Source organism: Microcebus murinus, chromosome 14 (genome assembly GCF_040939455.1).
Source record: "Microcebus murinus isolate Inina chromosome 14, M.murinus_Inina_mat1.0, whole genome shotgun sequence".
Lineage (NCBI taxonomy): Eukaryota > Metazoa > Chordata > Mammalia > Primates > Cheirogaleidae > Microcebus > Microcebus murinus.
In genome coordinates, this window is record NC_134117.1 from 53,483,592 (window position 1) to 53,603,210 (window position 119,619).

The following is a 119,619-nucleotide window of genomic DNA, read 5'->3' on the forward strand; positions in this document are numbered from 1 at the left end:
TCACCTGCCCGGCTCCTTCCCTTTCAATATTTTAATTTTTCAACCCACATTTGAACATCAAGAGATTTTGCATAAAAATCCTCATTCCCAGTTCCCCAGGACAGGTAAGGGAAAGTGGCAACACTAGACCCAGGCACTCAGGGGTATTACTGTCTGCTGGTGGCCAATGGTGGCCACCTGTTGTAGACAGGACACACATCCCAGGACACACAGTCCTGCCACTCCCCACACCTGACACCCAGCCAGCTTCGCCCACTGTCCGTTACCTGCCTGTCCCCTACAGGAAGCCCTTTGAGGGCACGTTCCATGTGCTTCTGTGTCCCCGCCCCCAAAGTGTCTGGCCCAGGGGCTGCCCAAATGGCACTGAGGACATTGGCCCTGTCAGTGTGGGCTTGTAAAGCGCTTCCCCCGCTTTCTAAGGCAACAGCCTCATGCAGGCGTCCTCAAACTACAGCCCGAGGGCCATATGCGGGTGTTTTTGCCCATTTGTTTTTTCACTTCAAAATAAGATATGTGCAGTGTGCATACGAATTTGTTCATAGTTTTTTTTAAACTATGGTCTGGCCCTCCAACGGTCTGAGGGACAGTGAACTGGCCCCTGTTTAAAAAGTTTGAGGCCCCCTGGCCTAATGGCTTCCCGCGCCGGGCGGGGGCAATGGGATTATTAACAGCAGTCTGTCACAGGTGAGGCGACTGCTTAACAAGTGGAGCTGTGGGATTAGGACTCAATAAACTGGTAACTGCTCGTTGGGCGGGCTTTGGGGGTGCTCCCTGCCTACTAGTTTGAATATCAGAACTGAGAGGAAACAGATGGGCCCCATCCGGGGGACCCTGAGGCCTAGACTGACCCCAGGGATTGGAAGAGGCAGCTCCATGAGGTGGGGCAGAGCCCACCCCCAGCCTGGCCCTCTCCCCGCTTGGCCAGCCCAGCTGGGGGTCCTGCTGTGGGGAGGCCCCAGCCCTGCATACATTAGGAGTAACACAATTGTGCAGAGAGCAGAACATTATTGCCTGTGCATTATTGATAGTTAGGGTGCCCTGCAGGCCATAAATTATTGACAAGACCAAGAGAACGGCAAGGCGGGGCTGCAGGCTGGGCCCAGGGTGGGGTTGGCTGGGGCGGTGGGCCTGGGCAGGTGGCCCAAGTGGCAGGGGATGTGCACATGCCTTCGCCCGGGGAAGGAGAGCACAGATGGACGAGTGTTTCTCTCTCCTTCCTGCCGCCCCTCGCTCTTTCCTCGACTTCCCCTTTCCCAGATGCCACCATCTCTCCATCTCTCCCTCCTCCCCTTCTCTCCCTCACCAACTCTTCCCAGCCTTCCTCCTCCTCCTCTTCCTCTCTGACCTGGAAGAAGACTTCTGGTGGGCTGGTTGACAAGTGCCAAATGCCCCCAACACCCACGTGCTGGGGGCACCATTGTCCAAGATAGCGAAAAGCTGGGAGACAAACGTTTTGGGGTGGGCAGCAGGTGAAACCAAGAACTGTATTTGAGCCAGGTGAAGTTTGAGAAACTGCTAGGTTTCCAGGTGTGTGGGGGGGTCCATTATCATAACTGTGGTTAACGCTCATTGGCCCCTTTCTATGCTCCAAGAACTTTAGCTGTTTTCACGTAGTCCTCACTGCGATGCCATGACAGAGACGCCACTATTATTCTCTGCAGCACAGAGGGGTTAATGCACTCGTCCAAGGTCACGCAGCGAGTTAGTGGCAGAAATGGGACAGAAGCCCAGGTAGTCAGGCCCCCAGCCTGTGGTGTTAACCATCACATTGGATGTATGAGTGGCTGTCCCTTAATGGGGAGATTAAGAGGGCATTTTATTTGCTTTGGAAGCTTATCTCTATTTTCCAAATTTTCTACAATGAATATGCATTGCTTTTGTAATCAGAAAAAACACACATACCAAATTATATTTTTAATAGCATCTCCCCTCCCTCCAAGTCCCTAGATGCCTCTAACCTATCCCCTCCCCAACGCCTTGGCAACCCGAGGGCCATCCTCCGAGCAGGAGGGAGGAGAGAGACAGCAGCCGGCCCCATGTTTACTCCCTTGCTGCAGGGGGTAGGTGACACAGGGTGCTGCTTCCTCTGCTGTGACCGAGTCCAGAGTGGTGGGTGTGGGCGTTGGGTGTGGGGCTCCCCTCGGCCTCTCTGCCAGACCTGGCAGCTTCTCCTTTGCCTCTTCAGGGACTGGGGGTCAGCTCCAAGCCCCCAGCCTCAGCTCTATCTGCCCACAGCAGCTAGGCTGGCGGCTGGGCCAAGGCTAGGCCAGGACTATGGAAGTGACCCGTGTAAGCCATCCCAGCCCTCCCTGTGCCTCCCAGGACACTGTCCCCATCTCTTGGAACCGGGTTCCCCTGGATTGATTGGCATCCCCAGGCTGGGACTGCAGGGGTTCTGCTTTAATTTCATCCTCGCAGGTAAGAGATTTTCCTGCACCTCCACACTCCTGGCTCTCTCCTGTGAAGGGGTGAGGAGGGCAGGAGGGACCCAGCACCTGTGACAGGGGGCGGAGTCTCGGGCAGAAGGCTGGGGCCTGCCTCCACCCTGCACACTCTGCCTGCCACCTTCCCAGCAGCGGGCAGAAGGCGCTGCACCTCCTCGCTCCCACCCAGGCCCCCACCTTCCCGGGCTTCACTACACCCGTTCACAAAACTGGTGGCAGAGACACCATGTGCAGCCAAGAGACGGCATTTTCCATCGTGGGAAGCCAACTGGCCTAGGTGGTCCTGAAGCATTGTTTAGGTTCTCACACAGGCACACACACCCCACACCTAAAAACAGCTCAAATGCTCACTGAGGAACAACTGGCCAAGCAAATTATGACACATCCATTCTATGGAATATCATGTAGACACTGAAAAGGATGATGTAGATTTTTGCACGTTGACCGTGGAGTAACATCAATGTTTTAGTAATAAGTGGAAAGCATGTCGCATGCTGATATAAAGCATATGCCCAGTTTTGTTTTCAAAAATAGATATTTTAGCCATGTTGACATAAATTGGCCTGTCCATACAATCTCAGGCCATTATTGAGAACAGTACCCCTGAACTGTCAACAGAAGCTTAGACGTTAGCTATCTGCACTGTCTGGTTAAGGGCTGGACAGGAGGAAATTAACACGTTTTGCATAATCAAAAAAATAGTGATGAGATTATAGGTTATTTTCTTTTTACTCATAATAAGTAAATCTTTAAAGAAGACTAAACATGGTGGGCACATTCATGCCTGCAGACCCTAGCAGCAACCGGACATCAGACATGGAGCTACAGTGTGTGGCCAGTTATGCATGCCCAGGTGTTCCTGCCCCAGAGCAGTGTCCGACACAACCGCTGGCCAGTGGTCCCTGTGGGCAGGTGGCCCAGGGCTGCTTTGCAGAACTTGCCTCAGCTCTGGGAAGATTCAATCATGCCTCCAACAAAGATATGCCATGCACCTCCTAAGTGCCACCACCCTCCCTGGATCCTTCCATCACACTTCCACTCTGTGCCCTAAAGGGTCCGTGCTCCTTATGGGAGACTAAGTGTGAGTCTTCTTTCAACTTTCAAGCCCCTGATATGTGCCAGGCAGTATGCTGGGTGCCTCCGTTTCCCCATCTTCACATGGGTGTGTAAGTATTTTCTGGGAGGAAGGGATGAGACAGATATGGAAATATATCTGGGATGGGCTAGACCTGTCCAGTTCGGAAATGCACATGTAACATTGTTTTTGCAAATGCAAACTGCAAAAAGATAGGTTTGAGGAGATATTGGCTGGCGAGAGCAACAGAAGATAGAGGGAGTGGGTGAGTGTGTTTTCTTGAAAGGGTTGGAGATGCAAATCCATTCAACAATCGAGCTCACAGGACAGAATGGGGCATAAAGTCTCCCAAGGGAAAGAAACCGAAGGACTGAGAGAACTGGGAGACAATGTTTAGCTCTGTTGCAGGGGCTGGAGTGCAATTGCGTCATCATACCTCACTGCAACCTCAACCTCCTCAAGCAATCCTTTTGCCTCAGCCTCCCAAATAGCTGGGACTACAGGCGCACACCAGTGCACCTGGCTAATTTTCTTATTTTTTGTAGAGACAGGTCTCACTCTGTTGCCCAGGCTTCAGGTCCTTCCTTTGATGGGGAGTTGGCAGGGCAGGAGCTGGTAATGATATGGGAGCCCTTATGAGGCTAGAAGACCTCAGACCCCTGTTGGATTGAACACGGCATGTACAGCAATGGGCCGAGGGTGTGGCTGAGCAAGTGCTCCAGATGTGTGCTGAATTTGGCAGGCTCACCCTCTCAAAAGTCACCATCTTCAAAGAATTAGGAGAATTGGGCAGGTGGGAAAACTGAGGCTCAAAGAGCTTGGGAGGCCCTGAGTTAGAGTGGAGGCAGTGGCTGTCCTGGTTATCATTCCTGCTCTGGGCAGGCCTGGGTGCACTTGGGCTGCCCTCCCATGACCCAGGCACTCCCTGTGCCTCCAGAACACTGTCTCCCTGGCAGCTTCTCCCCCTGCCTCTGAGTTCAGCTCTCTGAAGAGGGAACAAGGCTGTGTGGGCCCATCCCCTCCCACTGGCAAGGCCTGGAAAGCCCCAGAGCAGGGGGTCGGTGAGGCCAATGGCGTTAGCTCTCAGAACATCACGACCATGTCTGCCTCCCCGCATACCTCGGCCCAGTGCCAAGAGAACGAGGGACAGGCCAGTGTGGGAAGAGATCTGGGAAAAGGGAAGGGTGAGTCTTGGTCCTGCTCTGCTGCCAATTTCCCATGTGGCAACGAAACAGTCCTCACAGGCTGTAGGGTCAAGGGGTGGCAGAGGCCACAGTGAGAGGCAGGGCCTGTCGGGGTACGGATGCCTGCGGAGTCCAACCCCTCCTGTATGGATGAAAAACCGAGGCTCAGAGATGGGAACGGTCCTGGAAGCCTTCCAAGACACTTTGCTGGGAGGATTCCTGAAAGAGGCGGGGCCTGGGAGGGGCGGGGCCTGCAGGTGCGGCAGGGAGGTGTGGTCTGTGCGCAGGGACGGGAAGGTGGCTGCCAGGGAGCTGGGCGAGGTGGGGGGAAGGGGAAGAGTGAGTACAGGGCTGGCGACAAATTTAAGACCTTTGTCCATGTCTGTGCTGTGGCTGGCAAGCACTGGCCATGTGGCTAGTCACTGAGGAACTGAACTTTTAATTGTATTTAATTTTAATTCATTTAAGCTTAAAAACTGATAGGTGATCCACTTATTAGAAAACTTTTTAATATGTTTCCAACAACGTGAGTACTTTTTTGCTGTAAATTTATGAAATCTAAACATTGTGATCAAGTATTTCTGATGAAAATTAAGCATCCAAATTGAGATGTGCCCTCAGTGTAAAAATACACGTGAGATTCTGAAGACTTAGTGTAAAAAGAATGTAATAACTATGAATAACTTTTATATTGGTTGCACATTGAAATATTAATATTTGGGGCATCCTGAGTCAAATAAAATATATCAAAATTAATCCCACCTTAATTCTTTTTGCTTTTTTAATGTAGCCACTAGAAAATTTAATATTATATATGTGATTCATATTAATATCTGTAAAACCTGCATTGATAACACCTCTTTAATTTCTAACTTTGGCGATATGTGTTCTCTTTTTTGTTAATCAGCGTAGCTGTGTGTTTATTGAGCTGATGTTTTCAAAGGATAATTGATATTTTCGTTTTGACTTTGTGAATTTTGTCTTGTTTGTCTGGTTTGATTTTATTGGATTCTGCTCTTTATTTTCCACCTTTTTTAACTGTAGGTTTACTTTGATCATTTTTTTCTGATTTCACATGCATGTTTATAATTGAAATTAGTCTATAAATTTTCCTTTTTTTTTTTTTAAGAGCTGGGGTCTTGCTATGTTGCCCAGGCTTTGAACTCCTAGGCTCAAGCAATCCTCCTGCCTCATCCTCCCAAGTAGCTGGGACTACAGGCACATGCCATTGTGCCTGGCCTCTACAAATTTTCTCATATTGTCCTTGATAGATTGTGTTATCACTCTCATCCTGGCCCGATAAAAATGTGTTGCAGAGTGCTCATTATTTTTTCTATACTTTAGAAGATTTGTCACATATTGGAACTATTTCTTCATTAAAGTATTTGTTAATACTTTCAAATAAAAAAATACATATATGACTTGCATTATGTTTCTACTGGACAGTGATAAAAATCTTGAATGCTGGCTGAAATTTACATTAGAATCTGCATTATCCATTGAGTGGCTCAGATGTAAGTGGCCCTGGGAAGTGTTCCGGCTCCCCAAGAGTGAGTACAGCCCCTTCTATGTGTTGCCAAGGTACCCCAGGTTCACCTCGACAAAGTGCTATGATTCTAAGGCTTTAAGTGTATTTTATTCAAGATGTCCATAGTCCTTGACTAAGATGATGTGAGTCCTGTTTCCAAGCTGTGTTGCCCCTCACCACCACTTGAGATGCCCAGAGAAGCCCTAAGTCCAGCCAAGAATGAAAAGCAGACATAGCCAACCCTATCCACCTCCCTTCCCATGACCCTAGTCCCAGTTTAGATCAGCCCAGAACAGGCGTCATCCACCCAGGCCTCTGCAAGCTTCCTGTGGCTGGGTGCTGGCAAGGGGCCCCCAGGGGAGCACACAGCTGGGACAGTTCCTCAAATGTGACACACATCACACCTGTCAGCTCTGATACTGCAAATACACAGGCTGGTAAGCTATGACCCTAGCTCCTCCCGGAAATGTCTGGGCTTGGGCCACTGCACACAGGGCCCACCTTGGGCTCCCAGGTCTGCTGGAAACCCCATAGTCCATCATAGATTTGCCCGAGGGAAGCAGAGGCTGGACCCTTTCTCTAAATAGACGCCACTGTGTAAACCAGCTGCTCTGGAGGAGGTGGATGGAGTGTCTGGAATCCTCCTACTCACCCCCCCCACTACCCTAGACCCTCATCTCCACCACCACCCCCCACCCTCGCCTCCAGCCCCCTCTGCAGCAGCAGCACAGTTGGGAAAACAACTGAGGGGCAGCAAGACTGGGAGTCACAAATTTTGGGTGGGGTGGCACAGGCCACTGTCTTGCTACGTGGCCTCAGGCAAGTCACTCCCCTCTCTGGGCTTCCGGTCCATTTTGATCCAATGAGTTAGGATGGGTGAGTGGGAACGTCAGGTGGCTGTCCCACTTTGGAGTGAGTCACTGCACGCCTGGAAGGCTTTGAGATTCTGCTTAGACACCAATTGCCCTGAAATATGTTTCCTATGGTGTTTCACATTGTCCAAACTATCACCGTCAGCACCGCAGCCCTTTGGATCCCCAGAACTTTATATTCTGCTCTGATCTTGTTAAAATACAGCTATGTAGCTGTAAGAGGCAGAAACAGCTCATCGGGTAAGGCCTTGGTAAGGATGAGCCGGCATGTGGCAGAGACGGGCTTGGGATGACGGTCAAGGGAGTCAGGCTAGGTAGAAAGACCAATTTCACTCATAACTTTCTGCAACTGACGCTTGGCAGGACCACCCCGGTGCAGCTGAGCTCCCCCTACAAACTCACCTCCCACCCTGCCCCGTCCCATCCAGGCTGTGCTGATTCAACTCCATCAACAACTTCTTGTGTGCCAGGCACTGTTCTGTGCACTGGGAACGCAGCCGTGAGAACACACACGATAAACAAGTAAACAGCGAGGCCCTTGCAGGTTGTGACAAGTGCTACGATCTGGTTTACACTTCAAAGGGTCGCTGGCAGCGGGATGGAGAAGAGATTTTAAGGAAAACCACAGTGGAACCAAGTATGTGTATTCTGTTCATCATATAGCCATTCACCCAGGGAGCTGGAAAAGGGCCTAAGAGCTAGTCCCATCCTTTCTTTGTTTCACAACTGGGGAAACTGAGGCTGGGGGGAGGAGGGTAGCAGCGTGGGATAGTGAAACCAGCCAGGCCGCCTGCCTGGACATTAGTGAAACCAGCCGGGGCCCCAGCCCTGACATTATTCCCAGGCTGGCCTGGATGGAGTCACTCAGCCTTTCTGAACTCACCCCCTCATCCAGTGGTGGCCCCCAGCCCGCCTCCTAGGGGCCTTTGAGGGTGGATGAGGTGACTTGTGCAAAGAGCCCAGAGCATAGCAGGTATTCAGTAAACAGAGCCACCATTACTGTCATCAACACAGGGGGCGAGCTGCCCAAGTCACACAGGGAGCAAGGCGACAAGCCAGAGCTGGGTCCCAGGCCTCCCAGTGCCCTGTGCACCCCCACCCAGATCCAGCCAGCTTTCAGCAGAGTTTCCAGGTCAGATGATGGAAGAGGGGAAAAAATTAATAGGATGTTACACAATCAACTAACATCAGGATAAGTGATTTAAAAAAAAAAAAAAAAAGTGCCTAAGAGGACACACTGTCTTCACAAGCTGCAACTCTGTTTCCCAATGTGTTTATGCCTGCGGGGAGCTCAGTGGGAGACACAGCGAAATGACTGTTCTGACTTTTCTGCAGGAAAAGACCATCCCAGCTGGGGGAACCCTCCGGGGAACCCTCCCACCCAACCGCAGCCACCAGGAAGGGAACTTGCTGCTCTAGCAAGAGTGCACAAAGGCTGCAGGGGAGTCCTGCAGTTGGACCAGGCAGGCCTGCTGGGACAAGCTCTTGGAGAACAGAGGGAGGCCTGGGCGTTGGCCGCCACGCACTGCACCAGCCTGGGGCAGTGAGGCTCACCGCTTGGATCACAGCTGAACCTGATTGCTGACATTCCCCTCCTGAGCTGTCTGGCTTTGGGCAGGTTACACACCCTCTGTGCCTCAGGGTCTTCAATGTGGCCTCAGGGCTGGAAGCACCCTCCTGGGGGAGGTGGGGCTGCAAGAATTCCATGCGGCCACGGCTGCCCAGGACTGGCACAGCGGAGGGACTCAAGATGTGTTTGCTTCCCTGGGGGTCCAGGTACCCCCTTTTGGGGGGCAAGGGGTAGAGTTGGTTCCTGGAAGGTGAGAGCAGGGTGGGATGGGGGGACTGGGGGCAAAGGAGCAGGCGAGACTGGAAGCTGCTTCTCTGCATGGGCGGGGGCAGGGTGCCCGCGGAGCAGGGCCCAGAGGAAGGAAACTCAGATTGAGGGGCACAGAGAGCAGAGTAGGGCACTTGTACAAGGTTGTATGTTAGGGTTAATGAAAGTGACAGGTCTTGAAGGTGCTTGTATTAGTGTCCTAGAGCTGCCATAACAAAGTAACACAAACTGGGTGCCTTTGTTGTCCAGTAGCTCTCCAGGACTCTCGGTGGAACCTTCCATCCTTCTTCCCAGCTCTGGTGGTGGTGGGCAGTCCTTGGGGTTTCTGGGCTCCTGGCTGTATCCCTGTAAGCTCCCATCACCCACCGCCTGGCCTTCTCCCTGCCTGTCTTCACGTCACCTTCCCTCTGGGTGTGTCTGTGTTCAGACTCCCCTTTTTATAAAAACACCAGTCACGCTGGACAAGGGCCCACCTTAATGACCTTATCTTAACATGGTTAAATCTGCAATGACCCTGATTCCAAATGGGGTCACACTCTGAGGTCCTGGGGGTTAGGACTTCAACATATGGGGGGTAGTGTGGCAGGCCAACAGTTCAACCCATCACAGTGCTTGCTAGTCATACTTCTATATAAGCTTGAGGAAAAAATGCCAATTGCCCGTATCAAGCAATATTTTGTGTGATGACTTAGGTGAAGAGCAGGTAGAAATGATGGGAAACTAAAGCCCCTTCAAGGCCCCATTCTGCTGTGGCCACTGGTAAGAGATGGGGCTAAGGCGGCCCCTCCAAAAGAGAGGAGTACTGTGACGTCAGCAGACGGGCGTAACTCCCAGTAAAGGGAGGTCGCTGTGTGCCAGGCACAGAGCTCATCCCATTTCCTCCCCACAACCACCCCAGGAGGGACCCAGCATCCCCATTTCCCACCTAGGAAACTGAGGCTGAGACAGGCTGAGTCTTGTTCAAAGTCACACGGCTGCTAAGGAGAGGAGCTTAGATCCCAGTCCAAGCAGCCCGGCTCTACAGCCTCTGGGGTTAACCACTGAGCCGCATGGCCTGAGAGGGAGAGAATGAATCACAGGGGGTGTGGGGGGCTGGGTGCTCTTCCAGCGCTTGAATTCAAAGGCCCTGCCAGAACTGAATGCAAAGATAAACCAAAAGGCCATCTGAAACTGGAGCCAAACCCTTTCCCAGCTCAAATAAAAAGATCAAAGAGCCACTCATAGCACTTGAAGTTGCACAGAGAGGCAATCTTGGGTGAACTCAAACTAATTAAAGCTGAAGCCCAGCACCAGTCAACTCAAGCCAGGAAGAATCTGGTTGGTCTCCTCTTCGCTCTAACCATCAGACAGAGAAAAGTTCTTATACTCTCTGAGGCATAAACAGGCAAATAAAAGCAGAATTATATTTCAATCCCTACTTTTTTAGGAGACTATATTCAGAAAAAAAAAAATACTTTAACATTTACATATATGAGGAAGTAGGAAAATACGCAGTGGTGTGCTGGGGCCAGCTCTGTTCACAAGAGCCGTTTGGGAACATCTTTTTCTAACTCTGTTCTGTTAGGGTTAGGTTATGATGGTAGCTTGAAACTCAGTTTGGTGGGTATTTACACAATGGAAATTGGCAAATGCCAAATCAGAGCCACTTCTGCTGCTGCTGCTGCTTCCTCTTCTCCTTTAGAGGGCTAATTTTTAGCCATTTACAACATACCACTGAAAATACGACCCATAATCAAGAGAAAAAATAGTTGTTAGAATCAGATCCATAGATGACCTAGTTATAATATTAGAATAAGCAAAAAAGGACTTTAATTATTATAAATATTTTTAAGAATACACAGGAAAATATGGGCATAAAGGGTGAAGATATGGAGTATTTCAGAAAAGCAATAGTAACTCTAAAATGAACTAAGTGTAAATAATAGAAATTAAAAAGTCGGCCGGGCGCGGTGGCTCACGCCTGTAATCCTAGCACTCTGGGAGGCCGAGGCGGGTGGATTGCTCAAGGTCAGGAGTTCAAAACCAGCCTGAGCGAGACCCCGTCTCTACCATAAAAATAGAAAGAAATTAATTGGCCAACTAATATATATAATATAAAAATCAGCCGGGCATGGTGGCTCGTGCCTGTAGTCCCAGCTACTCGGAAGGCTGAGGCAGCAGGATCGCTTGAGCCCAGGAGTTTGAGGTTGCTGTGAGCTAGGCTGACGTCACGGCACTCACTCTAGCCTAGGCAAGAAAGCGAGACTCTGTCTCAAAAAAAAAAAAAAAGTCATTGGCTGAAATAAAGAATTCATTTATGGTCTTAGAAACTACAAAAGAAAGGATAAGTGGAATTTGAAGCTAGATCAATATCAATTATCCAAACAAAAGCAGAGAAGGAAAAATGATTGAAAAATAATGAATAAAGCAACCATAACCTGTGAACTAATACTAAGCTGTCTAATTTGTACAGTATTTGGAGTCCCAAAAGGAAAGGACAGATAATAGGGCAGAAAAAAAATCTGAAGAAATAATGATTAAATGATGAGAAATATTAACTCATAGACCTAAGATACTCAAAGAACTCTAAGCAGGATAAGTCAAAAACAAAAACAGAAAGTCCTAGGCATAGTGCAGTCAACTGGATGAAAACAAAAATGAATATCAGGGTGATTTTATAGCACGTCTACAAATTCTTTGATATCCATCCCTTCAAGAGGTGATATGTACTCCCCCTCCCCTTGAATGTGGGCTGGACTTAGTGACTCTCTTCTAGTAAAAAAATATGGCAGAAGAGACAGTGTGTGAGTTAAGATGAGGTCATAAAATGTGTCATGACTGCTCTGTGTCCACTCTTTGATCACTCAGGAGGAAATCAGATGCCATGTCATGAGGAGATTCAAGCAGACCCATGGAGAGGTCCATATCTGAAGACTAAGGACTTCTGCCAAGAACCGCCAATGGCCATCTTAGGAGTGGCTCCTCCAATCTCAGCAAACCTTTAGATGATTATAACTCTAGCCAACATCTTGATTGCAAATCTCATGCAAGATCCCAAGCAAGAACCATGAAGCTAAGCTACCCCCAAATCCCTGATCCTGAGAAACTGCGAAACAATTGATGTTTAATGTTGTAAATCAGAAAATTTGGGGGTAAGTTGTTAACATAGTGATAGATAACTGATGCAAAGAGAAAATCTTGAAGCAAGTAGAGAAAAATGACGCACATTCAGAGGAAAAACAATAAGAAATAACATTGACCTCCAAAAGGAAACAATGCAAACTAGAAGATAATAGAACAAGATTTTTACCATGGGTTTAAAATCAAAACTCTCAACCTACAATTCTATATCCAGCAAAAAACAGGATTCAGAAATGATGCCAAAATAAAGCATTTTTCAGATAGATAAAATCTTAACTTATTGGCATCATATGCAACTAAAAGATATATTAGAGGACACTCTTCAGACTAATGGGAAAGTATGCCAGAAGGAAACTCATAACTATAGAAAGGAATGAATAGAGTTGTAAGTATAAAATACTGGTTTTCTTCTTAATTAAAGAAATTAAGAGAAATTTATACATGCTATAAATTTGTCAATTTTCTTTCTTTTTTTTTTTTTTTGAGACAGTCTTGCTCTATTTGCCTTGGCTAGAGTACTGTGGCATCAGCCTAGCTCACAGCAACCTCAAACTCCTGAGCTCAAGCAATTCTCCTGCCTCAGCCTCCTGAGTTGCTGGGACTACAGGTGTGTGCCACCATGCCTGGCTAATTCTTCTATTTTTAGTAAAGACGGGGTCTTATTCTTGCTCAGGCTGGTCTTGAACTCCTGAGCTCAGGTGATCCTCCCAGAGTGCTAGGATTACAGGCTTATCAATTTTCTAACAACAGAAAACTATAAATTCTGCTTTTGGACAAGATGAAATAACAAGGACTGCATATAATAATGTCCAAAAAGTGATTAAAATATATAGTTTTCAAGACACTGGACATCGGAAAATGAAGGACCGTGGGACAGAGATGTGGGACACAAATGAGGTGAGCCCAGTGATTGCCCAGCTTACTGCCACCGTTTCCAGGCCACAGGGCAAAGGGGGGGCTTTCAGGTGGAGCCTGGTAGACCCCCTGAGTTGAGGAGACAGAGACAAGAATCCAGGGATACGGAGGCATCCAGAGCTTGCAAGACAGAACACTAGAGCAAAGAAGACAGTACAGAGAACGAACTCCAGAGATCTGCAGAGAGTTCCCCTGGAGTATCAGCAGAGTCCGGAGCAACAAATTCATTTGAGGGAATCGTATGAGGCTTGGGTTGGAACGATTCAGGGGAACTGTGTCTAAATCTCACCCAGGGCTGAGAACAGTGCCTGCTCCCACCAGCCAGATTGGAAAACCTCATAATTATGGGACATTAAGTAGAGCACTTAGAAGAGTCTTACCCCAGTGACAGGGAACAATTAGCCTTAGATTAAACACTGCTCTGGTCCCATCTAAAAAAATCTTGAAAGCAAGACCTAAGTAACTCTCCAAGTAACTTAATTGTGTCCCAAAATAAAAGCCAAGAATATTTTTAGAAATATAAAAATATCCAGCACCCTAAAAGGACAATTCACACTGTCTTGTATACAATCAAAAATTACCATGCTTGCAAAGAAGTGGGAAAATATGACTCACAGAATAATCAATAAAGCAGAACATTTAACAGTTCTTATAAATGTATTCTGTGGGTTCCAAAGTTAGAGACGTGGAAGATATAGAGAAGACCCAAGTTGAACTTGGAGAGATGAAAACTATACAGTAGTCTCCCCCTTTATTCATGGTTTCGCTTTCCATGGTTTCAGATCCAGTCAACTGAGGTCCAAAAATATTAAATGAAAAATTCCGGAAATAAACAATTCATATGTTTTAAATTATACACCTTTCTGGGTAGCACGATGAAATCTCAATCATCCCTTTGTTCAGCATATCCACTCTGTATATGCTGCCCTCCCTAATACTAAGTTGCTCCCCAACTTAATACTAAGTTATTAATAACTTAGTAGCCAACTCGGTTATCAGATCAACTGTCACTGTACTGCAGCATGGCATGGTATTGGCACATAACCTGTGCATATCCTACTGGATGCTTTAACTCATCTCTAGCTTGCTTATAATACCTTATACAATGTAAGTGCTATGTATAAATCATTATACTGTATTACTTTTATGTATTTGTATTATTATTTTTTCTTGGTTTTTTAAAAATATTTTCCATCTGCAGTTGGGTGACGCTGCAGATGCAGAGCCTGCAGAGACAGAACCGAATATGTAGGATTCAGTACTACCTGAGGTTCAGGTATCCACTGGGGGTCTTGGAACACATCCCTGGTGGATACAGAGGAACTACTGTACATATTACCCGATTCCATTTATGTGACATTCAGGCATAAGCAAAACTATAGTGTTAGAAAGCAGAACGATGGTTGCCTCTGCAGGGTGAGGATTACCAGGAAAGGAGCTCAAGGGAATTTTTGGAGATGATGGAAATGTTCGTATCTTGATCAGAACTGTGGTTACTGGATGACTTCTCTTGTCAAATTTCAAAGAACTTTACACTTAAGATCTGTGCATTTCAGTGTATGTAAATTGCACCTCAATCAAAGTTTTAAAAAGAGAGAGAAGAGGAAGCACTGGGCAGAAACTTGAGTGCTGGTTATTTACCCTTCCCTTGCTTGACCTTGACCTTCTGCACTAGTGGGCTCCCCTTGGTCCAGCGGGCAACACCAGCCCGCCAGCATCTATTCAGGTCCTGTTTCCTACGTGTCCTTGGGTGATGTTCTGGCCAGCAGTCATTGGAATTTTTTATAGCTCTCTTAATTTGGAGCAGAAGCTTTCACTTGTTTAAAAATAACTCACCATACAATTTACAAAACCAATTGAAAGAAAAGGTAAAATTCTTGAAAAGCTTAGCCATGTTAAGAGAGAACAATATCTCTGCATACACATACAGTAGTCCCACCTAATAATAAAATAGAACAAATGTATAAGAATGTGCCAGCAAAGCTCAATATACTCTTCTGCTTTGGGGCCTTTACTAAGTAACATAAGAGTTACCTAAACACAAACACTAAGATGCCTCTACAGTTGATCTGATAACCGAGACAGCTATTAAGTGACTAATAGGTACATGGCATATACAGTGTAGACATGCTGAACAAGGGGATGATTTACATCCCAGGCAGAACAGTAGATTCCATCATGCTACTCAGAAAGTCTCACAACTTAAAACTTGTGAATTATTTGTTTCTGGAATTTTCCATTTAATATTTTTGGGCTATGGTTGACCATGGGTAACCGAAACCACAGAATATGAAACCGAAGATAAGGTGGGACTACTGTACCTACTGACAGCAGGTACAGTAGTACAGTAGGTACAGTAGTACCTAGTGAGTCCCCCTTAAAAGATGTCAGCAGGTTCAGCACAGTGGCTCGCACCCTTAATCCCAGCACTCTGGGAGGCCGAGGCAGGATGATTGATTGAGGCCAGGAGTTTGAGAACAGCTTGGGCGACACGGCAAGAACCTGTGCCTACAAAAAAAGAAAAATTAGCTGGGCGTGGTGGCGCCCGTAGTCCTGGCCACTCAGGAGGCTGAGGTAAGAGGTTCTTTTGAGCCCAGGAATTAGAGGCTGCGGCGAACTATGCCCAGCCTGGGCAACAGAGTGAGACTGTGTCTCTAAATAAATAAATAAATATTTTTTTTAAAAAAAGATGCCAGCAATGATTGAGAGTCATCAGGAAGAACAGATCTAGAAGAAGATCAAGAAAAGACTAAAGAGTCCAACTTTTAGTTCAGGGCAAAACAGACTTTATAGCAAAAGAATGGAGAGAAGAGAAATCTATTCAGGGACGTTTTTCACTTAACTCTCTCCCTAAACACACACACACACACACACACACACACACACACGCATGCACATACTCATGCATACGCACACACCCATGCATGCACACGCACACAGACACACTGCACTTTGCTACAGAGTTTCTTTCCTTTGCCTCATTCTCCAATTAAGCCCTTTGTAGCAGACGTATCCAAGAGGGCGATTCACAGCGCCAGGAACTTGTCTTCCTCCTGGGCTTTGAGAACGCACATATGAATCACTTCAAGAATACTTCCCACTGGAGGATTTCTTTGGCTCTTCTCCTGCAAATAATAGTGAGTTATCTTCAGTGCTGACTCAGCCTTCAAAAGAACCTACTACAAATCCAGAACCACAACAAGAAACATGGGAATTTTGTCTCTCTTCAAAATCCATTTTGAATTATCTCTCATTTTTAGTTAAAGGAACTCCTATAACTTAAGTAATTATATGTTTGCCTAAATGAAAGCTTTACAGTATTATAATTCTCAAGATAGTGTTTTATAAATATTAATCCCATTGAGTGAATTATTTACATTATCTTGTACTCTCTGGGTAGTATAAATATTGTGTCTAATTTTGTTAACAGTCCATTATCACATGGCAATTTTGGAAGTATCACATGAGCAATGCTGAAGTCGGGCATATTTGAAATGGCAAAAGGTATTTTTACATGCCAAAAGCTGTATTATTATAGTTTTAAGACAAATGTGAAGTGCCTTGGTGGTTTTAACAAAGTAACTTAATGTTTACCTGAATACATTTAAATTGGAATGTGTAAAACAATACAGTATCAGAAAGATTGAAAGGTCTATCTTTTCATTTCGAGCCATCAGACCTCTTCTTCTTCCCCCACACAGGTAACTCCCTACCTATAACCCCAAGCAGGACCTGGAAAAGGCTGGCATTGTGGACCAGTGGTAAGAATGTGGCTTTAAAGTTCAGGGTTAGCACTTACCTACCAGCTGACTCTTTTGAAGCCTTGGTTTCCATTGTAACTGGCCCGGGATTTAGACCTACCTCCAGGAACAACTGAGATGATCAACAGGAAATCACATCATTAGGATACAGGAACTACACAAAGGGGATTTAGGAGACAACATTTTGCATTTGTTGGGATGCAGGCTCTGAAACCAACTGCCTAGGTTTGAACCTCTGTCTCTGGCTAAATAGGGAAACCCAAGTCTCAGTTTCCCCATTTTTAAAATGGGGACAATCGTAACATCTCCTCCTGAGTAGTCATGGAGATTGAAGGAGCTAACTCAGGCAAGGCTCTCGGCACTGGAATCGTTCAGGATACATGAGCTAGAACCGTTATTTTTTAAAACAGTGACCACTCCCGTAGGTGTCAGTCAGCCTGTGTTCACAGCTGTGTGCTGGGAAGTCCACCGGCACCGCTAACTCAGCAGGTCCCAGCCCACATCCAGCTCACCCTCCTCTTCATTTCACCATTGACCCCACTGCAACCCTGGCCCTCCCCCAGCCAGCTCCCAGCTCCCCTTCCCCTCCCACCTCAAGTCCCACACTCCAGGAGGCACACATCCAGAGACCTCCTTCTCCCTGTGCAGTCCCCAGGCTCCACCCCTGGAAGCCCCAGGTCAGGGTCTCAGAGTCCCAGGACTGCACAGTGGCCACCTCGCTGACCGTCCTGCCCTGACACCAGCTGCCATCACACAGGCCTCTTTGCAGCTCAGTCAGCACCCCGACTTCTGTTTCCTACAGAATCAGATCTAGCACAGCAGGCCCAGCCCTGGCTGGGACATGCTCCCTCCTGTCCTCTTGGCCACTCCTTCCCTGCATCTGGATATGCTGTTTGAGTGGAAGGACAAGGACGAGGCAGCCTCCTGACCATACCATCGAATTCCGATGCTGGGCCTTTGCTCACCCTCTTCCCTTGCCTGGAATCCCTCCCAAGTCCCCTTCCATGTTTATGGTTTCCTTCTCACCCCGGTCTAGTTCTCAGTGCTCCCTCTTCAGAGCAGCGAGGCCCCCCAGGCAGTACCAAGGCGTGCTGACCACAGCCTGCTGCGAGAGCCAGCCCCGGCTCAGCTTGCCTCTTCTCTGCCCGGTAAAGCAGACGCAGGACCGGCTACAGAATCTGCAGGCTCGATGCAAAATGAAAATGCAGGGTCTCTTGCTCAAAATTATTAAGAATGCCGATTGAGGGATATTCTGCAAAATACCCAACCAAGAGTCCTTGAAACTGTCAAGGTCATCAAAAACAAAGAAAGGCTGAGAAACTGTCACAACCAAGAAGAGCCTAAGAAGTCATAATTACTGCATGAAACTAGGAATCCCAGATTGGGATCCCAGAATAGAAGGACATTAGGTAAAAACTTAAGAAATCTGAATTAACTTTACTGCATAATAATGTATCAATATTGATTCACTAATTGGAGGAAGTGTACCATACTAATGTAAGATAAAGCAATAAAGGAAACTGAGTGAGGGGTATATGGGCACCTCATGTACTATATTTGCCATTTTTTGTAAAACTAGAACTGTTCTAAAATTAAAAGTTTGATTTAAAATTTTTTACTTTTTAAAAATTAACAACAAAGGAATTTTATGAAAGCTACGGCAGAGAGGATAAGTAAATTGTCCAAGATAGAGTTAGGATTTGAATCCGGATCTGCCTGACCCCAAGGCTTCTGAGACTAATTGCATATACCACCTGAATGCCAGGGAGAAGACCACCCCCCTTTGGGGAAGAGGGGATGGGGAAGGAGGATGGAAGGAGGAAGATTGTCACAATATTTAGTAGAGTCAGAGTTTAATGGCCAAGGCCACTATATATATAGTATGATTCCATTTATATGAAATGTCCAGGATAGGCAAACCCATAGAGACAGAAAGTAGATGAGTGGTTGCCAGGGCCTGGGGGAGGGGAAAATGGGGAGTGGCTGCTTAATGGGTATGGGGTTGCTTTTTGGGGTGATGGAAATATTCTCGAATTAGATAGTGGTGATGGTTGCACAACATTGCATATACTAAAAACCACTGAATTATGCACTTTAAAATGTTTAAAATGGTAAGTTTTACGTTATTTAAATTTTACCTCAATTTAGAAAAAAAAAAAAAAAAGAGTACAAGTTTGAGAGCCCTTCCGCCTGGCTGAGAGTTCTCACCGCACCGTTTACCAGCTGCGTGTGACCTTGCGCAAGCTGCCTCTCTGCGCCTCAGCTGCCTCACCCGCTAGATGGGGGCAGTAACGGTGCCCGCACATGTTGCCGGCATGTGCAGGGTCTCGGGTGGAACCTGGCACTCAGCGGGCGCTCTGCATTAGCTACGATCACGTTATTCCAAAGAGATGGCAAAGCAAGGGCTTCAGCCTTAGACTCCTCCCCCTCGTCTGGGTCCGGAGTTGGGGATCCGCTCTATTCCAAGCGGGACGGCTCGGAGGAGGAATCGGGAACTCATCCCCAAGCCTCTCTCCCTCAAAATCCTGCAAACCGAGCCCCTTCCCCTATAGCCGGGCAGAGACCCTCGCCCCGGGCCGCCCGCGGAGGAGACGGAGCTGCAGAGCGCCGCCTAGTGGCCCCGCGAGCGCGCGGCCGGCGGACAGGGAGGCGCCAACCCCAAGCCGCGGCCACTTCTGCGGGGAGTCCCTACGGCTGCTTTTAAATCTTAATTGCTGTGAAATAGGCCGTTTCTCTTCGGCCAGATTAGGGGCTTTATGCATATTCTTTTCAATCCTGTGAGGTAGTTATTATTCCCATTTTACAATTGTGGAAACTGATGCTTAGAAATGTTTCGCAATTGGCCCCAGAACTCCCGGCTGGCAGCTAAGAGCTAAGAGGCCCCCAGGTCTAGGGCCACACCGTCAGCTTAACTCTACAGATCCCAGAGCTCTTCCTTCCGCACACTCCTCTGGCTAGAGTGGAAACAGGGTAGCCGGTGGAAGCATCTGCAACCCCCACTAGGGGTCAGAGCCTGCTCCGGGGCTGAGTGCAGAGCAGCGCTAGGGCACCTCCAGCCTCAGAACCCTGGGGGCTCCCCGGAAATGGAAGGGAGGGGAGCTAGGGGGCGTCTTCCAGCGCTCACTTGTCCAGGCTGGAAGCCCTTTGACCATTAACCCCTCTTCCTCCAGCCTCATTGCTGTGCCCGCTCAATCGCTGTTGCTTGCATTCCTACTGTGTGCTGGGAATCCGTCTTAGGCGCTGGATCCACCATGGGGAACACACCTAAGGCAGGGGCCTTGCCCATTCTTCACCCACCCCAGGGAACGCTGTGGCTCAGCGCCGTCTGACCCCTCTGAAGCCCTTTCCCTGACCCCAGCAGGGGGCCAGCACTCGGAGGTGCCCGGGCTGGGAGGAGCCGCATCTGCAGGGCCTGGCTCAGCAGCAGGTGGCTGTAGAAGGCGCGTTCTCCCAGAGACTCCGTGCCGGAGGAGGGCACAGGGGGGTTATGGAGAGATTCCCAATGTGCTAAGCCCCCCACGCTGTGCTGGAGTCCAGGTGGGAAAGCAAGGCCCAGGACACCCCCCACCACCACCACCATGGCATATTTCAGTAATTGAGAGTATTTAGGCTGAGGTGGGAAGTGGGCAGGGACTGGCAGGAGGGGAAATGACTGCCCTCCTTTTGTTTCCCTCCAACCCCACCCCAGCCCCTCTTCTCTCTAGCCAGGAATTAAACAAAGCCACAAAACCTGATACTTGAAAGAGCTGCCAGATACACTTTACCACCTAAGCACCAAAGTTCCAAGGACTAGGACTTTTGAGAAAATTCTCCAATATCCCACTGGCTTTCTGACATGGAGTGAGAGAGAGACACACACACACAGGTGCATGCTGTGGTCTCTGCTTGCCGCCCTGTCTCTGCTGAGGTTCCTGCTGAGCTCTCCAGCATAATGTCCTTGACCATGAGCCTGTGTCCAGGGGGTAGCAGTCAGATGTGGGTCTTGGTACACAAGTGCCTATATGTGCTTCCTAGTAGCAGTTACGTGACTAAACATCTGTCTTTAGAGTCACCTGCCTGTTTGTCCTTTTAGTTGTGTGTGCCTACGTATGTGTTTGCTTTTTTTTAGTCATGTATCTTTGGTATGTGGGTGTCTCTGTAGTTGGGTGCCTATTTGTTTGCGTGATCTTTCTGGGAGGGTCATTTTGCACCTGTGTGTCTTTGGTGTATGTTTTCTTGTGTGTACCTTTGTAGGTGTGCATGGGGTGGGTGTGTGCATGTGTGTTTGCAGTTCGTGGAAGGGTGGAGCTGTCTGGGTGTAATGAGCCACTGACTCTCCCATCTACTGCCCTCGCCTGGGCTGTCCCCAGCCAAGCTAAAAATAACCCACTTACCTTTGCCCACATGGACCTTTCTCAATTGGCCAAAGTCCTTCCCCAGGGAGTCCTGGTCCACCCATATCCACCTGAGTCCCTCACCAGAGAGGGCTGGGGAGGTAAACTGACTGCATATACTACCACCCCAGAAGCTCTAGACCCAAGTTCATGGGGAGAGTGTGTGTGGAGGGGGTATTGGGCAGTCCTGCCTTCATCTCTCCCCTGGAGAAACAGCTGGGACAGGCCCTTGTTGCTTCTTTGCCCTCACCCTACCAACCAGGTCCCCTTCCAGACAGCAGATCTGGCCCCCAAGTCCTTTCTCTTCCAATTTAGGAAGCACCTCTGGGGACACCTGGCCTTATTCCAGCCCACCCTCACTGACCTCTCCCTGACTTCCCTCAGCCCTTCTTGAAGCGGCCTACTGCACCTGTATTTGAGGAATGATTCCAGATCCCAGCTCTGGAAAGAGGAAGAATCCCAGGTAGTGAACAGATCCGGGCTAGGTGGAATAGACATTCCTGTAGGCTGCCTGCCCCTTTTCCCAGCCCAGTCCAGCCTGGGGAAGGTATCGAGGAGGAAGCTCCACAGCTCAGAGGGTTTCTTTCCAATCCCACTTCCCCTGTCCTCTTTACCCAGTCACTCATTGACTCAAAGCTGTGTGATCTCAGGCATGACTCAGTTCCTTCATCTGTAAAATGGGGCTATAAATGGTACTTCAGAGAGTTGTTGAGAGAATTGACAGAGATGATGTGTAGACAGAGCTTGGCCCTGTGCCTTGGCACATAGAGATCTCTGCTGATGTCAGCTGATCCACGCATTCTAAGGGCTCTGGTTTCAATCCCAAGACACTGCCCATCCTCCAAACCTCACCTGGCCCCACATGCTCCCTGGCCAATCCTTGGATGGTCAGGACTTTCCCCCAGGAATCAGACTGGCTGGCTGGGAGAGGAGAATCTTGGAAAGAGATAATATTGACACTTGTGGAGCCACTGCCATACACATCCCCCCCCCACTCAATTCTACACTCCCTTTTGAAATAGCCATCATTATTCTCCATTTTACAAATGAGGATAAAGGGAGCATCAGAATGGTTAAGTAACTTGCTCAAGGTCACACAGTAGCTAAGGGGCAGAGCCCAAGTCTACACTGAGCCCCAAAATGGCTGTTCCTCCCTTTTGCCCGCTGTCACTTTTGGGGCTGGTTTCCCACCGCACAGGATCAGCTGGAGGCGGCCCAAGGGGTCTGGTCAACAGTTCTGCCGGAGGGCGTGCAGACACATAGAGCTAACCAGGACGGTCCCAATCTATGCCCCTATTCACACAGCTGTAAGCCCCAGCTTCACTGGGGTTTGAGTGTTCTCATTCAGGGGGCTTTTTTGGAAAGACCCTCACATGTGGAAAGCATAGGGTGCAATAAAGACCAAGGAGCCGAAAGCGAGAGTCCTAAGTGTAATCACAGGGGAAGGCCGACATAGCCGAGCCAATTTTTGCAAACGAAAATTGGGCAGACTCCGCTTCCAGCCGTTCTCCAGCAGCCGAGTTTTTCAACGCTCTGGGCCCCCCCTAAGGGTCCCCCAGCTGTGCCGCCGCCGCTCTCCGACGGCCGTCGGGAGCCCCCTCGAGGCCCCCCGCCGGCCCCGCCCCCGCCCGCCCAGGCCCCGCCCCGCCGCGCGGTCCCCGCGGCCGGCGAGCTCACTGGGGCCGCGGGCGGCGGCGCTCGGCATTGTGGCGGGCGGCGGGGACCGGCGAGGGCGCCCGAGCCGCGGGCTGCGGCGGGGCTCGGAGGGCGCTCACGGGGCTCGGACGGCGGCGCCGGCCGCTGCGCGCGCACTGAGCGCTCTCGCCTTGGGTCGCGCAACTTGAGAGCCAGGGCGCAGTAGCGCGGGGAGCCTGGCTGGAGAGCGGGCGCCGGACACCCCTCGCGCTCCGAGCGCCGGCGGCCCTCCGCGCGGCGTGCCTGCCGCTGCCCCCACGGAAGGCACGGGCTGGCGCGGCCGGGCGCCGGGGAGGACGGCGAGGAGGCGGCGGCGGCGGCGGGGACGGCGGCGGCGAGACTGGGGCCGGGGAGAGAGCCCCGGGGGAGAGGCGCCGGAGCCGGGCCGCGGGAGCATGCGGGCCCGGAGCGGAGCGCGGGGTGCGCTGCTGCTGGCGCTGCTGCTCTGCTGGGACCTGAGGCTGAGCCACGCAGGTAGGGAGCGATCGGGCCTGGGGACAGGGCGAGGGGACCCTTGCGCCTCACTCTCCGCTGAACTTGAGGTGGTCCTTCTCCGCGTCGATGCGCGCAGGGGAGCGGCAGGAGCACCCAAGTTAGAAGGCAGATTTCTCTGCCCACCGAAGTGGGCGATGGCGCAGCCACTTCGCTGGGGCCGCAGGTCAGGGGGTTCACAGTAATGGGGAAGCTTCCTACTCCCGCCTGGAAGGGATAGCTGCTTTTCCCTGGAACGGGTGTCGGAGTCGGGGTCTGAGTCTCCGGGAGGACCCGCCTCCAGGGGACACCTGGCTCCCAGCGCTCCTGGCTTCGGCGCCGGAAAAAAAAAAAAAATCCTGTGGCTGCACAGGCAAGGTGCGCGCCCGCTGCCTCCCGCTGGTAACTTCCTAGTCCCGGTCCGGGTCCCGGCTCGCTCAGGCTCTGGCGCGCTGCACGGACGGGACCCGCAGACCAGAGGGAGGGTGGACAGACTTGCGGAGTACGGGAAGCGCGCGATGCGCTCTGCCCGCTGGGGGAGGCCGGGTGGAAGGGCTTTGGCTACTGAAATGGGGAGAGCTAAATTCCGCACACATAGCTTTCCCCGAGACCGCGGGGCCCGCGGGTCTGGAAGGATTTTTTTTTTCTGGGTGTTGGTGTGTTTGTTGGAAGGGGGCGGAGGTACGTGGCGATCCTGCCGAGTTTCCCTTTAAAGGGGTCACTGACATTCTCACTGTCCGGGGAACTGAGTAGGTGCGCTCTCCTCTCTACGGCGCCCGCTCTGGACCCAGCACGGTGCCTTCAGAGGGTTGGTGGGCTCTTAAAATCCCCAGCCCTCCTCTCCCGCCGTGGATGTGTACGTGTCTCGCTCGTCCTGTAGCTGGACCAGGCGTTACTGACGGCTGCGTCTTCCCGGGCAGCCAGTGGACTCACTGGAGCCAGCCTCTCTCTGGTACCGGAACCCAAGCCGGTGGGCTGGCTGCAGCCGCCTGGAGCCTCGGCTGCTCCGGAGCAGGGTGCGGGCGGGGCAGGCCATCCTGCACGGAGTCCTCTCTGAGTTGAGGCTGAGGATGGGGCAGGAAAACTGGAGCAGAAAGGACGCGATGACGCTGTCCCTCCTCACCACCTTCCGCTGCGATGTTGACATCCGCCCTTCCCCCACCCCCACAGCCAAAGATTGCTCGTTTTTTGGAATTAATAATTCCCACGGCCAGGAGTGAGGGCTTGGTTTTAGCACCTCACTTTTTTTTTTTTTTTTTTTTTTTGCAAGCCCTGTACTGTAAAGTTACGCCACTCAATCATTTGATCCAAGTTAATTATGATTTGGGCAGACTCTGGTATTTACAGCAGTGTTTTGAAGTTGGAAGGTAATGATGGGGAGGGGGCAGGCCGGCTGCTGAATTGACCGACCTTGTTTTAAAGGGCGTTAGTTAGACGTGGGAGGGAGGGCCTGGGACGGGGTGTTGGTTTCTGGTTTGAGGGTGTTTAAGGAGGTAATTGAAGAACTTAAGTCTCTGTAAATGGCATATGGGCAGGGTTGAGTCTTGGGAAACTGTTTCTGAACCAGCAGGGCAGTGGGATCAGGAATAAATCCTGAGGTTACTGGGAGTTGGGGGCGGGGGAGGCTCTGGTAGGCAGGAGAAAGACAAGACTGGTTGCCCCGTCGTTCTCTGGCTGGGTGGGCTTGGCCAGGAAGGCTGGAGGCGGCCTGCCTTTCCCGCTTAACAAAGCAGCCAGCCCCCACCTTCCCCAGAAGAAACCCCAGGCCCAGGGCTTTGATGGATTTGGGCACCAACGGTGCCCAATGAGAAATGGCCTCTAATACCCGGCTTTGATTTCTCACTAGCGAGCAGAAGCGGTGGTGTTGGAATTGTGCTCATTACTTAGCGCGGCAGGAGCGGCCTGCCCACCAGCCTGGAGAGGGGCCAGCTGGTGGGGTTGGCCTGCAGCCTTCTCATTGCCCAGAATGTATGGCCCTTAGAAACCTGCCTTCTGAGAGGGGACATGCCACTCCCTCCCACACAGTCTCTTTTCTCCAATGCCACAGGCACAGAGCATCTTTCTTTCAGATGTTCTTTGGACTTTTCCAGTGGATCCCTCATGAATCCCATTTTACTGACGGGGAAAACCAAGGCCAGCGTGCTGGCTTTCCCCAACTCTCGCCTTCACTCGACCACAGATCGAAGACTTGCATGCAGGGCTCCTGTCCAGTAGCCAGGCTGATGCAGACCCCGTTGGATCCTTCCTCCCGTCCTCATCCACCCCTCTGCCGTCAGCCTCAGATTGAGCTAAGGCTGGGAAGGCCGTTTCTACAGAGAGGGCTCTTTCCTGGGCGTGTCCCAGCTCCCCTCAAGTGATGGGCACCTCTCTCTTTTCCCCCATGAATATGGGAATGAGCTCCCCTTAATAGCACCAAGAATTTTTTTAAGCCATAAAATAAGTCTGTTGGTGGACAAATCAAAACTGGAACCATAAAACCCCAACCCTACAAGGAGATGTCAGCAAGTGACTGGCCAGGAGAGGCCACTTCAAAAGCTTTAGTTGGCCCTGGAAATCTCCTCCCACCTGAACCCTCAGCCCTTCCTGGAGCTTTTAATGAGCCTTTCCTTGGCCTCTGGCTGGGATGGTTGAGAAGGAGCAGAGGTGTCATGATAATTCTTCTCTTTAAAGTGCAATTAAAACCAGAGTTTTTCTAGCATCTCTGCTTGGTGTGCGTGTGTATATGTGTGTGTGAGTGTGTGTGATGGGCTGTCCTCCTTGTCGCCCTCTACACTCACTCTAGCAAACACCCATCTCACTTAAACAAATGGAAAGTCAAGTGTCTTAATGGGTTTTCTCATTAAAATGAAAGTACCCCTGCAGGGGAGGTATTTCTCCTACTATCCTCTCCTCTGCCTCTTTCCCCTCCCCACCACCAAACAGGAAGTTCTGTAGGATAAAATTTAAAATAAAAATTCCTCTCGTTTCCAATCCACTTATTTCACTGTTGAAGCTTTGGGACAGGCCCAACTTGGGCGGCATCACATTGGGACTTGGGGGTCATATTGGGACTTGGGGATCATATTGAGACTTGAGGAGTCATATTGGGACTTGGGGGTAGAGCCAGGATTTGAGCTCGGGCCTCACAAACGTCAGTCTAGTGCTTTGGGCTCCTTCATTCCACCTGGGCTGGAGATCCACAGTCATGGTTCCGAAGTTGAAGCGCCACCTAAGGCAGGCAGCTACAGTTAAGATAGCTTTGCTAGACTGGACTTGTAGCTGGGTGGGGGAAAGCATGGACACAGGAGAGGTGGAAGGGGCAGGGCCAAAGGACAGCAGTGAAGCTCTGAGACCAGGCAAGTGCCCAGAGGTGTTCCCGGTCCCCCTGCCCCCCAAGCATTGATCTTCTGAGCCACTACCTTGTCCTGGGGAAGTTCAGACAAATCACAAGCCAAACTCCCCTGGGCTGCAAATGTTAGCATTTTAGAGCTCTGCACCCATTTGTATATTGGGGACAGAATATGTTTTTAGTTTTTATTTTGAAGCTTTGGGAGCCAATGCCCTTTCCATCCCTCTTTGTTATTGAGTTTCTCCTGGACTGAATGAAGGTCCTGCCACCCCAGTCGCAGGATGTCAGGCCTAAGATGGGGTCTGCCTCCCACCTGCCCTTCCCTGAGCCACTGGAGGTTTTCTCAGGAGGGTTGGGGGCTGCCTAGGATTTCAGGGGTGATGGGGGGAGATGGATCCCTCTACTCCCAGTGCTTAGAGAGCAAGGTCAGGGTTTCTGAAGGGACAGTCCTGAGAGCCTTCCCCAGGGCCTGCCAGCTACACAGAAGGTATTTTGAACCTCAGGGCTAGGGTTGGTTCAAAAAGAGACAACTTGGAGCCCACTGAGGCCTGCAAAAAAAGGGTGGAGGGGCCGGGTGTTAGAGTGGGACTTGGGGTTGGTGGCCCTAGGCCCAGGACAGCAGCTGCCCCAGAGGGCAGGGAGGAGAGAGCAGCCCCAGGCCAGAGCGCTTCTCTTGGCATCCTCCTCCTTCTCACCAGCTTTCTAAACAGCTTCCACAAATAGAGTCATTAAAGCTGTGAAGGCAAAATGAAACCAAACAAGTGTGTTCTGTGCTTTTCTGTTTCTTTTCTTTTCTTTTTAAGGAAATTTAAAGTACCGTAATTAGAATAATACCGGGAGAGGGCAGTTTGCGCAGGCCAGGGCAGGGCGCGCCCCTCCGCTGGAGCGGGGCTCCCAAGTTGGGGCTGGGGCGCCACCTCCTGCCCCCTTCGGGCCTGCGCTCCACCGAGGCGCCGCGTTTTGGTGAGCCCGGGGCCAGGTGAGCCCCTCCTGGGGCTTTTTGGGAGAAGGCTGGCACCGGAGCTGGGTGGCGCTGGCTTGGAGCTCCGGCCGGCCAGGCGCGGCGCCCCCGCGGGCAGACAAGCCCGGGCGCAGCGCGCTCAGCCACAGGTCCCCACGGCGCCCTTTCTCCTGGCTCCTGCCTTCCGCGATGCTAATAGCAGCGAAAATATTTGCTGAAGTGCAGGCATAAATCAGCCGGCTCCCCGCCCCCCCCCCTTTGTTTCCTCTTTATTCCCTCCAAAAGCACTGGGGGGTCCATTTCCCCTTCTGGGCAAAGCTGCCTGGGTAGCCCCTCCGCAGCTGGGGGGCTGGATTCCCTGCTGCTAGCAGCCCCCCCCCATCTCCTGCACCCCCTCGTCCCCCTCGCCACCTCCCTCCCCAGCCGAGCTAAATCGGTCTGCAGGAGCCCTGGGAGCTCTAACGCCGTCACCGCCTCGCTGAGCCCCCTCCTTCTCACCTCGCAGAACAGGCTGCCCCCAGCGCCTCGCAACTTCCCGGCGCTGCACGGCTGTGTTTTCAGGGAAGGCAGGCCTGTGGGTGTGAGAGTATGTATTAAAGAGTGTGTAGGGGCGAGCATGTGCGTTGAGGTGGGTGGGGGTGGGAGTGTGCGGTGGCAGGGGAGGTGGGCGTGGTGTTGTATTGGGTGTTAGTCTTGTGTGGAGGTGCGGTGTGCGTGGGGTGTGTGCGGGAGATGGATGTGTGTGTTGGAGCCGGTTGTGCCTTTTGTATATGGGGTGTGTGGTGTATACGGCTGCGTGTGTGTTTGGGTGTGTGTGCTTGTGTATAAATAGGTATGTGTATGTGGCGACAGTGAGTCACCACCAGGCATGGGAAGCTCCATCCGTTGTATTGTGTCGGGGATTCCTCTTCAGGATGGGACCCAGGCCATCTGCCCTTCAGCGTAAGGAGACCTCATTCTGCCCTGCACCTGGGACAGACAGCGGGTGTGGCCTGAGTGCCGGGTTCTGCTGTTGGAAAGGCACAGGAGGGCTTCCCCTGCCCTGCGCAGATGGAGCGGGCCTGCCTGCAGGTGGGTCGTGGTGCTCCAGAGGGAGGAAGGTTGGGCATACATGGGCCCTAAGCCAGCCCTTGAGCTTGGGCTCCTACCCCCAAAAGGACCTGGGTCCCAGACCCCCAGTCTCCTGCAGTCAGCTCCCAGCGTACCCAGGGCAGTGGGACGGGCTCTGTGGTTTGGAGATCTGCTCTCTGACCTGAGTCAGCTCCTGCTTCAGCTCATCTCCCTCCAGGAGGAGTGAGGGCTCCTCTGGAATTTGCCAGAGAAGGAAGGGGCCAGCAGAGCGTGAGTGAGTGGATCCCTAAAGGAGAGCCGGCAGGCGTGGCTGGGGCCTGGACTCTCAGTGGAAGCAACGGAAAGTGGACACACGCATGCAAACACACGGGCTGGACTCACCGTCCCTACCACTTCCTTGGTCCTCCAAGAGCTCCTCTGCTCGCCTAGGTGTGCCCATACAAGGGACTAGGATCACTGTAAGTCTAGGGTAAGGTGTGCCATTCTGGAGCAGGCAGGCCTGCGGGAAAGTCAATGACCTTAGCAATGTACGTGTTGCTTTACGGTTTACAGAACCTTTCATTTGTGGAACCTCACTTTGTCCCTGTGAGCACCCCACCAGGGAGGTGGATGCCCACTCAGGAGGCTGGAGAGGCAGGACCAGGACATAGGGCAGAACCCCTAAGTGGCCCTGGCCTTAACACCTTGAGAGGTAGGTCACTACTGGGGGTAGGGTGCTAATTCCACTCCAGAAATGGCATTCAGAGAGTCCTAGATGCCACATGAGGACAACAGCAGTATGCAGTGAGGAGCACAGCAAAGAGTAGAGATGCTAAGCCTTGGGGCTTCCTGGGAGGGGGTGACAAGGGCCAGGCCCTGACTCTCCTCCCAGGTCCTTCTGAGCGAGGATGGGGTGGAGGCTTAGCTAGCTGGGCACCTGGCAAGGGTGCCAGCCTGACCTTGCCCCCCTCAGGAAGTTTGGCCTCTCAGCATCTGCTCTGGCTAGAGTCCTCTTGGGGTGGGCCCTGACCCCTGGGGAACCAAGCCCCTGGCCCGTTTCCCCTCCCAGCACCCCGGTTCAACTGTGTGCGTTGGGGCCAGCCCTCTCAGCTACTTCTGACTCCCTGAGCCAGGACCTGGGGAAGGGGCTTGAGACCAAAAGATTTCTTATCCTTTGGTCCCTCTCTGTGGCTCTTGAAAATGGAGTGAGCCCAGAAATTGCTTTTTAATCACTGGTAGGGACGGTGTAGGGGTGGGGCCCGGGGAGGTGTTCCTCTGCCTTCTGCCGTGCCTCCGCCAGGGAAGGGCGGCATCCTCGGCCCAGCCACTTCCGGAGGGGAAGGCTCACTTGTCATCACCACCTCTGGGAAGTCCCCAGCTGCTCTGTCCCCACAGACCCCTCTTCACAGAGGCCCCTCCCCAGGGCCTTTGCTGCAGGTGCAAAAGGGTGCATGGCATGGCCAGCTGGAATTTTGAGGTTAACATAGCCTCCCAGCATTGTCACTCATAAACCGGGTGGCCTCGGGCAGCTCACCGAACTGCGCTGTGCCTCTGTTTGCTCATCTGCAAAGTGGGGATGATACCAATATCATCCTGATGGAGTTGCTTTGAGGATCTCACGAGCTGGTGTGTGATGAAGCCCTTAGCATGGTGCCCCACACGCAGTGAGCACTCTGGGACTGTTGACTGCACAGCCTGCTCCGGGGAGAACCTGCGAGCAGAGTCGTCCTCCTCCAAGAGAGTGAGGGCAGGGACGCTCAGCACTCCTGGCCTAGGAGTTAGGAAACTCTGGCTCTTGCCCTTCATCTACTGTGTGACCTTGGGCAAGTGCCTTTCCCTCTCTGGGTCCTGGTTGCTTGGCCTCCCTCCCTGTCTGTGAGCTTGGAGTGGGGGAGAGGTGGAAGGATGATCCTTAATGGATGTGGGTTTTTTGTCTGGTTCTATCTGAAGAGGCCCCAGCAGCTAGCAAGAAACAGAGGTAGCCGAGGCCCAGAACCACTTGTGTTTACAGAGGCCCTTCCGGAAAGTCAATATATTGACTGGAATGCCCTTGTGCGCATTACGCAGCCCTAGATGTCTCTCTCTCTCTCCATCCATCTCTCCGAAGCCATAAATCACCCTCCAGGACCTTGGTCCCCTTTTCCTGCTCCATAGGCATCTCCTGTATCAGAGCCCCAGACGCCAGGCAGGGCCCAGGAGGCCGAGGAGGACCTCACTGAGGAGCCATCCTGGGAATGTGGGGGGGAGAAGCACTTGGCCCCCATCCCCCCACCCCTCCAAGGCTCAAGGGGACCCTGTGGAATGTGTGATAGGAACAGACTCCCGGACCTGGCCCCTTGCCGTTGGCTGCTTCATCTCAGGGGAAAGGGGAGGCTGATCTTGGGGGTGGGGTATGAGGATCCTGTCCCCACATTGGGTATTGGAACACTGGTCCAGCCCTAAAGCAGGTGCACGTGCACATTTATTCAGTCTGAGCAAGTGCTGGGCTCTGGGCTCAGAGGTGGAAAAACACGGGCTTGACCATCGAAGAATGGTGGGCCTGGTGTTACTTCTTGAAGCATGAGCCATGTGCCAGGCCTCTGATGCTGGGGGCGTATATGGTGATGCAAAGAGAGGAACCCCCTCAAGCACGAGCCAACATGTGTCTGTACCAGGAGGCGGGTGGTGTTTAGAGGGCAGGCTCTGCCGTCAGACTGCTTGCGTTCAAATCCCGGCTGTGCCACCAGATGGCTGTGTGTCCTAGAGCAAGTTGCCTAGCCTCTCTGAGCTTTGGTTTCTTTATTTGTAAAATGGGAGTAGTAATAGCACCAATCTCATCAGATTGTTTGGGGATAAATAATACACAAAGGCTCTTTGTACATCCTAAAGTGCCCAGTGTCATTCGCCGTTGTCATTGTCGTTGTGGCACCACATATTGGGGGTGCAGTAGAAATGCCTGTGATGTTGAGAGGGGGCTGCTGTGGGCCTGGGTGTTCAGGGAAAACTTCCTGGTGAAAGATGGGCTTGACCAGCCCTTGGGGAAGGAGCGGGTGGCTCCCCCTCTCTGCACCTCAGCTTCCCTGTTCACGGGATGGGCAGGGTAACAATGCCTGCACCGTGGGTGGTGTGACCTGAACTAGCGCACAGTGCAGTCCTGCGCAGAGTGGGTGCGCCATTGGTGTCCATTGTCTCCCTCCTCTTCCTGCCCCTCCCCCAACCCCCAGTCTGGCCGACCCCTGCTAGGCTGGGCCCAGAGTCTCTCCCTGTACATCTCTGGGCCGGAGAGCCAGGGGGACACAGAGTCCCCACGTAGCAGCCTCCGGGTTGGCCAGAGTGCCAGGGAGAAGGGCAGGGAGAGAAGAGAGGCTGCCTTTTCTGGTTCCCGGTACCCATCTGGACCTGCTCTGGCCCAGGAGGCGTCCCCGAGGTCTGGGATGAACGTTTCTGCCGAGATCACCCGGGAGCCTGCACTCCCCAGAGGCCCGGAGCGGCGTCTGGAGGCACTGCTGGCATCAGGAGACAGGCTGAAGGAAAGCAGCTCCGTAATGCAATCAGAGGCGCCCGCCTGCCCGGCCAGGGGCCTGGGCACCTAGGCGGGATGCGGAGCTTACAAGAAGTTGAGTTAGAAATTCCAGGAACGTTGTTGCTGACCCCCTCCCCCATCCCACTTTTGGTCATTCTGGGACACAGCGAGGCAGAGTGAGACTCTGGGAGCAGTGCCCTGGCATGGGGTGGGGTGGGTCTGTCGTTTGAGGCAGCCTGGCACCCTTCCCCTCTCCATGTCACCAAGCCAGGGCCCTGGCGATGGGGGAACAGCAGTGACACTGGGGACTGGGGAGGCTGGGTCCATTTTGCTCACTCGTGAGTGTCCCTGGCACCCGGCACAGTGCCTGGCACGCAGAAGGTGCTCAGTAAATCTCTGTAGAATGAATGAATGAGGAACTCGAGGTCAGGGCTCACTCACCTGGGAGGTAGCTGTGACTTTGTCCCTACCGTGTGTGGGCTTGCTGCTGTGGGCGGGTAACCAAAGGATTAGTAGAGCCCTGTCCCTCTGCTTATAGCCTCCCTCTCCCACCTGCCTGCTCCCCTCCCTTCATTTTCTCCTGCTTGCTTTCTTTGAGCACTTACTGTATACCAGGCATTCTGGAAACCAAAGACACATCTTCAGTGGTCAGAGCCCCTGGGGTTAGAAAGAATTTATTCACCAAATCCAATGGAGCCACAAAGAATTAACTGAGTTTTGCAGTGAGGTGCCCTCAGCCCCTTTGTGTGGAGACAGTGGCAGACACTTGCTGGGCTGGTAACTTTGTACCCATCTGCAAGGTGGCCCTCACAAGGCACACAGCTGGTCCAGGCCCCTTTCAAATGTTTGTTTCCTACTTAAGGCCCATTGATCACCCCTCTCTACCTTGCCTTCTAGTGGCTCGAGAGAATGCCCATTGCATGGGCACAGGCTCTGAGGCCTGGGAGCAGGTGTGGCTGAGCAGGTCTATCTGAAGGCCATGGTCAGGGTCTGACTCCAGGCCTCAGCCCTCCATAGCAGAAGAACCCTCCCAGCTTCTTAGCAGGAGCCGGGCTTGGTGCAGGGGAGGGGTTCCAGCCACGGGCTAACCCAGGCTCTCCATGGCACCATGTCCAGCTCTAACATTCAGGGAGCATCTCTGGGAGATGAAACATCCCCAGGCCCTCGGCCAAGGCAGCAGCAAGCCTGGCTCTGCTACTACCCTCACAGCTGGGGGCCCGCTAGTTCTTGCCAGGAGCCCCTGCCGCAAGCTGAGCTGGAATTCCTGCCTGCAAGCCCAGGACAGCCGGGGCTGCTGGACCAATGACCCCTTCTGCAAATTTGATCTGGCTCCACATTTTCCTGGGGGTCCATCCCACTTCTGTACACACACACACACACACACACACACACACACAGAGGCACACACTCACAGGAAACAACAGCAAAAAAAGCCCTGAGTTGAGAATCTGAAGGAAGGTCAGATTCTAGTCCTAGCCACATAGCTAATCTGTGTGGCATTGTGCTAGTCCCTTTCCCTCTCTCGTCTTCATCTGTCCAAATGAAGAGGGTCCACCCTGGAATCAGAAAAGCTGGGTTCAAGTCCTAGCTCCATCACTAACTGCAACTCCCTGAGCTTGCATCTCCTCATTGTAAAGTGGGGGACTGGATAGGTTTTCAGGAGATTAAACAACATGAGCACGATCAGCGAATGTCAGTTTCCTTTTCTTTGTGCCTGCAGGGAAATCAAACCACAAATCACTGGTTACCCCCTTCTTTCTTTCCAACACTCCTCTCTTGACTTGGGGCCTGTTAGACAGGGGCAGGGTCATGCCAGGGAGTTATGAGATTCCTCTGGCCGTCAGAGTCCGTGGCTGTAAAGTCCTGCAGGTGTGCTTCAGGGTGGCTGCGGGTGACTCGGTGATTGCCTGGGGTTTTCAGCAAGGGGAGAGCCTGTGCTGGCAGACACATTTGGAAAGAGCACTGGAGTAGGAGTCTGGGAGCTTCGGCTCTAAGGCCAAGTCTGTCTCTGTGTGGTAGGGTAATCCCTCACTCTCTTTGAGCCTGCGTGTACCCATTAGCAAAAGAAACGAAGAAAAGCTAAATGGCAGTTAGGACCAAGAGAGAAAACACCCAGAGAGGTGCTTTGGAAACTTCTCCAAAGCCCCAGAGGATGCTGGTCTGAGGCGGAAGGAGCTCTGCAGAGCCGGGAACCCCAGGGCTGTGACATCCTGAGAACTGTTGGAGCAGGCGGGGAAACTATCCCATTTCCCTGTTTTCTCTCTGTGGCCTGGCTGGCCACGGCTGTTGAGCTGAGTGACAAGAGTTTGGGCCACTTCTCACCCTGCTCCGCGCCCCCGTCCTCTGACCCTGCACCCCAGAGCAGAGGGGGCCCTGGTGCCACGTCAGGGAAGGTTAGTGTCAGTGCCGGGCTTGCTGCTGTCTGAGCCAGCACACCATCTGCCGTGCCCACCAGAAGTTACATAATCCCTCGGCCGGCTGCCCGTTCTTCGAAAACAGGGCAGGCAGGACCAGCAGGGAGCGGAGACTTAGAGTTTTCTTCTCTGCAATTTTGTTCCCTCCCAGCCCACCACGTCCCTGGACCAGTCTTCACTCCCCGAGTTGCTCCCACACTATTCAGAGAGCCTGAGACGCGAACGCCAAGGCAGAGCCAGGCTGGGGTTGGAAGGGGACGTGGCGGGCCTTTGAGGATTGCTTGCCACCGTGCTGTGCAAAGACGCCCTGCAGGCCCTGCGTGCTGACAGCACACCTGGCTGGCTGCAGCTCACCAGCCCCCGTGACGCCATTCATCTGCTGAGCTGGGGGTTGAGGAGGACCACTCGAGCTTCTAGAAGAAGGGGCAGAGTCTCCTCCCCACCCCCTAGCTCCTACGGAGACATTCCGCCTGCCAACACCTTATCAGATAATTAGCATTTTAATAACTCTAAAGAACAGCCAGATAATGCCACCCACCTATCATTGGGGTCTGTGGAATCTCTGGGCCCGAACATCTATTTTGCAAGCTGTGTGATATTGGCCAGGCAACTTCACCACTGTGACTCCCAGTTTCCTCTGCTGTGAAATGGGAATAACGAAGCCAGTGCCACACAGCTTTGTTGAGGACTGATCAGGTCATGGGTGTAGAAGACAGAGAAAGTGTTCAGTGATGGTGGCTGTGACCATTGCTATCCAGTTCCATTCCCTCTCTCTTTTTAATCATGACCAAATCTGATTGATTCCAGGAATGCAAGGTTGGTTCAGAATTACTCCATTAATATTGATAACATGGGCCAAATTGATGTCATATACCATATTAATGAATCGAAGGAAACAAAATCATATGATTATCTCCAGAAATGCTGAAAAAGGGACAAAATTTTACATGTATTAATGATATAAACACTCAAGAAAATAGGAATTAAGGGATAGTTTTTAACATGATAAAACATATATATCCTAGTCCTAAAACTGGTATCTCGTTTAATGGGAAACACTGAAGATCAGTGTTAAGATCAATAGTACTGATGCCTGTCACCTCTGCTAATCAGCACTGCTAGAAATCTTCCCTTAAAATACACCTTCTTGGGCCGGGCGCGGTGGCTCACGCCTGTAATCCTAGCTCTCTGGGAGGCCGAGGCGGGCGGATTGCTCGAGGTCGGGAGTTCGAAACCAGCCTGAGCAAGAGCGAGACCCCGTCTCTACTATAAATAGAAAGAAACTAATTGGCCAACTAATATATATAGAAAAAATGAGCCGGGCATGGTGGCTCATGCCTGTAGTCCCAGCTACTTGAGAGGCTGAGACAGAAGGATCGCTTGAGCCCAGGAGTTTGAGGTTGCTGTGAGCCAGGCTGACGCCATGGCACTCACTCTAGCCTAGGCAACAAAGCGAGACTCTGTCTCAAAAAAAAAAAAAAATACACCTTCTTTAATACAAAATAAACGTGCACGATGTTATTCGTTGCAGCACTGGAAATAGCCTAAATGCCCTAGGAGAGTAGTTGCATAAACCGGATATACCCACACATTGGAGTACTATGCAGCTATAACAAAAGAGCAGTGAAACTCTCCATAGACTGATACAGAGAGATTTCTAGGACATACTGACAAGTGAGAGAACCAAAGCACAAAATACTATCTATAGTGCGCTACCTGTCATGTGAGAACGAAGTGGGTCTCGGTCTAGGCCAGACCTGCACCTATCTTCTGATTCACTTTTATTTATTTATTTATTTTTTATTCACTTTTAATGGCCTTTGAATATATTCTGTCTCCCCCTTGGATGCCCCTCCCACCCTGGTTACAGATCCGGGCAGTGAGCTTGGGGGGGGGGGGGAACGACACATTCCCTGTGCTGCCTTACAAGTGCCATCCCCGCCCCAGCTTGGATTGTGGTTCTGGCTTCATGTGGTCCTGGGCACATCCCATCAGCCCTCTGGAACTCGATCTCATCTTTATAAAATGGCAATGAGTCCTATAGACAGGAAGTGGGACCAATGTCACAATGAGTTCATGTGTGTGCAAAGGGCTTTGCACAATTTGGGATATAATTTTGTTATTTACCTACAAGGTCTGCAGGTTGCTCCTTGGGTCTCTTAATTCTAGATCCTCCTTTTCTAGTCCCTTGGGACACACACACACACACACACACACACACACACACACACACACCATTCTATACAGAGCTGCAGAAGATGCTGAGGTGGCTGCTTAATTTGACCATGAGGGTCCCATCCCATACACTCCGCCTGCATGCCCGGTGTGTTACAGGCCCTCAGAGTTCCTGGCCTCCCTCCCACTGCACCTTGGGCACACAAGGGACACCCACTGGGCCTGCTCTGTGCCCATTTTGCATACATTGTCTCATTTAGCCCTTGTAATGACTCTGGGAGGAAGGTCTTAGCAGAAGAGCTAAGTGGAGCTCTCGGAAGTGAAGTGACCCACCCTAATCTCCTACCTTTTAGTGTCAAAGCCTACTCTAGGTTTAGCCCTAGACTTTGGACTCCAGATTCAGTGCTCCTTCCATGAGCCCGCTCTGCACCCACTCTTGTCCCTGTGCGCCTCTCTGAATGCCGTTTGCTCTGGGATTAGTTGTGAGGTGATTAGTTGGTGAGTGACTAGAAGCACTTGGACCTGCTTTGTAGAATGCAGCCTCCCCCGCCAATGTGATTGTGGTCTCAGTAACGAGCTGTTGATTGATGGACAGAACTGGGCCTTTCCCACAGGCCAGTCTTGGCCAGCTTCAGTCCACCCCTTCGCCATTTGAAGGATTGGCCAGAGAGAAGGCGCGTTCTTGTGGGCATATGGGGGCAATGCTGGCAGCCCCAGGGGCGGATCAGCTGGTCTGCAGGGGAGGGGCTGTGCCGACCTCAGGCCCTCCACGAGTGGGGGGGGGGCTTGGGCAGGCCGATGGGGACATGACTGCCTGCAGATCATGCTCCAAGCCTGAGAACTCCGCTTACCAGGCAATAAGTCGTTTATTACACTCACGACAGTGTCCTCCACCCCCGCCCCTGGGTCATATGGAGGCAGCTGAGGACCTGGCCTCTCCAGGCAAAAGGGACTGCCGGAAGCCTGCAGTATGTCGCCCTCCCTCGTCCCTGTGGACCAGAGCGCTCACCCGAGCCCCAGAGCCCCCATCTCTGCTGGAAAGGGCAGCTGGAAGGGAAGTTCCCTGGGTGCTTGGGGCATCTCCTTCTCACTTCCCTGGGCTTCCTTTCCAAGGGTCCTTCTAGGGAATTGTCGTGCTTATGGGGTGGACAGTGCAGTCTCCAGAGTTTCTTAGGACCCGCGGCCTGGCAGACCCTATGAAGGGGAGCCTGAAGGCCTGGCGTCCCTTGGTTTGGGTAAGAGCTGGTGGCGAGTCATCCCTGGGCCCTGGCTTTGCTGCCATCACAGGCCAGGTAATGCCCCGGCTCACCTTCACGTGGACTCTGAGCTTCTTCGTAACACCACAGTCTGCAGCAAGGTGAGTGCTTTCACTCTCCTTTACAGATGAGGAAACTGAGGCAGAGAGGGAGAGATAAGTTACCTTCTGACTGGTGCTACTGCTGCCTGACCTTTCACCCTCACCTCCTCCTCTCCACCCCTGCCTCGGGTTGGTGGTTGAGCAAGGTTAAGAGAAGAAGCATTTTAGACCATTCTAGATTGTCCTTCAAGGACACTCTGTCCTACCCCCACCCTTTACCTGCAGGGAACTCAGCGGGGGGCTAGGAGGAGCCTGAGGGCTGTAGCGCTGATTGGTCAGAGAGAGTGGGGGCGCAGACCTGTTCAGGAGGCAGCATACCCCCCCCCTTATCGAGGAAAGCTGGGCTCAGCAGGGAAAGCTGCCCACCCCAGCACGCTGCAAAGCCAAGGCCAAGCAGGCTGAAGAAGGGCAGCCCCTGGCCTGCAGCCCTCCTGGCTGCACCGCAAAAGGTGGAAATCACGGCTGAGCAAGAGCAGGCCAGTGGCCAAGTTCAAAGTCGCTTTCAATGAATGGTCTGTCCACCAATTGGCCCAGTGACCCAGCCTGCCTCTCCCGGAAGGGACATTCCAAAGACAGCCAGCCACTTCTCTCTGCCCACTGTGCCCTCCCACCCTGGGCACATGGGCCACCTGCCCCCTCCCTGCAGAATGACATCCCCTCCCTTTGGGCGCTCACCGAGGGAGGACAGCTGGGGCCAACCTTCCCCATCAGGGAAATTCCAGATCCTACCAAATTCCAAATTCCACGGCCTTATCTGGCACCATTCTGTCTGGCCTTTGATGGGCTTCCCCGTGTGGGAGGAAGGACCTCCCACCCTCAGCGGAGGTCCCCCACCTTCCCTCCACTCAAACTGCCTGGATGTGCCACAGGCTTGTGCGGAGCTGGGACATGGGTTGTCTGTATGGAGAGCAACAGCACCAGGGATCTGGGGTGGGGTGGGAGTGACAGGGGCTCCACAACAGCAGCAGGCAAGCTCCATGGTGAAGTCTGTCCCATTTAACCCTTGCAGAGCTGACATGCCGCATCAAAGCAATCAAAGGGCTTCCTCTCTCTCTGAGCCTCAGTTTCTCCATCTGTTAAATGAGGGGGTTGGACTAGTGAACCCTGGGGTTCCTTACAACTTTCAGCTGTACCTTTTCTAAAGTCCCCTTAGCCCAGCTGCTTGTAGTGTGTCCTGAGGGGCAGAGGGTATAATTGTGACCAGGCATTTCCTGTCTAGCCAGGCACCCCGTAAACAGGGGACCGGGTGGGGGTTGGTGAGAGTGGGCTCTGCAGCTGGTAGGAGACGTCCCTCCCCACATCAGCAAACATGCCTCTGCGTGGGTGCACTCCTACTGCACCTGGCGTGGCTCACCCCTAGGGCTCAAATGCCTCCTCCCCAGAGAGCCCTTCCCTGACCCCCTGCCTCTCTTTTCTTCCAACACCTATGGCCATCCGGAGTTAATGTTTGCAGAGGAGTTACTGTTTGCAGACGTGCTTATGTGTCTGCAACCTGCTCCCGGAGTACAGGGCTGTGTCACTCAGTAGTGTGCCCTGATGCCCACAGCACAGAGCGGGCCCTCAGTGAATGAATAACCACAGTTGTATGTAAACCTCCTAGAGTTTTTTCAAAAGGTTCTGGTTTAGGAAGTCTGGGCCAGGCTTGGGCATACGATTTCTGACAGCACCCCAGGTGATTCCGGTGCACACTTCATGTTATAATGAGACTGCCTTGATGGCTCTCAACCTTAGCTGGACAATGGGGTCACCTGACACCTAGGTCCCACCCAGAGATTCTGACTTTATTGGCCTTAGGGTCTTACCTGGGCATTGGGATCTTTAAAAGCTCCCCAGGTAGCCCTATTGTGCAGCTGAAGTCGAGCAACCCAGACTCAGATGATCTCCCAAGACCTCTCCAATCCAAAATTCTGCCATTCTTGCAAAGCCCTCCAAAATGAAGCCATTCTTTGTGGCAAACCCAATTCTCAAATGGGGATCCTTGCAGAACCCTCCTGCAAAGATAAAGAAAGTGATACCCCGTTTGACCCTCGGATCTGGGTTGAGAGCATTGCTGGGGTCCTGTGGCCTGTCTCCGATGACTTCCCAGGAACGGCCTGTGGCTCTGCGCACGGCCCCCAGCACCTCCTTTTCTTGGCAAGCCGGTGTTGGATCCTGTCTCAACTCCTCCTCTGATAGCACACGGTTTTAAATAAGATCTTCATTTACCAGAAGTTCACACCACAGCTTATGTGTTATATGAGAAGCGGCAGTCTTGTGTTCATGGGGGAAAAGCAATCAGGGGGCTGGAGGAGAAACGATTGCAGAGTGCGTGCACGAGGAGGGGAGGAACTCGCGGAATCGGAGCTGGCAGCCTGGCCCCGGCCCCGGCCCTGGCAGTGCCATGCTCCTCTTGGCTCCGTGTAGGACTCGTTGGGGGGGGACGCTCTGCGAGCTGACCTCAGCTGCTGGAAGGCTTGGAGCCGGGTAGGCCTGTGATGTCACCGTGAGCTCTGCCAGTTGGCACCCCCAGGGTTGCTCTGGGTCATTTACATGTCTTCAGTTGGTTAAGAAGGAGCTCTGCTGCTGATTTATTAGCTGCCTCCTGCCTGGCCTCTGAGGCTGCGATAAGGAAGGCATTTGGTGGCCACAGACGGGTATCAGTCCCCCAGGCCATCCTGCCTCACTTGTTTCCAGCCCAGCCTGCCGTGCAGCTTGTAAGCAAATAAGCAAGTGCCAGTGGCACAGGACTTTACGGTTTGCATGCAGCCCCCCCAAATCTCTGTGAGGTGGGTGTTACCTTGCTGCGCAGAGGGAAAAACTGAGGCTCAGAGAGTTTGAGTGCCTTGTACGCAAAGCTGTGACCTGACGCCAGGATTTCTGGCAGCTCTGTCCCTACGTGGTAGGGACTGGCGGGCAGGTCGCTGTCACGGCTCCGAGTGGTTGGGGTATTTTCCCTCTGAGGGCATTTGTCTGTGCTAATGGCCTGAAAGCCAAGAGAGCAGGGGGTCAAGGACCAGTGTGCCCTGTGACCTTGAACAAGGCTTGGGCCTCAGTTTCCCAGAGGTAAACCAAGAGTTGCATTTGGTGATCTTTCAGAGAGGTAGAACCCTCCAGCCCTTCCTTGCAGGTTTTCAAGTGTGTCCTGGCACCGAGGAGATGGGGGAAGGGGTCCCACGGCGGCAGGGTCCGAGGTACGAGGCCAACACGCCTGTAATAAATATTGAGCCAACAGATGCTGAGCCGCATCCCCAACCTCTGAATAAATAAAAAGCCCAGAATAACAGGCCGGAAGATGCTGGAGGCTCCAGGCAGCTCTCACTTTTGCCCCTCCCACTGGCCAAGCCTGTCACCTCCTCCCCCACACCAGCCTGGCTTTAGTTCCACCCCAGCCCCAAAGGTGACCACTGTCCCAGCCTGGCTTCGGTTCTGGCTCTGTAGCCTGCATACACCCCACCCCCGCAGCTGCCACTGCAGCTAATGAGAACCAGCCCTTGCAGATGACAGCTGGGGGACAGGCCAGCCAGGCCGGCCCTCGTGGGGCACAGGGGAGCATGCCTTTAATCCCCAGCGCCAGTCAGAAGTCTTTCCCTCTTTGTCAGGACCCTTGGGGGCCTTTTCTCCCCCCCGGCCCCTCCCCTGGCAGATGAACTAGCCAGCTCCTGCCAGCCAGCCCACTCCAACTGCTCCAGGCCGAGGCCACCAGGAAATGAGAACCAGGGTCCACACAGGTGACCCCAGGATGCTGCAGGACACGTGGGCACATGTAGTTTGCTGTTTCTGTGACTGATGTGCGTGTGAGTACAGTTATAGGTGGTTCCTGGTTCAAGTTCCTCAGGGGCAGGGCCCCCGCTGTCAGGTTAAGTGTAAAGTCGTAGAATGTTAGTGCTGAGAAGACATCTCCCTCACTTTATAGATTGAGGAAACTGAGGCATGGGGGTCAGGGGAGGGATGAGGACACTTGTCCAGGGCCACACAGCCAGGAGGTAACAGAGCCTGGATTTGAACCCAGATCTAGGGTCTGGACCCCCCAATTGACACTGTCATTCTCCAGGGGCGTCATCCTTGGGATTCAGCCCTGGCCCAGAGAAGTCCAGGCCAGGGAATGAACGCTCCTCGGTCCTAAGGTTTATGGTCCACGCTGGGGAAACCTGCTTTCTGCTCTATGATAGGGACCTCTGCCATGTTGTGGGTTTCACTGAGAGTGTCGTGGGGGGCTAGCGCCAAGAAGCCCCTCTCACGGCCGCCCTCTGGGTTCCCAAGCTGTGTGAGAACCAGCCGGGAGGCCCCTGGGGTGGGAGGCTCAACCAGGCAGAACACACCCTCCCTTTGCCTGGTTCTTTCTAGATGGTATCTCTGGGGAGCATCCTCATAGCTCAGCGCAAGAGGCCACGTGGGGCTTGGACCCCACTCTACAGGTGACAGCGGCTGGGTGCAGCCAGTCGGAAGGAGACCTTGGCCCGAGTCTTGTGGCTGAGGCCGTAGCCCAGCCAGTTCAGGGCTGCTGGGTCTGGGTGCTCTGCTGGCTTGTTGGGAGCTGGGGGACTTGGGGACCTCCGCCCCTCCTCCCCGTTCCGTGAGTGGAGGTCTCAGTGCCTGTCCAGCACTTGGGGAGACCCATCATGAGAGCTGGGTGGGGCTGGGCAGGCTTTGGCATCCAGATCCCCTCCCCAGCAGGCCGATTCCCATGGCCTCCTGGCCCAGAGCGGGCCACCCCTCTCCCCCTCCCAGAGCCCTGGGTGAGCCCCCTCCCCCACTCCGGGGCTCCTGGCAGGACTGCCTGCCCCGCTGCCTGCTGCTGACATTCCGCCCCAGAAGATAAGGATCCTGTCTGGCGCCGGAGTGCTTTTCTTCCTCCTTCTTTCCGAATCTGTTCCCTGATTATCTGCAGACAGACCCTTGCTGAGGGGGCCTAGCACACAGAGAAAAACAGGAGGGGTGGGACCGAGAGGCCCGGGCCTCCAGACGGCTCTTTGGTCCCCTGCCCCCGCCCTGTCCCCGCCTGGGGCTCCCTGGCCATTGCTAAGGCCCCCCCCCAGTAGCCAGAGCCCCCCCGGAGCTACCAGTGCTGAGAGCTGCACTGGTTTCCCTGGGTGGGACTGACCCACTTCAGCAGGAAGACGGGTGGCGTATGTGGGCTGGAGGCCATGCCAGAGTGGGCCGACATGGGACAGAGGGTGGGGTCACTTCCGTGGTCGGCGTTCCTCAGCACTGGGCCTGGACAGTGCCCAGAGGGGATGTGGTGGAGGCTGCAGCTAGCCAGACGGCCACATCCTGTGGGACACCCTGGTCCCTGCCAGGCCAGACGGGGAGGGGGGACTGAGGATACTTAGGGACGGGGAGGGGGGACTGAGGATACTTAGGGACGGGGAGGGGCTCCTGGGGGCTCCCAGAGTCCAGCCTCTAGCTCTGGGGACTGGTCTCAGAGGATGGCCGGGGCGGAATGGCCTTCTGGCATCCGCCTGAAGAGGGGCGGCGGGCGCCCCACCAACTGGGCCTAGGATCAGGCACCGCTGTGGAATTCCAGCCTCGGAGTACCCGAGCCGCTCAGAGCATCTGGTGGCATTTAGGCAGTGTGTAGACAGGGAGAGCAGTTCAGAACACAAGGAGATCATCCCCATCTGGACCCCCACCCCCATGTCAGGAGCCCTGCATCCCCCAGGAGTCTGCATCAGAGGGGCCTGCTGCGCTGGGAGTCGGGAGCCCTAGGTCAGGTCCACACTCCACCGATAACATGCTGTGTGACTTTGGGCAAGTTTCTTTCCCTCTCTGGGCCTGTCAACTGTAAACTGAAGAGGCTTTCTGGTAGGGGCAGGAGGAAACAGTGGGACCTAATCCCACAGACACCACCTTTCCAAACCTTTCCAAATTTCCCAGGATTGCTGGGAAGATTAAATGAGATGTTAAAGGCGATACCCTGGCTTGGAGTAGGTGCCCCCTAAAGCCCCCTAAACGTGAGCTTGTGCAGCCATTAGCAGCTCAGGCTGGGGACCCCAGGGCCGGACAGTAGGTTCCTTCTGTTAGTGTCTGCTTGTGCAGGCTTTGAAAAAGACCCTACACCTTCCCTGCCCCCAACCTCCACTGCTGTCCCTTCCCCCCCCAAAAAAAAAACCATTTGGGGGAAGGGAAGCAATGCAAGATCATTTTTTATGGCTTCCTGGCCCCGGAGCCAGAGGGCTGAGGGTCGGGTGGTGTGGGCTGGATTCCTGAGCCTCCCCCTCGGAGCCGGCTCGTAAATATGCAGCCTGGCGCTGGGAGGAGCCGGCTGTTAAGCTGTCAGCAGAGGCCCACTTAGAAAGTCATAAAGCATTTCTCGGAGCTCCCCCAACCCCCCCACCCCACCTTGACCTGCAGTTGCCTCTGTGGGTGCTGGGCTTCCCTGCCCCTGCCCCCATAGGAACCGCCAGTCACTCTTGCGTCCTCCCTGCCTCCCGCCATTAGCTGTGCCTTGGTTTCCCCTCTGTGCAAAGGAGGTCTGCTCTGCTTCTCCTCTCGCGGGATGGGTGGGGAAGCCCAGGCTGGGGGGGCCCTGAAAAAGGTCACAGGGACCCTGGTCCTGAGAACAGCAAACTCTGTTATTTACACTTATTTTCTCTGTGCCTAGCCCCAAGAGGACCTAGAGCCTACCCCCAAGGGACTCACGGAATTCCGCTTAGGAAGGAGAGAAGGTGCATTTCCCGAAGGGAGAGCTCACATTTTCTTAGCCCAGAGCAGGGATCTCTGGCTGGGATGCAGAGGGCAGCCTGGAGGAAGCGGATGCATGCAGGCTCCAGGGCACCCAGGATGCAGGATGCCGAGGGGAGGTGGGGAGTGGACGTGGGTTGGCACTAGGGCTGCCTAGGTCAGCAGGGCTGGGACCCAGGCTGGGTGTGGGGCAGCACAGACCGTGACAGCCAAGAGCCTTATGAGCAGAGGGACCAGTGGGGACCAGTGGACATTCCCCAGGACCCCTCCTTTTCTTGGCCACCAAGACTCGTGCAGTGAGGACAAGCTCTGGCTGCAGACTGGGTTCAAACATTACCCTCCCCACTTCTGAGCAGTGCGTCCTTGGACAAGTTACTTAGCCCACCTGAGCCTCATCTTCAACCACAAATGGAATTAAGGACATTATCTGCCTGATAATGTCACCCGAGGCTGGAATGAGCTTATGTAGAGAGGGCAATCAAGCTCAGTGCTTCGGGATCTCTGGAGTTGGGTAGCCTGGCTCTGAAACTCACTTCTGCCTCTTACTGACCATGCGCCCTTGAGTGATTATTTCCCCTCTAGAGACCTCGGTCTTTTCATCTGTAAAATGGGGGTGAGAGTAGTGAGACTTCAGTGAGTAAATACGGGGAAGGGAAGCCCTTAGGCAAAGCCGGCATTTCCTGTGTGCCAGTTATTGTGAGCGATAGCTATTGTTATGCAAAGTGTCTAGGTGTTAGGAGAAGCCTCCTCCCCCACCAGCCTCTGCCTGCAGCCTCCGTTGTGTTGAAAGGGGCGGCTTTATTGGGAGTAGGAATGGTCTTTACTAGGACTTCTTAAGTCATTTTTTCTGTCTTAAGAAACATTTAATGCTTACCTTAAGGCAAGTAAAAGCAATAAAACGCCCGGCCAGTCCATTTCCCTCATTTGCGGCCAGCGGGGTGAGTCCGGGGGAGGAGGCACGGGTAACCGGAGCTAGGGAAGAGAGGAAGGAGGGAAGAGGCCCTGTCGGGCAGGTAATTGGGACCAGGGGCCTCCTCTGTCTTCCCACAGGGGGGCAGGAGAAAAGTCAGGTTCCACTGAGTCGCCTCATTAACTTCCCCACAAATAGCCTGACGGCCTGCCACCCCCTCAGGCAGAAATATGGAGCCTTTCAGAAACTAAATAAATAAGAGTGTGATCATTAAAAACAACAGGGCACTGGGGGCCCCCACCCCAGGTGGAAAGCCCGCTTCCTGTTGGAAGCCCCAGTACCCCGCCCCCACGTGGAGCCCCAGGAAGGGGCTGCTGGAGGACTGGGGTAGGCTGTTCTGGAGGGAGCCAGCTGGTATGGAAGGGGCGTGAAAGTGGAGCAGAGTCTACCAGGCTCTGCGCAGGCCTGGGCACACAGACCCCTTCCCTAGAGTTGCTCTTTTCTTCCCGAAGCTTCCGATGACCCCAAGCTTTGCTGCCCGCACTCACTCCTGTCCTTGACCCCCCCACCGGGAATGTCCCATAATCTCTGCTGGGGGTGTGAGGCCCCTACTCTGTGCTGTTTGTTCCCCACCTTTCCTTTTCAGTCTTGCATCTATCAGCAGAGTTTGGTCCTGCCCAGACTTACAGAACCGGGGCCTGGCAACAGCTCGCTCCTGTCCTGCCTTCAGCTACTCAGGTGCTCTGTGTGGGTGCTTGGAGACAGGAAGGGCTGGGCTCAGTCGGGGTCAGGCAGGTGTGAGAGGTGGCTGTTGGAAGCTGCCCTGTTCCACCTTCCTTCCCCTCCCTCCCTGCCTGCACCTCCCCTGCTCTCTCTCCCCTTCCCCCACCCCACGCTCAGCCCCAGGAAGGAGCCCCAGAGATGCCAGCTGCCCTTCTCACCTGCTGGCCCGCGCTCCCACTCCACGGAGCACTTTGGCTCTCCTGCCACGAGGCCTGCCCCATCTCTGGGCAACTGGACAGCTGTTGGTGTCCAGCCCAAACCTGCATCCTCTGGCTTCTACTCGCTGGCCCCAGGCCAGCCACTTTCCACCAAGGACATATCCATTCCTCTTTTGATGGAACCTCCTGAGCCTAATTTCCCCCTCCCCCAGTAAAGGGGACCCCAATTCCCAGGAAGGAAGGCCCTCAGGGGGTGGGCAGTGTCCCAAGAACCAGGGGTCCCAGTGCTACTAGAGGTGATGCTCGCGGTGGGCTCAGGCCAGGCCCAGGGCCAGCAGGGTGGGCGCCGGCGGTGAGGCTGGAAGGCCCAAACTCCGTCCCTTCCGCGGGCTCCAGCCTCCCAGGAGACCCACACAATCGCTTCCTGCTAGGGTCACAGCTAAGCACAGGCCAGCAGCAATGATTTCCTCCCTGCTCGGCAGACGCCTGCCTCCTGCCCACCCCCAGCCCCCACTGTCCCTCCACTGCTTGGTTTCATTTCTAAGACACCGAGGGGGGGGATGTGGGCAGGGGAAGAGCAGAGGCGTGTTTGATATTTCTGGCCGTCCATCTGTCTAGCCTGCGAATGCCTGTGGCTGAAGAGCCAGAGAAGGTCCCTTGATGACCCTTAGAAGATGAGACAGGCTCCTTGGTACCAGTCCCTAAGGGCCAAGAAGAATTTGGTGAGAATTTGGTGAGAATTCCTGCCTAAAGGGCAGGTTTGGGATGGCCTGCTAAGCTTCTTTTAATTTAACAGCCTGGGAGTCTAAGATTCTGTGATTTCTGTTTTGTTTTGTTTTTGGACTTAATGTGCCTGAGACTCCATCATCTTGGTAGCCTGCATGCATGCCAGGAACTTTCCGAGCGCCGTATTTGTATTGACTCCATTAATCTCCAGATCTGCCTTAGGCAGGAAGAAGATGAGTAAACCATCATTTTACAGATGAGTAAACCGAGACTTAGAGAAGTTAAGTAACCAGCTGGGCCTGGGTTCCACGTCCTGCCTCTAGGCCTCCTGTATCTCGAGACTGGGTTAGCTGTGATTCATTCTAGCTGGAGGAGAGGTTGCCTAAGCAGCCCTGAGAAGCTTGGTGGGTCACTGATGCCAAAGGGTCCCCCTGGAGACACTATAACTGAGTGGCTGCAGCAAGAGCGCCTAGAGACATCCTCTGCAAGCCTGGCTTGTTGCAAAGGCATTTGGAGGCCTCAAACGCCCCATGTCCCCACTTCAGCTCAGCCCTCGAGTCAGAGAACCAGGTTGCATCTCGGAACCTGGTGGCCGACCATGTCCCTGGTCAGTGCTGTCTCCAGTGGCTCTGGTCTGCTCGGAGCATAAGCCAGAGGCCATGGTGAGCTCGTGCATTGTCTGAGTAGGGGTAGGGTGTGGAGGGAGGGGACATGTGCTTACTGGGCACAGCTAGCTTTGTCCCCGGGAGGATGGGTCGGCTTGAACAACAACAGTAGTAACTGGCACCAAGACAGAAGGCCTGTCTTCTTCTTCTTCGCCTGGCACCTCCCCAGGAGATCCCTATCTTTAAATCACAGGCTGTCGGGGCTGGAGAGAGAGAGCCTCCCATTACCACTGCCGAGTGGAGGCCCAGAGCCTCTAAGTGCCGCCCAAGGACACAAGACCATAATGGTGCTGGGCCATTAGAGTGGGTTGAGGCCGGGCTAATAGGAATAATAAACTTCTGACCGTGGGATAATCACGGTCCAGGCCGCGGCCCTGTTGTCTTGCATGTCACCTCTGATGCGCTTGCAGCCAGTAAGAGTGTGGGACTGGCCGAGAGTCACCGAGTGAGGAGGTGGGAATGTCCGGGGGCTCCAGCTGTGGGTGGACACTCACAGGGGCTGGTGCTCCGAGAGGCTACAGAGCGGCCCACCTTGCTGATCTGCTTTGCTGAGGCCTCAGGCCCTTCTCCCTGGGCTACACCCAGCACCCTGGGTGGAGTGGGGAGGGGGCCCGGGAGAGGGAGGGGCTCAGCCGCAGTTTGACTCCCTGCATGGCACCCGCTGGCCATGGCCAGGCCCTGTGCTTCTTGCTTCACACAGTATTGTCCAGTACTGGGCCAGGCATCTTTGGGGACACACGGTTGTACAATACAGTTGTCCCTGCCCTCCAAGTCCCCTTGGAGGAGCTCCCTGCATACCACTCCCCCAAACACAAATGGTGATTGTGCCCCAGTGCACAATCAGCATGAGTCTCTGAGCCCTGGCCTTCATAGGGCGACAGCAGGTTTGTCCCTGCAGCCTGGGCCAGGTGACCCCCTAAACCTAGGTGCTAAGGTTTGATCATAATCTCCTCAAATGACAGCCAGCACCTAGCACATCGCCTGGCACTGCAGAAGGCTTGCGTTAACGTCAGTAGCACGAGTGTTCCCCGGTGTTCTAGGGAGTGCTCTGGTTTCCTTGTGAGCCAGGCAGGAGACAGCATCCCATTTCACAGAGGAGCAAACTGAGGCCTGAAGGAGCCTGGAGACTTCCCTAGGTCTGCCCCCGTTCAGGGCACAGCAGGATGGCCCCAGCTCTCATGAGCCCTGGGCTGTCTCCACTTCCCTCTGCTGCTTCTCGGGTTGACCAGAGAGCAGGTGGAAGGAAAACACTCAGCTTGCGTACTCAGAGAGCAAGTCGTAAATATAATAACATCCAAGAGGAGAAGAGGGCGGAGGGAAGGCGGATGCTGAGAGCAAGGATGTCCGCTTCCGAGAACCTGTGCTCTCCAGCCGCTAGGAGCGAGGGTCCTGCAGTCCTGGGGACTGCCGTGTGTGTGTGTGTGTGTGTGTGTGTGTGTGTGTGCGCGCGTGCTCTGAGCTGGGCGGTGGCGTGGGCGTGCTGGCGTGCCGTGTGTGACTGTGGGCAACCGCGGCACGCAGACTGCCGGCAGCTCCCTCTGGCCCTCCCCAACCCGCTTCTCAGTTCTCCGGCAGCCAGATGTCTCCCAGATGTTTCTCGCTTCCTGCCTGGCTCCGTGCAGTGCATGCGTGTGTTTATTTTGGACAGCCCACTAAATAATAACCATTTTAAGAAAAGCTTTTCATAACCTCGTTCCCACGAGGAGTCAGAGTTCAGGAAATAATCCCAACTCTATTCACTATTGTCCCTGGGCTCCCTTCTCTCTGACCTCCGCTCCCCCCACCCTCGGGACCACTTTTGGAAAGATTTCTTTTCATCCTACATGACGTGTGCGCTCTCTGTGAGGCTGGCTGTCTGGGAAGCTGGGCGCAGAGCTGGAAGCCCCTTAGAGCTTTGCCACCAGCATCACCCAGAAGCTTGTTAGAAATGTTACATCTCAGGATTGCCCCAGACCGGGGGCAGAGTCTGCAATTTGACAAGATCCCAGGCGGCTGGTGCCCATTCAAGTTTAAGATGTGTTGGCCTGAGCCCAGCTCTGCCTCGCTGATGGAGTAACGGGACTCAGTCTAGGGGTGACAAGAAGGACCCTCCCGTTCAGGTCTTCCTAAGCAGAATCCTGAGGATGCAGACCAAGAGGCCCTGAGCCCTAGGAGGTGGGAGTTTGGACTGCGCTTCTGGGCTGGGGGCCAGGCAGCCCAGCTAGCCTCTGATGGGGGCAGGCGAGGGGGTGGATCCATCCAGGCAATATGCCCTCTCATCCTCAGCAGCCAGTAGGGCAGCAGGCTGGTGCCATGCCAGCCTGGCCATGCCCCGTGGTAAAGGGGTTGAGGCCAGCCCTAGATCTGCCCCGGGGGCTCCCGAAAGCCCCTGCCCTGCGCAGCTGCTCTCTGGAGACTGGCTGGGCCCTCTCTGGCTGCAGGCGCTCTGAGCACTCAGTTGGCGTTCTCCTGTCCCCGTGTGACCTGGCTGTGGTCCTGCCTCCTGTTAAAATGGAGCAAAGTGTCAGCTCTGCTCACCTCATGGGGGACCTGCGGCACCCTGCGCCGTGACTGCTCCATAAACTGTCAAACGCCCTACACGTGCCTGGGGTTTATGTCTCCCTTCTCCCTGGCGCGCCAGGCTCCAGGTGGAGCAGTAGATGCCCAGAGAGGGCTGAGACCCAGGCCTGACCTCGGGCAGCTGGTGGTTTAGCTGGGAAACGGGACCCCCAGCTGTGAAGGCTAAGTACCAGCCAGACTGCGGGTCAGGAGACCGCCAGTTGGCGAAGGCTGCCCCGCAGCAAGCGTAGACAGGGCAGGAGCCTATTCAGGGACAAGCTTGGCACGGGGCTGGGGGCGGGGCTGCGTACTGGAGGCTAGGAGAGGTGTGACCTTGAGGGCTTGTGGGAGGTCCCAGCGAGGAGGAGGAGCTGAGAGGTTCCTTCTAGGAGGACGGCTTTGTGGCTCTTCAAGCCCAGGACAGGTGAGACCACAGTGGGAAGGGTTCGAGATGGTAGGGAAGCCATCCTGGAGGGAGGGGGCTGAGGCAGGGAAATGCCCGTGGGCACTCTGAGTGCCCTCTGCAGAGGCGCCCATGTCGAGGTGTGTCCCAGTGGGTCCATGTTCAGTATCCATTCATCAGCTGACCAGCCCGTGGCCTCCCTCTGGGACATTGCTTGGCCAGCCCTCCAGGTCATGGTGCTCCCTGCAGTGGGGCGGGCTTGGCCCTGAGTCATCCGCACTCCCTTGCCCATTCCCCGTGTTGCTAGCGCCCCACCCTGCAGGTGTCCAGGGCCCGTCTGATCACGCCCCAGCTGCGCGGAGAGCACTGGCGCCAACAGTGGCTCAGCCTCCAGCCTCTGCCCGGACGTCAGCGCAACCCAAATGAGAAAGTCGATGGCCCCGATTGTCCACCAGGGGCACGTCCAGGCCCAGCAGCGTTGTCCGGAAAGCTCGCCACTGAACAGTAATTGAGCACCAGCTGTTTCGCAGAGGTGCCTCGACACAGTGAGGATAGTAGAGGTCTGTCCCTGCCCCGGAGGTGCCTGTAGGGTCTGAGAACAGATGTTGCACAGAGGTAGCAGCCACTGAGGCTACAGAATGAATGTCCCCAGAACATCAGGCAAGGCTTCCTGCAGCAGGTGCCATTGGCTCTGAGTGTACAGAGGGGGTTGGCCTGGGGAAGGCACTGTCCCATGTGGCCACCCCCACCCGGCTACACACTGGAGAGGAAAGGTGAATCAACAGGCCCTGCTCGTTTCCTTCTTGCCCACTGAGGACTCGCTGTTGGATAAGCTCCCAGATGTTGCAAACAGTCAGCTAGAGGCCTTGCCTTCTAAGCTCCTCAGATCTGACTCTCTGCATCGTAACCTGCACCCACTCCCCAGCCGAGCTGGCTGTTTCGGGGACCTGAGTCTGGGCCCTTCTCACCTTTATACCCCAGTCCCCAGTGTGGACATGAGCAAGCCACGCCTGACACTGAACCTTTGCGTGGTTGGGAGTTCCGTGCCATAGAACAACGAGCAGCCAGGCAGCAGGTTGGAAATCAGACAGAGGGCCTAAGGAGAGACACGCTTCCTTATGAGGTTTGCCCCGGGAGGTAGGACCCAGGTGAAGTAAGCTCCCTAGTGATTTAGGGGTTCTACTTGTGTCCTGGTGACCCCTGAGACCTGGGAGACCCATCCTGAGGCTTCAGGGAAGGGAGAAAGGCTGGGGAACATCCCACTTGCCTTTGGCTAGCTGCCGATACCTCCTCCCATGTGGCCTTTACTTTCCCACTCTGTGTAATGGGGGTGTACTCAACGACCACGCCCAGCCCCTCTTCTCCAGCACCGTCTTGGCAGGCTTGTGCTATCTCAGAGAAGGAGCTGCTGGTTTCACCCTGGGACCCACCCAGGCCCCCAGCACCAGCTCTCAGCTCCTGGGAGCAGAGTCTTGGGGCCTCTCCAGACCCCTTCTCTGGGGAGCAGAAGAGGAACTGGGCCCCCCAACACCCACCGCTTGCCCCTGGCCCCAGCAGTGCTCGCCCAAGCAAGAATGCCTAGGAGGCTGCATGGCCAGGAGGGAGGCAGCACAGACAGAGCCCAGAGGGAAAAGTCGCAGAGGAGGAAGGGAAGGGGGGCCCTCCCCATCCCGGAGGGAACGAGCTGGCGGGAAGCAGGGGAGAAGAGGGGGCACCTTCCCCTTCTTCCCCTGAGCTGGCACTTTTTTCCCTGGGTGTTAAACTCAGCTCTTCCTTTTTCTCCTATTCCTGACTGCCTGTTAAATAATTTAAATATTTGGGCCTAAAGGGCTTCAATTATCCTTTAATTTACATTAGTAATTTATGTATTAGGCAGAATGGACACGCGGTTAGTGTAACAACCCCCAGTAGACCCGCTGATATCTGCTGCACTCCACGTTCTTAAGAATCGTTTTTCTTTGCAGCCCAAGGTCTTTGTTTTAAAAGTAGTTCCTACTCATGCACATTTACGCAGACCTGTGTACACGCTCGAGGGTGCACACAGAGGATGTCTGTACTCACAGTGAACATGGACACACGCCCACTTAGGTACAGGCACGCTGAGGCCGTGGGCACAGGCTTCTCCCTGACACACAAGTACACGGAAAGATATAAAACACACAGACTCCATCAGACCTGCTGTCTCCACTCCTACCCGTTCCTTCCCTGGTTCCTACTGGCAGTAGTGTACACATTTGCTTGCATTTGCATCCGTTGACCAGGTGACTCCAAACATAGCTCTGGCAAAGAGGCTGGTGGGCCCCAGCATGGCATTCAAATGGTCTTGAGTTTTCAGCCCCTTTTGTGCAGTTTCACCTGGGCACGTGACCCCGGAGTTGAACACACACATGAGAACATGCCTGTGGCCACATCTCCAGCCTGCTCACATGCCACGGGCTAGTACCAGCCACAGACTCCCCATGGGCTTCTCAGGCATGCCGCCCACCAGCACCCGCTGCCTGGGCACCAGCAGCCGGGCACAGCCCGAGCTCTTGCCCTGACATAGCCAGGCTGCCAGGGGGAGCCCATTTGGGATTGCCAGCTCCTGGCTGCCCCTCAAATCTTGGCCCAGCTGCCCCCACACCAGCTTGCAAGGGCTGAGGGCTTCCCAGGAGGTGGGGAGAGTGTTGTCCCCATGCGTGAGTGTCTGTATCCAAGCTTGTTCAGCTGAGATGGCCCAGCCCTGTGGGGACTCACCCTGCAGCTCTGTGCTGAGAGCATGTATCGAGGCAAGGGCCTTCGGATCCAGAGCCATCCCTGACAATGTGGCTCTCCCCAGCTGCCATTTCTGACTGCAGGAGAGCCCCCTAGCCTGGTATCTGGTCCTTCCTACCGCGCCTCACCTCTCCTTCACAGCGCCCAAAGCCCAAGGCAGCTGGGAGGCAGGTGGGTGGGCAGCGCACATACGGAATAGAAAACCAACACTGCAGGTTAGGCCGTGGGACAGAATACTTAAAGAAGCTTCAGGAAAGATCCCTTGTAGGGTACTGGCCATGTGTCTCGGTGCCTGTGAGGCCTTTCAGAGCCCAGACTTCCCTCTTCCCTCTCTGGTGCTCAGGCTGTGGTCCTGCTGGCTGGGATGGGGGTGGGACTTGGCTCCTGCCCCCAAGCACGTGTCTAGGAGAGCAGCCTAGGGGAGCAGGTAGAAAGTGTGTGGCCACAGGTGCCGCTCCAGGGGCCCGCCCTGGCACAGGCATCCACCACTCCCGAGCAGGGCTTGGGTGCCGGGAGCCCATGGTAAACCCCGCTGGGCCTGAGCCTCCACCTGCTGCTGAAGACCTCTTGCCACGAGGGGCCCAGGCCCTGCTGCCCAGGGGCGGTGCCAGTGGGGCAGACATCAGAACCCCTTTCACTTGGCCCCCAGGGGTGACCCTGAGCCCCAGCTGTTCTGCTGGGTCCAAACAGGATGCTCTCTGCTTGGCTGCGTGCGCTCAGCTCCCCTGGGAATCGCCACCATTGCCCATCTGCCAGCCTTGGCCTCTCCTCTTCCTCACCTGTCTGCTCTGGCTTGGGTGTTTGGGTGCTTCCTCAACTCCCTGCTCAATTCCTAACTTTCCCAGGAAGCCTTTCCCAATAACCCCAACCTCTCCAGACCTGTATAGCCTGTACCTCAAAATCTAGGGCAGCAGCGGCAAATGGTTTATCTCAGGTGGCTGTTTTGAAAGCCAGAGAGGCTGGCGTGTCATGTGGAGAATCACAGGGCCACATCTGGACTCATTTGCAAAGGTCAACATCAATTAGTAATGTCTGCTGTGGCGTGGGATGCAGAGGCGGAGGCTCTCATGCCAGGCCTGTGCCGTCACAGATCCAGGGCTAAATGACAAAGTCCCCGTGATTGCTCTCCAGTGTCCCAAGGAAGGTTATCCTCCTCCTGTCCCCCTCCAACACCCCAAAATAGATTATGACTTTCCTTAGAAGCAGGAACATGCTTCTCTATCTCCCATAGAGTCTAACATAGGTCTGGGGGCAGCATAGAAGCTGGAGAGGGGAGTACGTACAGCATGCTAGAGGTGGAAGAAACTCTTAATGACCACTGAGCTCAGGGACGGCAAATAGGTTTCCTCTTGTCTACCAACTCTGAACAGTCCTGACTTCTAGGAACTGGGCTGATGGTTCTGAGACTCAGATTAGGGCTCAGTCAGAGAGAGTGCTGCAGTCAATTAGTGATGTCTGTCACAGGCTCAGCCATGGCAGCAGTTGCACCTTGGTATTGCTGTCTGTGTTTTATTTCAATCTTCCAAACATATGGAATATATATTGATAGGGAAACTAGGACCCAGAGTGGGTAATCTGTCCAAGGTCACCCACTGCTTGCTTGGATGATTAGAGAATCCCAGCTGCTGCCAAAGGAGTTCCCTGGTGAGGGGTCAGGGTAAGGAAGGCAGGAGCTTCTCCAGCACGGGCTCGGAAATTCTCACTCATGCTCATACTCACTCTCTCTGACACACACACATGCACACGCACACGCACACACACACACACACGCACACAGACTTTTCCTTCTCCCCTGGCAAACTCCGTCCTTTCTCAGCTGGTCTGTGGGACCCAGGAACAGCTCCAGGAAGCCTGGACAGACAAACTGATGATGCCTCTGTCCGAGACTGGTCCCTGCCGCTGTCATCTTCATCTGTCTTCATGCAGTTTTTAAACTTTTACGCTTATACCTTTTAATATGATAGGTGGCAGGGGCAGCAGAAACCCTCTGTAGATGGCATTCAAAGGCAAATAGGATTTTTCTCCTGGCAGCTGCCCTGAACTTGAGACTCTAAGGTCCAAGAGCACAGGGGCTGCTCATCCGAGACAGCGATTTTCCCTTTGGCCCACGATGGGAAAGGAGAATCCGTCATGTGCCATTGTGTCGGGAAGGTGGCCTCTACTTTGATGGATTTGCTTTGCAGCGCTGGCCGTCTCTCGAGCGTGCTTCACTCGCGCCTGCAGACAAAGCGGTTAGCGTTGCAGGGTGTGCACGGTCCCCATGGAGACCCCGAGCTCCGTCTCTCTCTGAAACCCCTACCACACAGTCAGGCCGGGGCCAGTGAAGGAATGAATGAACCAAGAGATCCCTCTTGTCCCCTGAGAGTCTCGGAGCCACACGCTGAAGCACAGGCAGGGAAGAATTGAGGTTGACAGTTATGTTTCTTTAAGTTGATGCTCCCCCCGTGAATTAAGTCCACAGGCTAAGGATGTATATTTCAAGCCATTCGTTTTATTTCCTCTCAAGTTGACCTTACTTTTCTAGGACTCTGCATCTTTAAGTGTAGCAGATGGGGCAGCTTTGTGAGTAAGTGAAGTGCTATGCAGTGCTTCCTCTACCCCCTGCAGCACAAAAGTGACTTGAAATCTGGGTTAAAATTAGTATCATACATGTATATACATTGCAATATTTTTCCAAATGTCTGTGCTTTAAAAAGGAGATGGGGGAAGTTAACACTCTTCTTCAGTGGTGTCTGAGTCTTGAGTTTTGTCTTTCCAGTTCTAGTCCCTTCAGTTGCTCACTCACTGTGGGACTCTAGGCTGATCTGTTGCCCTCTGGGCCTCAGTTTTTTCATCTGTCAAATGGGCCAACTTCGGGCCTGGGGCAGCAGAAACTGTGATCAAGCACCAGGCTATGGAAGGTGGCTCTCTTTTGTGGCTCTGGACTGGGTGGGTAGGACAGGGTTTGCCCTGCTGACTGCCAAAGCGTACCAGGGTGTCGCACTGGGCAAAGGAGGAAACCTAGGCTTGCGGAGGTTGCTGTTAATGACAGCCACAAACAGTTTTTCAGTTTTTATTATGTGCCAGGCACTGAGCTGCACTTGTCACATCCATTGCTTCATTTAATGCTCAGAACAGCCCTGGGAGGGAGGCGTCATTTCTCCCATTTTGGAGTGAAGGAAACAGGCTCAGAGAGGTGAGGTGCTTTTGCCCAAGGCCAGACCCCTTCGGGAGGACTTGCTGGGCAGACAGCCCATGAGTAGAGAGAAGGCATTGGGAGCTGTAAGGCGCATTCCAGAGAGCGGAGATGAAGTGACCGACAGAGCTCCAGAGACAACCAGGACCCTCCCCAGGGGAGTAGGGGGCTGGCAGAAGGATTGGAGGCTGGGCTTTAGAGCAGAGGAGAGGGGGGTTTTCCTGGAGAACTCAAGGGACAGGAGGAGAAAAAGAAGGCAGAGCACAAGTCTCAGGACCCCAGGGCCTAAGGGCATTTCCTACCCTGCCCCCTTAGCTCTTTGCTTCTTTGCAGCTCAGACCTCTGACTCTCCCTCCTCCCACCCATGCCTACCCCACCTCCTCATCGGTGGGTACACCCTCTGCTCCTTGCACTTGCTTACTGTGCATGCATTCCAGCCTCAGGACCCCTAAAGGCCCAGCCCTCCCCAGCACTGAGAATCAGAAGTGTCACACCCCTGCCATTAAAGGGGCCCTGCTGCCTCCTTTGCCTGTAACTTGGTCTTTGCCAGGCTGGCCACCCCACTGCAAGGCCCAGGCACCTGAGTAGACAGTAGCTGGAGTTTTGGTCCCCTGCCCTTCCCCCGACACCATGCCCCAGAGATCCTGATGCAAGGAGCAGCAACAGCAGAGCTTCCCAGGAATGAGGTTTTCTTTACACCTGCTCCTCCTCTTCCATTGCTCCGGAAATACCTGTAGCAGGTGGGCAGGCTTGCAGGGAAGCCCAGGGTGGCAATCTCACGTCACTACTCCCCACCACTGTTTTGGTGCCAGCTGCAGAGGCGGTGGTGGTGGCAGTGGTGGTGGCATATGTATGCCTGTGTATATGTGTGCTGAGTCCACTCAGCCCAGGAGAGCCCAGGGCTTTGCCTCCCTCTCTCCCTGGGGCCCTGCCAAGCTCTCTGGCACCTGACTGAAAGCATTTCCAGGTGTCAAAAGCTGCTGGCTTCCCCAGGGTTGTTGCCAAGGGAAGGAGGGGCAGGAGAGCAGGGCAGGGCCTGAGCACCTCCCTCCCAGGGGAGCCCCACAGTCTAGGTTGAGAGGTGAGTACCACATCCGTGGTCAGTGGAGGGGCATGCCCAGGAGGTCAGAAAAGCTGGCAAATGGATGTGTCCCAGGAGGTGTGCAGGGACCATCTGCCCAAGGTGGAGATCACTTGGGGAGTGGTCCCAGGGACCCCCTCCCAGCTCCAGATGTGTCCTTCCTGTTTACCACATCATGTCAGCTCCATCAGTCCTGTCTAATCAGGTGTAGACTTACAGACCAGCAATCCAGTTCCCCAGTTCAGCAGGTGGGGAAACTGATATCTATAAAGGACAAAAATGTGCTCAAGGTCATATCAAGTTAGTAGTATTATTGGTGCTGGACTCCAAGGTCTGCCTCTTGGTTCAATGCTCTTTCCACTACAGCAGGTGGTCATGCAAATTGATGTAAATTACATGCAAATGTCCATGCTTCCTACACCTAGCCAGAGGGGTGTTGTGTATCCTAGTGATGCTGACAAGGGTCTCCTGCCTTCATAGACAATCGGATCCAAACTCCCATGGAGATCATTTTACCCGCCACCCATCCCAAAGCATAGGCCATGATGTAACGTTCCCTGGTGATCAGGAGGGGTGTGAGATGGCTCTGGGACCATGAGCGCCTGGCGTCCTGCTGCCGTGGGGAGCGTGGGGCTGACAATGCCAGGAAACAGCCAGAGGAAGCCTCTGGATGGGCCCCTAGAGTCTACCAGACAGCGTGGGCCTGGCGCGGGGAAGTTTTCTCACGAGTCCTGGGAAGGCGGCTTTCTGTCCCTAGGCCCCCTGGGTCCCCATCAATAAGCTGGCCTGAATGGAGAGGCTGGGGGAAGATTTATTTCCTGCTTTGGAACCAGCCATTTTCCCTGCCCCCCTCCCTTCCTCCTGGCCAGAGAACAATGGGGCATCCCCAGAGGGGCCTTCCTGTGGCAACAGGTGCACAGAGCAGGGTAGGTGGCCACCCTGTCCCCACAAGCCCCAGCCCCGAGGCTGTTATGCACCCCGTGAGCCTAGACTCTTTGCTCTCCTTCCAGAACAGCAGCCTGGGGCCCGTAGGAGTCAACTCCGGCTCTGGCCTTCTCCCCGATATCTCTGGGTCCAAGAAGTGGTTGGTTGGTTTGTTCATTTGTTTGTTTGTTTATATAGTCCACATAATGTTGCCAGATTTCCCCAAATAATGGGAAACGGAGGTCTGAAAAATAATCGCCCATAATCACACCCGGACCCGATCACTACTTGCATATATTAGTATGTTCCCTTTCAGGCTCAGGCCCAGGTTTGTTTTATGGAGAAATCATGTGCTTAGATGTTTTATTTCATGCCCGGACCTCCTCACTTGGCAGTATTCCATGAGCCTTTCTTGCATAATTACATAGATTTCGTAATTAGCACCATTAATACCTGAGAATAATCCACATTGGGGATATACTTTAAATTACTCAACCAGTTCACCCCTTGTTGGATGTCTGACTCTGGTAAATAACACTGCGGTGAACATCTCCATGCTCAGGGCTGGGTTGAGTTCCGTGGGAGAGCTTCCCAGGACTGGAATTCTAGGCAAAAAGACAAGTCCTTCTTCATTCATGTTGCCAGATTGCTTTGTGGATTTGAAGCCAGAGTCACCTGCAAAGTTGTCATTCTCAGAAGTCCCAGCAGACATTCATGGGCCCACCGAGTGGTAAAAAGTATGTCCTGGCCAATCCAGACTTCCAAATGTCACAAGGTCCCACTGATGGTGGTGGAAGGGGACGTGAGTTGGACACAGCAGGAGCTCAGTGTTCCCACTTCCGGAGTCCCTCACTTAGAAACACTTGGGCCCTTAGGGACCCGCTTTACTGAGCGGGCCACTCCTCGTTTGTAATTAGCGCCATCCATCTGCAGTCAGATCTGGAATGAGCGGAAGCCCTTTAAAGTAATTTGCTCTTTTAATATCACCCCTGTGATCTCATTTAATTTTCTCAACCAAACTTTGTTCACCGAGGAAGCCAAAAGCTCCCGTGCTGCTCCAGCCTGGGCTGAATTCTCACCCTTCCCAAACAGTGGGTCTGACTCCTGGAAGCTCTGCAGAGATTTGTTTCTCCTCTGGCAGCTTGCACCCCAGCGAAAGAGCTGTCCCTGGCCAACTACAAAAGGGAAAAGTATGTATGGCGTAAAAGCTGTAGCTTTAAACACAGGCGAGCAGGCTGCACTCCGCGCTCCGAGCCCCGCAGTGGGAGGCAAGCGATTACGTGCTCTTTGGCAGGCTCTGCACTCGCATTTTTTATGGTTGAAGGATCCTCCCGTGAACCCTATGAGATTGGTATGATCGCCCATTTTGCAGATAAGGACACTAGGATAGGTCTGAGTCCCAATGACTTGCCAAGGTGCCTACCATGACCCCTTCCTTGAGGGATCTCCAGGTGACACTGCGCAGGGAGCTCGGGTGCTGCTCACAATGTCATACCCCAGAGGTGACCAGATGAGTGGCCGAGTGCCTGCCGCACCCCCAGCCACTGCCGCTCACAAAGCCACTCCCAGCCGTGGCCCTGGCTCCTCCAGGAAGGGAGCCACAGAGGAGCGGGGCTGGGAGAGAGAGCCACGGTGATCTACGGTACCCGCCTGGGCCTGGTGCATTCACTGACTAATGGAAGCTCACATGGAGGGAAATAACTCTGCCAGGCCCTGGCTCCAGTGACAGGGGCAACCACCATTGCCTCAAGGAAGGGATGGGGTAGGGAACAGAGGGGACTTGGGCAGAGGCCAGAGACAGGCACAGAAGGCTCTGAGAGAACAGATGGAGCCCAGGTGGGCACTCAGGGGTGCAGAGAGTGGCACCGCCTGGCAGTCCAGTCCCCAACCGGCTTCTCCAGGGTCCCAGCAGGGAACTGAGAGATGAGCCAGGAGCCCAGGGTCCCAGATGCCCGGCAAGCACACCAGCCTGCACATTTGCTGTGTGGGTTTTGACATTCATAGAACATCCAAGCTTCTCACCTGCCCCACACCCATGACAGATGGGAAAGCAGGGCCCAGAGAAGGTCCAGGACTTGTCCAGGGTCACACAGCATGTGGGTTACTGAGCTGAGACAAGAGCCCAAGCCCCCTGCCTTCCTGGGTTGTCACCAGAAGCCCCCAGCCAGTGTGGAGTGGAGGGCAGAGAGGAGAGGGAGTGGCAGAGCGGGGCATGTGGAGTTGGGGGCGGGTGGCAGTCCGGGCCCAGGGATTAAAGAAGCTTGCTAAGATGGACTATTGAGATGGCCCCAACAGTGGGACCTGGGAAAGGGGTACAGCGGCTGGTACAGACCAGGCAAGGGCAGGTTAAGGGGACCCTGGAAACCCTCAGCCCCCATGGGTTCCCTCTGTTAACCAGCAGGTGCTTCCCGAGGCTGCCAGGCACTGAGGGGTGAGCTGCACCCCAGCCTCACCTTCTCCTTCCCACTGACATCCTCAGCCAGCACCGCCCCCCACTCACCTCTCCTGAGCCTCAGTGTCCTCATCTGTTAAATGGGACTGTAATGCCCTCCTCAAAGTGCAGGTGAGAGGTACCACAGAGAGTGAACTGGGAAGTTTGGGTTTGAGAGGAAGCCTAAATGAAGAGGAGACGCCAGCCTCAGTTCAGTTGTCTAAGCACCTCTCTTGGTCCCCTTCCCCCTCCAGGCCCTCCCAGACCAGTCACGTGGATCGCTAGTGCCACCACGATGTACCCCAGCTGTGAAATGGGACCTCCCCCGGCTCCTGGCTCCCCTCCCAGGCCCTGGCAGGAAGGATCCTGGTGGGCGGAGAGCTCCCTCCCCCTCACTCCTCCTCAGCCAGGTGCCATCGGGGGCGTGGTGTGGGTTTGGAAGGTGTTGCCCATGGCTGGGGGCCCGGCGGCCATCTGGGGCCCGACAACAAGGAGTGAGGAAACAACCCACGCCTGTTGCACAGCAGAGAGGAGGCTCTGTCCCCTCCCTGGAATCAGGGCAGGCTGTGGCCAGGTGTGCGGAGAACTGTGCCAGGTTACCTGGCCTCAGTGGCTTCCACAAACACCGTGAAAGCCTGCTGTGCATAGACACCGGGCCTATGCTGGAGCCCTGTCATGTATGTCAGCTCCTGGGGACAGGCAGTGTTCTGGCACCCACTTTACAGATGAGAAAACAGAGGCCAGAGACTCATAGCACCTTGCCCAAGGAAAATACGTTAGCTGGGAACTGTTTGCCCATTTTACAAGGGGGGAAACCAAGGCCAGGGAGGCAAAATCGCCTGCCTGAAGCCCCACAGTTGTGGATGCTGAGATTCTATCCTGAGTGCGTTGTACCCTTTGTCATAAAAGCAAGGCCCTGTCACTCCCTGGTGTCTGTCTGCTGGGTGCCCTCAGCCCGGGCCAGGGCAGGCTGGAGACAGGGCCCCACCTTTCCTCCTAGGCTGGAGGAATCTGTGCATTGCTTCCTGCTTGTCTCTGCCCACCTGCTGGCCGAGCCCAGGACAACAGGAGAGAGCTCGCAGCTCAGGGGACCTGGGGTGAAGACCCCAGTGCTCTCAACTATTCTTGTTTCTTGAGGGTCCAGAGACCACCCCGTGCCCCTCCAAACCCAGCCCTGCTGCTCCTCCAGGAAGCCTAGTGTCTTCCTGAACTGCGTGGAGGGTCCAGGTCCCTTGCGCCCGTCCTAGAACCTGCACTCCAGAGCACCTGAGAGCAGCAGGGGAAGCCATGGACTTGGATAGTATCCTTTCAGAGGAAGGAGGTCCAGAGAGGGGAGGGGATTTGCCCGAGGTTGCACAGTTTGGCACGTCCCAAGTAATCCTTCTGAGGTTCTTCAGAGCAGGGGCAGAAGGAACCAAGGGTGAGCTTTGCTAAGCAGGCTCCCACCCATGCCCACCTGTCACCAAAGTCCCCAGCCCACCTCAACATGGCCTTTCCCCTTGCGGTTGATTCCCAGTCCAGCAGAGGAGCCACCTGATGGGTGAAGACCCTCTTCCCAAAGAAGCGTCCCAAGCCCCTCTTGGTCCTCCCTGCCCAAGGACCGTCCAGTCACTCCCTGTCCAGGAGGCACCTGGCAGATAACAAGGGACGAGCTGAGCCTCAGGGTGGCAGCCTCTGTGGGGCTGTGTGTCACCAGGGTCCCACAGGGTGCCTCCCGGGCAGGGTGGAGGGAGGTGAAGAGTAGCAGTTCATTAGAAGAGTAGTAAGGAAGCCGGGTGCGATGGCTCATGCCTGTAATTCTTGCACTCTGGGAGGCTGAAGCGGGAGGATCACTTGAGGCCAGGAGTTCGAGACCAGCCTGAGCAAGAACAAGATTGTCTCTATTAAAAAGTAGAAAAATTAGCCAGGTGTGGTGATGCACACCTGTAGTCCCAGCTACTGGGGAGGCTGAGGTGGGAGAATTGCTTGAGCCCAAGAATTTGAGGTTGCAGTGAGCTATGATGACACCACTGCACTCTAGAGCAGGTGACAGTGAGACCCTGTCTCAAAAAAAAAAAAAGTAATAATGACAGTCTTATTAGACTTGGACAACCCTGTGCTGGTTACTTGCACATACATGACTTTGTTCACCTTAACAACAGCCCTGGGAGGTTCATGTGGATCGCCCCATTTTGTAGCAGAGGAAATTAGGGCGCAGAGACCTGTGACCTGCCCGGGGCCACACAGAGAGGGCGGGTGGAGCATGGTGCCTCAGCCACAGGCAGGCCCAGCCAGGTCGGTGGCCTGGGCCCCGCCCAGCCTTTTGAAGGCCTCAGGGGCCCTTCTGCCCTCTCCTGACCTTTGGGGGCAGACAGCCTGGGACAGCCCATCTTGGGTGTAGGAGAACACTGTTTGTTGGGGACAGTGCCTGGGACAACACAGCCCGACTGCCAGCAGGACCTTTGTCACTGTCCCCTCTGGTGGAGAGAGGTGGGGGGCATAAAGGGTCAGGGACAGAGGCCCATGCACCCACTCCCTTCTGTGCCCAGATGGCGGCTTCCGCACTTTAGCCAGCTATCTCCTGCACCCGTTTCCAAGCCCGGATCCAAACCTCAGCTTATACGCCACACCTGAGAAATCCCACCTTCCTGGCCGGGGGCTCAGGCTGGGGGACGCAGGCAGGGGTGCTCAGGAAGGAGGTGGCAGTGGGTGGAGGCGAGAGGGGCAGGTTGGCCTGGGAGCGTGCAGGCCTCTGACGGCACCGGGTGTGGCCCATGGTCCCGGTGGCTGGCTGCCCTGCTTCCTAATTAACGTGTCCTTCTGCAAATGCCCTCCGGCCTGGGCCCAGCACTGCCAGGCGAGGCAGGCACCGCCCCCAAATCTCAGCGGTTCCCCCCTCTGCCCTGCAGGGCCTCTGGGCTCAGGCCCGCTGGTCATCAGGTGAGGCTGGGGGGCGTCAGGGCTGTGGGCACCCTCCTGCGGGCACTGTTCGCCCAGAGCCGGCTCCCTCCCACCCTTTGCCGAAGGCTGCGGGCTGTCATTAAAGAGCCTGCAGAGCCAGGATCAAAGGCACCATTGAAGAGGCTCCTGAGAGCTGGGGGACGCCAGGGGAGGAGAAGACGGGAGGAGGAGGTACCAAGGAGACTGAGTCACCATGGGCCCATTGCAGTGAGTGGGCAGTGGGTGGCAGGAGCCAGCTATTCGGGCTGGGGGAAGATCCCAGTCGAGAGGCCCAGGAAGGTGCAGGCCAGCAGCTGCGAGCCGCACAGAGAGTTTGCCTGCTGCTTTTGCACCCAGACACCTCTGCTGGGGAGCAAGCCTGTGCCCCCGGGGTCTCTTACGAAAGCGCCTTCCAGTCAGGGCAGCGGAGCCCCTGGTCATTTCCCACGGGAGCCTGGGTGGCGGTGGGCGAGTCCAAGTCCTCCCCACCCGGGAAGCCCAGAGCTGACAGGGCTGGGCTGGGGTGGCAGTGCTGACAGCCCGATTGCGAAGGAGTACGTGCCACTCGCTTACTCGGGCAAGTTGCCCTGTGCTCCCCAGGGGTTAGGAGCGGGTGAGCAGGTCAAATCAGATCTGGAGGGTGGGTCTCTTCTTGGTCACTCGATTGGTTGTGGCCTAGCGCAGTCCTGTGCTGAGAGTCCGAGGCCCTCTGCAGGTGTGGCAGGGCTGGCGAGCGTGCGCGCCCGCCGCAGCCTAGGGATGGACCCGGCCGCCTGCACCTGCCCCCGGAGTAGGTTCTCTCCATCGCACTCGCGCACGCTGACTTCCTGAGATTTCTGAGGCCGACAAGGCCCGGGCTGGGGTGGAAAAGGGCTCCCGTCGTATGCGGCTCTGCCTCGGTGGGCCCTGAGACGTCAGTGGAAATCGGAACCTCAATTTCTTCTTTTCTAAAAGGGGGAGAAGGACTCCGCCGCCCCTCTCAGGCATCAACTTGCAAACCACGTCATTCTCAAGGTCAACCGAGCCCTTCCTTGTGCCACTCCCTGCGCCCAGTGCAGCGAGGGGTGCAAGATGGAGGAATCTTCCCCCGTGCGGGCCTGGCTGGAGCCCTGCCCCTGCCTCTTGCTGGCTGTGTGACTGGGGGGCCGAGTTATTTTAAACACTGACCTTGGTTGGTAAAATAGGGGTGACGGTGCCTGTCCACAGGGTCGCTATGCCCGTGTGACCCCAGGCCTTGCCAGATGGCCCAGCCCTCAGGTGGGGCCCTGATGGAAAGGCTTAGAAGAAAAGCCTCAGTTGGCGTCTTTGCCTGTTCTGACCTTGGCTTTGGATGGGAATTCTGACGGGGGTGGGATGGGGTGGGGTGGGGGGTGGGAGGATAGTTTCAAAGCAGCACAGGCCCAGACTGTTAGCTCTCCAGACCGCAGCCCCAGCCTGAGCCGGCTGCTCCATAAACTCCGGGTGCCTCCCTTTAACCAGCCCATAAAAAGGGAGTGGGGCAGGAGGGAGTCCGGCTGCAGACTTTGTAATTTGGCTTGGAGGTGGCTCCTGTTCGTTTTAACCAGGCTGTAATTATAGCTGGCACCCGACACCCCCTCATTACCGGAGCCTGGAAGGAGGACTCTAATTATAGCGTGCTGGGTCCCGGCTGGAGGGGCGGGGAGGGGGCAGACCACAGCGGAGGCCTGTGGAGGCAGGGAGGGACCCTGAGCTGGCAGGGGAACAGGGGCAGAGCTGGGGGTGGCGAGGCCAACCAGCTGCCCTCCAGGTGCTGCCCTGGGCCTTAGGTGCCCTTCCCTAAGCTCCCCAGTGCTCTGTCTGAGCCACCCGTCAGAAGGGCGGGGCACGGATTGAATGGAGGCCACTTCCCCAGGGAGAAGCGGACCCAGAGGAGCCCACCCAGGAGGTTCATTCATGATCCAAGGAGCATTTGTTAGGCATCTAGTGTGTGCCAGGCGGCACTGGGGGTAGAGCAGTGGGCAGACAGGTGCCGTCCACCCAGGGATGGTGTCTAGACAGAAAGCACAGAAAGGTCACCCTGTTGGTGGGAATATCTGGGGATGTCCCCATTGTGGGAAATGGCCACTGTTCCGAGCCTTGGGTGCCCCTTAGTGGCCCCGATCACTCCCCTGGACCCCTGTAAGCCTCACTTGGCACAGCAGGGCTCCAGGCCCCTGCCCCTGAGCACTGTTAGATTGGTTGGTGGCCACATAGGTGGTTACATGTGTGACTATCACTGTCTGCTGCTGGGACCCCAGCTTCCAGTGGGGGCTCAGCCATTAAACACAGCAATACACAAATGAATATATAATGTGAGAAGGTGACGAGGGCAATAAGGGAAATAAATGCTACAGGCAGAAACAGGGCCTGGCTCAGGAGGGAGGGGTGCAGTCAGGGCGGGGCTGTCTGGGCAAGTGACCTTTAAGGTGAGACCTGAAGGAGGAGCAGGGTCCAGCCAGGTAAGGGCAGGTGGAGTGAGCAGATAGCAGTCTAGGTGTAGCCACATGAGGTTTGCAGCCTGAATTGTAGGCAATCTGAGGTGTCCCCAGGCTGGAGGGGAAGCAGAGGGATTTCTCCTCGCCGTCATACAAAGAGCACTGGACTCTGAGTCTGCCAGAGCGCTGTTCGGTCTCAGGCTGGTCACACCCTTTCTGGGCCTCAGTTTCCCCATCTGTCCAAAGGGGGAGGCCCCCTCAGACCACAAGCCCTCCCCCTCTGCCCCAAGCCTGGGGACTTGGGGTGACCAGCAAGTCCTGTCCAAATGCCACTTTTCAGGATGCCCCTGACTGTGTAAGGCAAGGAGGCCCGGCCGTTGGCATGGGGGGTGGCGGGCCAGAGAGCTCCGGACCGTTCTGTCTCCTTCTCTGAGTTATTACGAGCCACCCGGAAGCAGACACAAAGAGAATTGTCCTGAGCTGGAGTCAGCCCCCAGCCCCCAGCCGAGAACAATCGGAGAGGAAAACCAAGGCCATTTGTCCAGCACGGAGTGCGGCAGTGACGGCGGCTGGGAAAATGCCGAGTATTTCTCAGCTAAAATTAGCCACCTACTAAACCTTTACATCAAGGGCAACCTGAAGCCTCTATTGTTTTGAACTTGGGATCCCAGGGGACTTGGGGGCAGGGGCTCTCAGGAGAAGCAAGTGACCAGCCCCTCTCCTGGGGACGGGGCCAGCCAGTGCTGAGCTGGCCCTTGAGCCACAGGAGTACCCAAAAATGCCAGAGGACAGACGGACAGACAGCGAGGTAGTCTGGCTGCCCAAGGTCACCAAGTGTTGGTGGCTGACACAGTCTCTGGTTCCCTCGGTTGAGACATTCTGCCTTCACCAGTGACATTGGTTATACTGTGGGCCAAGCAGGGTGGGGGCAGGTGTTGAACTGGCAGGAATCGCAGGAAATGTAAGTGGGAAAATGACTCTTTATCCTTTCCAGAAGCAGCAGCCAGAGCGGGCATCACGCTTTGCTCCCCCTGGCTCCTGCCGCTGGGCCGCAAACCTGGCTTAGCAGCTTCCCTTCGTCACTTGGTGGCCTCTGACCCTGGGCAACTTTAGGTAAACCATAGCGGTGGCCTTTGTATACCAACCTTGTAAGATTGTTGCAGCGATGAAATGAGATAATGTGGATGATGTAGATATTAACAATGGCAATAATTTTAAGATGTGGTTTATATTCATTAAGCCCCTTTGATGTGCCAGGCACTGCTCTAAGCTCTTTATTCGTATTAACGTGTTTAACCCTTGCTAGAAATACTACTACCCCCTTTTGCAGGTAAGGAAATGGAGGCCCAGAGAGGATAACCAATTTGCAGGAACACACAGGTGGGGTGCGGTGGCAGCTGACGCCTGTAATCCCAGTTCTCCTGGAGGCTGAGGCCGGAGGATCACTTGAGCCCAGGGGGATGGCACCACTGCACTCTAGCTGGGGCGACAGAGGGAGACTCTGTCTCCAAAAATAAATAAATAATTTTTTTAAAAAAAAATTTAAAAAGAAACACAGGTGGTGGCCGTCACTACCATGATCACCACACCCAGGCCCTGGTTCAGACTCCAGGAACCTAAGGCCCCGCACCGAGCCGCCATGCGGTTCCTTCAGGTCCTTGGAAAGGCGCTGAATCACAGCCGTGCTAAGGCAGAGGGAGCCGACGTACGTTAAGCACCCTCATCCTCGTCCTCGCCAAGTGTTTGATGTTTTCATCGGCAGGCAAGAGAGCCGAGAGCCTGGCGGCGGCACCTGGACACTTGTCAGAAAGGCACGGTCTCGGGGCCCGCCCCTCACCTGCTGAATCAGAACCTGGGGCTGGGGAGCCGGCGGCACCTTGGGTCATCACAAGTGCTTCGGGTGACCCTGGTGGGTGCCACAGCTTGAGTGGCATGGGCACAGAGGCTAAGGAGTGTGGGTTAGACCCAGAGAGACCCAGATTCCAATGCTGACAACCCTGCTCTGTGACGTTGGGCAAGTAGCTCCACCTCCCTGTGCCTGAGTTTCCTCACCGGCAAAATGGGGATGATGGTAAGAGGACCTACCTGGAAGGGCTGTTGGGAGGATTCCGACAGATAAGGGGTGCCAAGTGCTTGGCCGCTGTGTCTGGCAGCGGGTTAGCGCTGTAGATGGTGGCTGTTACTGGTCACCTGTATTGCCTGCTGGCTCGAAGAGGTACTAAAGGGAAAGGCGGATCTTAGTGGCCGGGGAAGCCCATTCGTCCCAGCTGGAGGGAAGTCTTGCCTCCCGGCAGCCTGACAGAACGGGGGGCTCAGTTAACAAAGGCCACCCTCCCAGGCTGAGGAGATCGGGATACCTCCTCCCCACCTGGCCTGTCCCCTCCTGCAGAGGCCGCCTGTCTTCCAGGAGCCCACGACCAACTTTGAGAATTATAGTCTGGCGATGTGATTTCAGCCCCTGGACTGGTGGGGTCGGGGGTCCTGGGCTGCGTGCAGGTGGCCTGGCAGCTTCCAAGAACGTGTCTCTGCTATTCTCCCTGCCACCTGCATGTTTTTGATGGCTCCTTGGTGGCCCAGGGGAGCCATGTGCTACTTTTCCCTGCCTTCCTCCCTATAGAGAGGCTCCCGGGGCCAGCCCCTACCTTCCCTGCACAGCCGCTGCTCAGGAAGGGCCTGCCCAGCTTCTCGGGGCCCTAGACTCTTGGTGGGGGACCCCACCACTGACTCCCAGCTGTCCCCGGGTCCCCCCAGCTGTCCACATACTTCAGTGTCATGTCACACGTTCACGCCTCTGGCCTCCAGCTGTCTCTGTGAAGTGGGTATAGTGATGATGTGCCCATTCCACAGATAAACAAACCGAGGCCTCAGAAGGCAAGGCAGCTGGCCCAGAGTCACCCATGGAACTGGTAGCCAGCCAAGATTGTTCTGGTGTTTCCCTCCACTGAGCCACACTTCCATCTTTTCTTTTTTCATCCTCTCAGACCTCCTCATCCACCTTCAAGGGATCCCTGGAAGGGAACTGACAAGCAGAGTTGCCTGTTAACAGAGCAGGTTCATTTCATGAGATCCCTGCTGTCGTGAGGGGAGCTGGGCTCAGAGACGGGGGACAGCTCCCTGAGTAAATGGTGGCAGAGCTGGGGGTGAAGCAGCCCCCCTTAACTTCAGGGCGCCTGCTCCTCAGATCACCTTGTGCAGGTTTCCAGGCTCTGCCACCCTCTGCCCGCCCCGGCCCAGGCGCCTCTCTCTGGACAAGAGCCGTCACGTGGTGCCCATGGCTGGACGCCTGCCGCCCCCCCGGACCCGTCCTCTGGCTGCCACTGCGAGGAAGGACGAGGCGAGCAGGCCGCAGCCTGAGCCAAGGCGGCCCGGCGATTACATCAGCAGACGCAAACAGGCAGGCAGGGGCAGGGCCGGGCGTCCCCCGGGGCTGGAGCCGGGCCCGTCCGCCCCACGCGAGTCTGTTTCATTCCCTCCTTCTGGCTTGCATCAGCCCTTTGCAGCTCTGTGTCATCACAGAGTGGGCCGGGCAGCAGTGGGAAGGCCGGGCGGGTGGGGAGGGGCGAGGGGGCCCTGCTGGCACCTCGAGCCCGGAGGACGCCCCTGGGGCCGTCGGCCAAGCTGCCCGCCAGAGTCCCTGGCAGCTCTGGAAGCCATGCCCCCCCATTTCTCACGCAGAAAGGCAGCACCGTCAGTCCCTCTTACCCGAGGTTTCGATTTCCATGGTTTCGGTTACCCATGGTCAACCTCGGTCCAAAGATATCGATGGAAAATTCCAGAAGTCAACAATGCACACGTTTTTAAATCGTGCACCCTTCTGAATAGCGTGATGAAATCTCGCGCCGTCCCGCTCCATCCTGCCCAGGACGTGAATCATCCCTTTGTCCAGCGTGTCCACACTGTACGAAGTGACCCGCCCAGTAGTCACTTAGGAGCCGTGTTGGTCATCAGATTGCAAAAACAATATATACAGGCTTTGGTGCTATTCGAGTTTTCAGGCACCCACTGTGGGGGTCTTGGAATGTATCCCCTTTGCAGATAAAAGGGATTACTGTAATAAAAAATTAGCTGGTGCACGGGGCTGCCCAGCTGGCAAAATATTTGTGTATTTCTGACCTTGGTATTAACAACAGCCCTGGAAACAAAGCAAGTAAAAGTGGTCCCATTTCTCAGAAGGGAAAACTGAGGCCCAGAGGGAACTGGCTTCCCCAGGGTCAGCTGGGGACCCTGTTAGTCAGTGACATGCCACCAGTGCTTTTCAGCCAAAGTGATGCTCGGGGTTATAGGAGCCCGGAGAATAAATCCCTACAGTGGTAAAAGTAGTCAAAGCCCTGCTTGCTTCCTGGAGGAGGTGGGCTGGCTCCCTGACTGAGGCGGAAGAGCTGCAGACAAAGCTATAGATGCGTCCTGCGCTGGTAGTGGGTCGGCAGGCAGAGGGACGTTACATGACTGCAGAGCTAGGCTGAGCACTGGTCTGAGAGTCAAGATGTCTGGGTTCTAACCTTGAACCTTGGCTGTGAGCTTCCCATTGGTGGAATTAAAGCTGGATCACTGCTCCCAGGGCCCTGCCGCGGGCAAGGTCAAGAGGAGGCACTCAGGAAGTGTTCGGTGAGCGAGTGAATGGGCACGAGTCCCTGCCCACCATCTGCCTGCCTCGCAGCACACCTGAGCAGCCACACTCGCCTTCCCCTCGGCCACCTGTCTTCCCGCTTCTCCACCAGCTGACAGCTCAGCTGCTTACCCAAGCCCCAGGGCCAGGGTCTTCCCCACCGCTGGCCCAGAGAGGCCGGGGCAGGCGCTTCGGGCTGGGTGCCAGGAGGCCCACACTCCAGTCCTAGCTTTGCCTCCAAGCTGCTCCGTGACCCAAGGCAAGTTGCTCCCTGCCTCAGGTCCCCAGGGTGTTGCTGGGAGCCTGTGTCTACAAGGCCTGCTCTCCCAGGGGCCCATGAAGCCTTAGCCCCAGCCCTGGCCTTGGGGAAGGAGGCCAGAGGTGGCTGCCTTCCTCCCTCGCCCCCAGGGACTGAGCAAGAACCCAAGTGGCTTCCAGGTTCGGAAAAGTCCAAGGTCCCTTTCCCTCACCCGCCACTGCCAGGCACTCCAAGGGGCTCTCTCTCTCTCCCCGCGATGCCATCTCTTCCTCTATTCATCTCTCCCCCTCACCCTCTTCTCTTGCCGTGCCCCATTTCTCAGATTGGCAAAGGCCAGAGTCTGGGCACCCCTTTTTTTCTCTCCCTGCTGTGACTGTCCTTATGCCAACGCAATGCAACATAGGAGGGGTGCTGCAGCCTCGGACTGGCTATTCGCTCTTGGACAGGTCATTGCCTGACCTCGGGGTACCCATCTGGAAGTGAAGTGAAGTAGCCTAGGGTCCGAGCCACCTCCTGGCGACTGGCTACACGGCAACAGATCAACAGGTTGTGGCAGTTTTTCCACTTGGCGATGTGTCTGGCAGTCACCTCCCCTTTGCAGGGCAGGGTGTTGGGTCCCAGAGCTGGCGCTGAGGAAGGCAGAGGAAATCCATGTGCCTTGGGCGCTCCAAGCATAGGCCTGACCCTGGACTCCTCAGGGGTGGCATGGGGACATAACCACTGTTCTGTCTGGCCTAGCCCAGGCAGACCTATGGGCGTTTTGACATTTCCAAGGGAAAGTGGCAGGACACTAGGCGTTTTTCTGTCTGGCACCCAGACATGCAGAGCCAGCTTGATGGCATTGCAAGGCCGGTCCCCCATGCCAGCTCTGTCTCCTGTGGCTTTTGCAGTGACCTGGAACACATGACCGGAGCCAGCAGCCCAGCTGGCCTGCCCGTCTGACACATGTGACCTGGGCAGGGGGTGGCGAGGGCGGGATGGAGAGAGAGCCCAGTGCATTCTGCTGGTGGCTTAAAAGTTAACAGTTTGGAAAGGAGAACATAGGATACACAACTGCATATGGTGGGACCCATTTAAGTAACTAAATATTTGTGCATCTAAGAAAGTCAGAGAGGATCAGCATCCAGTGTTCATTCACCTGGGAGTAGGAATGGCGTTTTTATTTTTATCTTTTTTGATTGTTTACAATGAAAGGGTTTAATCAGAAAAGGCAAAAAAAAAAAAAAGTGCTTTCATTAGAAGAAAAAGAAGTATTTTTTAAAATGAAGTCCCCCCTCCTCCATGGGAGTCTAGTGCCCAGTTTCTCTTTCTGGCTCAATTGCTCAGGTGCTGTGTGATCTGAAGCCAGGCCACACCCTCTCTGGTCTCTATCCTGGAGGGCAGTGATTAGATGGTTTCTGAAGTTCCATCAGTCAGTGGCATCCTGCAGGATGGGGTTTCCCAAGGGATGAGCTCGGGCAGCCCAGGTCAGCCCAACCCGTGCCCACTCCCTGTGGCTGCTCCCTCCCACCTGCCCCGGCCAGCCCGGTGTTTGTGGAGAGGCTGGCTGTGTGCTGGAGGGAGCCTTGCGTCTGCAGCGGACCTGGCTACAGAAGCAAACAAGGTCTCCAGCCCGCATGGAGCTCGCCTTCTAGAGAGCAGACCTCTCCAGAGAAAGGACAGCAAACAAACACATACGTGAAGAGGGTGATTCCAGAGGGAGGTGTCCACGGGCCAGGAAAGTAGAGGGTGATGCGTTTACATTGGGTGGTCAGGGAAGGGCTCACTGGGGAGGTGGCATTTGCACTAAGGTCTCAATGGCAAAGAGTCAGCCCAGAGCACGTGGGGGGTGGAAGGGGTAACAGGGTGGGGGTAACATCCCAGAAGGAGAGACCAGCACAGCCCCTGGGATGGGAATAAGCAGGGCACGGCCCAGGGACAGGAAACACGCCCGGGTGGCTTGGAGGCCAGGGCAAGGTGGTGAGCGTCTGAAGTTTGAGGGTTCTGTGGGGCTTAGGACTTCATTCTGGATGCAAAGAGAATCCACTGGAGGGGTGGTTTATATTCTGCAGGCTCACCCAGCTGCAAGGTGAGAAGCAGGGAGCACGCTGAGCAAGGGTCCAGCAGGAAGACTGGGGCTCGGGGACTGCAGGGAGGTGGTGGGGCCGGCCGTGCAGGCTGAGGCGTGTCTTGAAGGCCTATCTGGCAGCATCCACGTCCCTCCAGCATCGTGGGCGGGGAGAAAGGGGGGCACCAGGGGACCACCCCAGATGGGACCTGAGCAACTGCTGTTTGGTGGAATCTGAGATTACACCTGAAATTCACCCCACCCCAACTCTGGATGGGGAAGAGGTGACCAAATTGAACAGCAGGTCCCCACAGGCCAGAGTCACAGGCGGGAGACTGCCACTGCCTTAGAGGGGACAACAGCGCTGACATAGGTGGCCCTAAGAAAGGAGTCACTGTCCCAGCCTGGTTGAGGCTCTCAGGGTGTCCAGGGGAGTCAGCTGTGGACGTGACCTTGGTGCCGTGCTGAGTGTGTGGTCTTGTGTGGAGTGGGAGGGATGAGGGGCTTTCCGCTCCTTGTCTGGGAGAGGAAGTGAGGGTAGAATGCCCCCCCCCCCAGGGCCCTGGCTTCCAGGCATAGTGACACCATCAGGCCTGGGACTTGGAAAGGGAACCAAAAATTAGCCCGGAGGGACCCAGGTCCAGGCCAAAGGAGCCCAGCGGGCCAAGGAAGGGCCTGGAGGAGCCTGGGCCTGCAGGTGCCACTGCGAGTCGGGAGAGACCAGTGACCCAGTGACTGTAGTGTCCTTCCCCACTTCATCAGTGGTGTGTCCCCTGTAAGACGGGGCCAGGGTCTGTTCCAGCGCTCTGTGCCTGCCCTGGCCTCGTCCCCAGCCCCCCTCAGCTCCTTCACACACCCCTTCGTCCTTCGTGGGGGGGGGAGCATGTCACAGCGGCAGCAGACACCCTTCGGGCTGCAAGCCCCCGCCCCATGGCCGGCCCGGCGAAGCCACTTCCTGCGGCCAGGGCAGGAAGTGACGTCACGGGCACAGATGGGTGCAGAGGGTGTGGGAAAAGGGCTGTACGAGGGGCCGCCTTTGTTAGGAGTGACTCGGCGTCCCCCAAGCCCTCCGGCCCCATTTGTCATCAGTAACGGCCATTGTGACCGCCTCCGAGGGGGGCCCCAGCCTGAACCCCACAGCCACGAGGAGCCAGGGCCAGATGGAGTTAGGGCTTTGTGTCCAGGGAGGGGTCCGTCCAAGTGGGGCCGTGTGTTTTTAAAACATAATAATAAATGGGCTCCTCTCCCCCAGCGCCCCGCATCCCCACTGAGCACATCAGCCGGGCCGTGAATGGAAGACATTTTCCATGCAGTGGGAGAATTAGCCGGCGTCCAGGGGCTAGAGAAAGACTGTGATTGCTGATGATAAATGTGCCCAGTGTGGGGCGTTTCTCTGTCCTCGCCTCCCGCCTGCACCCCCACCCCCTCCCAGTCCCGCGCCAGCCAGCTCAGCTCCAGGTGCCCGCCCCAATGCTCAGCCTGGGGGGCCCAGGCCCGGGGACAGAAGCCAGAGGCAGCGGTGTCAAGGCCCCCCCTACCAGACCCCTGCAGCCTCCGGCTGAGGTCTCCGCCCTGGGCGGCAGGGCTGACCACAGGTGGACCGGCTGAGACAGACGGCAGTGAGTTTCCATCCCAGGCCTTTGCCCACAGCCCTGCCGTGGCTGTGCTGTCTCTCTGGGCTCTGTCTCCCCTTCACAGTCCCGAATCTGAAACTGGGCTCTGATCTGGCTGGACTGTTAATTTGCTGTGTGATGTTGCACTGGTCACTTCCCTTCTCTGAGCTGTAGAATGCAGGGCTCTAGGGGCCCCAGGCCATCTGAGCGTCAGCTTTCCCTGCGTCTGGTCTACTAGGGCTCCGGCCACGCTAGGCCGAGGGAGCGGCCAGCGTGGGGTCTCAGAGCTCCCACACACGGCTCGGCTAGAGAACAACTGCCGCCTGCTGCCGCCTCCTGGCACACGTGCTGCCCAGTTAGTGCAGCGCGTTTGCGTGTGTTTCTCAGTCGACCTTCACAGCAACACCTCAGAGTTGACAGAGCAGAAACTGCCATCTCTGTTTTTATAGATGGGGAAACTGAGGTCTCTCCAGTTAAAAATGACGTTCCCAAGGTCTCCTGGTGCAGAGTGAGGATCTGAACCAGGGCTGCTGGCTGCGGGGCCAGCCTGTTCTGCTGCACACCCGCCCAGCTTGGGCCCCAGGCTCAGGGCCCGGGAGAGGGAGGCCGAGCCCCTCTTGGCTCCCCCAGGACTGGTGGCGGTCTCCCACTCAGGGAGACTGCTGCTTCCCCTTCCCTTCTGGAGGGGACACACGGGAAATATAGTTGTCCTGAGGCTGCTCCTTCACCCCCCAGGGCCTGACTCCTGCTCATCGTGGTGGCTTAGATTTTGCATCTCCCATCCAGGTACTAACCAGGCCCGACCCTGCTTAGCTTCCGAGGTCAGACGAGATCGGGCGCATTCAGGGCGGTGTAGCCATGGACAGATTTTGCATCTCTGAAACACGTCTGTCTCCACTGTGGGCACGGACTGGCACAGGGCCACTGTCCTGTAAGCTCCACTTCCCTCCCAAGCAGGTACCCTGTCCTGGACGCCGCGGGGGACACCAGGAAGGGCGTGGTGTGTTCCCTGCCCTCCAGGAGCAGCCTTCAAGCTGCCTGGCTCAAAGTGTTCTCTCCAGAAGCAGGAAGGCCCCCGCTAGACCCTCCTGAGGTCACCTCACCTCCCCGCATTTTAAGTGGGTCGTGACAGGATGGAATTCGTCCAGAAGGATGGAGGTGAGGGATGCGAAATTGCGTCTTAGAGAATATTTGAAAGAAAGATGAGAAGGCCAGGAAGGGCAAGCTGCAGCCTCCAGAGACCGGGAAGCTGTCGCTGGGAAGAGGAAGCACGCTGTTTGGTGTGACCTCGGGTTAGGGTTTTAGCAACGGCTGGAACTTCAATAGCAAATTGCAGCTGAGAGTAAGGAAGCCTTTACTAACCATTAGATCTGTCCAAAGGAGAGCCTGGCTCAGAAAAGCAGTGGTGAGTTCCCCGTGCCTGGAGGTATGGGAGTCAAGGTTGGATGAGGAATTGATGGGAGATGTCCGATGAGATGGTATGGCCCTCTAAGTAACCTCTATGGAGACCTCATACAGGCAGGTAAAGGCAAATTAGACGTGAGACTTTGAATGGTGCTCAGCAGGAAGTCCCACCCCACAGCGATGTGGTCATTTTGGTCTGAGGCCTGGGATGCGTGGGCTGGGGCACGGGTGGGACAATCCAGCAGCACGTGGTTCCTCCTCTTCTTCCCTGGGCTCCACCCACGCTCTGCCTTAGGACCACTGTCGGCCGGGGAGCAGGCGGGGGTTTGAGAGAGAATCTCCCTTTGTCACCCTGGCTAGAGTGCCGTGGCATCACCATAGCTCACTGCAGCCTCAAACTCCTGGGCTCAAGTGCTCCTCCCACACCTCAGCCTCCTGAGTAGCTGGGACTACAGGTGTGCGCCACCACGCCCAGCTAATTTTTCTATTTTTAGTAGAGACGGGGGGGGGGGGTGTCTCGCTCTTGCTCAGGCTGGTCTCAACTCCTGAGCTCAAGCGATCCTCCCGCCTCGGCCTCCCGGAGTGCTAGGGTTACAGGCGTGAGCCACCGCGCCCGGCCTGTGATGAGTATTTGAGCCAGGAATAGCAATGGCAAGAAAAGAAACCCTACCATAAGCAAATTTGCTTTATGGAGAAAAACTTGACTCAAAAGGACACTTTCACACAGGATCAACTTCTTCGTAAGGGATCTTAAAATCGCAAAGTGTTAGAACCAGAGGAGGGCCCGTGTGACTGACCTGGTGCCAGCCCCCTCATTTTACTACGGAACGCCAAGGCCTGAGGGAGAACGGCCACGCAGCTATGTCAGCCCCCGGCTGGGATGCAAACCCCACGACACGCAGTAAGGGTGACGGCGTCCACTCCAATCCCAAAGTTTGAGAAGCTGCACAGTGCCCAGCAGGTGCACAAATCCCCATTAGTAAATCATGGAGGCTATTTAGGAATGGAATAAAAGTATTCCTTTTTCTTTCCGTGTATCCTAACATTTTAGGATATAAAGACTTAGGAAGCTGTTTGAATGTAATTACTTGATACATTCCTACTAGGAATTTCTTTTTGGCCTTGGGATACCATGAAAAAGTCGCTGAGACACTGAAGGCTAGAACAGGTTGGGCATCTCTACCTGGGGTCATCATGGGGCTCAGCGAGTTAACACGAAGCACCCCCGGAGCAGTGGCTGGCAGAGGACGCATCCGGGAACCCCGAGAGCCTGGTACTCTCCCTCCCAGCTGGCACCCAGGGAGCCCGGCTTAGGCCGCCCTCACCTGGCCCACCTGTCAGGCCTCCCGGCTCCCACCCAGGTGGAGGAGGAGAGAGGGCAGGGCCCGGCTCAGTGTCACACAGGCCCTGGCACCCACACGCAGCCCCTCACTTAATTGGCCTTCCCTGTGCCCCACTGCATGTCGGCACACACAGTCCACTGTGGGCCCTCTGGGCAGGGCTCTCGGGCAGCCTCTGATTCTCCGTCCTTGTCTCCTGGCAGCCTCTGCCTCCAGGACGCCTGGGTGTGGGGACGCGGCAAGGGGCCAAGAGGCACTGAGGGGATACTTGGCCCATGTCCCCTCCCAGGCCCGAGAGGGGCAGGGAGGGCGGGGCGGGGGGCTGCGGACACAGCCCCGCTGCACTAATGGATGTCTAATGTTTGCTTTCCTCGGTCACGTCTGCGCCTGCTTTATAAATGAGCTGCATTAGGGTTATAAAACAAGTCATAAATGCAGCCCGTAGCGCCTCGGAGCACGGGGCAGCCGTCACCTGGGGACCGGGGGCGGCGTGGTTAGAAGTCGGGGCGGACTTGCCGTGCGCACCCACAGGCTCCCACGCCCCTCCTCTTGTGGCCGTCGCCCACCCCCAAGGGAGGCCTGTTACACCCACTTCATAAATGAGCTGCCCGAGGCCCCAAGGGGCTGGTTCAGACCCAGGGGTGTCTGAGTCTAAAGCCTGAGAGACAGGTGGGTGGGGGGAGGTAGGCGTGGAGCCCGGAAGGTTCTCTGCGGCCCAGATGCCCTCCCACCTCCATCCTGCTCCCCCAGAGCTCCCAGCCTGGCGGGGAGGCCACAGGGCCTATCTCAGGCTGGGCACAGTGACCAGCTCTCAGGCCACTAGAAACCAGTGTCCAGCTCCCCGGGCTGTGATCATGTCACTGTGTCATTGTCACATCAACTCCCCCAGCTCCCAGACCCTAGGAGACTGTCAGTTTGCCTACAAAGAATGTCTCCATACCTGGCAGAGGGAAGTGGGTGTGAGGTGAGCCCTGGCCTGGCCTCGGGCATTCTGTTGCTGTTCCCAGGGTAGCTGCCCACTGACAGGTGGCCTTGGGCAAGTCACTGGCCCCATTTGGATTGTCTTCAGGTCCCTCACTTTGAAATGAGAGGGACAGTCCCAGCCTTGCCAGCCCTTGCATGAGAGAGCCCCATGGACTATAGGGTCCTTGCCAGTGCCCAGGTGCTATTAGGATCCTCAGGTGTGGAAACGCCCACAATGTTAGAGCTACATCTTGAGAGCAGTGTGGCATCTGGGGCAACATCCCAAAAGCTGAAGCCTGTTTCTCGGGTTTAAATCTTGGCTCTGCCTCTTACTAGCTGTGTGGCCTTGGGTAAGTTGCTTAACCTCTCTGAGCCTCCACTTACCCATCTATAAAATGGGGACTAACGGTATTTGCCTTACAGGGTTGTTGCAAGAATTAGATAAGTTAACTATTGAAAACAGTGAAAACATAGCCCCTGTCGCTAGGGAAGCAGTGATTATTGCAACGCAGCAACAGGTACCTACTGTGCGCCAGGGCCCTCCCGGGCATTCACACGTTTATCCCATGGGATCCTCAAAGCAGCCCAGAGAGAGGGGAAGGGTGCTCACTTCCCTTAACAAGGTGGGAGTTAGGTTCTCCCTGGGCACACGGAACATGCCGGAGGGAGCTGGAGCCACACCCCGTCCTGCTGGCTTCCCTTCTCTCCCCCAGGTCCCTCTGTCTGCCTTGCTCTCTCACACACTGCCCAGGCCTGGAGCCCGGAGCCAGGGACAGTTCATGCATTTTCTCCCTAACTGCCGCAGTCTTGGCAGGGGCTCCTGGTCCACAAAGAGAAAACATGGTCAGGCATGTCGTGTTCATTCTGCTCTTGGAAGACAGGGCGTCCCTTGGCCCCTCTGCCTTAGGGGCCTCCTGAGGGCCAAGCGTGGCCTCCTGGACTGGAGAACAAGTGGGTGATCCCAGCGGCCATTCAGGCCTCCCGGGACACTGCCCCCCATCCCCCACTCCAGGCGGGCACTCTGGCCCGAGGGGTGGGCAGACATGCACCCCACAGCTGAATTCGCTGTTTCCTCTGGAGCAGCAAGCAGAGGAGGACAAGCCCCCCACGGCTGTCCCCAGCCACCTGATCGCTTGGCATTTGGCGTCGGAAAATCAGTTTTCCTAAGTGGACTGTAAACCGACGGCCTGGCCTGGTTTCCCTCCCTCCCAGCGCTGGCGGCGGCCAGCCCCTCCCTTCCTGTTTGTCTCCCCCCCTGAGGTGCTGTTCTTTCCAGGGACGTGGGAGGCCAGGGTTTCCATCTGGCCCCTTTGGGGAGGAGACTGCTGGGGCTGCGTTCTCTGAAGTCCCCTCGCCCCTGGTGCTGAGGGCGTGGGTTTGGCCGAGGAGGAGGAGGCTAAGGGACAGTTCGGAGCCTTGGACCAGAGGAGGCTCTGGCTGAGGGCTGCAGGGCAGGAGGCCTGCAGGGGACCGTGCACCCAGGCCCTGGCTCCTCTTGCAGCCTCTGTGGGCCTGGCTGCAGCTCCAGCCTCACCCGGCTGGCAGCAGGCTGGGCGGGGCCCGTGCAGGGGACACTGGGGGCTGGAGGGGTCGCCTCACCTCTCTGGGCCTCCCCGAGGTCCCCATCTGTAAAGGGGAATCACACCACATCACAGAGCCAGGGCTGGCCCTAAAGCCCCGCCTCATATAAATGCAGAGCCGGATGGGAAACTGAGGCCCCAGGAGCGCCAGACTCTGCCCAGGTGGCAGGGCGCATCCCAGAAGGTCTCCCCTTGTGGTGGCCCCCCCGGGCTGGGTGTGGGGGCTCCGGGCCGGGGCCTCAGCCGTGTCCTCCCCGCAGGCGCTGAATCCGAGGTGCTCCCCGACTCCTTCCCATCGGCGCCGGCCGAGCCCCTGCCGCACTTCCTGCAGGAGCCGCAGGACGCCTACATCGTGAAGAACAAGCCCGTGGAGCTGCGCTGCCGCGCCTTCCCCGCCACGCAGATCTACTTCAAGTGCAACGGCGAGTGGGTCAGCCAGAATGACCACGTCACGCAGGAGGGCCTGGACGAGGCCACCGGTGAGCCCGCCACGCGCCCGGGGCACCGAGACCCAGAGGTGCAGGGGGACACGGGACCTGGGACTGGGCTCTACGTGAGACTCCACAGAGCCATGGTGCCCCCTGGGCCTCGGTTTCCCCTCTGGACTTCACCTTGGATGGGTATTTCCCCAAGCATTGGCCGCCTGTCCCAGCCTGGCTTTGGGTGACCATTCAACGGCACCAAACCCCGCCGCTGGGCGCCCACTCCCTTCCCCGTGGCCCCTTAGGGAGCAGGTCCCAGCGGGGGGCCAGGGTTCTCCAGCCCTCCCAGACACCTGCTGGTCTCCCCGTGTGACAGAGAGGGCCCGGCCACCGTCCCACAGCCCTGGCGCCCCTGGCACAGACCCAGAATTCGGTGCCATTGTGATTTTGACAGGTCCTTTCTGTCTGTGGAACGTGAGGCTGTTTTCCGTTCGCAATGATGATACTGCGTTTCCTCTCTAAAAATACACTGTTTTAGGTTAAAAAACCAAAGGGTAATAATGTTAAGTAAATAATTGTACAGGTGGTGCTGGGACATGCCCGACATCCGAGGGGAGAGAGGAGAGTGGCTGAAAGCCGAGAAACAGGGAGGAAAAAGGACCCTTCTGCCGAGGTGCGAGGAGGAGGCAGAGCCACAGGGCCTGTTTACGCAGGCACCTCGGGTGGAGCCTTCCCAGGGCCCAGGACACGGGGATGGGCCCCTCCACCCCTGGTCACCTGGCAGACGGCTGGCTGGGGGGCTGTACCCTGCCTGGGTTTCTGTTTTGTTTTCACCGTCTCTTTCTCAATCTTTTTCTTGTTTTCTTCTTTTTCAGCCCCTCTCTCTTCTTTTCTTCTTTCACTGTCTCTCCTTTCTCATCCCTCCCTCCTTCCCTCCCTTCCTCTCTCTCTCTCTCTCTCTCTCTCTGTGTTCTTTTTCCTGACATGGTTCTCCTCTCCCCTTGCCTTGTTTTTCTGTCTCCATCTCTGTCTCTCCCCTGTTCCTTCTTTCTTCCTCCTTCGGTTTCTGCTCTGCCATGAAAAGCTCACGGGTTTCAGAACCACCCAGACTTAGAACCACACCCCAGAACGGACGCACAAGGCCACTGACTACATGCTTAAAAATGGCTAAAAACGTGGCAAGTGTTATGTGTCTTTTACTACAATTTTAAAGTAACTTTTAAGAATAGATTCAGAATCCTATTCTCACCTGAAATATAAACATGAAAAAAGGAATATTTTTAAAGGCAAAAAAAAAAAAAAAAAAAGCCCAAAACACCGTATTTGCCAGCTGCCCCCACTCTCTGGCTATGTGACCCTGAGGAGGTGACTTAACCTCTCTGAGCCCCGGTCCCGCTCTTCGTAAACTCGGCTGTTAACAGAACGTCCTGGCGAGGGTGGAGCGCGGTGGCTCCACTCAGCACCGAGCAGCGTGCCAGGACCCGGCAGGTGCTCGGTGGATGCTGTCTCCTCTGTCCTCTTTCTGGGTTTTCTCGGCCCCTTTCTGTCTGTCTCTCACAACAGTCCTTGACTTCCCTGTCCCCTGAGCCCCCCTGGCCGGTGCCAGAAGTCAGCCGTGGGGGTCCGGGCAAAGCAAGGAAGCTGTGTGCCTGCTGGGCCCTCAGATGATTAGAAATAGTAATAATAACCCTGCGATTATCGGTAATAGCTTGGCTCTCACTCCCCGCTCCCAGGCACGCAGGCCCTGCCAGCCCTAGAAATTGGGGCACCGTTGTCCCCATTAGCTGCGAATAATGGACAGGGCTCTCCCCTGGCAGCCGTGGGCCCGGTTCCGCGCACCCACCAGCACTGCCCACCCACCAGCACTGCCATGCCCGGGAGGCCCAGCCGGTGCTGGGTCCGCGCCTGGGAGACCAGAGACCTCATCCTTGTCCTCTCTGCATCCCTGCTTGCTGGTGACCAAGGTGTCAGGCCTCTCTAGGTGATGGTTGCCCTCTGGCCAACTATTGGGTACCGCTGAAACCTTCTTGGATGGGTGACCCCCCTGGAAGGGACCGCTTGTCCAGACTCACAACCTGGTAAACAGGGGCAGGGACCGTGCCGCGCCCATGGGGGGGCTGACCCTCCTGGCACAGCCGCCCACTGCTGAAATAGCCTCTCCCCTCCATGGCACCCCCAGCCGCCTCCACCTAGTTCCCTGGCCCTCTCAGGATGGGGCTGTCCTCACTGTCTTCGCCCCAGTGCAGGCCCCACCCTCCCCGACGAGCAGTGACAAGGCTGGGAGAGAGGTCCAGAGGCATCACAGTTAGGGGACAGAGCTCCAACCTGGGCAAGACACCAGACAGCCGACCTCTACTCTGTGGCCACTTGCTGGGCACCTTTGGGCCTGCCACCTTCCCTCTCTGGGCCTCGGTTTCTCCAAATGTTAGAGGAAGAAGCTGGATGAGATCCAGTGGCTTGCCAGAGTAAATGTGTATCCAGCCCGGGCTGGGTGGTGTGGCAGAGCAATGGCCGAGACTCACTTAAGAGTCACCCTGAACGTTCGCTATGGTGAGGGAGCAGAGGCTCAGAGAGGCTAATAACTTAGCAAAGGCCACACAGCAGGGGAGTGAGCCAGGATTCAAACCTGTCTGGCCACCCAAACTCTACCCTTAGCCACCAGTCCACGGGACCACACTGTGCTCAGTCCTGCCCTCGAGGGGCTTCACCACCCATGTGCCAGGAGAGGGTGAGGCCGAACACGTCATGGCCAGGAGGAAGCTTTGGGAAGTCTGAGGCAGGAGGCAGTCAGGGAGGCCTCCTAGAGGAGGAGGCCTCACAGCCTCCCCTAAGCTGTGGGGCGGAGCTTTGGGTGGGCGCCCTGATCCAGGCAGGTTCGCCCCTTTCCTGAGCATTCCATCTGTTGAGGGAGGGGTGCAGAGGACACCCCCACTCCCTGTAGGCTGGGAGGTCAGGGGCTCCCGGGAAGAGGGACCGCCCCCAGCTGCAGGCCCCCAGGCTCGTGAGTGGGGACGGGGAGAGGCTGGCATCGTACCTCTGCCACAGGCCGAGCCCCTTCCCTGCGCTGGGTCCTGGGCCACAGAGGCCAGCAGGACAACCCCCCCTCCCCCCGCAGGAGCAGACAGTTAACACGGCAGTAAATAATCTGGGTGCGTGCGGATAGTGGTTGGGCACAGAGGGGACAGAAGAGAGATCCAAGCAGGGGACCAGTGTGCACCGGCCCCGAGGCTGCAGAGCCGGGGAAGGTGAGGGACTGGAAGATGCCCAGTGAGGCTGCAGCGGGCTGGGGAAGGTAGGCACACAGCTGAGGCAGAGTCCTGGGTGGGGCTCCTGCAGGGCCTGGGGGCCGCACGGAGGCTCTGGGTCCTTATGCTGGGACCCAGCGTAAAGGGTCCCGTGCCGGGGGGTGGGGTGGGGGAAGGACACACCATTTGTGCATTTGGAAGAGGACACCCTAGCTGCCAGGTGGAAGGGGCATTGGAGGGGACAGAGGGCTTGGGCTAGCCATTATGGCGTCCAGGTGAGTGGCCCTGGCAGGGCGGAGGCAGAGGACTAGCGACAAGAGGAACAGATGAAACAAGGGGCATCTGGCAGAACAGCCAGCGGGCCTTGCTTGGGGTGGAAGGGAGAGCGCCTCGCACCCCCGCCGGCCCTGACGGCTCTCTCTCCCCCCAGGCCTGCGGGTGCGCGAGGTGCAGATCCAGGTGTCCCGGCAGCAGGTGGAGGAGCTCTTCGGGCTGGAGGATTACTGGTGCCAGTGTGTGGCCTGGAGCTCCGCAGGCACCACCAAGAGTCGCCGGGCCTACGTCCGCATCGCCTGTACGCACCCCCCAACACACCCCACCCCTCCCCGTGGGGCCCTTCCCCTCCCCGTGGGTGCTAGAGGGGGAATTCCGGTCTGTGGCGCCTCCTCCAGCATCCCTGGCTGAGGACGCCGGACACAGGACACCCAGGCACAAGGACGCCAGCTCAGAAGGGGGCTGCTAGACCCAGAGCCGGGGCCACCTCTGGCCCCAGGTGTCCTCACGGCCCCTTTTCACTTATTTCTATATAAAAGAAGCTGTGTTACTCACCACATCCACTAATGTTAGGATCCCAGAGTCAGGGAGGGAACTCTGCTCCCCCAAGTGCCCCTAGCGAGGCACCACCACCTCCTTTGGAGGAGAGAAAGTTCCACCAGGTAGAGGCCAGGTGGCCCCCATCGACAGCTCCCTTGGTGTGCACCGCCACCTAGTGGTCGCAGTGGGGAACTGCAGGTTCTGGTCCCCCTCGCGCCCGCTTGACTGTGCCTTGGGTCCCTCTCGCTTCTCCCAGACCTGCGCAAGAACTTCGATCAGGAGCCTCTGGGCAAGGAGGTGCCCCTGGACCATGAGGTTCTCCTGCAGTGCCGCCCGCCGGAGGGGGTGCCTGTGGCCGAGGTGAGCGGGGACGTAGGTGGTACTGGTCAGGCGTGATATTTACTGCTAGTCTCCCAGAACCTTCCCCATTTCACAGACGAGGAGCTTGAGGCTTGGCACGGAGAAGGGAACTGCCACCTCTGCAGAACTGGGCACATGCCAGCTTCCAGCTGGGCCCTCCCCAGGCATAGCGCCACGGGATGGGGCGGAGCTAAGACAGGAACCCCCGGGCTCAGCCTGTCTCCCCTGCCCCACCCAGAACCCATGGCCCCAGCTTCGTGGATGCCAAAGGGTGTCATAATGCGCATGTCCTAGTGTGTTCCCGCCCCACAAGCTGAAGACCCTTCCCCTCCCCGCTCGGCCTCTGGAGTGTCCCATCCCCTCTCACCCTTCCAGACACGCTCCCTGCACTGGCGGGCCAGGAATTAGAGCCGGGTGTGGGGGGTGTCTCAGCCTTGCCCCAGTGGAACAGGGGCTTGGGGAAGACAGGACCCTGGACTTCCAGCTTGGAATCAGCCCTGTCTGACCCCAAAACCTTACACTCATCCCTTAGCCGTCCCTCATTGTGCAAAGGGCTCAGACAACACGCCACGTGACAGCTGCCGCTCACGGGGTCCCGTGAGTGCTGGACGCTGAGTGCGCCAGTCTCCGCAGCAGCCCTGCGGGGTGGGTGTCGTAACCCCGTCCTACAGCCGGACTGCAGCCGGGCAGGGGAGCGGCCACCAGGGTGAGGAAGCCATGTGGCAGAGCTGGGATTTGAGCCCAGGTCTGCCCAACCCAGGCACCGTGCTCCCAGTCACCCGCCAGGCCGCTCGCCCTGGCCGGCGGGGCCGGTGGGAGGAGGTGGCGAATCAGACAGGACAGCTCTCGGACGCCTGCTTGGTTAGCCGGACTCACTCACGCCAAGCCGGGCGCTGTCTTGGCACCTGACGTGCACTCACAGCAGCCCGGGGAGGCAGATGCCATTCGACCCCCACCTCAGTTGTTGAGACTGAAGTCCTGAATGGGGAGTCCCCTCCCAAGGCCACGCAGCTGGCAAATGTTGCTCTGAGCCGTGGTGCCGCGTAGCACCGGGCACAGTGCCCCGTCCTGTGGGGCCTGCCTCACCGTCCCCTCCAGGGCATGGACCCAGTTAGAACTGCTGGCCTTCTGTTCATGTGCCCCCGGGCCCTCACTGTCCCCCAACCCCGCTCCTGCAGGTGGAATGGCTCAAGAACGAGGACGTCATCGACCCCGCCCAGGACACCAACTTCCTGATCACCATCGACCACAACCTCATCATCCGCCAGGCCCGCCTGCTGGACACGGCCAACTACACCTGCGTGGCCAAGAACATCGTGGCCAAGCGCCGGAGCACCACCGCCACGGTCACCGTCTACGGTGCGGGCCTCTTGCGGTGGGGGGCAGGCACGGCCGGGGGAGGGGGCGTCGGGGGCTGTACACCCACCCCCGACATTGCCTACCAGGAGGCCGGCAGGGCCCCTGGACAGGTGGGAAAGATGAGCCAGCGGGGTAGGGGAGTTGGCCAAGGTCATAGCACAGCCAGTCAGGCGTACCTGGGTCCCCAGGCAGGAGCACGTCCTGCTTCCTGAGACCTACCTGTCTCTGAAGGAGAAGACCCAATGCTCTCCAAGTCAGGGGCCGAGGCAGGGCCCGGTCAGCACCCCATACCCAAGCCTGTTGTCCCTGCAGGGGTAGGGACGGGTGCCCAGGCCTGTAAGCTCTGCTGCCCCCCTGGGCCCGAGGTGGGAGGGCAAAGCCACAGCTGAGGTGGCTTGATAGTTACAGACCATCCTGTGCTAGGTCCTGGCTCCAGGCCCAGGCCCAGGCCCCATCACTGACGGGGTGACCCTGGGCAAGTCAGGCCTCACTGGACCTTCGCTGGCCATCGTACAGTGCGCTGGGGAATAGACAGTGACCCCGGGTCCCCTGCGGTGCTGGTGGCTGCAGCAGCCCAGGTCTGCCTGCTGGTGTCGGAGTCCCGAGCCCTGAGGCAGGAGGGGTCCAGGCGGGGAGGGCCAGGCTTCAGCAGAGAGCCCGCATCAGGGGTGGGGGGTGCGTTGGGGGGCCAGAGGGTCCCAGAGCCAGGCCAGCCACGTGACAGCTGCCCCCCCCTGCAGTGAATGGCGGCTGGTCCAGCTGGGCCGAGTGGTCACCCTGCTCCAACCGCTGTGGCCGAGGCTGGCAGAAGCGCACCCGGACCTGCACCAACCCCGCCCCGCTCAACGGAGGTGCCTTCTGCGAGGGCCAGGCCTTCCAGAAGACTGCCTGCACCACCGTGTGCCCAGGTAAGGGCCGCTGGCCGGGTGGCACACTGCCACACCCAGCCCCACCCTAAACCCATCTTCACCTATGTTGTGCCCAGAGCCCAGACAGCCACTCTCTGCCGAGCGTGCTTGTCCCAGGCCTGCATCTGGCCTCCCAGTCTGGGTTAGATGCTCAGATCTCTGAACTCTGACCTCTGACCTCTCACTTTGCCCTGCACTGCTAGTGAGATGGAGGCAGAGGCTTTGAGCTGCAGTCTGAGGGGTGGCCTCTTCTTCCCAACCTCTAGCCAAGGGTTCTCGGTGTCAGCCCCAGGCTGGGGTCCCAGAGCTGCCCAATGTCAGGGAGCCTCCTGCACCTAAGTGTTAAGACACACCCTGGCCACGGCCCTGAACCCCTGAGCGTCCTCTCCCCTCTCTGTCTTCGTCCCACTCTCCGGGTGCCCCTCTGTTCGTCTGCCCTCGCACATCTCTGTGTTCCCTCCCTTTGGTCACGTGTCCGTGTGAACACTGTGTGGGTGTTTCCCCTGGGTTTGTGTCTGTGTGGACCGTCGTGCGTGGGCTGTATCTGCGCCAACGGCCTCATGCGTCTATCTGTGCTCTCTCTGTCCGCTGGTGCACCCGGCTGTTCACTGGCACGGGGCTGGGTGGGTACGGCAGGACCTCCCTGCATGGCACGCGTGTGTCCTGGGTTCCTCTTTCCCTGCCACGGGGTGTATGCATGTGTGTACGTGTGCATGCTGGTGTATTGCCATGTTGTATGTTCTGCACACGTAATTGCGTGTGCACGTGTCTGTGTGCCCTGCTCCTACAGTCGACGGAGCGTGGACGGAGTGGAGCAAGTGGTCAGCCTGCAGCACCGAGTGTGCCCACTGGCGCAGCCGTGAGTGCATGGCGCCCCCGCCCCAGAACGGAGGCCGGGACTGCAGCGGGACGCTGCTCGACTCCAAGAACTGCACTGACGGGCTGTGCATGCAGAGTGAGTCCTCGGGAAGGCGGGGCCCTGGGGGGACTCTGAGCCAGGTAAAGGCCCCAGCCCCAGGGCCCCTGCCCGCCTAACGCATCATCATCTCATCACACCATTTCCCCACCACCGTGTCTGTCACCCTTTCCCTGTCACCTGTGTCACTGTCTTTCCCTTTATTTCACTCGACAGATAAGAAAACTCTAAGTGATCCCAAAAGCCACCGTAAGTCTCATTTCATTGCTGTCCTTTTTCCTCTGGGGGATCCCTGGTTCTCCTTGGCTGGCTTTCCTGGGTGTGGGGGACATGGCAGGGACAGTCGAAGGTGGCCCCCTATACCAACGCCCACGGGCTGCCCTGCGCCCAATGCTGCCTGTGTCTGTGTTCTCCATCACAGACCGACCGCAGAGCCCTGCTGACCCTCCTGCCACAGGGAGGAGACTGAGTCTAAGAGAAGAAGGGACATGCCAAAGACTCAGCCAGGAAGTAGCAGAGTCAGGATTTGAACCCAGTATTTTTGAGGTCAAAGCTAGTGCACTTAACCCCATGCCCTCAGCCTCCCTCTCTGGGACCGGGCTGGGGAAAGCACCACACGAGGCCACCCAGGGCCTCTCACCTGTACCCGAAGTAGCTGGGCCCGGCTCCCAAGTTGCCTGGGACACCCACGGCCCTGCGTCAGCTCCCAGGGGGCTGCACCACCACTGCAGTAACATCCAGCAATGAAACTGCTTCGGCAGACTGCCCTGCGGTCGGTCATTAAACCAAAGTTTCCAAATAATCGTGGAAACATAAGACCAGCAGTGAGGCCCTCGGCCCAGCTCACTGGGGACCAGGCTGGTGACTGATTAGAGAGTGTAAGTCACCAGGCAAATGGCCCAGGGTCAGCAAGGGACATTAGGAGGCAGAGCCCAGCCCAGGGACCTCCGGGGAGCCTGAGAATGGGGGCTGCTGAGGAGAGATGGCAGGCACAGGGAGAAATGGACAGTCGTCCGGGGCGGGAGCCGTGCTTGGCCTTGCCAAAAGCTTAAGACTTGGAGGGGGCCAGGCAGGGCAAGCAGGCCTGCTTCCCCAGGGCCCCAGGGAGGGACAGTGGGCAAGCGCTTTCTGGAGCTCCCAAAGGAAGCTGGGGGAGCAGCTCTGCCTGGGCTGTCCAGTGTGGCAGCCACCAGCCACACTGGCTGTTGAAACTTACAGTTAATTAAAATTAAGCTCTGAAAATGCATTAGTCTGGGCAACGTAGTAAGGCCTCATCTCTACAAAAAATTAAAATATTAGCCAGGCATGGTGGCACGTACCTGTAGTCCCGGCTACTTGGGAGACTCAGGCAGAAGGATCGCTTGAGCCCAGGAGTTGGAGGTTGCTATGAGCTATGATGATGCCACTTCATTCTAGCCTGGGCAACAGAGCAAAACTGTGTCTCTAAAAAATAACAAAAAAAATGTCCAGTGCCTCAGTTGTACCAGCCACATTTCAGTTGTTCTGTTAGCCACATGTGGCTAGTGGCTGCATATGGGACAGTGCAGACATAGAATATTCTGTCATCCTAGAAAGTTCTACTGGACAGCCCTCCTGCAGACCCCGCCTCTCCAACCTCGACAATTCCTGCCTGGCCGTGTCTTCCTGGGGAGGGGAAAGTGTAGCCATGGGCTGCCTCCCTGGGCCCATCCACCCCACCTGCTCACCCACTCCATCCCATCGCTGTGCATGTCATTCCACTCCCCCCCTCCCGCCCTCGGAGCACGGGGTGCAGGAAGAGCTCAGAGCGGCCGTTCACAGAGATGTCCGGGAGCCAGGACCTTTGGGCCCGTGGCAATTGCTGCAGGCTCGGAGCAAGGTTCTGTAGGGTTAAGTCCCAGCTCCGACGGGACAGTCGTGTCGCCCCAGTGTCTGAGCCGCAAAGCCCTGTCCCCCCCTCACAGTGGTGAGCAGTGAGTTGGCGTGTGGGAGTGCACAGGCTGTTCTCTTGCCTCTTGTCGCCACCCTGGGCGGGCGCCAGGGCAGGGTCTGCGAGAGCATTTTACCCTTAGAGACACAGACACTCAGGGAGGTTCAAGGCTTGGCCTGTCGGGGCAGGGCTCCGACCAGGGTCTCTGCAATGGCCCTCCTGTCCCCACAGTGCTGGAGCCCTCAGGGGACGTGGCGCTGTACGCGGGCCTGGTGGTGGCCGTGTTCGTGGTCGTCGCGGTGCTCATGGTGGTGGGGGTGGTGGTGTACCGCCGCAGCTGCCGCGACTTCGACACCGACATCACCGACTCGTCAGCCGCTCTGACTGGAGGTTTCCACCCCGTCAACTTCAAGACCATGCGGCCCAGTAAGGACCCGAGGACGTCCGGGGTGGCTGGTGGAGGCGGGACCCCCGAAGGGCCGTCGGGCGGTGGGTGGGTGGGGTTTTGCAACAGGAAGGCCCTGCAGGAGCAGGGGTGGGGGCCGGCCCCGTGCGGCTCGGCTGGGTCTGACCGCGGCCTGCACCCCTGCAGACAACCCGCAGCTCCTGCACCCGTCTGCGCCCCCCGACCTGACCGCCAGCGCCGGTGTCTACCGCGGGCCGGTGTACGCCCTGCAGGACTCGGCCGACAAGATCCCCATGACCAACTCGCCCCTGCTGGACCCCCTGCCCAGCCTCAAGGTCAAGGTCTACAGCTCCAGCACCACCAGCTCCGGCCCAGGCCTGCCAGATGGGACTGACCTGCTGGGCGTCCTGCCGCCGGGCACCTACCCTGGCGATTTCCCCCGGGACGCCCACTTCCTGCACCTGCGCAGCGCCAGCCTCGGCTCCCAGCAGCTCCTGGGCCTGCCCCGAGACCCGGGGAGCAGCGTCAGCGGCACCTTCGGCTGCCTGGGCGGGAGGCTCAGCATCCCCGGCACAGGTGGGGCCCTGCCCTGCTCGCCTACGGGCCTGGCCTCGGCACATCCCCCCTGCACTGCCCCAGCGCCCACCCAGCAGAAGAGGGGCTCCCCTGACCCCCTGCACAGATGCAAAGGAAGGCCTGGGGGCAAGAAGTGACAATACAATGGAGAGGTCTGAGGGGAAGGCCTGAGGGTCAGGTCTGGGGCACAGGAACCTTGGGCCAGCCACCCTTTAAGCCTCAGTTTCTCTGTCTGTTAAGTGAGGGGAAGAGCCCCGTGTAGTTCAACAGTGCTGTCCTGGGCTCCAGCGGCAGAGGGGCAGGGGTGCCCGTCTTCACTTGCAAAGCCAGCAATTGACGGCGTCCCAGCATCATGCACTGAGCTGGGGATGGAGCTGGCACTGGGACCTCTGGACCCCATGGCAATGTCAGAAGCCCCTGTCTTAGTGGACGAGCAGGCTGTGGTCAGCGGCCTGGCCTGGCCTCACACCCAGTCCCTGGACTCTCCCCCCACCCCAGCTGGTGTCCACCTGAGCTCAGGAGATGTTTTGCTCTCCCCCTAGGGGTCAGCCTGCTGGTGCCCAATGGAGCCATTCCCCAGGGCAAGTTCTACGAGATGTACCTGCTTATCAACAAGGCAGAAAACACCCTGTGAGTAGAGACCCAGCCCCGGCCCGGGCTGTCCTCCCTCCGCTTCCTCTCTCCTCCTGCTGCCTGTCCACACCACATCCCAGTCTGGGCCTGATGCTGAGGCTGGAGATAGTCCTCAAAGGAGAACACTGGTCTTACCGTGTCCACATTTAGAACTTGCAAAACCAACACCGTAAATCATAACACTGAAAGGCTGCTGCCAAGCTGGCTGCAGGTGCAACAAGGGCTGAATAGCCTTGCTATGTAAAGAAATGTTATAGACCAATAAGAAAAATTAACCATAAGCCGGGCTTATGGCTGACTCCTGTAATCCTAGCACTCTGGGAGGCCAAGGTGGGCGGATCACTCAAGGTCAGGAGTTCGAGACCAACCTGAGCAAGAGCAAGACCCCCGTCTCTACTAAATAGAAAGAAATTAATTGGTCAACTAAAAATATATACAAAAAATTAGTCGGGCATGGTGGTGCATGCCTGTAGTCCCAGCTACTTGGGAGGCTGAGGCAGGAGGATTGCTTGAGCACAGGAGTTTGAGGTTGCTGTGAGCTAGGCTGACACCATGGCACTCTAGCCTGGGCAACGGAGTGAGACTCTGTCTTAACAAAAAAAAAAAAAAGAAAAGAAAAGTAAAATTAAGCATCTCAGTGTGGAAATGGGCAAAGGAGATGAACAGGTGATTCACACATGTTCTCTCTTTCACACATACACTCACACATGCATACTCTCACACATGTATTTACACACACACACACAGGATGGCCAGTACACTGTGAGAAAATCTTCAATCTAATTTGTAGTCAATGAAAACTACCATGACATATATCGGTCATGTATTTGCTTAAGGAATTTGCAAGGATTTTTTTTCAAACGTTAACACCTGGTGCTGGCAAGGGGTGGGGAACGCGGCCCTCCCGTGGCTTGCCGGCCGGAGCGTAGATTGGGAACGGTTTTCCAGAGCGATACACCCTAGCAACGCTTTAGCGGCACCTATCAGAGACGTTCCAAGCGCGCAGAACCTTTAACAAATGGAGCAAAGAATTTCGAGCTGTGAGAGTGCTGTGGGGTGATTGGCAGAAACATGGCGGCATCCTCGGGGTTCATGCCGTCGTCTCTGCTCCCTGGGCGCCCTGACCTCTGGGGTCGCAGAGCTCTGAGCTGCAGAAACCGGCCCTCCCCCACACGGGCTGGGGCGCGCCCAGCAGCCTGTGTCCTTGCTGAGCTCCTCGGGCCTCCCCTCACAGCCTCCCTCCTGTCCTCCGCCCTGCCCCCAGCCCGCTTTCGGAAGGAACCCAGACAGTATTGAGCCCCTCGGTGACCTGCGGGCCCACAGGCCTCCTGCTGTGCCGCCCGGTCATCCTCACTGCGCCTCACTGTGCCGAAGTCAGCGCCGGAGACTGGATCTTCCAGCTCAAGACCCAGGCCCACCAGGGTCACTGGGAGGTGAGGGCCCCGGCGGGGACCGGCCCAGCTCTCTGAGCCCGCCCGGGAGGCCTGGGGAGGCGAGAGGAGGCCCAGCCTGGGTGGCTGTGACCCGTCTCCCCCACCTTCACCCTTTCCCTGCAGGAGGTGGTGACTCTGGACGAGGAGACCCTGAACACGCCCTGCTACTGCCAGCTGGAGGCCAGGTCCTGCCACATCCTGCTGGACCAGCTGGGCACCTACGTGCTCACGGGCGAGTCCTATTCCCGCTCGGCCGTCAAGCGGCTGCAGCTGGCCGTGTTCGCCCCCGCCCTCTGCACCTCCCTGGAGTACAGCCTGCGTGTCTACTGCCTGGAGGACACGCCCGTGGCACTGAAGGTAGGCCAGGCCTCCGGCCCACTCGGCCGGCCAGCCACAGGGTCCCTGCCGGCACCCCTTCCCCGGCTCGTGGGGCCTCCCAGGCAACCCCCCAACACTCTCCAGCCTCATTCAGTCGCTCTGCATCCCGTGCACACTGAGGGGTTTGGACCCTCGAGACGCAGAGATAAGCCAGGCTGAGGGCTCTCGGGGGGTCTGACGGGGGCTAAGGGAGCCCCAGGCCTGGAGGGGCTTGGGTTGTTGGGGAGGGGCCCTGAGCAGGCCGGCAAGTAGGAGTTCAGGAGGAGGGGTGGAGGGCGCTGCGGGCAGGCAGGAGAGCCCGGGCAGGGGCTGGCGCGTAGCTCGGCGAGACCGCGGCATGTGGGGATGTGTGGATGCGATGGACAGGCTCAGCTTCCCCGGAGCCTCGGGGGCCATGCCAAGGAGTCTGGCATCTGTCAGCTGGGAAGCAGGATAGACCCGGAAGACACCTGTTCACGGGTGCTCTTTGGAAAGCTCTGATGGCTATGCTGCAGGGGTGGGTGGGTGAGAGGTGGAGAGGCTGGTTAGGAGGCCGGGCCGGACCCTGGGCCGCAGGCAGTGGCAGTGGCCAGGAGAGGCGGGGCTGGACTCTGTTCCATCAGTAGAATGGACAGAACCAGGACTGACGGGACGGGCCCTGGCATGTGCAGGGGGACGCATGCAATGGTGCCCTAAGTGAGGGGCCATGGTAGCCGGCTAGCAGTGGTTGGGGCAGGGGCAGGAAGGGGAGGCAATCGGACTTGCAGCACCTACAGCCTGGTGACGGCAGGTGTGGAGCCCTGTGTTAGCACCCCCCCCACCCCCCGTGCCAGCCGCAGAGCCGCTGTCCGCTCCCTCCTCACCCCTCCTCTGGTTCCTGGGACCTCAGTGGCATCTCTCCCTAGCACTGGAGAGTACAAACACTCTCCTCCCTTCCCCCTCAGAGCCTCACGGCCCCTTCCCATGGCTCCGTGCCTCCTCCCACCCCTGCTCAGTGGTCCCTTCCAGCTCCTTTGTCTCCTAGTCTCCTGGGGCTTGTCCCAGCTCTCCGCTGTGGACAACACAGGGGAAAGGCCCGGTGGGAGCGAGTGTCTCCTGCTGGGGTGGTTCAGGCCCCTAATGGGTGGGAGGCTCCTGGGAAATGCCCCTGCAGCCTGGACCTCCTGCTGCTGGGCCGTGGCTAATGAGCAGCGTTGGCCAGAGAGTGGTACGGAGGTCAAGAGGGAAGTTGCCAGACTTGGGCCTGCTGGCATTCTTTGTTTATTGACCCCCCATCCATTTCTTCACCCACCCATCCATCTTTCTGTTCACCTGTGCACACACTCTGGCATCAGCCCACCTGTCCACCCAGTCATCACCCATTCACCACTCTTGTATCTGTCCTGGCACCTATTCTATTCACACAGCCATCCGTTTGTACATACATCTGTCCACCTTTCTGTCCATCTGTCCACCTGTTTATCTATCTGTCCATCCATCTATTCATCCAGTCATCTGTCCCGCTATCTGTCCATCCATCTACTTTTCTGCCCATCATTCGTCTGTTGATCACACCACCAGCCCTGGCCACCTGCCACCTGCACAGCCTTGTGCTCAGAGTGTCCCTGCCTCCCAGCTTGCAGCAAGAAAGGGGCCATTGGCCAAGCATGACAGGCCCCCCGTCCCCTCGCCCCGGCCCGCAGGAGGTGCTGGAGCTGGAGCGCACTCTGGGCGGCTACCTGGTGGAGGAGCCCAAACCCCTGCTCTTTAAGGACAGTTACCACAACCTGCGCCTCTCCCTCCACGACATCCCGCATGCCCACTGGAGGAGCAAGCTGCTGGCCAAGTACCAGGTGGGGGCCGGGCTGGGGGGGAGGGGCACCACTTAGGGGGCTGCCTAGGGAAGACCAGTTCCTTGCTCCTGGGCCCTGTCTCCTCCCTCTGTCCTGTAGCCTTGCCTGCCCCCGGTGTCCCTCATTGCCATCTGTCTCCCACCCCTGCTCCATGCCCCCAGCCGTCCTCAGGCACATCCCCAGATTCAGTGCCACTGACAGCCACGCTCACACTTCTGCCCTGTCACTCCCTCCCGTGCACAAGTACCTGTCATTCTCACCAAGGGTCACCGTCTCTAAGAGTGCCCATGCTAATCTCCGATGGCCACTGCCCTCCGCCCAGCCTGAGCATGGGACACCCCTGAGCCCACGAGTCTTCCCAGCCCGACACATGCACACTCACACGCACCCGTGCCTCTCCCTCCCCTCGTGCCGCTTCTCAGCTTCCATCGGGAACCGGGTGCCTAACATAGACTCTGCCAGCGTGAGAGCCCGTGACCAGCCCTTCTTCCTCTGCCCCCACCCCCGAAGGTCGAAGGCCTCCCTGAGGCTCCCAGCCCTAGTGGAATCTGGCCCGTTGCCCATTTCTGCCTCGGTTCCCCGCCAGGGCAGGCAGGCTGGCCTCACCGGCTTGGCCCTGCCCCCCTCTACCCACAGGAGATCCCCTTCTATCACATTTGGAGTGGCAGCCAGAAGGCCCTGCACTGCACTTTCACCCTGGAGAGGCACAGCCTGGCCTCCACGGAGCTCACCTGCAAGATCTGCGTGCGGCAGGTGGAAGGGGAGGGCCAGATCTTCCAGCTGCACACGGCGCTGGCGGAGGTGAGGGCCAGGGGGAGGCTGGGGGCTGCAACACACAGAGCCCGCACTTCCCCCGTGGGTGGAAATGCCTCTCCCGTGAAGCATCTCTCATCCCTCCCAAGTCTGAGCTGGGCGAGATGTGGTCGTTTGTGCAAACAACTCTCATTCACTGAGTGCTGTTCACGCGCTCAGCATGTAATCACGTTAACTCACTAAATCTTCACAGCCTCCTGGAGACAGACGTGCCACGTGATCCCACCTGGGAGGCAGGAAAGTGGGCTTTAGGGGGGCAGGTATTTGCACACGGTACACCCATAGCAAGACTGGATTTGAACCCAGGCTGACACAAGGACCAAACTCGTAGCTCTCCACCACCATAATCCAACTGAGGGTTAAGAACCCAGGCCACCCAGGGTGACCATGCTAGATCCTCCTCTCTGGGCAGGGTAAAGAGCTCTGGATATAGGTTGGGACCCCGCTCTGCACAAGTCACTTCCCCTTCCTAGACTTCGTTTTCCACGTGGGTAAAAATGGGTCCCCTGTGTGGACTAGACTGTGACGGAAGCTCCTCGGGGGGCTTCCCAATGGTGACACTGCATCAGCGCTCGCCCAGGGCAGTGCATTGGCACGGGACAGCCCCCGAGGGCTCACAGTCTGGGACAGGTCCCCAGCGCTGTGCCCCCTCACTCTCGCCCCTGCCCTTCCAGACGCCTGCGGGCTCCCTGGATGCCCTCTGCTCCGCCCCTGGCAGCACGGCCACCACTCAGCTGGGACCCTATGCCTTCAAGATCCCGCTGTCCATCCGCCAGAAGATATGCAACAGCCTCGACGCCCCCAACTCACGGGGCAACGACTGGCGGATGCTGGCGCAGAAGCTCTCCGTGGACAGGTGAGCGTCCCCAACCACAGCCCACGCCCACCTGCCTTAGCCCTCAAGGCCCAGCAGGGGCAGGTGGCGCAGGCCCTGACCGTCCAGGCTCCGCTCCCAGCTCGGCCGCCCGTTGCCTCCATTTGCGGCAGATCAGGGGCTCAGGGTGGGACGGGCCACGTCTGAGAGTCCTGCTCCCTGGAGGAGGGTCACGCCCCGAGTGCTGGTCCGAGAGCCAGGCAGACTCTGAGTGGCTGCCACACTCCTCTCCCATTGCGTGGGGACGATGCTTGGCCTGCCCGTCTCACGGGCATGATGTCACCTTGCTGGATAAAGCCAGGACACCAGCCAGGCGTCATCACCATCGGGACCCAGGTTCTGGGACAGAGCAGGTGCTCTGAAATACACCTGGGTGTCAGAACTCTGGGAGACGTCCAAGCACTGGCTAAATACAATGGCAATAATAAGTATTATACTTACTTAAAAAAAATGTCTAATAAACCTGCATGGAGCAGATGCTATAGGTAAGACGTCTTACTAGGAACGGGTAGGATTCACAAAGATGGCTAAGGCTTTGTTCCCACTATCCGGGAGTTCAAGAAGGCCGTGGAACAAATGTGGGAGGAGGAGGAGGAGAAAATGTGTGGACTGTCTCTCTCGGGGCCGGTGTCTTTCAATGATAGTGACAGTGATGGCATATAATGAGGATGAACGAAATGTGTACATGCTAGAAGCAATGCTAGACCCTCGCCGTCTATGAACTTGGATCTTGTTTGTAACACTGGGAGGTGACTGGCATCGCTCCCATTTTAGAGACGGGGAAACTGGAGCTCAGAGAGGTGCACTGACTTGCCCAGGACCGTGCAACCTGCAAGCAGAGGAGCTGGGATCCAGACCCGGGACTGTGGGGCCCCAGAGCCACAGTTGTCCCACTTCCTGTGTGCCCTCCACCCCCAAGCTCCTGGGAGGTGCTGAGCGCTCAGGAAGCTCAACGCCATTCTCCTTCCCTCTCTGCCAGGTACCTGAATTACTTTGCCACCAAAGCGAGCCCCACGGGCGTGATCCTGGACCTCTGGGAAGCGCTGCAGCAGGACGACGGGGACCTCAACAGCCTGGCCAGTGCCTTGGAGGAGATGGGCAAGAGCGAAATGCTGGTGGCAGTGGCCACCGATGGGGACTGCTGAGCCGCCTGGCACTGCAGGCTGGCAGGGACTGGCAGGAGGGAGGTGGGGGCAGGGAGGCCTGGGGCAGCCTCCTGGTGGGGACGTTCAGCCTCTGCTGCCCCTCAGCTCAAAGCTAGAGGGTGCCCTCCTCCTCCTCCCCTCCTCCCTCCCTACCCCAAACCCCAGACCACGACCAGCCTTAGAAAATCCACATGCTCTGTTGTTAGAGGGCTCAGTGTTCCTTCTCCCTCCCCTGCTGTGTCTCTCAGCCCCAGACCTCCGTGTGGGAGCTCGGATAGGGCTGGGGCCTCTGGAGGCAGTTGGGGGACAAGAAGGTGGCCCTCCCCCTACCCTCACCCGCCCCGAGCCCCGCGACTTCTGGGTTCCGTTGGTTTTAGCTGCGTTCTTCATCTTCCTCCTCCCTGGCTGACCCCCCCTCCTCCTAAGCCCCGGCTGCTCTCACACCCTTTTCCTCTCTGAAGAGTCGAGTACAGTTCAGACAGACAGACTGCTTTCTCCCACCCAAAAGCAAAAAGGAAAAGGAAAGCAAGCAAGCTTCAGACGGCTAGTAAGGCTCACAGAAGAAGAAAAACTCCAAAACCACAAGGGAAAAGAAAAACCCAGTTTCTTAGGAAACGCAAATGATTTATTATCCAGATATTTGGATGAGTCCTTTTTAAGAAAAAAAAAAAAAAGAAAATGAAAAACAACACACAAAAAAATAGAAAACTCTTTTCTTGAGTGTGGATGAGAGTGGGCGTGGTCACGGTTCTGGCCAGGAGTGTGTGTGTGTGTGTGTGTGTGTGTGTGTGTGCATGTGTGTGTGTGTCAGGTAGAGAGAGACTGAACAGGGACGACTTTGCTGCTAATGAATCCATCTGGGACTAAATTCTAACAAGGCCTCAGTTTCCCCAGTTGTGCAAGGGGCAGGTCAGACAGGGTCTTAGCCATGGTACCAAGTTTCCCTGTAAAATCTTAGGCAGAGGCTGCATCTATAAAGTCGGGGAACCCCGAGGGCTGGAGTGGGTGGGGTCCTCCCTCCCACAGCCCAGGCTCACACCCCTCAGGCTCCTCGGGGCCCCTGGGTGTGGACAGTGAGGGAAGGTCAGTCCTGCTGGGAGCCGGGAGAGTGTTCTGGCCTGGTCTCGGTCTGCTGGCTCCTGGAAAGGAGACGTGGCCCAGAAGTAGAACTCAAGCAGAGAGATGGAGTGGTGGAGGGGAGTCCTCCGTGGATACCTCTCTCCTGGGGAGGGGGTGTCCAGCCAGGGCATCCCCCTCCCCACCCAGCCCAGCGGCCTCTAGATCAGGCGGCCTGGAGCAGGTTGGCACTCTCTTGATGCCCAGGAATCCAGAATCTGCCCTTCCCCCTTCTGGGAAGCAGAGGGATGGGTAAGAGGGCCTCCTTGCTGCAGAAGCCTGAGCCTCCCAGCCTCGGGGTGGCTTCAGGAGGGTGTTAGCACCAGGCTGGGAGGCCCGCCTGGAAGAGGTGGTGGAAAGTGATCTTCCCGTCTCTCATCTCCGCCGGCGCCACCTTCAGCCCGCTTCTCCCCACCCTCTGGGGCTGGGAGGTCTGAAAGTAACCTTTATGAACGGGCAGGGTTGCCAGGGTGGAGGGGCTGTACACGCCACCCCACCCAGCCTGTTCCAGGGGCCCTGAGTGGGGAGGGAGGAGTCCCTGGCCCTGTCCTGCTGGCTGGGACCAGGACCTTGCAGCTGGCACTGAGGTCTTGTCCAAAGACACTCTTTCTTAGCACTCGAGGCAAGGCAGGTGCCAGCTACCCCCAGCAGTTCTGGGCACTAACCCCGGGGCTTGCCCCAGCTGGCCCCAGAGCAGCCACTGGGACCAGCTTGAGCACGCCCCGGCCTTTGCAAGTCTGGTCTCCTGAGAGAAGGGCAGGTTCTAGGCCAGAGTCCCAGCCAGTGTCCCCAGCCTGGCTCACCTGCCATACACTTGGTGGCTCACAGAGCTTCTCTCCACCCACCAGCCCCCTGGGGTGGGGTTGGCTGTGAGCAGACAAGGACCCGCCCAGAGATTCGAAAGGATTCCTTCTGCTAGGGCTGCTGACGGGGCCAGGCCTGCACGAGGCTCAGACCGAGGCTGTTGGCCCATCATGCCCGTGTGGACGCTGCCTCAGCCCCACCGGTCACTGTTAGCCCAAGCATGTGTGTGGCCTCTGTCACGTGGCTTTGAGGGCAGCCTGGCCAGGCTGGCCCACACATGCACTGTGACGGGCCTTCCTGGTGCCATTCCTATCACAGGCTCTTAAACGCCCACAGGTGGCCTGGGAGTCCAAAGACCAGGAGTGAAGTCCCCGCTCAGCCAATATGCTGCTGTGTGACCTCAGGCATATCGCTGCCTTCTCTGGGCTTCAGTGTCCTTTTTATACCTAGAAGGCTGCTCTCCAAGGCCCTTCGGGTTCTGACACACTTTCTAGGCTTCGGAAGGGAGCCCTAGAGGGGAGAAGTTGACCATGGTGTGACCTGCCTCTCCTCCCTGTCCTTGCCCTCCCCTCCCACCCACCCACAGAAGCCTGCTTGCTCAGCCCGGGGTGGGGAGACAGGAGCTCAGGACAGGAGGCCCGGCCAGCCGCCCAGGTGCGGTTTCCAATCTGACTTCTAGAAATCGTGCGCTAATTGGTCCTGGAACCAATTAGCCGGAGGCTCCTGGGAAGGGTGAAACTGCTCGGCTGTATAAGAAAGCCCAGAGGGGCTGTGCTGACCCCACCAATCTGCCCAGGCTGCCCTGACTGTCCCCGCACCGCCTGCCCGGCGTCCAGACTGGAGAGCCGCAGCCAGCAGGGCCTCGCACGGCATTTCCGTCTCTCTCACCCTGGTGTGTGTGTGCGTGTGTGTGTGTGTGCGCGTGCCTGTGCTTTTCTCCACGGGCACATCAGGGTGCCCCTCCAGGAACATGTGCACGCGTCCCCACCTGCGTGTGGGTGCGTGTACCCGCCTCTGCGTCCCGGGCCTGGACATGCGGAGGTTGGCGTGCCTGTCCCCTGCCGCTGAGTCCACAGGGTCAGTCAGTGTGTCTTCTACGTGCCTCTCCCTCTGCCTTCTCCCACGGCGTCCCGGCCCCAGGGCTCGGGCACGGGTCCTCCCTGGGTGCGGGGGACCCTCCTCATCTGGCCTGTGCGGGCCCTGTGGTCCCCTTCCCCTCGCTCCCAGGCAGCTGAGCTGCGGCCCTTAGCAGGCCTTCTGAAGGGAGGCGACCAGGAGCTCGGTGCAGGGAGCGGCTCTCCTGGGGGCAAAGGGCTGGACCCCTGCCTGGGCCACGGACACGGCTCCGTGCCCAGGGGGGTGCAGGACCCCAGGGAGGGTCCCCGGTCCCACCTCTGTTTATTCTGTAAACTACAACCTGTACATAGCCTTTAGCATTCCTATTGTAACAAAATTAATTTTTATGAAATAAATTATATTTCCTAGTCTAAGAAAATCCAGGTTTTATTTTGCTGTCTTCTTGGCTGTCTGTCGGCAACTGAGAAGAACTGTTGCTCTTCTCAAAGTTCCACAGAGGGTGGGGGTGTCACTGTCGGTTCAGAGCTCTCTGAGCCCCTGGGGGTGATCAAACTCAGCTACCTCATTTTATAGGAGGGGAACTGGCCCAGAGAGGGTGAGGACTTACCTGCAGTCACACAGCAAGGTAGAGCCTGTGCAGGATCTGGGTGGCGGTCCCTGTTCCCCAGCCGGTGCTGTCAGTGCATAAGCTTCCCCGGAGTCTGTTCTGGAGCACAGAACCCTCCCTGGGGACATGGGACTATTGTGCAAGCAGAAAGGGAATGATGAACAGGTTGGGATCATGTGACTGGGCGCAGGGCTGCCATGCATGGTTGGGCAGGTTACACACTGGGCAAGAGTACGGTATTTAAGGGGGAAGGAGGCACATTCCCATATATAGTAGGTTTGTGTGTTTACTATGAGGTCTTCCCAGCAGATGGCAGTAAAGCATCTTGTTCTCACAAAATCAAGGCTGGTGTTAATTTTTGCTCAGATGGCAATGTCCTAAGGAAGGGACTCCTTGTACTAATCTTCACAAAGGTGCTGTAAGACTGGCAGCAGCCCCATTTCAGCCGGTCCCTTCTGCCCTGTGGAACTCAGGTCTCCCTGTGTGAGTTGAGTCTGGCCCCTCCTGGACAGTCATGATGTCCAGGCTCTGAGAAGTCCTGCACAAAGAAGCTGGTCTCCTATTAACACAGTGCGTCCTGGATGTATTTGGCCATGAACTCTCCTCCGAGTCACACCCTGAATTATGTGGCGCCTACTGGCCCTGCTAGCCCTGACTTTCGGGGATCTGTGGCTCTGGGGTCTGTGCCAGGTATCACCCAGGACTGGGAGCACCTGGGGGCTAAGTCTGAGACAAGGGAAAACCCACATTGTCCTCTGGGGGCTCACAATGTGGTGGGGGAGACAGCACACACATGCACGCGGCCCCTGGGCTCAGACTGCCATCGTACCCAGAGCACCTGGAGCAAGGCCTTCCTAGAGAAGCTGATTGGGGGGTGAGGATTTGTAAGGGAGAAGAGGAAAGGGACACAGCTGAGGCTGGGGGCAGGGAGGAGGGTGAAGGGGGGAGGGGAGGGGAGCAGCCCAGGGAAGAAGTGGGCAGAATGAGGTGTGGGGTGGTTGTTTCATACAAGTGGTCCCCGAAAGTAGGCCGATTGTATGGATACCCCCAGGAGTCGGGCCACCCATTCAAACCCCCTGCCCCTTGGAAGCTCACCTGAAAGCAGGTTGGGCAGCAGGTGGGGTGTAAAGAGTTCTGGTCTGGAAAGTAGGGGACCTGGTTTCCCGTCCTGATACTACGGAGTCATTGTCCTTCCCTGAGCCTCAGTTTCCCCATCTGTGAAATGCAGGGCCTAGACCTGCTGCTCTGTAAGAGCCCCCTGGCTGGTGTAGTTCTATAATTTTGGGGGTCCTGGCTCTAGGCAGGAGTGTGACAGCCCCATCCCTTGGACCCTCCTCTTGTCCCAGGCCCAGGGTTGGATGAGGGAAGACCAGGAGAAGGCAGAGGAGGGGCTGGTTCCTACCCTGTGGCTGCCCAGTGAGACACCCAGAGCTGGGCAGTGAGGTGACAAAGCTGGCACATGAGCCCACCCAGCCAGCCAGCCTGCATGGCCAGCAAACTGCGGGCCACCACCTGTCACCCATGAACAGGTGTGGGGTGCGGGCAGCCAGCTCGCTGCGCCTCCTCCACTAGGGGGTGCAAGAAGAGGCCCCTCACACACACACACACACACACACACACACACACACACACACACACACGCGCGCGCTGCAGGAAGGAGGAGAGACTAAACAAAATAAAGAAGAGGAAATGCACTCCAACTCCAGCCCACTGCTTGAGGTTCAGGTCTGTTCGGCAAATTACTCAAAACCTTTGCCCATTGTAATTGAAATGGTACATGCCTACAGTTTTAAAAAATTCAAAAGGTACAACGGAACAGGTGGAAAGAGTCCCCCTGCCTCTTCCCTGACCTTCTGCCTCCCCGTCCCCAGTCCCTCCATGGAGGCTGTTGTTATGTTTCTTACACGGCCTCTTATTAGGATCTGTGCGGATACAAACATGCATTTGTACTGTAAATATTTAAATTAATGGATTTGATCCAGGAGTGTCAACCCCTTGAGGTATAGCATGAAACAGCTTTCTTTTACCAATAACTGCTCAGAAATTCATTTTGTTGGCACTGTCCTTCCCACTGGATAGCAGACTCTGTGGGGTCCTTAACTTTTCCCTCCTTTGCTGTTTTTAAGACAGTCTCATTTTGTGCTTTTTGGGTTTTTTTTTTGGGGGGGACAGTCTAATTTTGTTGCTAAGACTCACCTAGTCCATCTTGGAACTCCAATGCCATTTTTTTTTTTTTTCTTTTTGAGACAGAGTCTCACTTTTGTTGCCCAGGCTAGAGTGAGTGCCGTGGCGTCAGCCTAGCTCACAGCAACCTCAAACTCCTGGGCTCAAGCGATCCTACTGCCTCAGCCTCCCAAGTAGCTGGGACTACAGGCATGTGCCACCATGCCCAGCTAGTTTTTTGTATATATATTTTTAGTTGGTCAATTAATTTCTTTCTATTTTTAGTAGAGACGGGGTCTCGCTCAGGATGGTTTCGAACTCCCAACCTCGAGCAATCCGCCCGCCTCGGCCTCCCAGAGTGCTAGGATTACAGGCGTGAGCCACCGCGCCCGGCCTCCAATGCCATTTTTAACTAAAGCCCTCTGAGTCCCCAGCGCAGGCCACTGTGGGAAGGGCTGCCTCCCTCAGTCTCCACCCCCAAACAGTGTGACATCTCCCTCCCTCATCACTTGAGGAGAAAAGCTGCCATCAGACCCATCCTGTCCCTTCCTGCAGGGGAACTGGGCCCTGAGTGACTGCTGTCAACAGGATGCTGCTTCTACCATAATCCCAGCCCTGCACAGAACATTGCAGAGATAGAAAGAGCTCGCGCAAAAAGAGAAACTCTCAAGTCCTGATTTTCAAAACACAGATTGGGTAGGGCAGGAGGGAGGAGGGTCCCACATTCCTGTTCAATGACCATTCAGCCAATTGCATCGGTCACCTCCTAGGTACCAGGGCTGGGGCCGCACACACCTCCCTGGGAAGCCCCCAGTCTAGAGGGGAGACAGACGGACAAACGGGCAATGAGGCCTCAACCAAGCCTGGTGACCAGGAAGGATTTCTGGAAGAGATAGTATCTTCCAACACTGGGGTTGGTTTCCCTGAGACTTAGCTTCTCAATTACGCATTTGGTGGGAGACATTTTTGGGCAAAAGTTTATAGTTCTGCTGAGTTTACTAAGATGCCGATGTCCCGGTAGCAGGCTAGAAGCCAAGGCTGCCGTCTGCCAGAGGTGCTGAGATGGCCCACGGGCCCTACTCAGGTGTGTGTATACGAGTACAAGTTGGGGTCCTCCCAGTGACCCTAACCCAGGAGACGGGGAATCTGGGGCAGGGGGCTCCAGTGAGTCTGTGCTATCCCAGCAGCCATGAGGAGCTGGCCCAGCCAGGCCACTGTGGGTGGCTCAAATCTGCAGTCTTGTTCCTCAGCCTAAAAATGGCCTCAAGGTGAGAGTCTACAACACCACACCTAGAAATGCAATCAATATTTATTGATCTAATCCATAGATGGGTACGGCACGGCAGGTTGGGGGAATGAATCAGGCCTGGACTCAAGCCCCCAAGCAGCTCATAGCAAAATAGAACGTGAATTCTCACAGCTGGTGCCAGCCTCCCGGGATGGTACCAACAGAGCATGCGGAAGAAGGAAAGAGAAAGGGCCTTCCAGCCACCCCCCATGGAAGATGGGGGTGTCTACGCAGGTGGGGGGACAGCACACGCCCAGGCACAGACGTGAGAAAGCCCAGCACCGGCAGAGTGGCCGATAGGACCGGGACGGGAGTGTGGGAAGGACCAAGGGGCGGGTGACCCAGCTGCCCCTGGCCACCACTCTGGGCTCACGTGGGTCTCCTGGACGCTGGGGTCAGCAGTTTGTCCCAGGGCCAGAATGTGTCCAGAATCGAGGCTGCGTGGTCACGTGAATGAGAGAAGCAGCCACATCCACATTCACTGGGCGGCGGAATGTGCCTGTTCAGCTGTTTCTGGAAACATCCGGCTGTCTCAGCACACCCTCCACTTCCCACTTTCCCAGCAGCGTGGGTCTCTACTTGAGCAAAGCGTGAGGATGAATGTTCTGTCCGGTGGCCTCTCGCATTTGGCCACAGCGCAACAGGGAGCGACAGGGAGGCGTGGGGGCTGTGGCTGAGTGGAGACCACTCGGCCGCTGGAAGGGGAAGACTTTCACCACTCAGATTCGTAATCGGGCCGGGCGCGGTGGCTCACGCCTGCAATCCTAGCACTCTGGGAGGCTGAGGCAGGAGGATCGCTCAAGGTCAGGAGTTCAAACCCAGCCTGAGCAAGAGCCAGACCCCTGTCTCTACCAAAAATAGAGAGAAATTAATTGGCCAACTAAAAATATATAGAAAAAATTAGCCGGGCATGGTGGCACATGCCTGTAGTCCCAGCTACTTGGGAGGCTGAGACAGGAGGATCCTTGAGCCCAGGAGTTTTAGGTTGCTGTGAGCTAGGCTGACGCCACGGCACTCTAGCCAGGGCAACAGTAAGACTCTGTCTCAAAAAAAAAAAAAAAAAAATATTCATAATCGCCAGGCAGGGGTGAGTGCCCAGGACTGCTCCATCCTCTTGCTCTTAGAAACTAGAAATCAGGATTTAGAAGCGTATGTAGCCAGGCGCTGTGGCTCACCCCTGTAATCCTAGCACTTTGGGAGGCCGAGGCGGGCAGATTGCTCAAGGTCAGGAGTTCGAAACCAGCCTGAGAGAGACCCCGTCTCTACCAAAAATAGAAAGAAATTAATTGACCAACTAAAAAAAAAAAAAAAATATATATATATATATATATATATATATACACACACAAAAGCCAGGCATGGTGGCGCATGCCTGTAGTCCCAGCTACTCGGGAGGCTGAGGCAGAAGGATTGCTTGAGCCCAGGAGTTTGAGGTTGCTGTGAGCTAGGCTGATGCCATGGCACTCACTCTAGCCTGGGCAACAAAGTGAGACTCTGTCTCAAAAAAATAAAAAGAAGCATATGTAAAATCTTCCCATTTGTAGGTAATGGCTTGAATTGTGGGCTAAGCTAGGCCCACGCAGTTTGTGATCTGCTGGGCAATGAGGAGCTGCAGAAAGCTTTGGGAGCAGGGCCGGGCCAGGCCCAGATGCTCTGGGGCAGGGCTTGCTGCCTGGGACATGGTGCAGAGCCCCTGGCCCTCTCTACAGACTGCTGGGGCCCCTGCCTGGTGCTGTCTTCCCCGGGTTGCAGCAGGGGGAGCACAAAGCCCGCCCCAGCTACTTCCCCCCACACCCCTCCATGGGATGGTGGCTGAGACTGGGCCTTTCCCCAGGAGCCTCTCCTCTGCCTGGTGACACCCGGGGCAGGACTACCAGGCCCTCAGGTCACCATTCCCTTGCTAACAGGTGCCCAGGTACAGATACCCAGCACCAACATCAGTAAATGCTACAATTATCCAAGGGGGTCCACCAGGCAGGCGCTGTGGCAAAGGACTGCAGGGCTTCACCGGGAGCCGCCTCACAGACTTACAGGGTGGCAGAGGTGGGGTCCCTGCCTGCTGTCGAATCCATCCTCATCTGATACCAGAATTCCCTCCACAGTGGCTCAGACAGGTTTTCCCAGTCTCTGCTTGAATACTTGCAGAGACTGGGAACTCATTACTAACTAATAGTCATAATAATAGCTGGCTTTTATTAAATGCCTATTTATTTTCACTGTAGGGGCTAATTTTACCCTCAGCAGTCAATAAGAATAAGTCTAAGCCTTCTACTCCATGCCAACTTTTCAGATATTTGAAAACAGCTCTCATGGTCCACCGTGGAGCCATTTCTCCTGCTACTGAATGCTCCCAGCCCGCCATGTGGCTTGGCGCAGAATCCAGATGTCCTTCTGTGCTCCCTTGATGTCCGGTGGCTGCCCCCACTGCCTCCACTCCCCCCAGGGACTCGCAGTGGTCCTCACATCCCAAGGGGTGGGAGGCATAAAGCCACCAATGTGTGGGAGGTGCCGAGCACAGGGCTTGGCACTGAGAAGACTCAGGACATACAAGTAAAGTTATCCATAGTTCCAGCTCAGCTGCAAGTTTAAGAGAGCAAGCTTTGGGGTCTGCCTGACCTGGATCCAACCCCAGACTCCACCATCTGCTCTCCATGTGCCCTTGAGCAAATTGCTTAAACTCCTGGAACCCCAAGATTTCCAACAAGGAGGATGACAAGCCTTTCTTCGTAGACTTACTGTAAGAATTAAATGAGGTAGTAAGTGTAAATATTAAGAGAGTAATAAGTATTAGTCTTTTTCCATTTTGTCATCATCAGCATCAACAGCAGTTGCAGCTGTGTCACTGGGTGATCACTGTCACCTCCCTTATTCTGAGAGTTATCCTTCTATTTATACAGCCTAAGCTTGTCCTATTAGATGAAGATGAGAAGGAGGAATATGATCCTTGCACATGCAGGCACCTGAGTGTACTCTGATCACAAAGTACTTTCACCACGCCCCGTACTTTTTCTTTCTCTTTTTTTTTTTTTTTGGCAGAGTCTCACTCTGTCACCTGGGGTAGAGTGGTGCAGTGGCATCAGCCTAGCTCACTGCAACCTCAAATGCCTAGGCTCAAGCAATCCTCCAGCCTCAGCCTCCCCAGTAGCTGGGACTACAAGTGCCTGCCACAACGCCCGGCTAATTTTCCTATTTTTTGTACAGATGGGTGTCGCTCTTGCTCAGGCTGGTCTCGAATTCCTGGCCTCAAGCAATCCTCCCACCTTGGCCTCCCAGAGTGCTAGGATTACAAGCATGAGCCACTGCACCTGGCCACTCTTTCTTTTCACATAGCCAGGAGAAGGCCAGTGAGTCACGTGGCCGGAGCACCGGCTCCTACTCCAGTGCTCCCACCACAGCCCCACACGGTGGGAAACATAACCCAGACGCAGCCCTTCCTCCCCAGTCTCTACTGCCCTTGACATTGACGTACGCTTGTGGTCTTCCCCGAGTACCTTCGCACCAATCTCCTCCTTGATTTGCAGAATCAGCCCCAACAACACCACCGCTAGACACAGGCAGGACAGGGACCTTCCTCCTGGCTTTACAGATGGGAAAACACTGACCCAAGGACGACTAACACCTCGTCCACCTGGGCTGGAACCAGAACTCCAGAGACCCATGTTGTCATTGCCATCCCAGAGGTGATGAAACTAAGGCTCAAGTTCAAAGTCACACAGCTGCCAAGTGGCAGAGCCGTGACTTCAACCCACGCAGGCCCAATTGCCCTTTTCATTGCACCACCTGGGCTCCCTGAGCGAGCTACTGGGGATCACAGGCAGGGCTTGCAGGAATCAAGGCGCCCCTGATGGTCAGGTCCAGAGGGAGACTGCCGCTCACGGCAGCTCAGCTTTCCAGGGGTGCCACCCTTGGGTTGCCTAGTGCCCAAAAGCTGCACTAGCTGCAAAAACAGATGCCCAAGCCACTCGTATCAGGTGGAGTTTCTGCTATCTGCAACCCACCTGGAAGATAGATAGTAAAATTAATTCCCGAGACTAAAGTCAGTGTCCACTTTCTCTGACTTACGGCTATTGACACCCCCTGACAGTAAGATCCGCACCAGAAACTCTGGCCTCTGGCCTCTGGTCACATCTGCCCAAGAAATGAGAGAGGGCATAGGATACCCTGGGCCACATGGCAGCCGACACCAGACTGGTCAGGGTGGAAGTGAGCAGGACAGTCCTGCTTGCGAGCCGGCAGGTAAGTCTCCGATGCCGCTGCTGCTCTTCGAGGAAGCACCGTCCCTGGAGCAGTGAGCATTTTGTGTCTAGAATCTGCGGTGGCAAACCAAACACACACTGCAGTTTGGGGCGTTTGCCATCTACTAGAGGAAGAGGCGTGGGCAGTGAGTGAGAAGAGACTAAGGCAACAAACCCCTTAAGCCACCAGAGCGTTCCTCATCCCGCCTTCCCCGCTGCAGCAGAGGCTCCTTCCTGCACCTCCCTCCCTCCAGCAGCCCCAGAACCTGACACAGATCTGTCCGTCACTACAGAGACGGCCAGGAAAGGTGAGACACGGTCGTTGATTGCCGCTTTCTCATCCAGGGAGCAGGGACACGCGATGGGACCCTGATAAGGAACATCGTTTCAAGGAGTGAGATTGACTTAAACCTCATCAAGTGTCAGTTCAAGAAGATGTACGGCCAGACCCTCAGCAGCATGATCGTGGTGAGCCCGGGGCCCCACTTCTCAGGCCAGTTGGAGACATAGACACTCCTGGGAGACCTGGATGCCATGGCCAATGCCACATGTGCCCATCCCTTCCCAGTGGGCACCGTGCACCTGTGCTTGTTATTACATGGTACATTCAGGGAACAGTAAGGAGGTCAGCATAGTTGGAGCCTGACTTGGGGGTGGGAACACAGGGACCAGGGCACAGAGGCCTCGCTACATCTCACTCAGAAAGCTGGCTCTGCACTTGAGTTACGGCGGCCTCTTCAGAAATACCCTAGATCCTCGCAGAAGGAGCCACATCTGAAGAGTCAACGAGAGTAAGCACTTGGTAGGCTTCTGGGCCCACCACTCATGCCCAGAATTAAGTAGCCCTGACAGCAAACCGCTAAGGAGATAAATCAGATGGGCTGCAATGGATTGACACACACCACAGCACAGAGAATCTCGGAATCATGTTCCTGACCAAAAGAAGCCAGACGTAAAGGAGTATGTGCTATATGGTTCCATTTATACGGAAACCGATAAAAGGTTACAAAAATCGGACTGGTAGTTGCCTTGGGGTATGTCACTGGAGCAGCAAGGCACAGATTAACTGCAAGGGGCACAAAGAAATTTTTCTGGGGCTGTTAGAAATGTTCTACGTCTTACAACAGGTGGGTTACAGCATGCATTTGACAAAACACATTGACTTGTAAAATTTAAGACTCCTGCATTCCATTGCATGTAAATTACCAATCAAAATATAAATCCAGCAGCTGTGAACATTCAGGTGTAGGTTTTTGTGTGGCCTTAAATTTTAATTTCTCTAATAAATGCCCAGGAATGTGATTGCTGGGTAATATGATAAGTGCATGTTTTTGAACTAACTGCTAATCTTTAAGAAATTTTCCAGAGTGGTGGCATGTACCATTTTATATTCCCACACACAAGGTATGGAAACCTGGCTTCTCCACATCCTGGCTAGCACTGGGTTTTATCATTACTTTTTAAACTTCAGCTTCTGAAGTTAAGTATGCAGTGATTTCTCATAATGATCTTAATTTATACTTCCTCAAAGGCAAGTGATGGGCCGGGCACTCTGGGAGGCCGAGGCGGATGAATTGCTCAAGGTCAGGAGTTCGAAACCAGCCTGAACAAGAGTGAGACCCCATCTCTAGTATAAAAATAGAAAGAAATTAACTGGCCAACTAATATATATAGATAAAAAATTAGCCGGGCATGGTGGCGCATGCCTGTAGTCCCAGCTACTCGGGAGGCTGAGGCAGCAGGATTGCTTGAGCCCAGGAGTTTGAGGTTGCTGTGAGCTAGGCTGACGCCATGGCACTCACTCTAGCCTGGGCAACAAAGCAAGACTCTGTCTCAAAAAAAAAAAAAAAAAAAAAAAAAAAAAGGCAAGTGATGTTAAATATCTTTCCTCGTGCTCATTTGCCTCTGCTGTAAAACGTCTCTTCATGTCTATGGCCCATTTTCTAATTGGATTATTTTTTATTGTTGAGTTTGAATAGTTCTTTTTTAATTCTAGAGATGAGTACTTTGGCAGATACATGGTTTACAAGTATTTTCTCCTCTTTGTAGCTTGTCCTTTCACTCTTTTAACAGAATCTTTTGCAGAGCCAAAGTTTTTAATTTTGAAGTCCAAATTATCAATTTTTTTTTCTTCTATGGATCGTGTTTTCAGTACCCGTCTATGAACTCTTCGCCGCATCCCAGGGTGCAGATGATTTCTCCTGTGTCTTCTTGTAACAGGCAAAAGCTGGAAAACACTCAAAATGCCCCTCAATAGGTGAGTGGCTAAACAAGCTGACTCATCCATGCCAATACGCCCCAATAAAAAGAAACAAATTCTTGATGCATGGAATGAAATGCATGGACCTCAAGAGGATTAGGCTAAGTGAAAAAAATCAATCTCATAAGATCAAATACTATATGATTCCATCTGTGTAACATTCTTCAAGGGACAAAATTGTGAAAATTGAAAACAAATTAGTGGTCGCTAGGCTTGGAGAGGGGCAGGTGCAACTACAAGAAGCAGCACAAGGGAGATCTTGAGGTGATGGTCCAGTTCCACATCCTGGTGGTTACAGGAACCTACACACTTGGTACAATGGCACAGAAGGATACACAGGGTACCAAGGTCAGTTTCCTGGTTTGGACATGGTACTATACAATGTAAAACATAAACAACGGTGGAAACTGGGTGAAGGATATTAGTACTTCACAATTCCTGTGAATCTATGATCATTTGAAAATTTAAAAACTTAAATGTGCACAAATAACAAAATTATTTATTTTATTTATTGTTTTTGAGACAGAGTCTCACTTTGTTGCCGGGGAAGACTGCTGTGGTGTCAGCCTAGCTCACAGCAACCTCAAACTCCTAGGCTCAAGCGATCCTCCTGCCTCAGCCTCCAGAGTAGCTGGTACTACAGGCACGTGCCACTATGCACGGCTAATTTTTCTATATATTTTTAGTTGGCCAATTAACTTCTTTCTATTTTTAGTAGAGACGGGGTCTCACTCTTGCTCAGGCTGGTTTTGAACTCCTGACCTTGAGTGATCCTCCCACCTCAGCCTCCCAGAGTGCTAGGATTACAGGCGTGAGCCACCGTGCCCAGCCAACAAAAATATTAAAAGGCAAAAAACACAACACACACACTTGATAAAAATCAAATAGTACAAAATAGTAAGTTGTGAAAATAAATCTCTACACCACTCCAGACCCCTAGCCTAAGTCCTCTCCAAACACTCCCACAGCTTGTAAGTTTCCTGTGTTTACTTCCAGAAATTCTCTAGGAACATGCAAAATCCTATGTATTTGCCTCACTTCTCTAGCTTTTGTCTGACACTGGTCTTGTCATTATTTTACATGTATTTAATACAGCCTAAGAATAAAATCAGTAATTTTTAACAGCAGCATAAGATTTTATTGTGAATATACTATAATTTATTTAATCAGCCTCTGCTTCTTTAGGCTGTTCTTTGTAATTTTTTATTGGAAATTGCTGTAACAAAAATCTTTCTTTGACTTAATACCAGTATAGTCATAGGATAGGCTCCAAAAAAATACAGCCTCTGCATCAAAGAGCATGTGGAATTGTAATTTGAGATAAATTTTGCCAAATTGTCCCCCAAATAACATTCTTAACCAGTAATGAAGAAAAATGCCAATTTCCTAACCCTCTCACTAACGCAGTAAATTTTCAAAATTTGATCATTGCTAATCTGGTGGGGAAAGCATACTAATTTGATGTTTTAATCTGTCTTACTATAATGGCAAATAAAGTTTTAAACATGTGATAGTTTTCCTATATTTAAAGCCTTTATTTTTTTAATGTGTGTTTTGTTTGTTTTCAATGGGACCCGACAGAAAAATTAGCTGGTTATCCTGGCACGTGCCTGTAGTCCCAGCTACTCGGAAGGGAGGCTGAGGCAGGAGGATTGCTGGAGCCCAGGAGTTTGAGGTTGCAGTGAGCTAGGCTGATGCCACTGCAACTCTGCCCAGGAACGAAACGAAGAGAGAGGGGCCTGAAGGCTGGACATCAGTTTTAATTCGGATTTAACTGAACAGCCTCGTTTCCTCCTATCTTTCTCTGCATCCAAATGCAAGTAGACGGGTGACATTTCAAGGTTCTTGGACGGTTAAATACTCGAATTAAAAAAACGATGGAGGCTGGGAACGAGGGAGACGAGGGTGAGAGCGCGGATGGGAAGGGCGCGCGGGGTCCAGGACTCCCCGGAGCTCTGCGGGGCTGAACCCAGCGCTTGAGGCCGTGTCCCAGGTAGTCGCGGGCGGCTGTCCCGGGCTTTCGCCAGGGCCGTGCGGTCTTGGCTGCCCACCCACACCTCGGGCTGGTCCGGACCTCAGGCCAGGCCAGTCACTGCCGCGACGCATCCCACCCGCACCTCCAGAAATAACGTACCCCAACCCCAGCGCCTTCCGAAAGACCCACGGCCCAGGGACAGCTCAGGCACCGGGTCCCGGGTCTCGCCCGGCCCGGCCAGGGGCGCCCAGGTGCGGAGGGCGGGGCGGAGGTGGGGGAGGGCGGGGAGGAAGAGGATGGGGGTGTGCAATCTCACCTCCCCGCCCCCACCACGCCCGCTGCAGCAATTGGCCAAAACTACACCGATCCGTGTTCAGACTCCCCCGGGGCCCCTGGAACCCGGTCTCGGTGAGGAGCCGGGTCAGTTCGCCCGGTCTCGCCCCTGTAACCGCCTGCAGGGACCGGGAGCCCCCAGGCCGCGCCGAACTGCAGGGGATGGGGGTTGCGGGAAAGGATGGGGGTTATGGGGCGGCAGGAATGGGTCGGGGGAAGGGGTGGTGGAATGGAAAAGAAAAAGCCAGAGACAAGCAAGCGGCTCCCAAGCCAGCCACTCCCGCTAACTGCCCCCCCGCCCCCCCCACAGCCGGTTGGTGCAGTAACCCTGCCCATCTTTCTGGCCACTACCTGTCCCCCCAGGCCAACACACGCACACTCCTCCCCCATCCTCCCCCAGGATGCAGATCTCCAGCCTGTAGGGGGGAGTAGGGAGGAGCTGGGGGAGGAGTAGCCTGTGAGTTTCTACCCTTTTTCTGTCAACGAACCCGCAGGTGTAACTGCCTCTGCACCTCACCCCGCCCCTCCTGTATTTGTTTTCCGGTGAATTATCGGCTCGGGTCCCTCCTTCAGTGGAGTTCAGTGAACCTGCCACGTTTCTCTAATCAGTTCTCCCTCGACTGACATGGAGTGCCGCAAGTGTTTTTCCATTCATCAGGTGAGGACATTCTTGTGGTTTCTACTTTTTTGGCCATTATGAGTAAGGCTAAGAGAATCTGGCAGGTTGACTGAACCACCGTCATGCCCCTTCACACCCACTGAGGCAGCTACAATCAAAAAATAAGTCGATGACCAGGAGAGAAACTGGAACCCCCTTCACTGCAGGTGGGAATGCAAAGTGGTGCAGCCACGCTGGAAAAACAGCCTGGCAGCTCCTCGAGGGGTTAAACATGAAGACACCCTATGACCCAGCAACTCCTAGGTATGTTCCCAAAAGAATTGGAAACATGTTGAAGCAAAGACTGGTATAGGGATGGTCCCAGCAGCATTATTCACAGTAGCCAAAAGAAGGAAACATCCCAGATGCCCATCAAGAGATGAATGGATGGACAAAATATGGTCTGTCCAGCCAGGTGCGATGGCACACGCCCATAGTCCCAGCTTCGAGGGAAGCTGAGGTGAGAAGATCGCTTGGGCCCAGGAGTTTGAGGCCAGCCTGGGCAACATAGAGATCTTATCTCTAAAAATGAATAGATAAAATAAATACTATAGACTATCTATACAATGGAATATTATTCAGCCATAAAAAGGAATGGAATTCTGATGTTACAGCAAAAGGGACCGGGAAACAAACTGAGAGCCACACCAGAGTACTGCAAAACAGACTTTCATTGCGCCAGTGGGCTCAAGAGGGGCCTCGCCTCCAAATTCTGAGCAAAATGGGGTCTAAGCATGGTGGCTTTTATATGTTACAGAAACAAATGGTTACAAAGTCTGCACAAGCTGACTAGGAGGTCTAGTCATGGTGTTACTCTACAGTCACAAGCTCCAGGTCTAGTCACATGTTACTCCAGAGTTACAAAGTCATGCTATTTTGCAGCTATGCACAAGATTGAAATCTAGTCAAAGGTCACTCTTTAGTTGCATGCAGTTATGCCACTGCTAGGCAGGGAGTGGAAAAATTCTCCCTTACATCCCGACCTCTCAGGAGATGAGGAAGAACATCACTCTGGATGGAGAGCAATTCTCTATCCCATGCTAGAAGTTAAATGGACCCAGTGAGATCCGAATTTAGCTTCACAAATCCTCTGCTTTGTCACAGTGGAGACCTTTCCCTGATGCAGGGTCTTCTCCTGCACATGGCTCGGGGCCAGAAGATAGCCTGGGTAATCTTAGCTGCTCCTGCTGCCCTACAGTGTTCCCTGAACTGGGTTTTGTGTCTGTGAACAAAATGGACCAGATCTGGGTTGGTTGCCATGGTGACTGTATCAGAAGCCTTTGGGCCCTCTATCATGCTCCACTGATAGCTCCTGTTCCACGAACCCCCTGTGGGGTGTGGGTGCCTCCATCCACAACCTTATGAAGTCACCTTCCCAGGAAGATACAGCTCAGTATGAAAAGACAGGACAGTTTGTAAAGGAAATGGGTTCCTGGTTACCCCTTCTGGGACATGGCTTTCCGGTCACGTGAAGCTTGCCCAGATTATGATCTTAGGAACCCTCATAAATTAGCTCTCCAACCAGAGTCCCTTTGGACCAGGGATCCAGCCTTTGACTGCCTCATCTTCTTCAGCCAGGAGCAATCGAGGCTTTCTGAGTCTGGGATTTGTTATTTTTTAGTAGATTTGGAATTACAAGTCCAGCCACACAGAGGCAAATTCCTTCCTCTTGGGCTCAAGGGCACTATAGCTTCAGCTGTCCCCTGGTGCGAAATGTGGCTTGCTTCCTTTGATCCTTCCCAGGGTTCAACCTGCTGCTCACCAAGGGCTTCCCGGAGGGCCCCCCCTCCCCCGGGGGCTCTTGGCTCAGCCTGCTCACACTGATGAACGGCCTTGCTCCAAACTGTGGTTTGAGGAAGGTAGAATTGGCTCTGCTGCTCTAGGTCAAAGTGTCAAAAGAGATCTATTTACCCTTTTCTTCCCAAACGGTAGCCTGGTTTCTGTATACCTGAATATCTGTATACCATTAATTAAATGGTCAACATTTATGTGCCATATGCGGTCTCAAATTCAATTCTCTTTCCTACCTGGCACCTCAAATTCTATATATTCAAAACTAAACCTGGTTCGGGTGCGGTGGCTCACGCCTGTAATCCTAGCGCTCTGGGAGGCCAAGGCGGGCAGATTGTTTGAGCTCAGGAGTTCAAGACCAGCCTGAGCAAGAGCGAAACCCCATCTCTACTAAAACATAGAAAGAAATTACTTGGAGAGCTAAAAAATATATAGAAAAAAATCAGCCGGGCATGGTGGCGCATGCCTGTAGTCCCAGCTACTCGGGAGGCTGAGGCAGGAGGATCGCTTGAGCCCAGGAGTTAGAGGTTGCTGTGAGCCTAGCAGCTGACACCACGGCACTCTAGCCCGGGCAACGGAGTTAGACTCTGTCTCAAAAAACAAAAAACAAAAAACAAAACAACTAAACTTGGTCATACGTGGTCTGGGCCACTGTAGTAACACCCTAAATGTTCCATCCACATCCACCCCTGCCCCTCCATTCGTTCTTCACACAGAAGCCACGGAGCCTCTGAAACATACATATGATCATGTCACAGGCTGCACAGCTCCCAGGGCCTCCCCTTGCTCGTGGGACAAGGACGTGGCTGGCAGGGACCAGCGCCTTTTGCCGCTGTGACGCACACGCTTCCTCTTGTTCTCTGCACTCAGCCACGCTGGCCTGCGGCAGAACTCTCCCCACGGGGCTCACTTCTGCCACGGGGCCCTTGTGCAGGCTGCCCTCCCAACGATTTCTCTTGCTCCTGTCTTTATCTGGTTTGCTCTTAGACATCTCTCAGATCCCCAAGTGCTCCTTCTCACGATTGCCTTCCCTGACGCCCTAGACTGGGCCAGGATCGCCTGTCATATGCTCTCACGGCATTCGTGGATACGTGTTTCCTTTGCAGGACCCGCCTCTGCGGGTAAGGACACACAGATGTGAGGTAATCTCCTGATGCCCACCTCCCTTACTAGATTGTGAGGGCCACACGAACAGGGCCTGGGGCTGTCGAGTGAGTGCACGGATCTTCACAATCACTGGCAAGCACAGATTATTAAACTCCCTGTACAGATGAACAGATTTAGGGCAACATCTCTCAATCTCTGTTGACTGCTGATTAAAAGTCACAGAACATTTTCTGCCGTTAAAACTCAAGGACCGGCCGGGCGCTGTGGCTCACGCCTGTAATCCTAGCTCTTGGGAGGCCGAGGCGGGTGGATTGCTCAAGGTCAGGAGTTCAAAACCAGCCTGAGCAAGAGCGAGACCCCGTCTCTACTATAAATAGAAAGAAATTAATTGGCCAACTGATATATATATAAAAAAAATTAGCTGGGCATGGTGGCGCATGCCTGTAGTCCCAGCTACCCGGGAGGCTGAGGCAGAAGGATCACTCGAGCCCAGGAGTTTGAGGTTGCTGTGAGCTAGGCTGACGCCACGGCACTCACTCTAGCCTGGGCAACAAAGCGAGACTCTGTCTCAAAAAAAAAAAAAACCAAAACTCAAGGACCAATATTTGATCATTGCTTTTTCCGTTTTATTCATGAGATTCCAATGCCCAGAACCTGGTAGGATGACATGAAAGAGCCACCAGGTGGCAGCTGAAAATCAGTGCAGCTGGGACCAGGGAGGACCTGGACTTCCTAGGCTGGCGAGAGCCGCAAATGTTGGCCTCTGTCCAAGTGTCCTTCAGACCGTTTCTCTCTCTAGGGAGGGGGGCGGGCAGTAAGGCCGGCACCAGGGCTGCCTGACTTTCCTGGACTGGCTTTACCTTCAAAAGAGTAACCATAAGACTTATAGCTAGCCTCATCACAGAAGCCAGAGAATGTAAAAAATAGTGAGATGATATCTTTAAAACGCCAAAAGAAAATAACCACCAATCTAGAATTCTAGATCTAGTTGAAAATACCCTTCAAAAGGCATTTCCAGACCAACAAGAATTGAGAAACTTTGTTCCTAACAGACTGACATTAAAAGAAATACTTACTTGGGCACCTGGAGTCCCACCTACTCGGGAGGCTGAGGCTGGAGGATTGCTTGAGCCCAGGAGTTCGAGGCTGCAATGAGCGAGCTATGATCAATGATCGCACCTGTGAATAGCCACTGCACTCCAGCCTGGTCAACAGAGCGAGACTCTGTCTCCTCACAAACAAATTTAAAAATTAGCCAGGTGTGGTGGTGCATACCTGTAGTCCCAGCTACTTAGGAGGCTGAGGCAGCAGGAGGATCACTTGAGCCCAGGCATTTGAGGTTGCTGTGAGCTATGATGACGCCATGGCACTCTAGCCTGGGCAACAGAGTAAAACCCTGTCTCGATGAAAAAAAGAGAGAGAGAGAGAGAAGAAAAAGAAAATAGTAACACGAAAGTTAAGGCAGGGTAAGTGAAATTAAAGTGTTCTAAGGTAACTGGATTACTTGAGAAAGTGGGAAGTGTACTAATTGATATTAGAGCCCAGTAAATCATGTATGGTTAAATATAATCTCTAGAGATTATTTAACATATAGAAATGAGAAAGAAATAATTTTTAAAACTGATCAATCCAAAAAGAGACAAGAAAGGAGAAAAAGGGAACATAGACCAGATGGGCCAATAGGAAAAAAAATAGAGTTAAACTCAAATATATCTGTCTACCAGTCATTACAAAAGACTGCAAGGAAAAGGTAAGGGACATGGGGACT

At 55.4% G+C, this 119,619-nt stretch overlaps 1 protein-coding gene across 1 annotated transcript; it reads left to right on the forward strand.

Annotated features, from left to right (window-relative positions):
• The first annotated feature begins 22,807 nt into the window (after positions 1-22,807).
• UNC5B (unc-5 netrin receptor B) lies at positions 22,808-101,852 on the forward strand. The gene is made up of 17 exons (XM_012762595.2): positions 22,808-23,278; positions 80,697-80,915; positions 84,534-84,677; positions 85,173-85,276; positions 86,455-86,635; positions 87,376-87,543; positions 88,334-88,498; positions 88,676-88,708; positions 90,600-90,794; positions 90,961-91,350; positions 91,893-91,980; positions 93,248-93,416; positions 93,540-93,773; positions 95,456-95,605; positions 96,242-96,406; positions 97,093-97,274; positions 98,272-101,852. Exons 1-17 carry the CDS (start codon positions 23,200-23,202, stop codon positions 98,435-98,437), a joined length of 2,832 nt encoding a protein of 943 aa, XP_012618049.2. The 5' UTR covers positions 22,808-23,199; the 3' UTR covers positions 98,438-101,852.
• Positions 101,853-119,619: the final 17,767 nt, after the last annotated feature.

Excerpts from the sequence above, each read along its gene's own strand:
- UNC5B (XM_012762595.2), top strand. The coding sequence starts at position 23,200 with ATGCGGGCCCGGAGCGGAGCGCGGGGTGCGCTGCTGCTGGCGCTGCTG. Across the intron at positions 23,279-80,696 it reads CCTGAGGCTGAGCCACGCAG|GCGCTGAATCCGAGGTGCTC; the intron begins GTAGGGAGCGAT and ends TCCTCCCCGCAG. Across the intron at positions 80,916-84,533 it reads GGGCCTGGACGAGGCCACCG|GCCTGCGGGTGCGCGAGGTG; the intron begins GTGAGCCCGCCA and ends CTCTCCCCCCAG.